This window comes from Temnothorax nylanderi, unplaced genomic scaffold (genome assembly GCF_030848795.1).
Source record: "Temnothorax nylanderi isolate EJ_2023f unplaced genomic scaffold, tnyl_v1.0 TNYL_tig0033_pilon, whole genome shotgun sequence".
Classification (NCBI taxonomy): domain Eukaryota; kingdom Metazoa; phylum Arthropoda; class Insecta; order Hymenoptera; family Formicidae; genus Temnothorax; species Temnothorax nylanderi.
The window spans coordinates 1,357,447-1,501,625 of NW_027249095.1; the positions used below are offsets into that span (position 1 = coordinate 1,357,447).

At 36.4% G+C, this 144,179-nt stretch overlaps 9 protein-coding genes and 1 long non-coding RNA gene across 15 annotated transcripts; 9 read left to right on the plus strand and 1 right to left on the minus strand.

Moving 5' to 3' along the window:
• Nucleotides 1–4,622: 4,622 nt before the first annotated feature.
• Nucleotides 4,623–12,517, minus strand: Beta'cop (coatomer subunit beta'). The gene is made up of 8 exons (XM_071703120.1): nucleotides 12,351–12,517; nucleotides 11,499–11,850; nucleotides 10,476–11,414; nucleotides 10,172–10,407; nucleotides 9,746–10,084; nucleotides 9,062–9,661; nucleotides 8,167–8,472; nucleotides 4,623–6,892 (listed from the first exon to the last, which is right to left on the minus strand). The coding sequence occupies exons 1-8, from the start codon at nucleotides 12,351–12,353 to the stop codon at nucleotides 6,854–6,856; spliced, it is 2,814 nt and encodes a 937-aa protein (XP_071559221.1). The 5' UTR covers nucleotides 12,354–12,517; the 3' UTR covers nucleotides 4,623–6,853.
• A 1,127-nt stretch (nucleotides 12,518–13,644) lies between these two features.
• On the plus strand, nucleotides 13,645–18,779 carry LOC139770860 (serine protease inhibitor dipetalogastin-like). 2 transcript variants are annotated; one of them, XM_071703113.1, is made up of 8 exons: nucleotides 13,645–14,063; nucleotides 14,215–14,391; nucleotides 14,773–14,916; nucleotides 15,286–15,438; nucleotides 16,421–16,585; nucleotides 17,091–17,288; nucleotides 17,645–17,806; nucleotides 18,387–18,779. In XM_071703113.1, exons 1-8 carry the CDS (start codon nucleotides 14,015–14,017, stop codon nucleotides 18,491–18,493), a joined length of 1,155 nt encoding a protein of 384 aa, XP_071559214.1. In that variant the 5' UTR covers nucleotides 13,645–14,014; the 3' UTR covers nucleotides 18,494–18,779. The 2 variants fall into 2 exon arrangements, with proteins under 2 accessions (XP_071559214.1, XP_071559216.1); XM_071703115.1 differs by having other exon boundaries at nucleotides 13,654–14,063; nucleotides 18,374–18,779.
• Nucleotides 18,780–23,044: 4,265 nt separating this feature from the next.
• LOC139770877 (leukotriene A-4 hydrolase-like) lies at nucleotides 23,045–26,618 on the plus strand. The gene is made up of 10 exons (XM_071703132.1): nucleotides 23,045–23,143; nucleotides 23,585–23,697; nucleotides 23,775–23,926; nucleotides 24,016–24,127; nucleotides 24,197–24,265; nucleotides 24,536–24,830; nucleotides 24,970–25,271; nucleotides 25,425–25,682; nucleotides 25,772–26,073; nucleotides 26,141–26,618. The coding sequence occupies exons 1-10, from the start codon at nucleotides 23,092–23,094 to the stop codon at nucleotides 26,370–26,372; spliced, it is 1,887 nt and encodes a 628-aa protein (XP_071559233.1). The 5' UTR covers nucleotides 23,045–23,091; the 3' UTR covers nucleotides 26,373–26,618.
• Nucleotides 26,619–28,300: 1,682 nt separating this feature from the next.
• Nucleotides 28,301–31,964, plus strand: LOC139770878 (leukotriene A-4 hydrolase-like). The gene is made up of 10 exons (XM_071703133.1): nucleotides 28,301–28,401; nucleotides 28,839–28,951; nucleotides 29,029–29,171; nucleotides 29,260–29,371; nucleotides 29,441–29,509; nucleotides 29,778–30,063; nucleotides 30,195–30,496; nucleotides 30,654–30,911; nucleotides 31,001–31,302; nucleotides 31,370–31,964. Exons 1-10 carry the CDS (start codon nucleotides 28,353–28,355, stop codon nucleotides 31,599–31,601), a joined length of 1,866 nt encoding a protein of 621 aa, XP_071559234.1. The 5' UTR covers nucleotides 28,301–28,352; the 3' UTR covers nucleotides 31,602–31,964.
• Nucleotides 31,965–33,639: 1,675 nt separating this feature from the next.
• LOC139770865 (uncharacterized) lies at nucleotides 33,640–34,726 on the plus strand. Its single transcript, XR_011717835.1, has 4 exons — nucleotides 33,640–33,770; nucleotides 34,206–34,318; nucleotides 34,396–34,547; nucleotides 34,636–34,726. It is a non-coding gene; the product is annotated as an uncharacterized lncRNA (long non-coding RNA).
• Nucleotides 34,727–36,519: 1,793 nt separating this feature from the next.
• Nucleotides 36,520–40,096, plus strand: LOC139770879 (leukotriene A-4 hydrolase-like). Its single transcript, XM_071703134.1, has 10 exons — nucleotides 36,520–36,625; nucleotides 37,063–37,175; nucleotides 37,253–37,404; nucleotides 37,492–37,603; nucleotides 37,673–37,741; nucleotides 38,010–38,298; nucleotides 38,438–38,739; nucleotides 38,891–39,148; nucleotides 39,238–39,539; nucleotides 39,607–40,096. Exons 1-10 carry the CDS (start codon nucleotides 36,574–36,576, stop codon nucleotides 39,836–39,838), a joined length of 1,881 nt encoding a protein of 626 aa, XP_071559235.1. The 5' UTR covers nucleotides 36,520–36,573; the 3' UTR covers nucleotides 39,839–40,096.
• Nucleotides 40,097–41,804: 1,708 nt separating this feature from the next.
• Nucleotides 41,805–46,322, plus strand: LOC139770880 (leukotriene A-4 hydrolase-like). The gene is made up of 10 exons (XM_071703135.1): nucleotides 41,805–41,890; nucleotides 42,330–42,442; nucleotides 42,520–42,662; nucleotides 42,751–42,862; nucleotides 42,932–43,000; nucleotides 44,189–44,474; nucleotides 44,614–44,915; nucleotides 45,047–45,304; nucleotides 45,394–45,695; nucleotides 45,763–46,322. Exons 1-10 carry the CDS (start codon nucleotides 41,842–41,844, stop codon nucleotides 45,992–45,994), a joined length of 1,866 nt encoding a protein of 621 aa, XP_071559236.1. The 5' UTR covers nucleotides 41,805–41,841; the 3' UTR covers nucleotides 45,995–46,322.
• A 2,808-nt stretch (nucleotides 46,323–49,130) lies between these two features.
• Nucleotides 49,131–51,704, plus strand: LOC139770881 (leukotriene A-4 hydrolase-like). Its single transcript, XM_071703136.1, has 7 exons — nucleotides 49,131–49,236; nucleotides 49,306–49,374; nucleotides 49,645–49,933; nucleotides 50,052–50,353; nucleotides 50,507–50,764; nucleotides 50,854–51,155; nucleotides 51,223–51,704. The coding sequence occupies exons 2-7, from the start codon at nucleotides 49,309–49,311 to the stop codon at nucleotides 51,452–51,454; spliced, it is 1,449 nt and encodes a 482-aa protein (XP_071559237.1). The 5' UTR covers nucleotides 49,131–49,236; nucleotides 49,306–49,308; the 3' UTR covers nucleotides 51,455–51,704.
• An 11,526-nt stretch (nucleotides 51,705–63,230) lies between these two features.
• On the plus strand, nucleotides 63,231–82,580 carry LOC139770861 (aquaporin AQPAe.a-like). Of its 4 annotated transcripts, none has more exons than XM_071703118.1 (6): nucleotides 63,231–63,336; nucleotides 65,214–65,373; nucleotides 78,899–79,092; nucleotides 79,389–79,532; nucleotides 79,996–80,450; nucleotides 80,930–82,580. In XM_071703118.1, the coding sequence occupies exons 2-5, from the start codon at nucleotides 65,235–65,237 to the stop codon at nucleotides 80,440–80,442; spliced, it is 924 nt and encodes a 307-aa protein (XP_071559219.1). In that variant the 5' UTR covers nucleotides 63,231–63,336; nucleotides 65,214–65,234; the 3' UTR covers nucleotides 80,443–80,450; nucleotides 80,930–82,580. The 4 variants fall into 4 exon arrangements, with proteins under 4 accessions (XP_071559219.1, XP_071559218.1, XP_071559217.1 ...); XM_071703117.1 differs by lacking the exon at nucleotides 63,231–63,336 and adding an exon at nucleotides 63,348–63,569 and having other exon boundaries at nucleotides 79,996–80,454; XM_071703116.1 differs by lacking the exon at nucleotides 63,231–63,336 and adding an exon at nucleotides 63,348–63,569.
• Nucleotides 82,581–84,117: 1,537 nt separating this feature from the next.
• Nucleotides 84,118–100,423, plus strand: LOC139770864 (aquaporin-like). 2 transcript variants are annotated; one of them, XM_071703126.1, is made up of 5 exons: nucleotides 84,118–84,321; nucleotides 94,786–94,973; nucleotides 96,011–96,154; nucleotides 97,530–97,988; nucleotides 99,450–100,423. In XM_071703126.1, the coding sequence occupies exons 1-5, from the start codon at nucleotides 84,297–84,299 to the stop codon at nucleotides 99,456–99,458; spliced, it is 825 nt and encodes a 274-aa protein (XP_071559227.1). In that variant the 5' UTR covers nucleotides 84,118–84,296; the 3' UTR covers nucleotides 99,459–100,423. The 2 variants fall into 2 exon arrangements, with proteins under 2 accessions (XP_071559227.1, XP_071559226.1); XM_071703125.1 differs by lacking the exon at nucleotides 84,118–84,321 and adding an exon at nucleotides 93,996–94,177.
• The last annotated feature ends 43,756 nt before the right edge of the window (nucleotides 100,424–144,179 follow it).

A 144,179-nucleotide genomic window follows, 5' to 3' on the forward strand; every position in this document is an offset into this window, starting at 1 on the left:
ACTGCATCCTAGCGCAGGGGTCTCCGGCACAGGACGCCTGGAGGAGAATAGCGTGCACCGGGGGGGGGGGGGGGAGGAGGAGGGCGAGCGAACTGGACCAATGGCCGGCGCGAATGTTTTGCGAGTAACGATGTTTTGCAAAACAAGCCGTGCGCCGTGGGCTTTAATATTCCTCGTAAAATCTGGAACGCTACGAGCGCGGGCCGCGTCAACACCGCGCGTACATCGGACGCGGAAATAGCACGTGCATCTTGCTTTCCGGCCTGGGAACCCGCGCGAGGGAGCACGTCGATGACGCCGTTATGGCATTTCTCCTGGGGACCGCAAATAAATTTCGCCGGATATATACGATTGCGAGCGGCGAGTCTTCGACGTCGAAGAATGGCACACATTCCTTTCGTATACGAAGATGAAGCCGAAGGTGGAATGTAAATCGCTCCGAAATCTCGGACGGAGAAAGAATTAAGCAATCACGATTGAACAATGCGATTGGTCAATTCTTTTTCCGTCCGAGATCTCCGATTTCTAGCATCGTGGACAACGAGGCTTTAGACGTAATGTATATTCGTATATATCCTCTTCCGGCAAAATGAAGCCCTATTAAAAGTGAGAGCTCGTTTATTTGGAAAGGTATGGATTATATACTGTTGTTTACGTTTTTATATCTACGTTTGCTAAACTTGATCGCACTCCTTTTTAGATCAGTCTTGCTCGTAATGTGTACGAAGAAAGATAATAAAGTTGGAATTTCTGGAAACGCGCAATGAGATTCTTATTTGCACCTAACCACATTTCTTGATGCCTACTAATACTTCCCTGATCGTCGTAGGACTTCCTGGAATCGCGATTCTCGGAATATCAATGAGCGCCAGTTCTTTGCTGATTACATTCTTTTTAATAACTTGATATTTTTTTCAAGTTCGTGCCCGTTATCCGATTTAGGAGAGAATCGAAATTCGAGGAGAGAGGCATCATTTCATCCTTCTTCGAACTCCCGTATAAATCCCTCGAATTCCCTTTGTCTCTCAGAAACGAATGCTTTACATGACGCAGTTTGACACGCTCAACGTAAACATCAGATCCATTTTATCCAAACAGACACGATAGTGGACTCGGCTAGCCACGCATTATGTACTACAGAGCGCGATACTAAAACGTATAATAAAAAGTCAATTATCACACGAGTCAGCTATATGTTGCGCGTGCACGTGCGTTTTGGTGTTCCAACATCCCAACAGCTTGGCTAAACTTAATTAATAATTTTGTAAAATTAATCAATTAAAGATTCGATGAAGCACTCTCAGCGGATTAAATTGTTAAGCTTATTTATTTTATGTTATTAAATATTATTTTATATTATTATAACAATTATTATTTTATATTACATTGCTAAGTTCTATGACAGAAGTTCGCGATTCATCGTCTTATCGCCGAAAGGATTTTGGGAATCCGAGATAAGCCGTATCCGGATCCGAACAACGAGCGGGAGGAAGAACGTTCGTTGAATGACGCGCAACAGCTGTACGCAACTTTGAGTCGCGTTTCGTGCTCGTAAAATGCGTATGAGTAACGAGCGATCTCTGGGGAAAAATCAATCCTGCTTATTACAAATGAGTATTTAAACAATCTTTACTCAAAAGTTGCTCCAAATAATCTTGGTTACTTTTGACAAATAAAACGTTTAGTTTAGTGAAATTATTCCGTATCTGCGAAGAACTCTACGTTTGTTTCAACATTGTACGATTCGTTGTTTGCGTCAGAATTCAGGATGAAATTTTATTCATGGTGTCGCGTAATATAAAAAACATTAGAAGAATCAGATAAAGTTCTGATAAAGTATACATTAGAATGTACTCATTAAAATACACGTCATATCAAATTATATAAGATTTCGATTTTAAAATCTCACGGGAATTAGGAATAGTCTAAAAGCGAGCTTTAATTATTTAAAAAAGGAGAGAAAATCAAAGAAAATTTAGGAACAATGTTGTCTGTGTAGGAGCCCTCATTTCGAGGATCACATCTTTATTTGTCGCGAGTGTGAATGTTTCTTACGATCTCGGGTGTGCTTTTATTATCCGGATGAATTCGCGCGGTTCGGTCCGGAACGGACGTAAGGAAAGGGAGTACGCGACGACCTCGCGTGCCAGAGGCGCTCGGGGGAGGAACGCACGGGATTCACACGCACGTGCGTCGTGCATGCGTGGCGATGCGTGTAAGTTGGAGGGCGGCGGTGACATCGTGACATATAGCGACGGCGGAGGACGATCGTTTAGGCGACTATTAGCAGCTTCACGGGACGCTCCCTGTATGCATCGTGTAGCTCCTGTGTATACTCTCTTCTGAGCTGAAAAAGAAGGTTTTTTCGCGTTTTAGTCAATCTTACGGTCAATCGCGAGCAGAAATGATGCGCGAAACTTGTTGCGTTCGTAACTATGTAGGAAAAAAAAGATAAAAGAGAAGGAATCTTTTTTTTTGATTGAGTGAGTAAAATTAATCGGTGAAAGAGAATTAATTATAAGATAATTTCGCAGAATAGATTAGTGTTGAATTTCTCTTAATTAAGAAATTATTTTTTTTTTTAAACTTATTCGTTTATCTATACTCTGTTCGCGTATTCATATTCGAACGTAATCGTGTTAAATAAATAAATAAAACCTAGCGTTAAACGAACGACAGATAGCAAAAATTCATTATTACCTTCAAGTTATTATTTTCCTTTTTACGAATCGAGGTGTTATTAGCGATTATCTTATTATTTTATTTAGGACCGAGAAATCAGGAAATCAGTTTTGCTGGACGTGAGACTGCATTTCTCTCTGGACAATTCCATGCCGAAGAAAGACCGAAGTAATATCCTATGTTCCGGCAGAAAAAGATCGAACGATAAAAAAATCTATTTTCGATACACGCGTGGATTTTTCTCGCTTCGTCCTAATTCGATTATAGCAACAGAAGTTTAGACACTGGCACCGTTAATGCACCGCGGTGAGCACAGTCGTTAAAAGTGGATTTAATTGAGCGTCGCGGAAAAAAGAAAATCGGTCAAACGAGCCGAGAGTGTGTCGGGTATCGCCCGACCGATTTATGGTGATCCTCCCCGTACGAAAAGCGGGGTCATGAATTCCCCGATGGCTCGACAGAGAGAACTCGAAGAGAACTAGCGTCGAGAAACACGGATTCCTCCGCGTCTCGCCGCCTAAGAGCAAGCTAATTATTATCCATCAACCACGATCGTTCCGCGAGTATAATGTTCCTTTAGCGATTATGTAAATCGCGCAAACAGGTAAAAAAAGGAAGAGAAAATAATCGAACGAAGCGAAATAAATTAAAACAATCGTTGACATAGTAGACTATTGGACGGCGCGTTATACGCTGTTGTGTCGCGCGTAGCGATGAAAATAGACCAGCCGTTAGGAGATCAAGAGAGATCGGACGCGGAAGCGTCTCGCGAGAGGAAAAGGAGATTTATCGATCGCTCGATCTGCTCTTCCCACCCCCTTCCTCCTCTTTCAGGCATCATCTTTCCGGTCAGCGGCTTTTTTTCTTCCGTGTGCGAGAAGCCAGAAACCATGGCGAGACACGCGTGGCTCTTAAAGCGCGGCGGCGGCGGCGCGGCGTCATGACGCGGACAATTTGTAGCGGAGTGTCAACGCGGCTGTTTCTATTTTCGAGTACGGCCGAGCTATCTTTTTCTTCTTCTGCATCTTCGTGTCCCCCTGTTCCCTCTCTCACCCTCTCTCTCTCTCTCTCTCTCGCTCGTCGTCTACCTGCTCTTGTTTCTCCGACCTCTCCGTTCGCGCCCACCGACGACGAGGCCGGCCGCGAGCCGCGAGGTCCGCGTGCTGGTAGATGAGCGGATTATCGCGGATCTCCCGTCTCGTATCCCGCAGCCCGCGCCTCTCTCTATCAGTAGCTTACGTTTTCTGCTCCTTTAACGTAAACACGCCGCGGCGAACAGCCGCGTATTTTCGTTCCGCGATTTGTCAGGGGTTGGGGAAAAACGCCCGCTCAAAAAAATGAACGCCCGCGCGGAATTGTTCTTGTCTGATAACTCGGTCCATTTTACGGGAAGCGCTGCGTCGCGTACACGAGAAAATTGCGTCGTAAACGCGCATTACGTTGAAATGTAGAGGAGCTACGACGCGTGGACACGGATGCGAAATAAATGAATATGTTGCACGAGAGTAATGGCAAAGCGTAATGGAGCTGACAGATTGACTCGGTCCGCGACGCGTTTTGGCATCGGTGAGAGAACAGGCGGCCGTGCATCGCGTGAATGTCAGTCGAAGAAGTTGCAATCGTGCTTCGATTACTTTGAGATCGCGCGACTTGTTCGCCGGACACGTTTCAAAGATCATAATATCATTTTTCTTGATATAACTACTTTGATATTGAATTATATATAAACGTGGTTTATGCGACGTGTCTCTTTTTATCAGCAACCGGAGAAGATCAATTGATGTTTATTGATATCTAATTGTAAATTATGGATATATGTTATCTCTCTCTCTCTAATAATATTAATATTATAAAATTTTATTTTATTTTGTCAACAACCTGAGAAGATCCGTTGATGTTTTATTGATATCTAAATTATGGACATATAGTATCTAATAATATTAATATTAGAAAATTTTATTTTATTTTGTATTTTATATGTACAATATTTAAGAATGTGAACACGCGCGTCTAAGGATCGTAATAAAAATTGTTTTTATGTACGAGCAAAAAAAAAAGATCAGCGAGGAGCAATTCTTTCTCATTTCTTCATGTCTTTCGTCGTTATGAGACTTATCGGTTTCAAATTTTTGTGCATTGTAACAATGATTATTATTATTCTCGCGAAACGCCAAATGGATATGTCGCAGGAATTTCGTGTAATTCGTTACAAAATCTCTAAGGAATCCACAAAAAACCGGGATATTGTGGAATGAATAAAAATTATAAATATAACGTTATATAATTATATTTATATTTATAAATATAGATTAATAAAAATTTCTGCTCACAATTTCACTAACAGAACCTAGAATTTTGCTAAATCACTAGTAAAATTGTGTAATTTTTATTCATACCACAATATCACGGTTTCTTGTGGATTCTCTAGGAATTTTGCGAAAAAAAAAACTAATTACACGAAATCCCTGCGACAGATATATTCGCACGCAATAATACATGATATCGTCATGAGCGCGATAATTCGGCCGATCTACTGCGGCTCTTTCTCTCATTGTCGTTCCACCGGTCGGAAACCCGAGTTGCAATGCGCGTGCATGGCGTGCATGCGACAAACCCGGGGAGCTTATTCGTGCGTTTTTGCGATCGGGCGAGCGAGGCTCGAATTCGAGAACGCCGACCTCAGCGTCGTCGTTCCGCCGAGGATCTGCAACGAGTGCGTTTCAGCGCGTAAAGAAACGCACCTCTCCGCGCCGACGGCTGACGCACTCCGATCCGACATCGGCCGGAATGGGAGAATTATCGTTTTGATCGGTGGACGTTATTAAAACAACGCGTCGCGCTTTGAATTCGCGTCCCGTACACGTAGGAACGTTCCGGATATCGGCGGAGTAATCACGCACGCTTGCGTTGGATGTTTACTTTACATTCAGCGACGTCGACATTTTAATTAATTACGACGTTAATATTTTAACATCGATGTTTTAAAATAATTATATTATAATTACGCTACATTGATTTTGTATTTTACATATGAGGGGGATGTTGCTTACCGGCAAACATGTAGGTCTATTTGAAACATGCAAATAAGAACGCGCGTGAAGAACAATATTGCGCAGTCAAATAAAAAAAAAAAAAATTACGATACATTAACATCGTGTTTACTCTCTCTATATGAAAAAAAAATTGCGCTATTTCCTCGGTTACTCAGATAAGTTTAACTCTTCGCACCTCCTTTTCCTGTTGGCGTTAATAACGAGTATATTTTGCCTCAACACGCACGCCCGTTCCCTCTTTCGTGAGTGCACGGCCGGGCACGTACGGCTCGTGCTAACTGCGCCTCTTTGTTTTTCCCCCCGGCACCTTGTGACACGTACGAGTGTATCGATTCGACTCCGGCTTTTACGCACGCACTCCCGGCCGGCCCGAAAATCCCGAAGGAAAATGCAACGTGACGAATACGCGCAGCTGATGTCCAAAGTTGGAAATGCACGGCGCTTGTTTCTCGGCAAATTTAGGATCCCTTTCGCGCGAATGAAAGAGTTCATCGTCCGACATTCGTGACTTCTCAAAACAAATCGGATATTTGTGATTTATCCGTCTAATAAGCTCTAAATTAAAACTCCGCTTGAAATCCGCTTCAAACTAAACGAAAAATAATATCGCGTCACTTATTTGTGTCTTCAAAATTTAATTTAAAAAAAATCCTGAAACTTAGACGTATAACTGGACTGATTGGCGTCAAGAAATCATTGCTAATAAATATTTTTTTATCTGCTCATTCTTAGAAATACGCTATACTATGCGTTTCAATAAATAAATAAATGAAATGCTTTTACTGTTTTGCGTTTAGGAATAAGGAAACGGAAAAACGTTCGCAATAAAACGGAGATAAGTATGAGAAGTACAGGAGCACATATTATACTTCCCGTTATATTAACAATATATTTAACTTTCAATCATTCGCTGGTGCCAACCGGAAAATACGCGCTGCGTTACCTTTGTTAATTCATGCAGTGATACAAACATACTTGCGCACAGGGATAAATTTTATAATCTTAATACTCGAGTCTAAACGACTCTCATCGTTTTCTTCTTCTCTTGGGGAATGACTGATAACAGAAGGAGAATGAAAGTACGATGGATGTACGCCATTCAGCTCCTGTTTCAACGGTTAATCTTCTTCGAGGAGATCATCATCGAGATTGACACCCTGAAACAGAAAATAATTCAGTTATTTTACAAACGTTCCCCAATACTCAAGCAAACTGCTGCGGGACATGTATAATCATTGCGTTTACAAAATAATTAAAAAATAATTTGGATTTTACATTCTCTCTCCCTCTCTCTCCCTTAAAATCATAAAAGCGAGAAATATCGAAACGCAGGTATTCCTAAATGCACCATCGAGTGAATGGAAAAAAGGAAGCAGAGCGTGACAAAACGTAGTAATGGTCGGAACCTTATAGTAGGAGGGGTACGGTTCGACTCGGGAGTCGTGTGTTATGGCAACAAGTCTGTAAACAAAATGCGGCGTGACTGCCTCGCAGCAAACAAGCCCCCGAGGCCTTTCGCAAAAGCTCGCAGAGAAAAAGAGAAAGAGAGTGCGTACCACTGTTCTCCCTGCGCTCGTATCAGTTACACCGGGACCGGGCTTAATGATCTGTCGCCGATTTTCGCATTGAACATGTATGCACACAGATACAGATACATTTTGATATAGATGAGGCTTGTATAAATCTAAATATGTATATAAATTCTTCTCGGGAGAGTGAGTTAATTTGCCAAAAAAAAATATATGCATTAATTTCACAGCGTCGTTAATACGAGATCATCTAAATAGACTGGGATGTTTTGCTAAGTAGATTAAATTGTTTCGCCATTTTTTGCATTACTGTCATTTACATTTTCATTATTTGCACCGCGATTTATTGGTTTTTAGCGACGCATTAATCGCGTTACATTTCTATTTGCTCCATGATATACATATATTGGAGTTATGTAAATAAGACGTGCATATCGGTGTATCCTGCACGTGCATGGGATTTATGCATGTATATGGTATGTAGGTACGTCATGCAGCCCCTTTCTCGACGTGTTTTCGTAATGCTATACCCGTCTAAAGTTACGTCCATATTTAAGAGTATTAAACCGTCGCCTAATTGTACGCCCTCCAACTCTTATTTGTTCGCGCCTTTTTCGCTTTTGGCTTATCTTCAACGATCTTACGATTGCGAGGTTTGATGCTTATATTACAAGTTTTGTACATAGATTATCGGTTTAAGATAAAACGATCATTTTTAATTGTAAAATATTCAAAATGCTTCTAATTATAAAATGTATGTCCTTCGAAACAAACGGAACAAGAAGAAACGAGACATATTTAGAGAACGGAGGCAGAGTTAAAATTTTCGTATACTTGTGTGTGCGCTTGCATACGCATCAAGAACTATTTTAGAAATATTACAAATAATATACCACACTCACTGTAGTATCGATGTTATCGTCGATCTCCAGATCGATGTCTAGATCGTCGTCGTCCATCGTGAGAGGCCTGGCACTACTCGCGAGCTTCGTCGTTGCTTTCTCAGGTACTTCTGGCTTCACGGTGGACGTGGTTGCTTTACTTAGGAAGTCCTTTATTCCCGATATTGAAAGATCTTGTAATCTGTCGAGCATCGCTTCAGTCGGCTTCTCCTCGAGCTCGGAGATGCTGTGAATGCCCTGATATTGAAATGCGCCCGACTGCTCGGCGGCCAACATCTCCTCCAACGGATTCCGCTCGACATTAGACTATAAAATTAATATACAACATGTTTAGTCATACAATTTCTTTGTAACGCATCTATACGTAACAATAATACGTATACGCAAATATATATATTCTTTAAAATATTTTATGTGATTATTAATTATCTTTGTTTCGTAATGACACGGCGGATAGCTTTGTCGGCGAAACGTAAGATTTATCGGCAAGCGCGAGATCGATTTTATATAGTTCTCTCGAGCTGTAACTACGCGATAACAAAGATGCGGGGACGTAAGATTTTTTTTTATTATCAGTAACGAGCGTGACCCGATTTTATCACGTGATTATGAGTACCTCTATAAAAATATTATTCAACTCCTTCACGGCGCTTTTGTTGTTATTATACCTGTCGCTCGAGATTGAGACGAGTACCAGATTGGTCTCAGCGAGACGATTTGCGTCGTATTAATGCGATCACAGTTTATTGTTTTTCGATCAATCGGCTTAACGCGCTACTAATCGCGTATCTCGACATTTCATTTCGAGATCCATTTCGATAACTGAGATTCTAATATTTGATTCTTATCAACGATACGTTAATATCGTTAGTATTTATAAATAATACGATCGTACCGTAACGGTAGGAAATGCAGAAGCTGGAATCTTTCTCTTGCTTTCTTCCCGCAAGAATTTTTCCACCTTCAGGGCTTCTCTGTATCCGGGGAAAAGATTCTCGTACTGCTCGGGATCCGCCAAACTCTGTCCGGCTTTCTCGCTCACCGCCGACAGTTTCTCCTTCCACAATTTGATGATAGAGGAGATTTTACTGGGCGCGTATGTCCTGGCGAAGAACGCGGCCTCGGGAATTCTGTCCGTCTTGATTAGGACGTCAAGACACTTGTCCACGTCGCCCAATATGAAGTTCGACAAGAAGGAAATATTGTTCTTTCCCGTTTCGTCCGCTACCGCGCCAAGCTTCTGTATCATATCCGCGTTTCCCGTGCTGGTAGCTAGTAACAATAGGCCACCGAAGTCTTGCGCTTGGTGCAAGCATTCTTGCGCCAAACAGAGTTTTCCCTTTTGCGTGGCGAGGGACGCTAATTGCCGCCATTTCTGCTGGCTGTTCGCTTCCTTGGCGAGAGTATGCGCGGTTGCGAGATTTCCTAGTGCGAGCGCCAGCTCGAATCTGTGCTCGGGATCCGTCGATACCGCTAGAGCTTGTTCTTTGAAACCCTGTAAGATGGAGACGAAGATAAAAACAGTTTTCAATAAATCATAATTAATGCAACAATATAAATATCGCACTAAATTACACACCTGTTTTTCTAAGAAGTGAGCCACTCGCGTTCGATGTTCCTTCGGGACCGTCGGCAATACTCTATTGGCAGTTTCAAAATCTTTTCGCATAACCGCGGTCTGATATTCTAGCACTGATAGGAGCAAGGCGTACGAGACGACAGACAGTTCCTTATCGCAAAGATATAATCTATTGTCTCTCGGTACATATCCCAGCAGATACATCGGTCTGTCCAGATGAGAGACAGTGACCACTTCGCCGCCGACAAAGTAATTTACGCGATTGACGCTGTTAGTATAGATGAAACAGTCGCCGACCCATAAGCCGGTTTTCACCACTTCGCTCATCTCCGCTACCATCTAAAAATATTATTTAAAATATTACTTAAAACTGGAAGATAAAAAACACACAAAAGCTTGCTAAAGCAATTAAGCATACAAACGTACATCAAATGCATTTTCAATGTCCTCAGCGTTTTCTGTGGCATTACCGACAACATCCGCCTGATATTTCAGTATAAAATATTGATCTGACGTAGCTAATGCCACCAGCGAGGCATTCTCTGCCCAATACACATGCGTAGGTTGTATATCTATGCGACGGATCAACTTTAACGTGTCCCAGTCAAAGAAGGAGAGCCCAGATCCGGACGATACGCCGAGTAAAAATCCACCAAAAATTCCTGCAAGCGACAACGATATATAGGAGTCAAGTCGGCACGAAGAGACGGAGAGATAAAAGATGTCGTACCATCCGCTCCGAAATCTGGCTTGAAGCTTTTCTTCTCCTTGAAGTTCTTGAACACCTTCACCGTCGTGTTGCTCTCCCTCACTGCGTATTGGCTCGAGTCCGCCGCCCACACGAATTCCGACGCCTGTCCGAACGCCTTGTTTCTCAGTGCCATTGACGTGTATATAATGTACTCCCCATCGCCGCAGACCACCAGGAATCGACCATTCGGATTGTGCTGTATGGTCTGCGGATATATCTCGCAGGCGCCCATATCTTTGACAGCCAACGGCAGCCGCTCTCCGTCTTGCGCCTCCTCGCCCAACGCCTTTAAGTTCACCTGCTGGATCTCGCTGTGACGTGCCCACACGATCTTTCCGCCAAGCGAATCCATCGAAACGGCCGGTTCTTCTCGGCCGACTTTTACCATAACGCTACCCTCGTCGTACCCAATGGCAACGTTGTTCGAGCCTCGCATGCACGCTATGGTCCACACTCTCTCGAAACCGTAGTTGAGGGAGGACTCCAATCTGTACGTTCCCGCGTGCCATATTCTGACGGTACCGTCCTCCGAGGCCGTGAGAACGATCGGCAATTCCGGATGGAAACACACGGCGGAGATGTTCTGCGTGTGGCCCTCCAGTGTCTGTACGCAGGTCTTATTCTGATAATCCCATATCTTGACGTATCTGTCGTCGGCACCCGATATCAGATACGGCTTGTCGCCACCGTGGTAATAGTCTACGCAATTGACACCCTTCTCGTGACCCTCCAAGGTAAAATTAGCTGTCGGCGAGCCGAGCTGCCACACTTTGACAGTTCTGTCCAGGGACGCACTGGCGAAAGTGTTGTTGTCCTTCGGATTAAATACGATCTGCATGACGTAGTGCGTGTGACCCTCGAATACTTGCTGGCAGATCCAGGACTTCTCCCAGTTCCACAATTTTATCCACATATCGTCTACATAAGAGAAACATTGATATTGTATAAATTATAGGAATAAGCATAAGCTTGACGGACAAACAGGATCGTCGTCTAACTTACCACTGCTCGTTAGTATGAACGGCTGTGTCGGATGTACGGCTATACATCTGACGTAATCGCTGTGAGCCTCGAACGAATGAACGCGCTCCAAAGTGTTGTAATTGAACACTCTGATCTGCATGTCGTCGGAGCCGGTGATGACCCAGTTCTTGCGCGGCACGAACTTGGCCGTTCTTACCGGCAGATCGCACACCTCGAACGTCTTCACCAGGGTCTGCGTCTCGTGGTTCCAGATGTTGACGTTGCCCTGATACAGCGAGCACAGCATCCATGGCTCGGTCGGGTGAAGATCCACGCTCTTCACTCTGTCCGACCTGGCCGTCAGCTTCCGCTTGATGTCTAATCTTAAAGGCTAAGGAAAGAGAATCCTTGGATTTAGGGTCTGTTTTTTTTATTGCTGGCAGTGCCTGTGCCAGTTCAGAGCTTATATCTTCTTTACTCCACGTTGGAGGGACAAAAAAGATAAACTCTGAACTAGAACTAAATCCATACAATTTGTTGCGCGACGAGATCCATACTGTATGCTTTTTTTTTTTAAATTGATGATTGATAAGATTGTCATCCTACAGTGGTTTTCATGTCAAACGTTACGTTTGAGGTTCGTGTTAAATTTAATTTTCCTCTCCGGGAATTCGCGCGGAAAAGAAACGAGACGCTTTTCGTGCGAGGAAGCTGGTTACGCTACGCAAGTAAATTTTTCGTCATCCTGAGAAGGGAGCGGTTTTGAGAGATGTTTTGACGTGTCTCGGGAACAAATGTCAACGCGACGAGCGCACGAGTACTGTTACTCCGAGTATTGTTGCGAGTTGACTCGTACTCTCCTTGCATTATCGTTACCGTTTATCTACGTACCATCTTGTTGCCGTTGATTATTCGCCGCGTCCACCGCGTATCGCAGGTATCGAAATTATCGCCGTGATTGTATTAACGGAGCCCCATACACGATACTCCTGCCATGAAGTTGAGACGTGGCTTCGGCCACGAGCGAAAATGGCGCCCGCGCACGGCAAGTGACGTTACTCATCCAAATTCTGTACGATATCTTTTGAGCGCGTGATCTCGAACTGTCTGCAATTATCGACAAAACATTATTAAAGAGTTATTAATTGTATATCTCGTTAGTATAGAGGGCGAACGTCAAGTTTGCCCTAAAAAAAGTAAGGGCCTGAGCAGAATAGCTGACTTATAATTTTAAGACAGTGTTTTATGCTTTAGATCTTTGTTTTTAGCAACGCACAATACTGTCTTATGTCTCAAGTCTTACAATGTTGACACTTTGTACACTCGTTTAAGACTTGAGACACAAGACAGTATTGTGCGTTGCTAAAAACAAAGATTTAAAGCATAAAACACTGTCTTGAAATTATAAGTCAGCTATTCTGCTCAGGCCCTAATACTTTTGATATTTAGAAGTGAGATCATGCGAGTGTGCATTGAAAAGAAGACTCGCTCAGTAGATAATATTGCACTCGATGGATAATTGATTATTCTTGTATTGGTAATGCAGATAATTATCTGTTGCAATCATCTGTTGATAACGTAGATATTTATTTGTCGATAATGTAAATTATGCTACAGCACACCTAAAAAATTAGTAAAAAAAATCTTCAAACTAAGGCACAGAGAGCACATATCAGGAATAAGAATAAATGTTAAATATTAGGAATCAGAATTAGAAATAACTGTAATTAAACGTAACGTACAATGGAAAAGAATGAAATATAAGAAATAAATATAGAAATATTTCTACATTAACATATTCTAACGTTTAATATTTATTGCGGGAATATTTCTATATTTATACATCTTAATATTTCATATTTATTCTTATTCCTAATATGCGCTCTATTGTGCAAGGCCTAATAGACCGCGACATTTATTTTTACTTCATCATCACGTCGTGTCTGTTTATTTTCATTTTTATGTTTTGGTCTTCTGTTCTTTTTGTTTCCATGTACGAAATGGGAAAGTTACAATACAAATGGAACTATAGCTTTATTAATATTTTGTTGTAATTATACAATATCCGCATGATAATATTTACAAATAATTATAAAATATTATTAAGAATAAGCTCTCTCTCTTTCTCCCGTTCCCTTTTCACTGCTTTTCCGTTCTCTTCCATCTCTACTTTCTTTGCCATTATGCGTCACACGTTTTTGACGCTGACTAATTCGCCGATAACAGACGTATTACGCAAAACACGTTTATTCATGACGTGTTTTTACGCGACAAAATATTAATTTACATGACAGATCACGTTTAAATCAGCGTGGACAAATTGGCGGCGGAGGATCAATAATGACGCATTTGTTACGATTGATTTCGCTAGCGTTGCCTGGCAGTGACACGTTTTCGATATTGAATTTCCCTGATTATTACGACGGGAGAGGAATGCATAACAATATATCCAATCGAGAGGAAAAAAATAAAAGCGGCGCAGCAGGTGCACGAGCGGACATAGTTGCGACGGCTTCTTCAACGTTCGAAACTGCAATCTGCATTCGCAGCGTATAATGTCGTTTTCACTTGCGCGCTACGTTCTTCTTCCTCTTCTTTTTTCCGGTAACTCAAATTTCATTGATATCTCCTCGCCGAGTTTAATACGAATTTTATTAATTGATCTCATGCACAGATATATATTTCTCTCCGATAAAATACGAAAAAAGATACGAAACAATTTGCAAAAAAAAAAAAAAAACTAAAAATCTTACAGGGATGCACGATAGAGTGGGGCTTGCGCTTACCTTGGACGACAAGATGGCATTATATCAGAACTGTACGATTTTCGACAAACCGGATATATACGGCGGTCCGATATGCGGCGACGACGGTGTGACGTACGCTAATAGTCTTTACTTAGATTGTAAAAATCATCACAGCCGCGAAACCGGTAAGTTAATCTTTCTTTTTCAATTAGAAAAAATTACTGACGATACCTTAAAAATTATATCATAATTCTTGAATTACAATGAGATGTTAATATAAGTCGTGCTCCCCACAAATATACATATAATACATTATGCGTCAATCAAAAGCAAAGTGTTTCTTAAGTACGTCATTAATTTCTTAAAATGTATTAATTTTCATATATTGACAGAAATTAATGACATGATAGTGACGCGTTAAAAAATATTAATCACGTTGACTTTTGAAATAATAATGAGATGCTGATGAATTAGAAATACATAATGCAAGTCTTGCGAAGAAGTTTGCACGAGTAAAAAATACTGTTCGACTGTTTTTTCTAATAATAAGGTAAAATTCTTTACAGTTACCACGTTGCATGCCGGTCCGTGCTTGGAGAACGAAGAATATTGTAGCGTCAATCTGTATTACGAGCCAGTTTGCGGCTCGGATCACAAGATTTACACTAATACGCAATCTCTGCTATGCGTTCGTCAGAGGCAATCGAGAAGTAAGTACCTGGCGATATTAATCGTCTCGTTTTTCACGTATATTTAATATTTGTATTTACTTTATGTTACTGTTAAATTAAAGCTGACAAAGTTCGGACGCTAACTTTAATCTGCGTCGTAACGTTCTTTTTCCGTATTTTTTAAAAATTTCCTAAATTTATTAAAAATTTCTGTTTACCAAGAGAAATATCTTTCACCGTTTGCCTTATTATGTTGCATTTCTTGCTGGCTATATACCGATAATTTAGGAAGCCTTGATTCTCTTAAAAATCCGAAAGATATACTGATATTTCGATGGATCGTATTTTCGCAAATCGCGAAGCAGAGTTCACCGCACATCTGAATTTTTTTTTCGTGATCCGTTTCAGATTTGACAGCCGTGCCGATGACGGAGTGCACCCAGGACGATGACTGTTACCGTGGCGGCACCAAATATTACGGAGTGAATCCGGTCTGCGCTAGTAGCGGATTCACTTATCCAAACGCGGCGCAGCTCAAGTGCCTGCAACGATATAATCCCGGTAAGGGATTACGACGAAAGTTACGCGGAAGCGTTTAGTTATGATTCGCCTAATTGCCGGCAAGTAGTCGGAAATAACGCTCAAACTCCTCCGCCCGCCGCGGCCGCCGCGCTCCGCGCCGCGCCGGTACCTTCGCGCGCGCTCTCTTAAGTCTCGCGACGCGACGGTGCTGAATTAATTTAGAGTCCCCGCTTTGAACTAAATGTTTCGTCGGCACAACCCGGTTATCCCTCTGCGGACGATGGATTACGATTTACATCCGAATCGAGTTGCCCGTCGCCGCGACGGCCATGCAGATTCAAACGCGATTTTCTATTAACTTCATTAATGCACGGGACGATCGTAGCGAAATATAGGTACCGTAATCATATATACGAAATTAATCAGAATATGCGCGATGAAAATAAACGCGACACTGAGATAATCTTTAAAGTATAAAAACTAAAGTGATAATCGTAAAACTAAATTTTAAATTTATAAATACGAAAATCACACGAAGAACTAATCGTTGAAAAATATCGTGTGCGCATCGCATTTTATTCACCCAAAAAAAAATAATCTCAGTTTTAGCGGAATCCTCTAAATTTTAGCGGATTTTACTCTTATATATGGCCTCAAGAGGAATCCTCTAAAATCAAGAGGAAAATATTCTAAGCACAATATTTTTACAATTAGAGGAATTTGTCTTGCATTTACAATCTTGCTCTTCTTAATATCATTTTCCTCTTGTATACAGATTATATTCCGTTTCAAGTAAACATATTCCTCTTAATACAAGAGGAAAACCGTTAGAATAATATGTAATAGATTTTTGATGAATAGTCCACTTTATTGACAGAGGAATACTCTTTCTGTAAAAGTTTTTGCTTAGAATATAGGATTACAGGAAATTTCACTTTGTAAATAGAATACTTTTTTTTGGGTGTTGCATGTTTGATTAATCTTGAAGCACACAGCCTCAGAATCTATTTTATTTTTCTAGCGTTGCAAATTATTCACGACGGCGGTTGCCGGGTGGAATTTGTCCATCAGCTTTATGGCGCGGCGGTTTGTGACCTCGCGAAAGCGAGATACGAGTGGAATCCGGTCTGCGCGTCGGATGGAGTCACTTATCCAAATCCTTTTATCTTTCTTTGCTATCAGCCACGTACGTAATAATATATTCTACTGTAAAAGTATCGACAAATAATTTTTACAAATTTTCTTGACGGATGCTTGTATGAGTTTCGAATCGATTTTCTCCAAATGATTGTTAAAATACTGATAAAATTTCATTTTATATAATTGGAAATTATAGTAAGTTAATTTAAGCATAATCAATCTATACGACAAAAAATTTATTTTTATTTTGTTCAAGATTTGAGATAACTTTTATTGACGAATATTCAATACAAAAATTCACTAATTGTAAGCAGATTTTGCTCGTTTTAATATAGAAATTTTCATTTATTGGTCAAAGAATATAGAAATAATTTTTTTTATGCAAAAACTATTTAATTATTTACGCTATATGGTGTGTTTAATGTGTTTCTTCATTCTTCAATACTAGTTCAAAGTCCGCGAACAGTTTATTTTTTAATTCGAGGAGTGTAGTTGTAGTTTGCTTTTTGATGCAGAAAGTCTGCGAATGTAGCTTACTTTCTTTAATTCAGATTTAACAGTAATTTCTAACGGGGAATGCGGCACGCACAGCCACGAATCCTGCATTGAGGCGCACACGAATACGACAATTTTGCCAAACGGCGAATACGTGAACGACGGCTTCACCGCGGACGACCAGGTTTGCGGGAACGACGGTCGCACGTATCAGAGTATACATCACTTGCAATGCCACACTCGTCACGATAAATGTGAGTCTTGCATCGTAAGAGAGACGGAAAGAGAAAGAACTCGACGCTGGACAAACTGCCATTTCCAAGCGCATCCAAGTGTGTCGGTTCAATTGTTTAAATACATCATTGATTATCTCTTGAAAAATTCAGTCATTTTAATTATGCTCGAATTATTCAAAAAATATTCGAGGATTGTTTGAATTTCGGTAAACTTTTTGTACGAAGCGACAGTATAACTTTCACGATTTTCGTGCGAACGAAAGTTTGGGGGAAAAAATCGCTGTACTCCAAGATTTACGTTTTCCATTTCGCATCATTAATTTTTCACAAACTTGAATTATTACACGAGGACAATGATATCATGTATCCCGCAGATGTGTTTCTGAGGCATCACGGATCGTGTTCCGGACCGGACGACTATCCTTGCGGTTCGGTACCGGAAGAGGAGCACAGACAGCCGGTGTGCGGCACCGACGGCAGGTCCTACGTGAGCCCGGAGGCCCTGTGGTGCGCTAAATTACGCTCCCCGGAAAAAGGTGAGGTTTGTAAATCATACGGCGCGTCTATGATAAATCCCCGGACGAATTCCTGCCACATCGTAATGCTCGCGTTCGCGCAAACGAAGGTATTTTCACTCGGGATCCTCTTCGCTCATTAACTTTGCTTACGCCGCGTAAAATTACGCGCGCGCCTCGCGTAATTTCGGTTTTGTCTCGTTGTGCAGACGTGGTTTTTCGACATAACAGGAAAAACGCAATCTTACAGCAATTTTCGGAGCTATCTGAGCTACATCTTGTTACGTACGCGAAAGTGTCCTGGCGCCGTGACGCCTCGCGCGCGCGTCAAACAGCGGAAGGAGCGATCTCGCGCGATAAATTCTATTGAGCGTGCAAAATTACGTCATAGAACAAATCGTGATATTCGTGCGCGACGTTGACGACATCGATTAAGATCATGTCCCGTGCATTCTCGAGTGTTGCAACGCGACGATGTGGAGAATGTAGGAGAGATATCGTTTACTTCTCTCGAGACAAAAGTGTTCCTCGATCGATAGACCGATTGAACATTCAAAGCTGAATAACGAGACGTTCTCCTTTTTGTAGATATTGCTTACAGGCACGACGGTCCATGCTAACGAAGACATTGTCAGGAATTATGCGGAAGAATATCAAGCGTGGAAGAAGTTATACATTATTACGGTCGAAAAGTGTCAAGAAACTTGAATCATGTGTGGGAAAATCAAAAGCTTTCTCCAAGTTCAAACGATGTACAAATAAGAAATAGAAAGACTTTTACATGAAACATGAACTGTATAAGAAAATGACTCTATATTAAGAACAGAAAATATCAATGTATATATAGGTATGTAGAAAATATCAATAACTTTTAATTTTATCGCTCTTTAGGAATAATTATATTTATTTGTCCTATTTATTCTTATTATAAAAAACCAAGATTTTGACTGGAGCGTAATTTGATAATAAATACGCGATACAAAATTTTCCTTAAGTAATCTGTTAATTTTATGTTATATTATACGTTAAGAAAAATTTAAATGTAATCTAGTACAAAAAATTTAATTCTCTCGACTACATCTCGATTCCTTTTTAAATTTTCCAACCTCTCTCGTGTGCATGGCAAATGTTAGAGAGAATCGATAAGACCATAAATACACCGAGGACACTGTTCGTTTGTTCAATTGTGAATACTGGTGAGCGTGACCTTTTTTTTAATTAAGGAACATAAATAAAGATAAGCTTTAGCACTCGCTATCTCATCGTTCCAATTGTATAAAACGTATATGAGTTTGTCTTTCATACTTCTTATTATTCAATTATTATTTAAAAATTACATTGTACCTCGCTTCCATTTACCCCTAAAAGTTTATTGTACTATCGCTCGCAGAGATGTGTATGTAGGTGTATATGACGTGCAAATGCATGTGAGTGTCCGCAATGTATCGAGCTCGGGTCGGCGGGTTCGCTAAGCCCAAATGACTATGCGGATCAGTCATCCCTGCGGGATGTGCGCATGATGCAAGGTAATCTCGTAGAACGTCATCTATAATTTATCTGAACGGTGCAGTGTTTCCACGTAATGCAACGGCGCGCCGTTCCGAAATAGAGATAGAGAGAGACGGAGAAACAGATGTTATTTTAAAAGGGTTAAGGTCGTCTTCAGAGCTATTTTTTGAACGATTGCCGCGGTCCCGTAAAAGATACGCAAGATGAAATGCAGGCGGAGGAAGAGGAAAACGAACGCGACAGCGCGTTACATTATAAAGACGTTTGAATAATTTATACGCACCTCACTTTTAAGAGAAATTCTTACCGGTTTATTCGGTAAAGAGAGTATATCAATTTCGCATCGATCTCTTATCCACTGTGTATAACGCGTTATGAAATATATCAAGAAGAATCATCCTCTGATATTGAAAATTTAAATAGCAATGGACAATTTATAATACCATTCTTTTGTTATATCTTAAAATAATTTCAACAATTTGAAACTAAATTTTGATTACTATTTTTGCATAAACTTTTCTGTCTATATTTCATACAAAAAGAACACGAAATAATTATATATGTTTTATTCTAAACCTTAAGATTTAATAACGGTGTTTTAAAAAAGTCGCCTTTGTTAAAAATGTGATTGCGATTAGCATGATTAAAATTGTTTTTTGAAACAATATTATTTTTCAGCACATGTGGATTATTTTTTAAAATCTTTATTATATCCTATTCTCCGTTTTTTTTTCTCTAAATAATGCATATAGATATTAGATATTACAGATCAGACGCGTTCAAGAAAGAATTGTACTCCACGATGTAGATCAAGGCAATGTCGAGATATAATGTTTCATAAAAAAAGTGCGCCACGAGTCAAAGGCGAAAGTCAAGGAAAGATCGCATCTTCTTGAATTTTCCTTTCGCGGAGCAACGAAGCGAGAATATACGGTAAGCGATCTTTTTAACTTTTATATATTTTTGGTTTTATCGTGCATTTAAGAATTTATTAGAGTACGTTTCTAAAAAGAAAGCGCATGCGCGCGCGCGCAAGAGAGAGAGAGAGAGAGAGAGAGAGGGAGGGAGAGAAGTAATTTCTTTAATTACTCGTCGAAGAAATCAATTAATGCTATTTTGTAAGGATTTATATTTTAATTATGACGAAAATTAAATTATAATGTGCGTGTGCAATTTTAGAGCTTCAGTTAGGAAGAACGACAAGTGAGAGAATATATTTTTTAATAAAATACGTGCATGTTGAAAAACAAGGAACAATGTAAATATATATTTTCTGTACATGCAATACGTTAAAAAAAAAATACAATTTTTACCAAAAAAAAAAGAACCGAAAAGTAAAAACTACTGTATTTTAAAATAATAATATAAAATATTTGCCGAAATAAAATGTTTTTTTAATATTAAAATTTAACTTGATATTAGTTAGCAATTTTCAATGCTAGATAAAACTCATTCTTACTTTATATAAAATATTTTTCTCTTTTTGTATAATGTATAATGTATAATGTATTTTATATATTTGTATAAATGTGTCATTTTCATGTCATTAATAATTTTTCGCATTATTAATTTTCTACTTGTATTAAACATATTGAAATACTTATTTTATTAGATAAATATCGATCAATATGTAATAGTTATTAATTTTCTATATTTCCTATTTAAATAACTGTAGAAATAAAAAATGTCTTTGCAAATATTAAAAACTAAGTTTAAAGTGAAGAATAATAGATAAATCGTAACTTCTCGAATAACTGAATGTACGCGAATATACGTTGCATGACTGTGAATAAAATTCTGTACGCTGTAATTTTTCACAATGAGTCAGATATAATTTTTATTTTCTTCCTACTGATTTTGCGGTCTTAACGTTCGTGCGCATAATGCGGTCAGGTATGAGAACCCTCATTGCAAAAATTTTCCTCGGGATCATTTTGCTTGTATTACGTCAACCAGACACGATAATGTTGTAAGGTGAATTTTTCTTCGAACAATTTCTGTCAGCACAAATGAATGTCATGCTAGAATTAATGTCCCATTACTTCCAATTAATTAATGTTTTATTACACTTGTGTTTACAGCGGACTGTAATTAAGAGACAGGTGTTTCGTGTCAAATGCACATGCGAGTAATATATATCTTTCTAGAATTTAAAAAAAAATCATTTTAATTTATAGCATCGAATTTTAGTATTATGTGAGATCAATTTTTTCTCGCATCCTTCGATGAAACTGAGCAGTTTTGACGACACATGATTTAACTCCATTCTGACGATAATCAATAAAAAAATTCCATATTCTGCGCTTTTCATGAAAACGCGTCTATACTTGATGTCGATAACATACAAACTAAACGGTCTATCAATAAACGTATACAAATGACTGCCTTTAAAACTTTACTCTTTAAGACTTTATAAACTTTAAAAAATAGAGAAAAATTATTACGCTTTTATCGCGTTCAAGGATGATTAACTGACCCATCAGTTTGACCACATCAAAATCCCGTGGCTGAATGATACGCTGGTTAATATCCGATATAAAGAAGACTAAATCATGGTGGAGAGCGAGCTTATTGTGCACTGATTCTACGTCGAGTTCCGCAAGGCTCATCCGCAAAGAAGAGTTAAGTGATCCGTCAAGCTACCAAGGCGGTCCCGCTACAGAAGGAAATAAATTCCGAATCTTCCAGACCGCTCTTGATAATAATTCTTGCAGCGTGCCAATGACGATTTACTATCTTTATCACATTTTTAAAATATTAATATATTATTAAAATTTGTGAAAAAAATTATGTTCTCTCATTATTAAGAATAATGTTTTACTGAAAAATGCATGGATTCTTAATAGTAGTTACAAAGACATATATTTAATAGCTATAATATAAAATACATTCATTATATTAAAGATTATTATATGTACGAGTACAAATGTTTCTCAGGTACCAACTGTTCGAGATGAGTTAAACCCGATAATAGTGAGATTTTAAAAAACATTATACTGAAAAATATATCTATATCTATTATAGGTATAATATAAAATTTAAAAATAGTTTTATCATTTTTCTGCAGTGCTTAAAAAATTTTAATTATTAATATCCCATTAATATGAGGGTAGCCGTTCGATTTATCACGAATATTTTGTAATCGCACATTTCTAGTTAAATTCATGTATTCGTGTATTCATGATGCATTCCTTTACTTGATAATTTAAATTTACACAAATAATCATTACATTCATGTTTATTCTAATATTAACTAACTGTGAATATTAAAAAGAGAAGTCGGTCCTTATTTCAAAACTGTTTTAAGTAATGTCTTAAGTTGCTGATACGGCTCTGTGATTGGTTCATGACATCCTTCAAGATTGTACTTAAGATGTTATGAACCAATCACAGAGCCGTATTAGCATCCTAAGACATTACTTAAGATGGTCGTGAAATAAGATCCGACTATAAATACTGGCCTATGACAGTTTGATTTACTGAATTTACCTAATTCGGATATGTTTATGCGCGAGGAATCACAGTCAATTTGACACAGGGTCGTGCGAAAAGAAGAGGCGAAAGGGGCCGAGTACTGGCGTCAAGGGGAGGGAGGAGCAAAATTCATGCTATGCCCCGGGAACAGTTTTCTCTGCGCACGGCCCTGCTTTGACATCCGACATTATAATAAACACAATGTTACCAAACAAAGGAAAACGGTCACAAGTTAAAACTAATACTGCTCCTTCGTGAAGCGAGTTTAGACAAAGATCTATTACCGCAAGTCACTTGCAAAGGCTACAACTCGATTCCCTAAAATGGATTTTTCAGTATTATCTACTACAGATCCACACTCTTATACGGAACCAGGTATTTTAATTATTTAATTAGCTACATAAACATAATATATATAAAATTATAAGTTTATTTACTTATTATATCTTTTTGAAGAAATAGAATAAGGAATATTTGCGGAAATTATTAATACGTTTAAAAGACAAAACTACTGCACATATCCTTAGCTCTTTAGCAATTTATAATTTTCAAAATTAGATTATTCTTTCACAGTTTTAAATAACTGACAACATTCTGTGCACCTTCTTAAATAGATAAAATATATTAAATTTACAATGAGCATAAAAGTATAAAAATTGTTTGTTTTACAAATTTTAGAAATAATACTACACACAATTGTATAATAATTTTATAATTGCAATATATATTATTTTTCGTCATATACTTCCTCAATACATGTATATATCATTACATATTATTTATATTTTTTAATTTCTGTATCTTTCTAATTGTAAGAAGAGGCACGTGTAAAACATATCGATTTAGAATTGAACGTGGATTTTTATGAAAAAGTTCTTAAAGGAAAAGCGATTTTAACTATAGAAAGGAAACCTTCAGTTAACCAAATAGTAAGTAAATGTTTTCTTCCATATCGAACAATAATTTTGTCTGGTGTTAATATGTAATATTGAATGTGTAATATTAGATTTTAGATCGTCTCGGACTTGTTGTGTTAAATGTCACAGACATTGATGACAAACCTTTAGATTGTCATGATATAGATGTTGATATTGCAGCTCTTGGAAATCCTATTAACGTACAGTTACCACAAGCTGTTGATATTATTTATAACTCTGAGTAAATATAAGATATTTAAAAAAAAAAGTACAATTACTAACAATTATTAATTTAGAAAGTTGAATACGCTCACAATATGATATTTTCAGATATAAAATTCAGATTGAATATAAAACAATTTCAACCTCTCCTGCATTACATTGGCTAACACCTGCGCAAACTGCTGATAATTTACATTCCTTTCTATTATCTAACAACAAGGTAAACCGACTATATAAGCATATTTTTTTTTACATTAACATAGATTATGTAAAATCTCTGTTTTTTCAGCTCATGTATGCTAGAGCATGGTTTCCCTGCCAGGATACCCCGTCTGTCAAATTTACATACACTGCTAAGGTAAGAATTTAATCACAGGTAGTATTTGTATGCATTCCGCATTGATTCATTTACAATATTTACATGAAAAGAATGACGTGCGACTGATTATTATTAATATTATTGATGAAAATAATAAAAATTTACGAGGAGATGGAATGCATTAGTGAAGAAATGAATCAAATGTATATTTAAACTCAAATGCCTATATTTTCTTATAAACTTTTTATTTTAATTAAATTAAAATAATGTATCTATTTAATTTTTATTGACATATATTTCATGGTTTAGATTTCAGTACCAAAAACATTTACAGTTCTAATGTCCGCTCTTCTGCAAGATGTACGCGTGGATGTATGTCGTCCGGAGCGAGACGTATATGAATTCTGTCAAGATAAGTCAGTACCATCTTATGCGGTCATTATTGCTGTGGGCGCATTAGAAAAAATAGAACTTAATGCTCGGACCAGTCTATATGCCGAAAAAACATATTCTACTTCCGCTCGCCACACGTTCCATTCAGGCATTAATACGATTGAATGCATGTTGGAGGATGCCAAAAGTTTGTGTGGACCTTATTTTTGGGGTAAAACATCAACCAAACTTGTTGATATTTGTTTATTTAAAATATATACAATAAATTTTAACTTTGCGTATTATCAATCCTCCCTTTTTGCTAATTGTTATTATTTCTTGTTATATTACATTTAAAATGATATTTCTAGGTAGATACGATATATGCGTGCTTCCACCAAGTATCGCCCATTTTGAAATAGAATGTCCATGCGTGATGTTTATTTCGCCGATTCTACTGCCTGGAGATTATTCTTATATCAGTTTACTCGCTCAGCGTATCTCAGAAAGCTGGGCAGGATGTTTAGTTACGTGTTCGAATTATGAGCATTTGTGGTTAAATAAGAGTTTCAGCATTTTCATTAGCAGAAAAATTATAAGCAAACTATTGATACAGATTGAAGATATGAACTCTTTTCTCAAAAGAAAAGGACTATACAATCTGCGATATAAGGTAAGGTATTAACTTTAATTAAGTCAAAAGAATGAAGTAAAAAATAATGTTTCCAAATGAGAAAATCTTACCATGTATACACAACAAACAAACACACACACACACACACATTCCTGCATTCTCACTGCAAAATTTTCTGAAATTGTACGATAGATTCAAAAATCCACAAATTTCACCTGGCCAAAATGCTTATTACCCAATTTGAAAGGTTTGTTTCCCGTTATTGAAGCTACCGAATATGTGCCATATGAAAGCGGATGTATAGTTTTAGAGAAACTAGAGAATATGTTAGGAGGACCGTCAGTATTCGAACCATTTTTTAAATCTTATTTTAATGAATTTGCATTCAAAAGTATAAACACTCAAGAGTGGAAGGACTACTTGTATCAATACTTTCGTCTGAAAAAAAAGGTAACTTCGCTTCTATACATACAAACTGCAGTTTCACTAGTATTCATATTTTTAGCATTTAAAAACAACGACTTCAATAATGTTTTCAGACGTTAGATGATGTTGCATGGGACGTGTGGTTCTTTGATGACCCTCCGCCACCTACCATGCCGGAAAAGACCACATGGGAAACAAAGTATTGCGAGTTAGCGAAAGAATGGGTCAATTGGGATTGTCAAACCGATAATATACCTGATGCTTTAAGAAATAGAAATATCAATTTACACATGGAGAGAATATTATTCTTAAACTACCTACATGATTTTCACGAGAAATTGACCAGGAAGAAGCTGATATGTATTTTAGAGCATTACAAATTCGAGGAATATTACGAACATAATACAAAAATACGGTAAATATTTATATCTTTATTCAGATAGATTCACATTTGCTTAACGTAAAGCGCATTTATTTCACAGATTCTTTTGGCTGCTATTGTGTATTAAAGTTCGATGGGCTAAGAAAGTTGACTCAGCTTTGAACTTTGCTATTGAATATTGTTCGCCGTTTATTGCATGTCCTATATTTAAACGTGTGTACGAATGGGAAGGAATGCGTCGAAAAGCGATCGAAACATATAAGAGTAATAAAGGAAAAATGTTGTATGAAACCCAGAAAGAATTGGACGAAATTCTACATCTAAAATCATGATTATCTGGTCATCATTAACCTAATTTTCTGCTTTGATCACTAACTTATTAGTAATTGTAATATAAAATTATTTATTTATTATAAAAAAAAGTTTTTGAACTGTTTATGTTCCCATATAAATCATGATAACAATTCCCGTTGGATCGTCAAAAAACGTATTTTATAAAAACAAAAATGTATCTTTATATACAAAATATCTTGTAATTAATCGTTATAATGTAATTTTTTGTACGTAACATAAATATATCTGCATAAGTTTCTGAATTTCATGTTTTTTCCAATGGACCACGTATTACTTGAATACCTAACTGAAATATTAGCTTATGACAAAATGATCGAATCATAGATAAACGTAAATGATCTCATGACGTCAATGATCTAACTTCTTGATTAATTACGTTAGCATAGCTCAAACTTTGTCTACTTGATAAAAAATAATTATTATATAAGGTGAAAATAATTATTACTTCATATTCTGGCTTCAAGAAAAATTTATAATGCATATTGCTGATATTAATATGTCTAGTCCCTTTTTTTAATTTGTAATATCTATAATTGATGCTAGAGGATCAATTTTTATTGTCTATCACTTTCGTGACAGCTAAGACGTTATCCCTTACGGATTTTGACAATCCCATTAATGGTTGTCGTTCGATAAATTTCAATTACTAAAGAAAAGTCTGCGATACGAAATTATTCGCTTCGCAGCGAATTTGTGCGCTAGAATTAAATAAAATATAACATATAATTATTTCCAAACATAACTTTCTTTGCAAACATAAACGTAAGGGAGATCGGGGCGGAGTCGTCACTACAATTATCTCGAAATCTGTATGTTGTGTGAACTCGGCAGGCAGCATGCTACATGCCGTTCTGTGACGTAGTACAACATGATCCGTTTCAATGGATAATTAGTGATTTCATTAATACATTCAATTAATTGATTAACACTTCTATTGAAATGATAGATTTAGGGAAACAATTTTTCATAATATTCATTTTTAGTAAATGAGAATTTTTTAATGAAACGTATATTCTCTTTGTGGAATTTGCAGGCATCTGATACCTCCTTGTATGTCTTTCAATAAAAATAAATTTTATAACATGATACAATTTTGCGTCTATCAAGATACTTATAACTTTTCAATCAATTTCAGATTATGTATGTACATGAATTGCAGGATTGAGTAATGTGAGCAACGGAGAACTGTAACATATCGATTGTTTAGTAGTAATTAACTTGATTGTGATGCATTAAATACAATATTTGACATTTACTTTAAATTACGTTAAATATTACGTGTCCACTATATATGTGTGTGCATATCATGTGAAGCCTATTTTTTGGAGCACGACAATAATAATAATACACGGCTTTTGGCTGACTTATAACCTCACCCCCTCTTTCTCCTCGAAAATGACCTTAACACGGTAAGCAGTCCAAAAGATTGAAAATCTAACGAAAAAGATAATTTTGCCCGGTGCACTAAATGAACGTAAAATACTTTCTTAATCACCAATTCCTTTACTTTCCATCTATTTAGAATAAAGCAAAAGTGCATTTGAGTATTAGAAAGAGAAGAAATACGCCCATGACAATTTGATTGACTGAATTTACCTAATTCGGATATGTATATGTGCGAGAAATCACAGTCATTTTGACAAAGGTCGATGCGAAAAAAAAGGTGAAAGTGGCCCAAATCCCGGGCGTCGATGCCAGAGGGGCGCTAAAAGTCACTTTACCGATCAAACTTTTATTCAACTGCGGAAGGGAGCGCCAAATTCATGGTATGTCCCGGACGCAGGTTTCTCTTCGCACGGCCCTGCTTTGACATCCGACATTATAATAAACAAAATATGTTGCCAAACAAAGGAAAACGGGTAGAAGTTAAAAGTAATACTGTTCCTTTGTGAGGCCAGTTTAGACATAAGATCTATTACCGTAAGTCATTTGCAAAGGCTACAACTCGATTCCCTAAAATGGATTTTTCAAGAACCACTATAGATCCACACTCTTTAGCGCAACCAGGTATTTCAATTATTTAATTAGCTATATAAACGTAATATATGAAATTATAAGTTTATTTACTTATTTTCTTTTTGAAGAAATAGAATAAGGAATATTTGCGAAAATTATTAATACGTTTAAAAGACAAAACTGCTGCACATATCCTTAGCTTTTTAGTAATTTATAATTTTCAAAATTAGATTATTCTTTCACAGTTTTAATTAACTGACAACATTCTGCGCACCTTCTTGAACACATAAAATATATTAAATTTACAATGAGCATAAAAGTATAAAAATTGTTTGTTTTAGAAATTTTAGAAATAATACTACACACAATTGTATAATAATTTTATAATTGCAATATATATTATTTTTCGTCATATACTTCCTCAATACATGTATATATCATTATCCATTATTTATATATTTTAATTTCTGTATTTCTTTATTTGTAAGAATTGGCACGTGTAAAACATATCGATTTAGAATTGAACGTGGATTTTGATGAAAAAGTTCTCAAAGGAAAAGCGATTTTAACTATAGAAAGGACACCTTCAGTTAACTATATAGTAAGAAAATGTTTTCCTACATATCGAACAATAATTTTGTCTGGTGTTAATATGTAATGTTGAATGTGTAATATTAGATTTTAGATCGCCTCGGACTTGTTATATCAAGTGTCGCAGACATTGATGACAACCCTTTATATATTTATCATTATGATACAGCTCTTGGAAGTCCTATTCACGTAGTGTTACCACAAGTTGTTAATATTATTTATAACTTTGAGTAAGTATAAGATATTTTTTAAAAAAGTACAATTACTAACAATTATTAATTTAGAAAGTTGAATACGCTCACAATATGATATTTTCAGATATAAAATTCAGATAGAATATAAAACAACCTCAAAATCTTCTGCATTACATTGGCTGACACCTGCACAAACTGCTGATGGTTTACATCCCTTTCTATTATCTAACAACAAGGTAAACCGACTATATAAGAATATTTTTTTTATATTAACATAGATTATGTAAAAGTCTCTGATTTTTCAGCTAATGTATGCTAGAACATGGTTTCCCTGCCAGGATACCCCGTCAGTCAAATTTACATACACTGCTAAGGTAAGAATTTAATCACAGGTAGTATTTGTATGCATTCCACATTGATTCATTTACAATATTTACATAAAAAGAATGACGTGTGACTGATTATTATTGATATTACTGATAAAAATAATAAAAATTTACGAGAAGATAGAATGCATTAGTGAAGAAATGAATCAAATGTATTTAAACTCAAATGCCTATATTTTCTTATAACCGTCTTATTTTAATTAAATTGAAATAAAGTATCTATTTAATTTTTATTGACATGTATTTCATGGTTTAGATTTCAGTACCAAAAACATTTACAGTTCTAATGTCCGCTCTTCTGCAAGATGTATGCGTGGGTCCGGAGCGAGACGTATACGAATTCTGTCAAGATAAGTCAGTACCATCTTATGCGGTCATTATTGCTGTGGGCGCATTAGAAATAGAAAAACTTAATGCTCGGAGCAGTCTATATGCCGAAAAAACATATTTGACTTCCGCTCGCCATACGTTCCGTTCAGGCATTAATACGATTGAATGCATGTTGGAGGATGCCAAAAGTTTGTGTGGACCTTATGTTTGGGGTAAAACATCAACCAAACTTGTTGATATTTGTTTATTTAAAATATATACAATAAGTTTTAAATAAACAATCCTCCCTTTTTGCTAACTGTTATTATTTTTTGTTATATTACATATAAAATGATATTTCTAGGTAGATACGATATATGTGTGCTTCCACCAAGTATCGCCCATTTTGAAATAGAATGTCCATGCGTGATGTTTATTTCGCCGATTCTATTGCCTGGAGATTATTCTTGTATCAGTTTACTCGCTCAGCGTATCTCAGAAAGCTGGGCAGGATGTTTAGTTACGTGTTTGAATTATGAGCATTTGTGGTTAAATAAGAGTTTCAGTATTTTTATTAGCAGAAAAATTATAAGCAAACTATTGATACAGATTGAAGATATGAACTCTTTTCTCAAAAGAAAAGGACTATACAATCTGCGATATAAGGTAAGGTATTAACTTTAATTAAGTCAAAAGAATAAATAATGTTTCCAAATGAGAAAATCTTACTATGTATACACAACAAACAAACAAACAAACAAACAAACACACACACACACATTCTTGCATTCTTTCTGCAATATTTTCTGAAATTGTATGATAGATTCAAGAATCCACAAATGTCACCTGGCCAAAATGCTTATTACCCAATTTGGGAGGTTTGTTTCCCGTTATTGAAGCTACCCAATATGTGCCATATGAAAGGGGATGTATGCTTTTAGAGAAACTAGAGATTATGTTAGGAGGATCCTCAGTATTCGAACCATTTTTAAAATCTTATTTTAATGCATTTGCATTCAAAAGTATAAGCACTCAAGATTGGCAAATCTACTTGTATCAATACTTTTCTGACAAAAAGGAGGTAACTACTCTTTTATACATACAAACTACAGTTTCACTAGTATTCATATTTTTATCATTTAAAAACAACGACTTTAATGATGTTTTCAGATGTTAGATGATGTTGCATGGTGCGTGTGGTTCTGTAATAACCCTCTGCCACCTATCATGCCGGAAAAAACCGCATGGGAAACAAAGTATTGCGAGTTAGCGAGAGAATGGGTCAATTGGGATTGTCAAACCGATAATATACCTGATGCTTTAAGAAATAGAAATATCAATTTACACGTGGAGAGAATATTATTCTTAAACTACCTACATGATTTTCACGAGAAATTGACCAGGAAGAAGCTGATATGTATTTTAGAGCATTACAAATTCGAGGAATATTACGAACATAATACAAAAATACGGTAAATATTTATATCTTTATTCAGAGTGATTCACATTTGCTTAACGTAAAGCGCATTTATTTCACAGATTCTTTTGGCTGCTATTGTGTATTAAAGTTCGATGGGCTAAGAAAGTTGACTCAGCTTTGAACTTTGCTATTGAATATTGTTCGCCGTTTATTGCATGTCCTATATTTAAACGTTTGTACGAATGGGAAGGAATGCGTCGAAAAGCGATCGAAACATATAAGAGTAATAAAGGAAAAATGTTATATGAAACCCAGAAAGAATTGGACGAAATTCTACATCTAAAATCATGATTATCTGGTCATAATTAACCTAATTTTCTGTTTTAATCACTAACTTGTTAGTAATTGTAATATAAAATTATTTATTTATTATAAAAAAAAGTTTTTAAACTGTTTATGAAACAAATATGAGGGAAAAAAATTTTTATAACACGCATTTGATATAAGATAATTTCATTGGAATGTAAGGAATTGTTTATGTAGCTGCTTTGTTTAAGTAGTTGCAGAGTCAACAATTGAAGGGAGATCGGTTCGCTGTGATGCATGATAACAATTCCCGTTGGATCGTCAAAAAACGTATTTTATAAAAACAAAAATGTATCATTATATACAAAATATCTTGTAATTAACCGTTATAATGTAATTTTTTGTACGTAACAAATACATCTGCATAAGTTTCTGAATTTCATGTTTTTTCCAATGAACCACGTATTATTACTTGAATACCTAACTAAAATATTAGCTTCTGACAAAATGATCGAATCGTAGATACACGTAAATGATCTCATGACGTCAATGATCTAACTCCTTGATTAATTACGTTAGCATAGCTCAAACTTTGTCTACTTGATAAAAAATAATTATTATATAAGGTGAAAGTAATTATTACTTCATATTCTGGCTTCAAGAAAAATTTATAATGCATATTGCTGATATTAATATGTCTAGTCTCTTTTTAATTTGTAATATCTATAATTGATGCTAGAGGATCAATTTTTATTGTCTATCACTTTCGCGACAGCTAAGACGTTATCCCTTATGGATTTTGACAATCCCATCAATGGTTGTCGTTCGCTAGATTTCAATTGCTAAAGAAAAGTCTGCGATACGAAATTATTCGCTTCGCAGCGAATTTGTGCGCTAGAATTAAATAAAATATAACATGTAATTATTTCCAAACATAACTTTCTTTGCAAACATAAATGTAAGGGAGACCGGGGCGAAGTCGTCACCGAGGCGGAGTCGTCACTACAATTATCTCGAAATCTGTATGTTGTGTGAACTCGGCAGGCAGCATGCTACATGCCGTTCCGTGACGTAGTGCAATATGATCCGTTTCAATGGATAATTAGTGATTTCATTAATATATTCAATTAATTGATTAACACTCCTATTGAAATGATAGATTTAAGGAAACAATTTTTCATAATATTAATTTTTAGTAAATGAGAATTTTTTAATGAAACGTATATTCTTCTTGTGGAATTTGCAGGCATCTGATACCTCCTTGTATGTCTTTCAATAAAAATAAATTTTATAACATGATACAATTTTACGTCTATCAAGATACTTATAACTTTTCAATCAATTTCAGATTATGTATGTACATGAATTGCAGGATTGAGTAATGTGAGCAACGGAGAACTGTAACATATCGATTGTTTAGTAGTAATTAACTTAATTGTGATGGATAAAATACAATATTTGACATTTACTTTAAATTACGTTAAATATTACGTGTCCACTATATATATGTGTGGATATCATGTAAAGCCTATTTTTTTGGAGCACGATAATAATACACGGCTTTTGGCCGACTTATAACTCCACCTCACTCTTTCTCCTCGAAAACGACCTTAACACGATAGCAGTCCAAAAGATTGAAAATCCAACGAAAAAGATAATTTTGCCCGGTGCACTAAATGCACGTAAAATACTTTTTTAATCACCATTTCCTTTACTTTCTACCTATTTAGAATAAAGCAAAAGTGCATTGAGTATTAGAAAGAGAAGAAATACGACCATGACAGTTTGATTTACTGAATGTACTTAATTCGGATATGTATATGTTCGAGAAATCACAGTCATTTTGACATAGGCCGATGCGAAAAAAAAGGTGAAAGTGGCCCAAATCCCGGGCGTCGATGTCAGAGGGGCGCTAAAAGTCACTTTACCGATCAAACTTCTATTCAACTACGGAAGGGAGCGCCAAATTCATGGTATGTCCCGGGCACAGTTTTCTCTTCGCACGGCCCTGCTTTGACATCCGACATGATAATAAACAACATGTTACCAAACAAAGGAAAACGGTTACAAATTAAGACTAATACTGCTCCTTCGTGAAGCGAGTTTAGACAAAGATCTATTACCGCAAGTCACTTGCAAAGGCTACAACTCGATTCCCTAAAATGGATTTTTCAGTATTATCTACTACAGATCCACACTCTTTTGCGAAACCAGGTATTTCAATTATTTAATTAGCTACATAAACATAATATATAAAATTTTAAGTTTATTTACTTATTTTCTTTTTGAAGAAATAGAATAAGGAATATTTGCGGAAATTATTAATACGTTTAAGAGACAAAACTGCTGCACATATCCTTAGCTCTTTAGCAATTTAAAATTCTCAAAATTAGATTATTCTTTCATAGTTTTAAATAACTGACAACATTCTGTGCACCTTCTTAAATAAATAAAATATATTACATTTACAATGAGCATAAAAGTATAAAAATTGTTTGTTTTAAAAATTTTAGAAATAATACTACACAATTGTATAATAATTTTATAATTGCAATAAATATTATTTTTCGTCATATACTTCCTCAATACATGTATTTATCATTAACTATTATTCATATTTTTTAATTTCTGTATCTTTCTAATTGTAAGAAGAGGCACGTGTAAAACATATCAATTTAGAATTGAACGTGGATTTTGATGAAAAAGTTCTCAAAGGAAAAGCGATTTTAACTATAGAAAGGAAACCTTCAGTTAACCAAATAGTAAGTAAATGTTTTCCTCCATTTCGAACAATAATTTTGTCTGGTGTTAATATGTAATATTGAATGTATAATATTAGATTTTAGATCGCCACGGACTTGTTGTGTTAAATGTCACAGACATTGATGACAAACCTTTAGATTGTCATGATACAAATGTTGATAGTGCAGCTCTTGGAAAACCTATTAACATACAGTTACCACAAGCTGTTGATATTATTTATAACTCTGAGTAAATATAAGATATTTAAAAAAAAATTACAATTACTAACAATTATTAATTTAGAAAGTTGAATACGCTCACAATATGATATTTTCAGATATAAAATTCAGATTGAATATAAAACAACCTCAAAGTCTTCTGCCTTACATTGGCTGACACCTGCACAAACTGCTGATGGTTTACATCCCTTTCTATTATCTAACAACAAGGTAAACCGACTATATAAGAATATTTTTTATAAACATTGATTATGTAAAAATATCTGTTTTTTGTAATGTAATTTATGTAGTAACATGGTTTATCTGCATATACCCCGTCAGTCAAACTTAATATTACTGCTAACAAAATTTAATCGTAGATAGTATTTGTATGCATGACGCATGATTTATTTACAATATTACATGAAAAAATGACGTGCGACTGATTATTATTAATATTATTGATAAAATAATAAAAATTTACGAGGAGATGGAATATTAGTGAAGAAATGAATCAAAAGTATTTAAACTCAAATGCCTATATTTTATATAAACTCTTTATTTTAATAAATTAAAATAAAGTATCTATTTAATTTTTATTGACATATATTTCATGGTTTAGATTTCAGTACCAAAAAATTTATTGTCTAATTTCGCGACAGCTAAGACGTTATCCCTTATGGATTTTGACAATCCCATCAATGGTTGTCGTTCGCTAGATTTCAATTGCTACAGAAAAGTCTGCGATACGAAATTATTCGCTTCGCAGCGAATTTGTGCGCTAGAATTAAATAAAATATAACATGTAATTATTTCCAAACATAACTTTCTTTGCAAACATAAATGTAAGGGAGACCGGGGCGAAGTCGTCACCGAGGCGGAGAGTCGTCACTACAATTATCTCGAAATCTGTATGTTGTGTGAACTCGGCAGGCAGCATGCTACAAGCCGTTCCGTGACGTAGTGCAATATGATCCGTTTCAATGGATAATTAGTGATTTCATTAATACATTCAATTAATTGATTAACACTCCTATTGAAATGATAGATTTAGGGAAACAATTTTTCATAATATTCATTTTTAGTAAATGAGAATTTTTTAATGGAACGTATATTCTTCTTGTAGAATTTGCAGGCATCTGATACCTCCTTGTATGTCTTTCAATAAAAATAAATTATATAACATGATACAATTTTACGTCTATCAAGATACTTATAACTTTTCAATCAATTTCAGATTATGTATGTACATGAATTGCAGGATTGAGTAATGTGAGCAACGGAGAACTGTAACTTATCAATTGTTTAGTAGTAATTAATTTAATTGTGATGCATTGAATACAATATTTAACATTTACTTTAAATTACGTTAAATATTACGTGTCCACTATATATATGTGTGGATATCATGTAAAGCCTATTTTTTTGGAACACGATAATAATACACGGCTTTTGGCCGACTTATAACTCCACCTCACTCTTTCTCCTCGAAAACGACCTTAACACGATAGCAGTCCAAAAGATTGAAAATCCAACGAAAATCCAACGAATAATTTTGCCCGGTGCACTAAATGCACGTAAAATACTTTTTTAATCACCATTTCCTTTACTTTCTACCTATTTAGAATAAAGCAAAAGTGCATTTGAGTATTAGAAAGAGAAGATATACGCCCATGACAATTTGATTTACTGAATGTACTTAATTCGGACATGTATATGTTCGAGAAATCACAGTCATTTTGACATAGGCCAATGCAAAAAAAAGGTGAAAGTGGCCCAAATCCCGGGCGTCGATGTCAGAGGGGCGCTAAAAGTCACTTTACCGATCAAACTTCTGTTCAACTACGGAAGGGAGCGCCAAATTCATGATATGTCCCGGGCGCAGTTTTCTCTTCACACGGCCCAGCTTTGACATCCGACATGATAATAAATAACATGTTACCAAACAAAGGAAAACGGTTACAAATTAAAACTAATACTGCTCCTTCGTGAAGCGAGTTTAGACAAAGATCTATTACCGCAAGTCACTTGCAAAGGCTACAACTCGATTCCCTAAAATGGATTTTTCAGTATTATCTACTACAGATCCACACTCTTTTGCGAAACCAGGTATTTCAATTATTTAATTAGCTACATAAACATAATATATAAAATTTTAAGTTTATTTACTTATTTTCTTTTTGAAGAAATAGGATAAGGAATATTTGCGAAAATTATTAATACGTTTAAGAGACAAAACTGCTGCACATATCCTTAGCTCTTTAGCAATTTAAAATTCTCAAAATTAGATTATTCTTTCACAGTTTTAAATAACTAACAACATTCTGTGCACCTTCTTAAATAGATAAAATATATTAAATTTACAATGAGCATAAAAGTATAAAAATTGTTTGTTTTAGAAATTTTAGAAATAATACTACACACAATTGTATAATAATTTTATAATTGCAATATATATTATTTTTCGTCATATACTTCCTCAATACAAGTATATATCATTACATATTATTTATATTTTTTAATTTCTGTATCTTTCTAATTGTAAGAAGAGGCACGTGTAAAACATATCGATTTAGAATTGAACGTGGATTTTTATGAAAAAGTTCTCGAAGGAAAAGCGATTTTAACTATAGAAAGAAAACCTTCAGTTAAACAAATAGTAAGTAAATGTTTTCCTCCATATCGGACAATAATTTTGTCTGGTGTTAATATGTAATATTGAATGTGTAATATTAGATTTTAGATCGCCTCGGACTTGTTGTGTTAAATGTCACAGACATTGATGACAAACCTTTAGATTGTCATGTTACAGATGTTGATAGTCCAGCTCTTGGAAATCCTATTAACGTACACTTACCACAAGCTGTTGATATTATTTGTAACTCTGAGTAAATATAAGATATTTTTAAAAAAGTACAATTACTAACAATTATTAATTTAGAAAGTTGAATACCCTCATAATACGATATTTTCAGATATACAATTCAGATTGAATATGAAACAATTTCAACCTCTCCTGCATTACATTGGCTAACACCTGCGCAAACTGCTGATAATTTACATTCCTTTCTATTATCTAACAACAAGGTAAACCGACTATATAAAGATATTTTTTTTACATTAACATAGATTATGTAATAATTTCTGTTTTTTCAGCTAATGTATGCTAGAGCATGGTTTCCCTGCCAGGATACCCCGTCTGTCAAATTTACATACACTGCTAAGGTAAGAATTTAATCACAGGTAGTATTTGTATGCATTCCGCATTGATTCATTTACAATATTTACATGAAAAGAATGACGTGCGACTGATTATTATTAATATTATTGATGAAAATAATAAAAATTTACGAGGAGATGGAATGCATTAGTGAAGAAATGAATCAAATGTATTTAAACTCAAATGCCTATAATTTCTTACAAACTCTTTATTTTAATTACATTAAAATAAAGTATCTTCTTAATTTTTATTGACATATATTTCATGGTTTAGATTTCAGTACCAAAAACATGTACAGTTCTAATGTCCGCTGTTTTCCAAAATAAAAACTCCGAGGATCCGAAATTAGACGTATATGAATTCTGTCAAGATAAGTCAGTACCATCTTATGCGGTCATTATTGCTGTGGGCGCATTAGAAAAAATAGAACTTAATGCTCGGACCAGTCTATATGTCGAAAAAACATATTTTACTTCCGCTCACCACACGTTCCATTCAGGCATTAATACGATTGAATGCATGTTGGAGGATGCCAAAAGTTTGTGTGGACCTTATTTTTGGGGTAAAACATCAACCAAACTTGTTGATAATTGTTTATTTAAAATATATACAATAAATTTTAACTTTGCGTATTATCAATCCTCCCTTTTTGCTAATTGTTATTATTTCTTGTTATATTACATTTAAAATGATATTTCTAGGTAGATACGATATATGCGTGCTTCCACCAAGTATCGCCCATTTTGAAATAGAATGTCCATGCGTGATGTTTATTTCGCCGATTCTATTGTCTGGAGATTATTCTTATATCAGTTTACTCGCTCAGCGTATCTCAGAAAGCTGGGCAGGATGTTTAGTTACGTGTTCGAATTATGAGCATTTGTGGTTAAATAAGAGTTTCAGCATTTTCATTAGCAGAAAAATTATAAGCAAACTATTGATACAGATTAAAGATATAAACTCTCTTCTCAAAAGAAAAGGACTATGCATTCTGCGATATAAGGTAAGGTATTAACTTTAATTAAATCAAAAGAATGAAGTAATAAATAATGTTTCCAAATGAAAAAACCTTACCATGTATACACAACAAACAAACAAACACACACACACATTCCCCCATTCTCACTGCAATATTTTCTGAAATTGTATGATAGATTCAAAAATCCACAAATTTCACCTGGCCAAAATGCTTATTACCCAATTTGAAAGATGTGTTTCCCGCTATTGAAGCTACCGAATATGTGCCATATGAAAGGGGATGTATGCTTTTAGAGGAACTAGAGAATGTGTTAGGAGGACCCTCAGTATTCGAACCATTTTTTAAATCTTATTTTAATGAATTTGCATTCAAAAGTATAAACACTCAAGAGTGGAAGGACTACTTGTATCAATACTTTCCTGAGAAAAAGGAGGTAACATCGCTTCTATACATACAAACTACAGTTTCACTAATATTCATATTTTTAGCATTTAAAAACAACGACTTCAATAATGTTTTCAGATGTTAGATGATGTTGCATGGGGCGTGTGGTTCTTTGATGACCCTTCGCCACCTACCATGCCGAAAAAGACCGCATGGGAAACAAAGTATTGCGAGTTAGCGAAAGAATGGATCAAAGGGGATTGTCAAACCCATAATATACCTGATGCTTTAAGGAATAGAAATATCAATTTACACTTGGAGAGAATATTATTCTTAAACTACCTACATGATTTTCACGAGAAATTGACCTGGAAGAAGCTGATATGTATTTTAGAGCATTACAAATTCGAGGAATATTACGAACATAATACAAAAATACGGTAAATATTTATATCTTTATTCAGAGTGATTCACATTTGCTTAACGTAAAGCGCATTTACTTCACAGATTCTTTTGGCTGCTATTGTGCATTCAAGTTCGATGGGCTAAGAAAGTTGACTCAGCTTTGAACTTTGCTATTGAATATTGTTCGCCGTTTATTGCATGTCCTATATTTAAACGTTTGTACGAATGGGAAGGAATGCGTCGAAAAGCGATCGAAACATATAAGAGTAATAAAGGAAAAATGTTGTATGAAACCCAGAAAGAATTGGACGAAATTCTACATCTAAAATCATGATTATCTTGTTATCATTAACGTAATTTTCTGTTTTAATCACTAACTTATTAGTAATTGTAATATAAAATTATTTATTTATTATAAAAAAAAGTTTTTGAACTGTTTATGTTCCCATATAAATCATGATAACAATTCCCGTTGGATCGTCAAAAAACGTATTTTATAAAAACAAAAATGTATCTTTATATACAAAATATCTTGTAATTAATCGTTGTAATGTAATTTTTTGTACGTAACATAAATATATCTGCATAAGTTTCTGAATTTCATGTTTTTTCCAATGGACCACGTATTACTTAAATACCTAACTGAAATATTGACAAAATGATCGAATCGGCTTAGCCCCGGTCTCCCCTACACGTAAATGATCTCATGACGTCAATGATCTAACTCCTTGATTAATTACGTTAGCATAGCTCAAACTTTGTCTACTTGATAAAAAATAATTATTATATAAGGTGAAAATAATTATTACTTCATATTCTGGCTTCAAGAAAAATTTATAATGCATATTGCTGATATTAATATGTCTAGTCTCTTTTTAATTTGTAATATCTATAATTGATGCTAGAGGATCAATTTTCATTGTCTATCACTTTCGCGACAGCTAAGACGTTATCCCTTACGGATTTTGACAATCCCATTAATGGTAGTCGTTCGCTGGATTTCAATTGCTAAAGAAAAATCTGCGATATGAAATTATTCGCTTTGCAGCGAATTTGTGCGCTAGAATTAAATAAAATATAACATGTAATTATTTCCAAACATAACTTTCTTTGCAAACATAAATGTAAGGGAGACCGGGGCGAAGTCGCCACCGGGGCGGAAAGTCGTCACTACAATTATCTCGAAATCTGTATGTTGTGCGAACTCGGCAGGCAGCATGCTACATGCCGTTCTGTGGAGTATTGCAACATGATCCGTTTCAATGGATAATTAGTGAATTCAGTAATACATTCAATTAATTGATTAACACTCCTATTGAAATGATAGATTTAGGGAAACAATTTTTCATAATATTCATTTTTAGTAAATAAGAATTTTTTAATGAAACATATATTCTTTTTGTGGAATTTGCAGGCATCTAATACCTCCTTGTAAGTCTTTCAATAAAAATAAATTTTATAACATGATACAATTTTGCGTCTATCAAGATACTTATAAATTTTCAATCAATTTCAGATTATGTATGTACATGAATTGCAGGATTGAATAATGTGAGCAACGGAGAACTGTAACATATCGATTGTTTAGTAGCAATTAACTTAATTGTGATGGATTGAATACAATATTTGACATTTACTTTAAATTACGTTAAATATTACGTGTCCACTATATATGTGTGTGCATATCATGTAAAGCCTATTTTTTGGAGCACGATGATAATAATACACGGCTTTTGGCCGACTTATAACTCCACCCCCCTCTTTCTCCTCGAAAACGACCTTAAACACGGTAGCAGTCCAAAAGATTGAAAATCCAACGAAAAAGATAATTTTGCCCGGTGCACTAAATGCACGTAAAATACTGTCTTAATCACCAATTCCTTTACTTTCTATCTATTTAGAATAAAGCAAAAGTGTATTTGAGTATTAGAAAGAGAAGAAATACGCCCATGACAATTTGATTTACTGAATTTACCTAATTCGGATATGTATATGTGCGAGAAATCACAGTCATTTTGACACAAGTAGATGCGAAAAAAAAGGTGAAAGTGGCCCAAATCCCGGACGTCGATGCCAGAGGGGCGCTAAAAGTTACTTTACCGATCAAACTTTTATTCAACTGCGGACGGGAGCGCCAAATTCATGGTATGCCCCGGACGCAGTTTTCTCTTCGCACGGCCCTGCTTTGACATCCGACATTATAATAAACAAAATATGTTGCCAAACAAAGGAAAACGGGTAGAAGTTAAAAGTAATACTGTTCCTTTGTGAGGCCAGTTTAGACATAAGATCTATTACCGTAAGTCATTTGCAAAGGCTACAACTCGATTCCCTAAAATGGATTTTTCAAGAACCACTATAGATCCACACTCTTTAGCGCAACCAGGTATTTCAATTATTTAATTAGCTACATAAACGTAATATATGAAATTATAAGTTTATTTACTTATTTTCTTTTTGAAGAAATAGGATAAGAGGAATATTTGCGAAAATTATTAATACGTTTAAAAGACAAAACTGCTGCACATATCCTTAGCTTTTTAGCAATTTATAATTTTCAAAATTAGATTATTCTTTCACAGTTTAAATTAACTGACAACATTCTGCGCACCTTCTTGAATACATAAAATATATTAAATTTACAATGAGCATAAAAGTATAAAAATTGTTTGTTTTAGAAATTTTAGAAATAATACTACACACAATTGTATAATAATTTTATAATTGCAATATATATTATTTTTCGTCATATACTTCCTCAATACATGTATATATCATTACATATTATTTATATTTTTTAATTTCTGTATCTTTCTAATTGTAAGAAGAGGCACGTGTAAAACATATCGATTTAGAATTGAACGTGGATTTTTATGAAAAAGTTCTCAAAGGAAAAGCGATTTTAACTATAGAAAGGAAACCTTCAGTTAACCAAATAGTAAGTAAATGTTTTCCTCCATATCGAACAATAATTTTGTCTGGTGTTAATAAGTAATATTGAATGTGTAATATTAGATTTTAGATCGCCTCGGACTTGTTATATCAAGTGTCGCAGACATTGATGACAACCCTTTATATATTTATCATTATGATACAGCTCTTGGAAGTCCTATTCACGTAGTGTTACCACAAGTTGTTAATATTATTTATAACTCTGAGTAAATATAAGATATTTTTTAAAAAAGTACAATTACTAACAATTATTAATTTAGAAAGTTGAATACGCTCACAATATGATATTTTCAGATATAAAATTCAGATAGAATATAAAACAACCTCAAAATCTTCTGCATTACATTGGCTGACACCTGCACAAACTGCTGATGGTTTACATCCCTTTCTATTATCTAACAACAAGGTAAACCGACTATATAAGAATATTTTTTTTACATTAACATAGATTATGTAAAAGTCTCTGATTTTTCAGCTAATGTATGCTAGAACATGGTTTCCCTGCCAGGATACCCCGTCAGTCAAATTTACATACACTGCTAAGGTAAGAATTTAATCACAGGTAGTATTTGTATGCATTCCACATTGATTCATTTACAATATTTACATAAAAAGAATGACGTGCGACTGATTATTATTGATATTATTGATAAAAATAATAAAAATTTACGAGGAGATAGAATGCATTAGTGAAGAAATGAATCAAATGTATTTAAACTCAAATGCCTATATTTTCTTATAACCTTCTTATTTTAATAATAAGAGAAATAGGATCGACAATATACAATATCAAGAATTAAAAGCCTTGCGATCCAAGCCTAGTTCTTTGACGGCCTTATGTTAGTTTCTGTATATATATACTATATATATACATATAATTTTTCCAACAAACTGCGCGCCGATTAATGTCGGACTTTAAACCACAGTTATTGTTATAATTAAAAACCCTTCCCTCCCCGGAATTAAATCGACTCGATTTAATTATCTAAAAACTGTAAAGAATTTTATTGCGAAAAAAATTACCTCAGCCAGGGTTCGAACCTGGAATTTCCCTCATTCCGTGTAGGGCGTCGTACCAATTCGACCACCGAGGCATGTGGTAATGTTTATCGCAATAACCGGTGATAATAGTTTGGAACGTTTTACTCAGGCGACGATAATTAAATTGAGTCGATTTAATTCCGGGGAGGGAAGGGTTTTTAATTCTAACAATAACTGTGTTTTAAAGTCCGACATTAATCGGCGCGCAGTTTGTTGGAAAAATTATATGTATATATATAGTATATATATATACAGAAACTAACATAAGGCCGTCAAAGAACTAGGCTTGGATCGCAAGGCTTTTAATTCTTGATATTGTATATTGTCGATCCTATTTCTCTTATTATTATTTATTCACGTCGCCTGAGTAAAACGTTCCAAACTATTATCACCGGTTATTGCGATAAACATTACCACATGCCTCGGTGGTCGAATTGGTACGACGCCCTACACGGAATGAGGGAGGTTCCAGGTTCGAACCCTGGCTGAGGTAATTTTTTTCGCAATAAAATTCTTTACAGTTTTTAGATAATTAAATCGAGTCGATTTAATTCCGGGGAGGGAAGGGTTTTTAATTCTAACAATAACTGTGTTTTAAAGTCCGACATTAATCGGCGCGCAGCTTCTTATTTTAATTAAATTGAAATAAAGTATCTATTTAATTTTTATTGACATGTATTTCATGGTTTAGATTTCAGTACCAAAAACATTTACAGTTCTAATGTCCGCTCTTCTGCAAGATGTATGCGTGGGTCCGGAGCGAGACGTATATGAATTCTGTCAAGATAAGTCAGTACCATCTTATGCGGTCATTATTGCTGTGGGCGCATTAGAAAAAGAACAGCTTAATGCTCGGAGCAGTCTATATGCCGAAAAAACATATTTTACTTCCGCTCGCCATACGTTCCGTTCAGGCATTAATACGATAGAATGCATGTTGGAGGATGCCAAAAGTTTGTGTGGACCTTATGTTTGGGGTAAAACATCAACCAAACTTGTTGATATTTGTTTATTTAAAATATATACAATAAATTTTAACTTTGCGTATTATCAATCCTCCCTTTTTGCTAATATTTATTATTTCTTCTTATATTACATGTAAAATGATATTTCTAGGTAGATACGATATATGCGTGCTTCCACCAAGTATCGCCCATTTTGAAATAGAATGTCCATGCGTGATGTTTATTTCGCCGATTCTATTGCCTGGAGATTATTCTTGTATCAGTTTACTCGCTCAACGTATCTCAGAAAGCTGGGCAGGATGTTTAGTTACGTGTTTGAATTATGAGCATTTGTGGTTAAATAAGAGTTTCAGTATTTTTATTGGCAGAAAAATTATAAGCAAACTATTGATACAGATTGAAGATATGAACTCTTTTCTCAAAAGAAGAGGACTATGCAATCTGCGATATAAGGTAAGGTATTAACTTTAATTAAGTCAAAAGAATAATAATGTTTAAAATGTAATAAATAATGTTTCCAAATGAGACACACACACACACATTCTTGCATTCTTTCTGCAATATTTTCTGAAATTGTATGATAGATTCAAGAATCCACAAATGTCACCTGGCCAAAATGCTTATTACCCAATTTGGGAGGTTTGTTTCCCGTTATTGAAGCTACCCAATATGTGCCATATGAAAGGGGATATATCCTTTTAGAGAAACTAGAGATTATGTTAGGAGGATCCTCAGTATTCGAACCATTTTTAAAAACTTATTTTAATGCATTTGCATTCAAAAGTATAAGCACTCAAGATTGGCAAATCTACTTGTATCAATACTTTTCTGACAAAAAAGAGGTAACTACTCTTTTATACATACAAACTACAGTTTCACTAGTATTCATATTTTTATCATTTAAAAACAACGACTTCAATGATGTTTTCAGATGTTAGATGATGTTGCATGGTGCGTGTGGTACTGTAATAACCCTCTGCCACCTATCATACCGGAAAAGACCGCATGGGAAACAAAGTATTACGAGTTAGCGAAAGAATGGGTCAAATGGGATTGTCAAACCCATAATATACCTGATGCTTTAAGGGATAGATATATAAATTTACACTCGGAGAGAATATTATTCTTATACTACCTAAATGATTTTCACGAGAAATTGACCAGGAAGAAGCTGATATGTATTTTAAAACATTACAAATTCGAGGAATATTACAAACATAATACAATAATACGGTAAATATTTATATCTTTATTCAGAGTGATTCACATTTGCTTAACGCAAAGCGCATTTAATTCACAGATTCTTTTGGCTGATATTGTGCATTAAAGTTCGATGGGCTAAGAAAGTTGACTCAGCTTTGAACTTTGCTATTGAATATTGTTCGCCGTTTATTGCATGTCCTATATTTAAACGTTTGTACGAATGGGAAGGAATGCGTCGAAAAGCGATCGAAACATATAAGAGTAATAAAGGAAAAATGTTGTATGAAACCCAGAAAGAATTGGACGAAATTCTACATCTAAAATCATGATTATCTAGTTATCATTAATCTAATTTACTGTTTTAATCACTAACTTGTTAGTAATTGTAATATAAAATTATTTATTTATTATAAAAAAAGTTTTTGAACTGTTTATGGAACAAATATGAAAGAAACAAATTTTTATAACACGCATTTGAAATAAGATAATTTCATTGGAATGTAAGGAATTGTTTATGTAGCTGCTTTGTTTAAGTAGTTGCAGAGTCAACAATTGAAGGGAGATCGGTTCGCTGTGATGCATGATAACAATTCCCGTTGGATCGTCAAAAGACGCATTTTATAAAAACAAAAATGTATCATTATATACAAAATATCTTGTAATTAACCGTTAAAATGTAATTTTTTGTACGTAACAAATATATCTGCATAAGTTTCTGAATTTCATGTTTTTTCCAATGGACCACGTATTATTACTTGAATACCTAACTAAAATATTAGCTTCTGACAAAATGATCGAATCGTAGATACACGTAAATGATCTCATGACGTCAATGATCTAACTCCTTGATTAATTACGTTAGCATAGCTCAAACTTTGTCTACTTGATAAAAAATAATTATTATATAAGGTGAAAATAATGATTACTTCATAATTGTTTGTAAAGGGTTGGGAACGTCCCTTCAAAACGCCTTGCAACCCTGAGGGGAGTCAATAAACGTATCTAATCTAATGATTACTTCATATTCTGGCTTCAAGAAAAATTTATAATGCATATTGCTGATATTAATATGTCTAGTCTCTTTTTAATTTGTAATATCTATAATTGATGCTAGAGGATCAATTTTCATTGTCTATCACTTACGCGACAGCTAAGACGTTATCCCTTACGGATTTTGACAATCCCATTAATGGTAGTCGTTCGCTGGATTTCAATTGCTAAAGGAAAGTCTGCGATATGAAATTATTCGCTTTGCAGCGAATTTGTGCGCTAGAATTAAGTAAAATATAACATGTAATTATTTCCAAACATAACTTTCTTTGCAAACATATATGTAAGGGAGACCGGGGCGAAGTCGTCACCGAGGCGAAGTCGTCACTACAATTATCTCGAAATCTGTATGTTGTGTGAACTCGGCAGGCAGCATGCTACATGCCGTTCTGTGACGAAGTGCAACATGATCCGTTTCAATGGATAATTAGTGATTTCATTAATACATTCAATTAATTGATTAACACTCCTATTGAAATAACAGATTTAAGGAAACAATTTTTCATAATATTCATTTTTAGTAAATGAGAATTTTTTAATAGAACGTATATTCTTTTTGTGGAATTTGCAGGCATCTAATACCTCCTTGTAAGTCTTTCAATAAAAATAAATTTTATAACATGATACAATTTTGCGTCTATCAAGATACTTATAACTTTTCAATCAATTTCAGATTATGTATGTACATGAATTGCAGGATTGAGTAATGTGAGCAACGGAGAACTGTAACATATCAATTGTTTAGTAGTAATTAACTTAATTGTGATGGATTAAATACAATATTTGACATTTACTTTAAATTACGTTAAATATTACGTGTCCACTATATATGTGTGTGCATATCATGTGAAGCCTATTTTTTTGGAGCACGATAATAATACACGGCTTTTATCCGACTTATAACTCCACCCCCCCTCTTTCTCCTCGAAAACGACCTTAACACGGTAGCAGTCCAAAAGATTGAAAATCCAACGAAAAAGATAATTTTGCCCGGTGCACTAAATGCACGTAAGATACTTTTTTAATCACCAATTCCTTTACTTTCTACCTATTTAGAATAAAGCAAAAGTGCATCTGAGTATTAGAAAGAGAAGAAATACGCCCATGACAGTTTGATTTACTGAATTTATCTAATTCGGATATGTATATGTGCGAGAAATCACAGTCATTTTGACACAGGCCGATGCGAAAAAAAAGGTAAAAGTGGCCCAAATCCCGGGCGCCGATGTCAGAGGGGCGCTAAAAGTCACTTTACCGATCAAACTTCTATTCAACTACGGAAGGGAGCGCCAAATTCATGGTATGTCCCGGGCGCAGTTTTCTCTTCGCACGGCCCTGCTTTGACATCCGACATTATAATAAACAAAATATGTTGCCAAACAAAGGAAAACGGGTAGAAGTTAAAAGTAATACTGTTCCTTTGTGAGGCCAGTTTAGACATAAGATCTATTACCGTAAGTCATTTACAAAGGCTACAACTCGATTCCCTAAAATGGATTTTTCAAGAACCACTATAGATCCACACTCTTTAGCGCAACCAGGTATTTCAATTATTTAATTAGCTACATAAACGTAATATATGAAATTATAAGTTTATTTACTTATTTTCTTTTTGAAGAAATATAATAAGGAATATTTGCGAAAATTATTAATACGTTTAAAAGACAAAACTGCTGCACATATCCTTAGCTCTTTAGCAATTTAAAATTCTCAAAATTAGATTATTCTTTCACAGTTTTAACTAACTGACAACATTCTGCGCACCTTCTTGAATACATAGAATATATTAAATTTACAATAAGCATAAAGGTATAAAAATTGTTTGTTTTAGAAATTTTAGAAATAATACTACACACAATTATATAATAATTTTATAATTGCAATATATATTATTTTTCGTCATATACTTCCTCAATACATGTATTTATCATTACCTATTATTCATATTTTTTAATTTCTGTATCTTTCTAATTGTAAGAAGAGGTACGTGTAAAACATATCGATTTAGAATTGAACGTGGATTTTTATGAAAAAGTTCTCAAAGGAAAAGCGATTTTAACTATAGAAAGGAAACCTTCAGTTAACCAAATAGTAAGTAAATGTTTTCCTCCATATCAAACAATAATTTTGTCTGGTGTTAATATGTAATATTGAATGTGTAATATTAGATTTTAGATTGCCTCGGACTTGTTGTGTTAAGTGTCACAGACATTGATGACAAACCTTTAGATTGTCATGATATAGATGTTGATAGTTTAGCTCTTGGAAATCCTTTTAACGTACAGTTACCACAGCCGGTTGATATTATTTATAACTCTGAGTAAATATAAGATATTTTAAAAAAAAAGTACAATTACTAACAATTATTAATTTAGAAAGTTGAATACACTCACAATATGATATTTTCAGATATAAAATTCAGATTGAATATAAAACAATTTCAACCTCTCCTGCATTACATTGGCTAACACCTGCGCAAACTGCTGATAATTTACATTCCTTTCTATTATCTAACAACAAGGTAAACCGACTATATAAGGATATTTTTTTTACATTAACATAGATTATGTAAAAATCTCTGTTTTTTCAGCTAATGTATGCTAGAGCATGGTTTCCCTGCCAGGATACCCCATCTGTCAAATTTACATACACTGCTAAGGTAAGAATTTAATCACAGGTAGTATTTGTATGCATTCCGCATTGATTCATTTACAATATTTACATGAAAAGAATGACGTGCGATTGATTATTATTAATATTATTGATAAAAATAATAAAAATTTACGAGGCGATGGAATGCATTAGTGAAGAAATGAATCAAATGTATATTTAAACTCAAATGCCTATATTTTCTTATAAACTTTTTATTTTAATTAAATTAAAATAAAGTATCTATTTAATTTTTATTTACATATATTTCATGGTTTAGATTTCAGTACCAAAAGTATTTACAGTTCTAATGTCCGCTGTTTTCCAAAATAAAAACTCCGAGGATCCGAAATTAGACGTATATGAATTCTGTCAAGATAAGTCAGTACCATCTTATGCGGTCATTATTGCTGTGGGCGCATTAGAAAAAGAAGAACTTAATGCTCGGAGCAGTCTATATGCCGAAAAAACATATTTGACTTCCGCTCGCCATACGTTCCGTTCAGGCATTAATACGATTGAATGCATGTTGAAGGATGCCAAAAGTTTGTGTGGACCTTATTTTTGGAGTAAAACATCAACCAAATTTATATACACAATAAATTTTAACTTTGCGTATTATCAATCCTCCCTTTTTGCTAATTGTTATTATTTCTTGTTATATTACATATAAAATTATATTTCTAGGTAGATACGATATATGCGTGCTTCCACCAAGTATCGCCCATTTTGAAATAGAATGTCCATGCGTGATGTTTATTTCGCCGACTCTACTGCCTGGAGATCGTTCTATTATCAGTTTACTTGCACGGTATATCTCAAAGAGCTGGGCAGGATATTTAGTTACGTGTTCGAATTATGAGCATTTGTGGTTAAATAAGAGTTTCAGCATTTTCATTAGCAGAAAAATTATAAGCAAACTATTGATACAGATTGAAGATATAAACTCTCTTCTCAAAAGAAAAGGACTATGCATTCTGCGATATAAGGTAAGGTATTAACTTTAATTAAATCAAAAGAATGAAGTAATAAATAATGTTTCCAAATGAGAAAATCTTACCATGTATACACAACAAACAAACAAACACACACACACACATTCCCCCATTCTCACTGCAATATTTTCTGAAATTGTATGATAGATTAAAAAATCCACAAATTTCACCTGGCCAAAATGCTTATTACCCAATTTGAAAGATGTGTTTCCCGCTATTGAAGCTACCGAATATGTGCCATATGAAAGGGGATGTATGCTTTTAGAGGAACTAGAGAATATGTTAGGAGGACCCTCAGTATTCGAACCATTTTTTAAATCTTATTTTAATGAATTTGCATTCAAAAGTATAAACACTCAAGAGTGGAAGGCCTACTTGTATCAATACTTTCCTGAGAAAAAGGAGGTAACATCGCTTCTATACATACAAACTACAGTTTCACTAGTATTCATATCTTTAGCACTTAAAAACAACGACTTCAATGATGTTTTTAGATGCTAGATGATGTTGCATGGAGCATGTGGTTCTGTGATGACCCTCCGCCACCCATCGTGCCGGAAAAGACCGCATGGGAAACAAAGTATTTCGAGTTAGCAGAAGAATGGACCCAAACCCATAATATACCTGATGCTTTAAGGGATAGAAATATCAATTTACACTTGGAGAAATCATTATTCTTACAGTACCTACATGTCCTACATCATCTTCGTGTAAAATTAATAACCGAGGAGAAGCTGAAACGGATTTTAGAACATTACAAATTTGAGGAATACTGCGAACATAATGCTGTAATACGGTAAATATATATATCTTTATTCAGATTGATTTACATTTGCTTGATGTAAAGCGCATTTATTTCACAGGTTCTTATGGCTGCTATTGTGCATTAAAGTTCGATGGGCTAAGAAAGTTGACTCAGCTTTGAACTTTGCTATTGAATATTGTTTGCCGGTTATTGCATGTCCCATATTTAAACGTTTGTACGAATGGGAAGAAATGCGTCGAAAAGCGATCGAAACATATAAGAGTAATAAAGGAAAGATGTTGTATGAAACCCAGAAAGAATTGGACGAAATTCTACATCTAAAATCATAATTATCTGGTTATCATTAACCTAATTTTCTGTTTTAATCACTAACTTGTTAGTAACTGTAATATAAAATTATTTATTATAAAAAAAACTTTTTGAACTGTTTATGGAACAAATATGAGGGAAACAAATTTTTATAACACGCATTTGATGTAAGATATAATATCGTTGGAATTTAAGACGTTGTTTATTTTGTTTAAGTAGTTGCAGAGTTAACAATTGAAGAGAGCTCGATTCGCTGTGATGCACGATAATTCCCGTTGGATCGTCAAAATCATTTAAATGTAAAAAAATAAAAAATATATCTTTATACACATAAAATATCTTTACTTATAATTAATCGTTATAATGTAATTTTTTGTACGTAGCATAAATATATCTGCATTTGTTTCTGAATTTCATGTCTTTCACAATAGACTACGTATTACTTCAAGTAAAGCATTAGCTTTTGACAAAAAGATCGAATCATAGATATACGTAATTTTTTTATGTTACCTCCTTGATTAATTATCAATCATTATCATAGCTCACACTTCATCTATTTGTTAAAAAATAATTATTATATATGGTAAAAATATAAATTCTTTTTGTGCAATATGCACGCATCTAATACTTTTTTGTGTGTTCTTACATAAAAATAAATTTTATAACGTGATTTAAATTTTACGATATCTATCCAGATATAATTTTTCAATCAATTTTAGTTTATCTTGCAAAGTCCGGTATTTATTTTTTGGAGCACCATGCTATCGCATGATTTTTCGCCAACTATAACTCCTTCTCTCTCTAATACGACTTAGACGCGATAGTAATTGTCTATTTGATTGATTACATGATTTGTTCATTTTCACGATTTAAGTACGATTTTTCGCACACAAATTGATGGCTGAAATGGAGGCCCCGTACCTTGAGGATTATTTCAGGGCGTTATTATAATTTTCAACGTCATATCGTCACCGATTTAAATGAATGAATCGTAACAGTTCGTCGCGCCGCGATGCGTTCGGGAGTGCCGTTAAAGTAATCAGAAGAAATGACTTCTTCAGACTTTTTTTAAATATAAAGAAAATCTTTACATGTATGTAATTAAAGCGTACGAGTCTCGCATTCGACGACAGTTTGACTTACTAAATTTACCTAATTTAAACATGTCTCTGCGCGAGGAATCACAGTAACATTGACGTTCTAATAAACAGAGCGTGTTACAAAACAAAGGAAAATGAGTAGGAGTTAAAACTAACTGAGGCTTTCGTGAGATCAATTTAGACATGAAGATCTATTATCACAAGTCATTTGGAAAGTCTACAACGCGACTCTTTTGAAATGGATCTACCGATCGTAGAATCTACCGATGATCTATATTCTTCTGCGAAATCAGGTATGTTAATTATTTAATTAGTTACACGGAGAGAATTTTCTCTTAAAATTTACCCTGAAATCATGGTAGTTATGGGACAACATGTACCACCAAGAATTTTATGCGAGCTATTCTGATTAATATCCACCATAATAAAAGATATTAATATCTATTACATTAAAATATAAAATATGTTTGATTAATTTTACTAAAATATATCTAGGAAATTTCAATAATTTTTCAAAATTTACCAATCTGCTTGGTAATTTTTATCATGTTCTTTGTAAAATGTCTTTTGTATATTTTAAAAATTCCTTGGTTGCCAAGTTGTCCCAAGTTTGTAGTGAATTTAAAGGTAAAATATAACAAAAAATTCTTTCCGTGTACATAAGCATAATATAATAAATTTAAAACTTTTTTCTTAAAGAAAATAGAATAAAGAATATGTTTGCAGAATTTATTAAAATGTTTGAAGGACGAAACAGTTGCACATATCCTTAGCTCTTAAATAATATCATATTTCTTGTCATGTACTTGCTCATTACACGTATATATCATTACTTATTATTTATATTTTTTAACTTCTGTATCTTTCTAATGGTAAGACTTGGCACGTGTAGAAGATATCTATTTAGAATTAAATGTAAATTTTAATCAAAAAGTTCTCCAAGGAAAAGCGATTTTGACAATAGAAAGAAAACCTTTAATTAATGAGATAGTAAGTAAACATTTTCTTTTATATCCTACATAAGTCTTGACTTTTTATTAATATGTAATATCGAATTATTAGATTTTAGATCAACTCATTCCTTATGAAACAGAACTTTTGCAAATCGCACATATATTTAACTTTATATAAGAATTTATTTAATTAAAGCAAGAAAGTCGTATTGAATCGATCGCTTGTCACTGATATTGTAAACATACTTAATTGTAAGCTCTTTTACCAATTTAATTCATAATTAAAATATCGCGAGCAAATATGTCACATATAAATAAATACAAATAATAATTTCTACATATAAGTTACTAGTAAATATTTGAATTTCATATATAATTAAAATTTAATTAAAATATAATTTATTTGAATTCTGTTTTTGTCAAGAAGTGAAATAAAAGAACTGCAGAAGAAAGACAAATATAATGAGATAAAATTTCTTATAAATTATTTTTAAAAAATCGCTGTATATAGCGATTATTGAAGTAACAGAATCTAAAACGCGTACAAGTGTTCGTCAAAATATCGTGCAAAAGAATATTTTGAATTAATATATATTTTAATAAAATAGAAAATAATTTTAAGTAATAAAGATAATATGAGAAATAAGAGGATATAAAAAAATGTTGAATTTTGACATTATGTAATTACAAAGCTGTTACGTAAATTTCTCATCGATGTTTTTATTGCCTAAACAAAGTCTTCTTTTGAAATTAAAGATAGTTATCCTAAAATATAAATGTATGTTGTTCTATCTAGAAATAATTAATGACTATTGAACTCTATATTCAACTCTATATTATCTCCACATCTACGTTAACGTTCTTACGTCAGTATCTTTCTTATAACCATTTATTTTACTTTCAACATGTCAATATAACTTTGTCAAAGATTTTTATTGGATTAAGTATTACAAAATATCGGGTTTATATATTAATATACGTACATTAAATAAATACGCGGTAAGAATACAGTCTTATTAATTAACATATGCATTCTTTGAGCATCGTGACATACTTCTTATGATATTTTTAATTCGCACAATAGCATTTTTTTTTGGTAGCAGCGATTATCGCACAGCTGTACTTTTCCTCAGAAATGTTCACAATCCCATGCCTCCGATAATTAATTTCTACATTGGGCGAAATCGCTTAGTGTGCCGAGCAATTAAACGCGTGGGATTGCGTGTAATTATCACATCAAGATTGGTTTATTATGGTTCTAGAAAACAGATTATCTCCTCTACTGATCTACTGATCTCTATTGAAGAGTCCTTTTCTTTTTCAGTCCTATATTTCAGCGTTACAACCTTCACTTTTTACTACAAACTTGCAACTATACGGTATCATGCACGTCCGTGATACAGATAACGAATAGAGATATCCTTTTGACGGCTTCAAAGGATCGTTAGTAGAGATTTAGCGCTCTATTTATGTTGCGCATTTAGCGTTAAATGTAGATATTCGAGATCTTGAGTTTCACTCATTTAATAAGACGGTTGAATTATCGAGATGTCAAAATATAAATATTGACGTCACCAATAGATATTGATTAATATCTATTTTGCATCAAGGAACAACACTTACAGCGGAAATTAATAAAATCGATTTTGTTACATACTTTTAGAAATGGAATAAAAAAGTGTAATAAAAGATTCAATTAAATCCCGCGCGTATCGTCGTATTCTGATGATTACGCGTGTGCCGTAATTTAATTGACGATTGAATTCCGTTTTTGCGATTTATGAAAATCACATAACTTTATTCTTCTCAGAATGCAAAGCCAAATCAAAATCAATTGTATATTTGACAATTATTCGTATATCTCAGTTTTAGATTACAATATCGTGATGTATATATTACTTCAGATTGTAGAAATTACAGAATCAACACTTTTTTCATTAATTGTAAGATAAAAGGATTTCGGACAGCATTTTGCACATATGGCGTATAAGTACTTCAGAGATAATCACATGTATCGCGAGATAACAGATGAGTAGCTGGATTTAGCGTTAAAAATGCGGCGAGAAAGTAGACCTAACGAATTGTTTTTCCAAATACACGATTCTAGTGCGCAAAGTCAAGTTTTCCAGAAATGGTCGGAAGTCAAAGCACGCCTTATTCGCGAATTATCTTTCGTCCGATCGTCAAAATGTCATAAGCCACGTTCTAGTCGTCCATTTCACTCGCGGGTAATTGCACAGAGTGATTGCGGCGCAGGGTAACAATCGGAAATTTTTGTCAATCAGTCTACGATCCGATAGCTATACGGCAGGAAATTGCGAAACGATCGTAGCCGCGCGAAAGCAGACGATGATCAAATGAAGAAGGGGGGGAAAAGAACGAAAGAGAGAACGTATGATTGTCCCTTCGCGGATGAACGGTGGAAAGATGCACGACCCGTCTCACCAGATCCGGTGCTGCGATTAACGATGAGAACGGATTTTCTCACGAGGCCCTGACACATTCCCCTGGTGGCCGGGCAGCCTTATTCTCTCACGTATACGGAATATGGAATGGGTCGAGGAAGATTGCACGTGACGCGTTTTGTCGTAGATAAGCGTACGATAATGTACCACGACAGATGCATCCTGTTTCCGTACGAGCGTGTCTTACGCTGTGAGGGACCAGCGTATAAAATAGTAACTTAGAAAAGTATTCAGCTCCAAAAGGCTTTTAAATTAAATGTGAATTTTTACAGTTTGAATTGTATTATCTCACTTGAATTGCATAATCTCAGAGCAATATGCTAATTAACATGGATAATAAAAAAATGAGAGACGCGACGTTCCAAATTCATAAATAAAAATCAGTCAAGAACTAATCAAAGATTTTGCACAGAAAGAAAGTATTCTCGGTTTGGGATACTGTCTACATAATTTCAATCTTAATTTTAATCTGTATTTATTGTTTGGTTAAATAAATTACGTAAATTATTTAATCAGCTAAATTATATATAGAAACGTATAATTTTAAATTTTTCTAATATTAATATTAAAAATTTAATAATTGAGTATTTAGAGTGCCTTTATGTAATTTTTTTATGGATACAAGCATGCTGCAAGAGTTTACAACACGTCAGAAGATAACTATGTAAATACAAAACGCGCGCGGATGATGGAAGCATACCTAAATGATAATAAACCGTGTTAAGTGAATTACACGCTGATTATGCGCACAGCCTCTGCATTTAGAAGTTTATGTGCGATTTATCTAGATACCCCGTAACGCGATTGTGTTTTATGAGTATAAGAAATAAATAACCTCTTTACTGAAATGATTAAATCTTTAACAATGTTATATCACTTTATTACAAGCGAGCGTTTAATTACACCGTTTATCATACAAATTTATACAAAAACATTTTTATGGCCACATGTTAGACTCATCTTTCATTCTTTATTTAAATTTAAGATCAAGGTTTCCTATCCAGTAAACTTAAAGGAATATTTAGTAAAAATTTATGCTGAAAAGATCAGAGGATAGAAATAATCGCGAATAAGTTTAAGTTGATAATAAATTTAAATTGAAAATATGTATTAATATAGATTTTTGCTTGTACGGCTTATCGCGCCGTGAATATGATGCGTGTGTGTGGTACGTGGTACGACGTAGTAAACGTTGATCGAGAATGTGTTTTATCACGTTAAGCAGATTTTGGATTCTTGCGCGTAAAATTGAAGCGTGGTACTTTACGTTTGAAGTGCAGTAAAGTTCCAAGAAAGATAGTAAGTTTCCTCTGTATTTTTCCTACGCGATATAATTTTTAGCACTCTGTAATTTTTCGACACAGTATAATTCGTCATTTCATCCTCTTTACACGAATAAAAACTTTATAATTAGAATAATAAAGTTCCTACAAAAAAATTTAACTAAAAATTTCGTATTTATGTATGTTTAATTAACGAATAACTAAACTTCTTTAGTATTATTTTACAAATGTTAATTGATGCTATTTAACATACAATTACTACACTGAGAAAAAAATATTTAGATAAAAAAAAATATTTATTTAGATTGCTGCCAATAGCTTATTTACTTATTGTTAATATAATATACATATTTCTTTAGAATTAGATATTTTTACTTAATTTAAATAAAAATATTTAATTCTAAATAAATATGTGTATTATATTAAGTAAATATGCTATTAGCAGCAATCTAAATAAATATTTTTTTAAATCTAAATATTTTTTTCTCCGTGATATAATTAACATTCAATTAATATTTATAATTCCATATTTTTACTTAAAATTATATATATATATAAAACGACATAAATATCGATTTATCTGGCTTAATACATTTGAGTTTCTAATTTGTGACTTTCTAATCACATAATTTATCTATCGCTATAAATTATTATTACAAATTACTTACTTACTAAAATTATTTATACCGATTCGTACCGACATTACCGTCAGTGTTAAAAAATCGACCTCTCGTACCATTCGCGGTGCAGCTGGTTGTCACACAAATGGACGAGGTCAGGGTAGCCATTTGTCTCTAATACCGAGAAAGAAACATCGGGTCACTCAGCGTTTTCTGTCGCACCGGGTGACCTACTGTTCCTTTCTCGGAGTCGAGACAAAACGCGCCGCGATTACGACGGATACATTATTTATCCACATTCTTCTCTCTTTTACCACCGCAAATCTGTTGCCGAGATATACCTATTCCTCCCGCGCCGTCACCCTACGCGCGCAATATCATTTCGAAGGATTTTATTTTTAGCCGCCATCGATCATGCAATTTTTCTTTTTTTTTGCTTTGGCAAGAAAGGCCGGCCGACGATAGAGTGTCTATCGATCACCGCGCGGGGTGATTGATCGACGCATGTTGGCTTTATTGCACAGCAGCCGCAATCGTATAAAAATTTGTCGAAAGTAAGACACACTCCAGAAGTGAAGTATATCACGTATATCACGCGTCGTTCCTTCGGATGTTATAGATGGTAGAAAGGGAAAAGTCGAAAGTGTTATTTTTGCTCTTCAGCAGAGAGAGAGCAGAGTGCAGTAGCTAAGTAATAATCACGAATATGATTGCTATGTACTCTCAGTCACTTTCAGATCCATCGAGTTACATCCTATCGCTGCAAGTCGATAATTCGTCGGTTTTATTTTTAATTTTCCGACTTATTATTTTCAGTTCTAGTCGTTTCGTCTTTAAATATATTATTAATAACGGACACGACAAAGAGAGCTGACTCATTTTCATTATCTTTTATTTCTTAACTCTTTTATCTCCTCCTCTGATATAATCTTTTTTATTATTTAACAAATTAACAGATTATATATGTACAAAGTGTCACAAACTGGTCGAACTCGTACATTTTTTTCTCATACATCTCTTCCTGTGCTCTTCTTTCGCGTTCCTGGTAGCTGCGAGTCCGGTTCTCGCGGTTGTAGGAAGAGGTATTCCTTTCTCTCCGTAATAAAACCGCGTGGCAGTGAACCAGTTTACTTCTGGGTTTAACGTGACAAATGGACTATGACATTAAAGATCCCGATCTGTCTTCGTCCTTTCTAGCATAATTACCTACTATCGCGGCAACCGATACATAATCTTTCACTTGCTCGTTCGACTAACGTCATCGAAGATATTATCGGGTAATAGTTCTATTACAAATATACATAATAGATCGTGAAAATATTAATTTAAAAGATGGAATGGTGTAGAATAATAAATGAAACGATGCAGAATTGTGAAAGACAAAGAATTAATTGACTTTGTAATTATAATTAATATTAAATATAGAAAATAAAAGTACATTTAATAGTAAATAATTGTCGAACACGTAATTTTTAGGATTTTTGCTTTGCAGAGGAAGGAAAGAATATCTTCGACTCCCGATGTCCAAACAGACACCGCCGGAGTCATCGACCCGGCACGGCAATGTTATGCAAAATGCGGTTAGTTAATAATGCAGCTCTTGGTGCGCGTTGGTTCGATTACTTAATATTATCGTAATATAATTATGAGAAATCTCGTTGAGTTCTTTGCCATGAAGCGGATGAAATGTTTACTTTGTACACCATAATCTTTATTCTTTTTAAGACATCGATGAAGGAGCAATAATGATAATAGCTGCAGATTATTGACCGATTCAAAGAAAAATTAGAAATAATACGGAGATAACGGCATAATTGAGGTATATACAAGAAAACAATGATAGAAAAATAATATAAAAAAGATCTATCCTACATAAAACAATTATGATCTCCTGATAAGATGAAAATGAATAGTATTGCCATATGTACTTTTAATTTGTATTCATCATTAATGCGAGACACGTGTAACAAATGAGACGTTAATGATTCTTCGGATGTATATTTTTCGCAGAAATCAATATCCCGATTGCAACTTTAAAATTCGAATTAATCGCGACGAGTATTTATTTAAGTGTATCGTGACTACAGATAATTTTGTATATATTATATATACAATATAAAAACATATACATATTATAAATATATATTTGCACGTATATAATTAATTCGATCAGTTTAAATTGAAATATTAAAGTTACAGTTATCTATGTTATAAATAATAAAGAAAAAGATAAGAAATAGAAAGAAATGCACAAAGAACTACAAAATGCTTTTCTTGCATCTAATATTTATATATGTAATCGTATCTAATAAGTCGCTCGTCTAAGTGAATCATCTAATCATAATACGATCATAAATTGATTATGTGATAAATTTCCTAAATGCTCACATTAATGTCCGATTAAATCGTAGATTTATTTATTATTTGAATTTTTGATAGCATTCCGCACGATAAACTGTGCCGACAGTAAGATAAATTGTACTTGATATACTTTGACTTGTGATTTATCGATTGCCCGACATTATTCTACCATCAATAACAAAATCGCTACTGATTTTATTTGCTTCTCTCATAATTGACATTGTAAAACAATTCGAGATAATAGGATAATAAAGGTACCCTCTCAGAAAGACTTTCTTTGATGATAACGAGACAAAAAATATTCTAGACATATTTAATCCTGTCACAACTTCATGCAGTATAAAAATAAAACAATATTAAGATTAAATGAATAATTCTTATTCTCCCCTCTCTCTCTCTCTCTCTCTCTCTCTCTCTCTCTCTCTCTCTCGAATTAAGTAAGATTGATTTACTATCTTGAGACAAGAGTAATAGAGTATAGATTTAAGCTTATATTCTTACGTTTGGAATAAATCTTCACTCGATGTTATAATCAATATAATCATATAATGCACGCTGTTAGCGTCACAATATTGGCACAAAACAGATATGTGCTACCGTTGTTTGTCGACGGCAATAACGTGACACGTGTTCGTATCTGTCTCCCATAATGGATCTCAAGTATATAACCCTACAAGAAATACTAAAAGATATGATCCTATCTTCTCGAGTCTTATTTCTCTAGTAAGTATATATGTATACATATATATATATGTATGTAGTTGTAATTCTAATTATTAGCTGATGCTAACTGAATCAGAATTAGGATCTATAACCAGTAAAATATACTGATTTTTGTCAAATATACTGATTAGCTGCTGATGATGTCTACTGAAGATTTTTGTCGTAAAAGTTGGATGAAAACATACTTCTTTTGATGATTATATCGCAGTCGATTAATATATTCGAGAAGATTTATGATATAACAAGAATGGCACTCTTATATAAGTATGTACAATATGTATCAAATATCAAATCGTATACAGATCATATTCCGATTAAATATCATTCATTTGTTTACATATTAATATATTAAGACGAAAATATCTAATGGACACGGTTACACTCTGCATTTAGGCCGCGGCCTATACCTCAAATTCGATCTAAATTATTTAGGCCACCTGTTTACAGCAGCTGTAAACAGGCGGCCTAAATAATTTAGGTTGAATTTGAGGTATAGGCCGGCCGCGACCTAAATGCCCCGGTGTAACCGTGCCCAATGTAAAATTCTTCTGTGAAAATTAACGTGATAAGACTATAAAGATCATTTCATTCTTACGGATTTAAGAATTTTTATTTAAAAATATTCCTTTTTCAACAATAAATATAATTGTCCTTATATCGATCCTATTTATGATAGATCGAAGAGTAATAGTATTGCACGGAAAGAACGGTTTTGCTGAAATATTTAAAAATTTAGCTAGATACAGATCTGAAAATAATTTTGTTGCAACATCAAAATAATTATAGTAGGTCGCTGATGATAATGCTGTTAAAAGTTTTGACATTTTAGCTATCACTTTGAGTGTTTTACATAATTATGTACAATAATTATGTATAATTGTGTTTTACATAATTATGTAAAACACTCAAAGTGATAGCTAAAATGTCAAAACTTTTAACAGCATTATCATCAGCGACCTACTATAATTATTTTGATGTTGCAACAAAATTATTTTCAGATCTGTATCTAGCTAAATTTTTAAATATTTCAGCAAAACCGTTCTTTCCGTGCAATACTATTACTCTTCGATCTATCATAAATAGGATCGATATAAGGACAATTATATTTATTGTTGAAAAAGGAATATTTTAGTTTTAAATGAAAATTCTTAAATCCGTAAGAATGAAATGATCTTAGTCTTATCACGTTAATTTTCACAGAAAAATTTTAATGGTGCAACAAAATTATTTTCAGATTTGTATCTAGCTAAATTTTTAGATATTTTAGCAAAACCGTTCTTTCCGTATGTGGATCCGGAAATCTTTTCTGTGGGTGTACATATTTTGGTTATCGCTAAAGACAATTGGATTCAAATAATCTCAAGTATAGTTTATAAGTAAGTTTTATCAATTTTACGTTATTTTATTATAATTATTTTTTTGATAATAAAAATATGTTAAATAAAAATAACGATTTCAGAATAATTCTATAATTTTTGGCATCCATAAGTACGTCAAAATAAATTGTGTGATCTATTTGAAGTTGTTTCTAGAATGAGTGTAAGATATAAATGTCAAAAAATGTAAGAGAAAAAATATTTAGCCTAAATTTGATTAAAAATTATCTAATATTTTATAATATATAATAAGCGTATAAAAGAGAAGCATTCTCTCAGTTTCTTGGAAAAAAGTAATCTATATATTGTATATTAAAAATATGATAAAGAATACTAACAAAATACTTATAAGGATATTAAAATCATATTGCAATCGCAAAATTTAATAAAGTAATTTAATCAAAACAATGCGCGATTGTGTCTAAGTTAAAATTTACTCGATGAGTAAGAAGTTTTGGCTGATTTGCCAAAGATAATTTCTTGACAATGCTCTTCAAATATGTAGGGCATTCACTTAGTGCTTTTGAATACACACGTAGGAGATACTTTTCATTAAAAATGAAATAAAATAAATATTTCTCCATATAATTTAATTGATACGTTATCATTTTTTAAATATTTAAAGTAGATAATTAAAAAATAATTGTATAATCGATATTAATAAATATCTTTTATCTATAAATTACGCTTCTGAATTTTGATTTTTCAAAAGATCTTTTCTTCCTACTTCCGTTTAAGAAAGATGATATCAATATCCAATAAAGACCGCGATGTGTGCCAAAGTTGTCGATCAGCGAAATGTATATCCTATAATACATATACGATATTATGATACTTGTCGACGCCAATGTAAATATTTTCCGATGCGGAAACGAAATAACGCGCGCGCGTGCCGCGTCTCGATAATTTGGCATACGTTTCGTGATTCCCGTGGTCGTGCATATACCATACCGTCGTCTAACGGGAGAGCGACGGCCAGAGCCGGCCGTTGGCGCACAGTGGAGGGTTTCTACATATAGAGGTGAGCGCAACTCGCGAATTCAGTCCTCTCGAAACCACGCGATAAAAGACAATTCCTGGGATAAGCAACAATAGAGCCGCGCGAGTTCGTTCCCTTCGATTGCGCCGATCATATTCGCGCATTTTTATGAATTGTTGACGAGAGCGGAATTTTTTTGGCGTACGGAAATACATCGAAAGCGGACTTCGTGCAAGGTCTGTGTGCAACGTTGCAGCCGCGAGTTCCTCTTCGCAGTAAGTAGCACGAAGAATTAAAAGAGCCAACAATCTCTTCTTTCGTGATCGCCGTTTTTTGTAAGACCGAACGTTGTAAATGAAAATTTTCCCGATTCTTGAACGGGATCGATGAGTGTAGCGTGTATAAATTAAAATGCAAATGTACTTTGAAACGTCATTTAACTCGCTCGCGTGTTTCTCTCGTCGTTAGTTGGCATTGGTGCCAATGACTTGAGATATTTCTATTTTATACAAATAGCGAGGAGTCTTTTAACAACATGTTTAAGTTGAAAAGACATGTTGGAAAAAAATGTGTGGTGTAGACCACGACGGCAAAAAAAGAGTGCTAGTAGATTAAATTACGATTCGATATGACGTCATAAATCGATGGTTATCGCGAAAGTTTGGAGTTCAGTCTATTATCTAAAGCTCTTTGAAAGCGTATCAAGTTCAGCTTGATTAGTTAAAAGCTAAGTTAAGAACCAGTTGATCTTTTGTTTAATGCTGTTGCTCCTTTAGAATTTATAACATTTATAATTTAAAAAACATACAATTACAGACGTCAGAAATGCATTTTTTGGTGAATTCCAAAAATTATATAATTGAAAACATCGAAAGATTGCGCGAAACGAGCCGTTATCATGTGATAAAGATCACGGATTAAGAAAAGGATTAGGTGAGATTAGTTAAAAGATCAGTTAATAATTGGTTCTTGTTGTTTAATATTTGCGATAATTTTTCAAATTTAGATAAACATATATTCGCGCATAAGTTGCATGAGTTAAAATACTTATCGGAAATGTAGCAACGTATATTTGATGCCAAGTTTACGAGTGATCGGTTAATCATCAGTTATATGCGTGCTAAATCATGGATTTAATTAACGGAGTACGATTGCTCCGCAATCGGGAGACGTGTGATTCAATCGTTTGTGCACGCGAAGCATCGAAATTCATCTGACAGCTTGGCGAATTTAATTAGTTATTCCCACCTTGCGTTTGTTATTTGCACGATGATACAACTCGGCTGTATTTGAGCTGACGACTGACGATATAATTCCGCCAAATCGTACCGGCTTCAGATAACGATATATGCTCTATTTGTATTATTATCAAGTGCTTCCGTTTGCAAGGCAACACAGATAGAAGATATTCTAATGTTGCGAAGTCAGTCAATGAGAAGTCTGTCAAGTGTCGACCTTCTTATTTTGTGACTTGGCAAAATTGTGAAAAGTATAAGCAAAAGAACAGGACAGATATTCCGTTAATATTTATTGAAATCTTACTAAAGTTAATGAGAAGATTTTACCAGGATTTAACTAAGTTTTAAATTTTCCAGAATTTTTCTGGTATCATAATTCGCTATAATTACACCAGAATCTATCAGAGCAGGCAGCAGTTGATTTTAAAACGCGCATAACAGTAGTTTGCTGATAAAAAGATAATCAGAAGAGCTGAAGTATATTTGCGAATTCATTTGCAATCTGTCATTTTTATTTTCCGGTGGCAGTTTCTTATAAGACTCTTATAAATAAGAGTATCACGGAGTTAAGGGGTGATTTTGGCTGCATGATTTGCTGCCACACTGTAGATAAGATAAGTTGAGGCATCAATATTTTGTATTAGACTCGAAAATTATAACCTCATTATGCTCTATTTTCAGTAAACACCTAATTGCGCCGACATGGAGCAAAATGGTATCTCGATAATATCACCACCGGGTGCCACGGAAAACCTGTCTATCGGAAAGTCCAAAAGTATCGGCATCACGCTCCGATCCAATGGTACAATACAATCGGCGAAGGAGAAGCTGAAGACACCCTGTGAGTATACGAATGAATGGCGCGATCATAACGGAATATGTATAGACACGCAAAGAAATTGAAAGTTAAAGTCCCGTTTTTGAGATGTAAACCAAGAATAATTTGACAAATATGTCCAATCCGAGAAAAAAATCTTTACGATGAGAAATTCAGGAATTTTATTTTACGTTACATGAATTATAAAATTAGATGTTTATATAATTTTACAAATTTTGTAGTGGACTCTGTGCAAAGTAATTTATAAAATGTTCTTCTAAAAATGATATGCAAGATGCTCATTGTGTTTTTTCGATCTATACATTTAATAATAATTAAATAATAATAAAAGCGATTTATATCAAACCATCAGCTGTATTCGATATTTTTATATTTTTTCTGAAAGAAAAGTTAGAATCGTATTTCGACGTGAAATTTTTGAAATTTCTATTAGCGAATTCGGTTGAACGCATCAGTGCGCATTCAGTGCACATTAAAGCCGTCGTACACGAATCAACATTAAGTGTATGTTTAATATAAACGGGTTAAGTCACGAAACCCTCAATTATCTTTATTGTATTATTTGGTAAAATATATATTGGGCGTTTATCAGTCAAAATATTTGCATTTTACACTAAATATTAAAAATTAAATTAGTGTATACAACGGCTTTAATGTGCACTGTGCGCACTAGTGCGTCCAACCGAATTCGCTATATGTTATACCTATATACTTCTACATCCTCTTGTTTTCGAATAAAGATCGATTCTCGAATCTCTTAAGCGGATTTCGAGCGGGGTCAAAGTTCGCAAATCTTTTCCCGTATAAAATCCGATCGAAAAACTGAATAGTCCGATTTTATCTCGAATATCGATATCATCGCCGAAATCTGTGTTAAAAAACGATGCGACACGCTGCGGAATATCAACGCGAAAAGTGAATAATGGCGCGTACACGCTTCCAGCTAGCCAGTGACAAATCTTCGCTCTCGTGAAACGTTGGAACGAATTTCATTATAATTCATAGAGGTTCCCGTCCATTAGAACGTAGAACTTACTTTGCAGCCATTCCCGCACGAGGGTACATATATCAATCCAAACAGACTCCGAACTTTTAATTAGGTATCACCTGATTTTGCGGCGATTAATCGCTCGTCCGCCCCCTCAATATTTATCATGCTCCTTGCGTACTTATCGCGCGCAAAGTATAATCAAATTTCATTAGAGGAGACATTCGATTGTTAGATATTTCTGTTCATCAATGATACGCGCGTGAATTTTAATCTTTCTAAAGTATAATGATTCATGATTCACCCTTTTATGATTTACCTTTTTACGTATCGACGTTCTGTCGATATACTGACAAACCCTTCACACGAAATCCAAAGAAATATCCAAAGAAATAAAATTTTTATAAATCTCAATTCTTCTTACTGACATATAATTCGCAATTCGCCGCGAAAGACTCGCAGCCTTCGGGAATCCTATTGGATCCGGGAATAGAAACGTATAGAGGAGATTTCGCGAAAGAGTCTAGCGCGAAGGAGTGACGTGAATAGAAGGAATCGATCGTATAATAAGATGGAAAGGCTTCGCAACACGATCGTTCGCTCCTGCTTTCGAGATTGACCTTAAACTCGCGAATCGGCTGCCGTCGCGAGGCAACCGACCTCCTATTCCTTGAAATATTTCTCGCCGTCGCGCTGCGCCGATCTCCTTCACGGTGAAAGAGAGAAGAAAGCGGAGGCTTGCATTATACCGAACGCATGCTAAGCGACGCTCTAGGAGCACCATCTCCCGGCTTGAAAATTGGGTCGGAAATCGGATTTGACTACGAGGGAATTTCTCTCTTTCGCGCCGCGTTTCCGTTGCGCATTTCACCGTATCGGAAACAGCCCTGATGCGAGGTGGATGTCTCGGTGATCCGGAAAATTAGGTTCTCGCGCGTAAGTAACGTTATATCGAGAGTCCGTACCCCGAAGAAGTGGTATATCGTGCATTATTACGACGTTCTCGGATCGGGGAAAAATTTTTTTCCTCACTTCCGGCAGTGATTAATGTTTCGAACCTGCGACCTTTACAGTGTCCATTGTTCTTGTACAATAATGTTTTATCGTTGGAAATGTTTTACTTGTTAATAAATAATAGCTATAAAATCAGGAATGGTTTAATTCATTCATGATTAATTTACAATATATGTCTTTCTTATGATTATATTCATTAGGATAGTGAAATGATAATGAAGTCTTCTTTCTTCCATCACTTTTCCTAATATAAAATGCAAGAGTTTTTAACTATTGTGTGCGCGGCGAGAATAATCGACGTCGCACTTGGCGCGTTTGATCTAGAAAGCGAGCCGCGTTCTTCTTTTAACGAGCGTATTTCGGTCGTTTCTCTAGGAAAAAGAAAGTGCATAATGCAACCGCATCAGGAAACGCGGTGGCTCGGACGTTTTTACGAGACACGTCATACGCAGGCAGTCCCGCTAACGAAATTAGATGATAATTATGGAGCAGGACGCGTATGGGTAACATTTCTCTTCATATTATCCTTTTCTTCGTTCGACGAGCGCGCAAAATGGCACTCAGTTTCACGATTCGATCTTTTATGTATTTGCCGCCTAGTTCGTTACACACTTCGCGGCGTATCTACATCTATGAGATGTTAATTAACTCGTGGTAATATTTCCGTTGAACGTCGCGCGTACCTCACAATGGGTTCACGAAAGTCTCGAGTCTGACAAAAAAAAAAAAAAAAAAGAAGATGCCGGTGAGAGGAATTGATTATTCCCGAATGGCTTTTTGTGAAGTCTATCTTCCTGAGAAAATCTAGGGAAACGATACCCGTACTCGGAATGCTAAGTTATCCGTGTGTACTTTCACCCGTTTCGTACGATCGCGATGCGAGCTTGATTTATAATCGCGAAAATACGTGCGGTGAGTCTTTAGGAATTAATTTAAATTTAATAGCGAGCAGTTGTAAAGAACAGGAATTGAGATGCGGGTCACGCACTATCTCAGAATCCCTATCTCTTGCTGTAGAAACGCCGCGGTAAATAGTTAGCAACTTGTTCATGCCATGTTGATGCAAATATATATTTGGTCTCGAAATAAAATGCCCATAAATATCGGTCTACATAGAATTCTAAATTTCAACAATGATCAAAACATGCCACAATAAATATCCTGGCTTTTCTTTTAAATCAAGATGTCCACTTAAGATAAAAATAAAATAAATTCTGTAAAATGTACTTTAAATTTTTTTTCAGCATATAAATTCGCATTACTTCTAAAATGACGATTTAAAAAAAAAGTACACAGGCAAATTTAACAGGACAGAATAACGGTGCAGTTCTTTGCCTTGTACCCGACATAGAAAGTAGTTCGAGCGGCGAATTGTGCGCGACGAAGACGCAAGTGTGCGTGTCCATGAAGATAGAACAGCTTCCGGTACGAAGGATGGTATTACCTATATCCGATCTGACGAAAGAAAATTTTGAAACTTTAATTCATCGATTAGGAGCCGCATTGTGCCGCCGGCAATATCGCTAATAATTCACCGTTCGCAATCGAGCGAAACCTTCGTCGTTTTACAGCCTTATGTCATTCGTTATTGGATTATAATACATTATATTATAGTGCCTGTAATAAAATCGTCAATTGGAAACGCGCGCGTCTCATTTCGTTATTTTCATCGTTGAAAATATGCGGTATGATGGATTCAATGGGCGTTCTGAGATGTGCCATAACTACCTATTTTCTACGCTGACTTTTCTCTGACGTAAGTTACGTTACTACAGGGTATTTGCAGTGCGGATACATCAACGTCGGCAGTAAATATTTCTCGCCGTGTCGTCACCAGATTTAAAGGAGTTCAGTCGCGACAACGACCGGTGATAAATCGAATTATGCTAATGCATGCAAAATACTTCTGGCCAAATGACGGTTGCTTTTTGTAGTTTCATAACAGGGGCAACGAGAAGCACTGTGAAACATATTTGTGAGAACGAGCAGCGACCAGCTTTCGTTCCCCTCGACTTTACCGTTAGATAAGAATAAATTGGGAATGTAAGACAAATAATGCGTTTTCTACCTTTCGCAATTATCATAATCACTTCGCTTTACTTTACATTATAATTCACGCTCGTCGGGAATCTGAGGAATCTGCAACTGATCTTATCAGAGACGGAGTATTCCCTGCCCCAGATTCCCGAGAAGACATAATTATCGCCAGACTGGAATCCGTTGAATCGAACGAGAAGCGCTCTGAGAAAATTTAATACATCGTGATATTGTCGAGTTTCAGGAAATCCCGAGTTTGACTCTTCCTCGCGTTACAACGATTTATCGTGACAATCGCGCTGTAATTTATCGATACTTCCTTTCTATCCGTTCTCACGATAGTTGCTCCACTTCCACTCCGATCGTGTGATAGGGTAGATAACAACAAAATGCCAGCAGTGGGAATGCAATCAATGCGAGACAATGTCCTTTGTACTGCAGTAACGCGATCTTGTTATTATTCACCCGTATCTTCTTTGTAAATATTTTTGCGTTAAACTCTTAAAGTAGTTACGTATTAATTCGTAATAATATTTAGATATAATGTTAATAGAAATATCATTGATAATTAATGAGTGCTAAAGTAATTAAAATTAACTAAATTAACTATATAATATAAACTAATGCTTAAAAAAATTAGTCTAAAAATATAATTTACTCGATAAATAAAGTTTAAAAGATAGACAAAAGATTTTAATTATGTTTCTTATAGCTTTTAACAATGCTCGAAACCTCAAAGATATTTCCACAATTTATAAACATCAATATTCATTATATCAAATATTTCAAACGTTTCTCTTTTTTTCTAATTTTAATGGAAAGCACTTCATAGAAAGTGTTTGTTTATTGTACGGTATTTCGAGTCTCTGTTTCGTTTTCAACGAGATAAATTTTTACCAGAGTAAAAATTCAGAGGATTTCGGGCAGATCGGCGGCAAGTGCGCGCGTAAAAATGCCGTTAATCTGCCTTTTTTCTTCTTTGTCGATTTTACGCTATGCTTGCAACAAATTGAGAGAATGTCGTCGTATCGAGTCTGGCGCGACGCTCGAGAGCCACCGGACTCCGGCCATTCACCGCGAACTTGACCCACTGTCACACTTGCAACACCGACGAACGTGTGTATTCCGAGCACAAAAAAGGCTACCGTGTCCGTGTACTTTTCACTTCCCCTTGCGGCGCCTCAGTTTATCGCTAGGTGTCTTGCAACTGTACACTGATGACGTAACGGCTATTAAGAAAACATTCTTTTATTTCATTCTCGTTGCATCAAGCTAATCTACGCGTCTTTAATATATTATACATTATATTTATTAATTTTCTAATGCAGAATTTAAAAAAAAAACCGTCACTATATCAATAAATTATTGATATAATGATGCATCATGTATTGCTGATTAGAAAGGTGAAGAATGTTTTATTCATATTCCAACTGCTTCAAAATTACGTACGAGCCAATTTTATAATTTGATAACGATTATTTACATATTATTTTGCACATTAATATACATGATATATGTCAAAAATTTATCTGCGTCGCACGCATGTTCCGTTAGTTTTGCATTTCCGTCGCTTATCGAAAAATTGTTTTATGCAACGCGTTGAATGGGCGAAAATTACTTTTGACACCATTTCATCGTGAATCTAATCGGCTGTGACAATCGATGGCGCAGCATAATATTGTGTGAGAGCACGTGTAATTATACGACAATTATCGATCATTGCCAATCGCTCTGCATGCGAATAACCGACAGCGATATGAAAGAGCACGCAATTAATCGAGTCCTGCATTTTTTTGTTAAACAGTTATTACAACGCAAAATTTTTCGCAATTATAGGAATAGCTTTTTCTCTCAAGGGAAAATATCCTTACGTTGAAGCAGATGCAAGATTAAGCAACTAGAGCGTGCCGTATGTTCAACGTATCCCGCATTTCATCAGCCAACGAAAGTTGAAGAAAAATATGCGTAGTATAAGGTAAAGAAAAGCGCATCTGTGCGCTTTCATGCATCTCGACGTTTACGGCGGTTAATCGACGAGTGTAGCGTTTCGTCCGCGTCTCTCAGCATGAACCGGGAATTTCACCGTGATGCAATTACTGAGCCATTTTCTACTGTTTCAGAGGATTCATATACTATATCCCGCGAGAAATGTGAAAATGCATGTGCAAGCTATATACGCTCGAATATACGACGGCCCTACGGCTTGCACGGGCGCGCGCGCATCTTCCATTCTCGTTTGGCGCGGAAAAAAAATGAATATTTATGTGTCTTCGTTTGCACGCCACGTAACGCCATCAACTTTACTCAATGGTTTTAATGCTATTCATGGTATCCACTACGTGCGTGCGAAAAATGCTCCGGCGAAAAACGCCGCTCCGCTGATCAAACACTTTGAGAGAGATTCTGAGACGACATATAAGTAAATTTATCTTTACTTCCCGAGACAAGTGAATGATGTTGACATTTTCTAAAATAAGCCAAAGCTTACACACAGAACATTTCAGAGTTATTGTATCTTCTTGAAATGAAAATATCTGATTTTCGTGCACGTTATTCAAGTCTCCTTTTTAATTTATTTCAACATTTTAAAACGTAGATGAAGTTAATTTAGGCAGTTTGCGATATTATTAAAAAACTCGTGCTATTTTACCAAAGCGTTTACTTTGAAAATACAAGACTGGAGAATCTCTTTTTCATTTTGCCAAAAAAATATATATAGACCTGATTTGACGAGCTCTCTCAAGCTTGAAAAAGATTCGTGAAAATTCGCTCGAGTATCGTGAATTCACCGAGTCGTAGAAAGACCGTATCGCAGTTGCAGCTCACGATGACCGATCGTATTTCACGCGATGAACCTGTTACGCTATCATTTTGGTCGTATTTCACAATCGGACGGAGTCTGCGTAAATAACGTTGCCTATTGTGCGTATTGCGACGCAAGTATTGCGTGCAATTTGCAGACTGACGACTTATATGCTTTAACGTCGCGAAAAAAGCCATGTTACACAAATCGTACGTGTGTATTCTGTATTATATAAAGCTCAGACCATGTCATCGCCGACCGACCGGTCAGTCATTAGCAAATGTTACTTGGTCAGAGGCAATCGCGCGGATTTTCAGTATACTTTCACACGATAAGCGAACGACGTTGTATCGCATCAAATAAACATGCTACTTTCATACCGAGCAATTTTATATCTAATTCTCGATCGATTCCCAGGAAAAGTTTAACGGGTTCCATTAATGAATGAATTGGGAAGCTAATTATACTAATTAGTAAAACGCCTTATCCATACTAATACGCAAATTATGATGAGCGCAATTACAAATTGTAATTACGCAGCGGGCACAGTCACACATAACTTTATTAGCAAAAGTTCAGGTTTATTAACATTAGTTAATTAACGGACATGGCGGGTAATCAAATTGGTAATTAAAATAATCGACATAATATACATTTATATTCAAGTTTATCGCTTATAGATTAAGATTATTATGGAATGGAAGAAAAAATATTTTCTCATAAATGTAAAAGCGACGTAGGAAACTGTGTTTGACAACGTGAATTATTAAATAAAGTGAATTATCGTGAGTATAACGTTTCAAATAAAACGTTGTTTAATTCAACAGCATACTCTTAAATGCATGTCTATGCAGATGCGCGATGTGAAAAATAATTAATGACACACGCGCGTTATCTTATCGTTTTATTAATATCTATTGCGACCAGTTGAACAAATACTGTTTTTCCGATCGTTGAGATGTGTGCAAACATCGTAACGGACATACATATTATTAGAAAAGCCGCATTTTTGCGACGAAGTCACGAGCGCACATATTCGTCTTTTCTTAAATCCTCACGCGAGAAATTTACCGGACATTATGAACACGAAATGTACTTTGCTGGTCATCGTACGTTGCATCGTACGCGAGAAAAACTGGCTTTCTATATCTTTTCAGTGCAATTGATTTATGGAAATTTCACTGCTCGCGTACCGCCGCTATTAGAGATCATTGAAATTTGCGGTGCGCCGGTAATTTTCTGATACTTTTCCGTGTCGAATCATCGAAATAAATTGCCTCTTCACAATCCTACGGTATGAAGTTATGAAGTGCAATTCCAATTACGAGGTGGCAAAAAACTTAATAGTGGAATGCAAAAATTTAAACGATTTGCTAATTAGACAAATTTACGTAAGAAGTTACGCGTTGCATCAAAATGCTTGAAATGCTTCCTGTACAAAACGGTCGTAATTTCATAAAAAATTATAATCATTAATTTATCTATACAGTTACAATAGTCTGTTAATTATAATTAGTTGCAATACTATATACGGCCATTCAATTAATCGAATATATCGCGTTCCAGAATTAATACATGTTATTCGAACTTCTCATATGATAGTCTGACAATAAGCAACATAACAATAACAGGAATGCATGAATATTCATACGTACACACGTGAAATAATGTGCATTGCTGCTTTATCAGTTCACCGCGAGTCGTGATACGGTAGGTTTCTGCTGTACTTTTCGCGTACTATCGATAGCTGGTAAACTCATACGTCGGTATGCTGATGGAAAATTTTCCAGATATCGGAAAGATAACGGATATTTGTACGAGAGATACCGTAGATGGTGCATCAATGAAAGCGCATCGACGCAACGCGAGCGCAACGCCGCGTCCCTTCCCTTCTCCTTTCTCCTCGATAGATTGCTCGCACGACTTCTTCCACATCAGGAGCCTCCAATTTCGTGTTAATTTCATCAAATTACAGTTAGCTTAACTTGTTAAAAATAAAGAAGGTATTGAAGGCGAAGCGCATAGGCATACGGGACATTTCACCCGGCGCGGCGAACGTAATTGTTGATTACTTTCGCGATCCGTAATTATGCTCCCGCACTTTCCTCTTTCCTGCTAATTACCGCCAGCCTCCGTTCTCCGCAGTTTGATTTTTTAATTAGCGATTAGAGATATGCTCGCGTTCAAGTTACGTGGAACTTGGAAAGTGCACGTCTCTCCGGCGAAGATATATTTCCGTGAATATATAGATATGTTGCCGTGCCTCGAAGCGATCGCGTATGTGTTGTTTTCCTCGCAAGTTTCTATTCGGTCCTGATGTACAACACGCGCGCAGTGGCTTTCTATACTTTATTCCGCTAGTACTTCACGACCATCTTTACGACTATCGGATCATTAACTGGCGATAAATTAGCGAAACGTTAAGAGAGCTCGTAAAGCTGTACGTTCTAATTTCTTTATATTGATTAATTACCGGCCGATCGGCTTTTATGAACACGTTGGATTATTTCTTTCGTATCTCTTTCTTTCGTAATATAAACAAAAAAGGAATATATAAGGAACAAAAAAAGGAATATATAAAAAAAGCGAAAAAGAGCAAAAATGTAATAAATAAAAACAAATAAAGAATAAAGTTTCATTATACACGCGATTTCATATAATGCATTTTTTTAGTTCAACGAAGCTTTATAATATTATACACAAATGCAAACAAAAACTCGGAAAAAGCAAAGAGTATACCAGCTTATCGCAGGTACTATTTTTATTGAGCTATTAAAAAGCTCACGTCAATAGCTATAACATATAAATTTAAACAATCCGATTTACCACTCACAAATATGTAATTTCATACATTTATTTTAAAACATGATATAAAATTTTAGTTTTCTTTCTCTTTACTGAATTATATAAATACATATTCTAGAATTAAATAACTGGACATTGAATTTTTCAACTTTTATTCTTATAAATAAAATGCTTTTGTTTCAGAAATAAAAAATAATACATATTTATATTGCTGTTTGACGTCTGTCGCTCTGTCTCACAAAATTACGTCAAGTATCAATTTTCGTTGCAATACCGTAATGTAATCGATACGACTCGGAGTGCCGGTTTTTTAAGAGGATAACCCCGCGACTTTGAACGGCTTCGGAACACGTCGGATTGCGTTTCCGTCATCGTATCGAAATCCGGCTAATCCGCGAGTGTCGATGACTGATCACTATCGGTCCCGGTCTGCGTCGCACCGAGTCTGTGTGTTAATGGAAATCATACGTGACACGTGTTCGGTTCTAATTATATCCGCGCGACACACGGTTAATCACGAGAACTCGGCCGTAATTCTAGGGCAAACGTGCGTTGGCATCTCTATATGCATAATTCAGAGATGCAGGCGGATATGTATATGTATAAGCGCGATTAAACCCGAAGGATATTGACATCCGTATGTTATGAATATCATATGAATGTGGAAGTCGAGTGATGCGCATGCACAACGGATCTCAATGATCCGTTCAGGAAATGCAAAACACGGATGCAACACGATGCGGACGCGACGCAGCGGCTATAGGTAGATTAACATGGAAGTATTTCTGTCGCAAGATGTTGGATGGAATAGCGAATACACCGAACCGCGTATCTCCCATGTCAAAAACATAGCAAAAGTATAACTCAAAGCAACATTCAGCTCTACTTTTTATCGCGATAGTTTTTTTTTTATATTTTCGTAAAAAGATATTACATCGTGTGAAAAAAATTGTGCATAAAAGGTAGTGTCTGTATGCATAAAAATAAATGTTTTATTTTTAATCATTTTTGTCGCACACATGGAAACATATTTTGAACGTTATCAACTTTCGATTTTGAAAAGTAGGTAATGGATATTGCGTTCGCTACTGTAAGTTAATTACAGCGAACTGTGTTAAACAATCAAATCGTATTTTTTCAACAAGGTGTTTGATTTAATTAATGCACACGCACGTGCTCGATTTAATTAATATTTGCTTTTCTCTGCAACTTACATATAAATAGATTAAATAATTTTATACTTGGTATAAAGAGTAAATATCTTCGCTGAATTAGTCGTCAAATAAAGAGAAGGCAAGAGAAAGCAAGATATTACTATTTCCAGAGATCGAGATTATCTAGTATTTTCCTATGACAACGAGATAGGAATGGCGAAATGCAAAATATCCAGGAAATGGAGAATAATATTTAAATAAAATATAAAATAATATAGTTGAAAAAAGTTATCGTGTTGAATTATGTTGGATATATTATTTACTGAAATAAGTCTACTCTATTCACTCATAAATTAAAAATTATGTAAAATAAAACTTTATAAAATTATTTAAAATATTATATACTTATATACTTTATTACCACATCGATAAATAGTCACGAAATTATCAAGACTGCATGGTAAGAAGAAATGTCACGGAGTCTTGACCTCTGGCTGCAGATTACTTGACTGTTAATAATACTTTTTCTCTCTCGCGTGCACGCGCGCGCGCGCTGAACATCAAATGTTGACCTGAGATTATTATTCAATATGTGATACAATTTTAATATTAATACGAAACATTTAAAAAACGACGAATGTTTGATATATTTTAATATTGAAATATAACGCGCAATTGGAAATAAAGAAAACATTCATCCTCTATTACGTATATAACTCAATTCTAATATTTTAAGTTGGAACAAAATACGCGAAACGAAATAAATAAAAGTTACACAGCAAAATAATGCAAAAATGGTGAACAATATGATGGTGAACTTATCTAAAATGTGTACTTTAACCTGAAAACGAGCGCCTGAGGTGATTTTTACACTCTAGTATCGAAAAACTAAAATTCACGTCACAATAATTTTAATATTACTTCTTTCGTTTTTCAGAAAATATTGAGTAAATCTATATACATACTGTCCTCAAATACTAAAAAATTATAGAATTATCAAAAATATGTATATTAATTAATAACAATGATTTAATTGACGTGTAAAAATCACTTTAGGCATTTATGCAAAAAAAAATCGCGTGCCCGTTTCCGGGTTAATTTTGAAGTGTGTACTTTAATTTCATTGTTGCGAACTATAATTCAGTTCAACTTTCGCATTCTCGAGCGAAAATGTCAAAGTCTTCCCCTTCTTCCCTGTGATAATTTTTCGTGCTAGCCCTCGTGAGAATTACATCGAGCAAATTTCACGGACGTCAGAGAAAACTGTGCCACCTTGTCAAGAAAAAATGAACAGGAAGCGTTCAATGGAGCGACATTCAATGAAGAATACTTATTGAAGTCCATTTTCAATAACGCTAGAGCTGCTGGACTATCGACCTCCGATGTGTATAACTTTACTGATGCTTTCATGTAAATTCAACATTGACCTATCCCATCCTGGGTTTATACCAGTGGTAATCGCATTCGACGTGGAGCGAACAAAGTTTCCACTCGAAAGTTTACAACAAAGTGACAGTCCAAGTTATCTTGCCTGTCGAACCAAAAACACTTCTCCGCCGAAAACTATTATACTTTTGGAATTCATTAAAGAACAATCGACTATTTTATCAAACGGGAACTTGACATAAAAACATTGTAAGTTTTAAATATCGAAATTTCAGAAAAAGCAATTTGCCTAAATAATATACTTACTGCTTTAAGAAATAATTAGCTTTGAATTAATTTCATATACTCTAACTAGTTCTAAAAATTACTGTCTTTTAACAACGGTACTAATTTGGAAGAAAAAAAAAAGATAATGTTGGAAACGCTACCTTTTAAATTGTTAAATATAACATATAACATTTTTAAATATAAAGTTTTAAGATTTTAAATGTAAAATTAACAAGAGGTAGAATAATTTGCACTTTAATACAACACTTGTATCTTGAAATAAAAACACTAGAAAAGATGTAAACCATGTTTTTCTCTTTTTCACACTGATTCAAGGGAACTGTTGGCATTGCGGTTGGCGTACTTACGTGTGTGTATGTGCATGCATATTATCTATCTTTGAGATCGTCGTTATACAGTTACACTCAACAAGCAAACCTTTGCATCGTAGACGTATGCATTTTGACTTTTTTTGTTATACATTCAGCGGCATGTAATGCACAGAAATAAAAATATGTCGCCGTTGGATGCTCCATTTGTGTGTACAATAGTTACCTTTTAATTAAATATCGATTTACGAGGTCGAGCCGATAATGAGAACGCAAGTGTTCATACTTTTTCACAAAGGCACGAGAGTGACGTGCTCGAGGAGCATTCTCTACGAAATCATAACACAAAGTAGCGTTTTATTTCTTTTACCTCGCTGCGAGACGATTTGTAAATTATTTATCCAGTTCCGCAATTCTAATACTGCAATTCTAATACTGCAATTCAAACTTTACGATTTAATTCGCTAATCTATATACTTTATAGAAATTTAATTAAATAATGCAATTCTCATCATTATCATTATCACTCAAGATACTTTGATATGGATGTCCTTTACGATTGGACGATACGAGTATCTCGGAAGTGATTATGGAGTGCTCGTACATTTACCCTTTCCACACGAGAAATATAATTCATAAATTCACAAAGTCAATAAATTTCGAATTGTGCCGATGAACACAACAACTCGTTGACACCACGCATACATCATGTTAATAAAAACGAAAATGTCCTTTAACATCTCAGGGCTGAAGAAGACGGAAGAAGATAATATGTGCGACAAGTTTCTGGCTATCCTGGGAGAAGTGATTGGAACAGCAATTCTAGTCTTTTTGGGATGCACGGCAGGCCTGGGCAGCATGAAGCCGTATGATGGAACTGGACCGTCTGTCATACAAATTTCTTTCGCTTTCGGTCTCGCTGTTATGATCGCTATACAGGTATAAATCATTTTGAATCTGACAATTAACATTATCCTCGATAAGAATCATTGTCGGTACGTTAGTCAAATTTTCAATTTACATATTTTATTTATCTTTTATTTATATATTTTTAAATTATAACGTAGATTATTTTCCATTTTGTATTTATATATTTTAATAACATATCAATAATTAATATACGTTATTTTATGAATGGGATCAAGCATGTAAAAGCGAGTATTTTTAAGTAGCACTCTGTTGCTCGATATTATAAAATCTTATCAACGGTTAAATGCATATTTGTTCTTTTCCAGTGCGTTGGTCACATCAGTGGCGCTCACCTCAATCCCGCTATCACAATCGCCGCAGTGATTCTCGGTAACAAGACTCTCATAATGGCCGGATTCTACATCATTGCACAATGTTTGGGTGCCCTGTTAGGTTTCGGCCTGCTAAAGGTCAATGAGTATACTCATTTATTCACAGATTACAAAGAACACGTCATTCAGATTAACGTTTCGGCGGACATATCCCGACAAGATTTATTTCGCTGCCAACATACTGCTGATAATAATGCAATATATTCGCGTTTATATAACGCGTTATCAAAAATTACGTTATCTCAAAGTTACAAATATTATCAAGATTATTTTTAATCGCCTGAGCGCCCGCGTTTGCTCATCCTAAAGATAAAAAATTATCTCTATGCTGGTTAATTGCAACATGAAATTATCCAAAATACTAGAATTCCATGGATCGTTGTAAATAAAATTTTAATAACTAGTTGAAAAATTATACTTCTTGCGCAAAACAACAGTGAATAATGTAGTGAACTTGCACAAAATATCGATTGAATTTACGTTTCGATTGAATTATTTAATTTAAATTTGAGTTAACTTTTGTTTCAATATCAATTGACAGATAATAACGCCGGCAAATCTTATGCACAACGGCGCGGGCGATCCATCCGTCCCGTTCTGCATGACGGACGTTAATAAGGAAATAACGGTCGGTCACGGAATCGCGGCTGAAGCTTTAGCTACGGGAGTATTAGCTTTCTTCGCCTGCGGAAGTTGGGACTCGCGAAACGCGAAGAACAGCGACTCGATGGCACTGAAATTTGGCCTCTGCGTCACCGTCTTATGTCTCGCTTTCATCCCTCACACCGGCTGTAGTTTGAACCCCGCTAGAACGTTCGGACCAGCAGTCTGGAACGGCCACTGGACATATCACTGGGTATACTGGCTGGGACCGATCGGAGGCGCCGTTATCGCGGCTTTGATGTATCGATCTCTATTTTCGCCTAAGACGAAAGATCCAGATGACAACATGAAGAACATGGGAACTTTCAACGGCATCGAGACGTAAACGGAATCGTACGTACGTTTCTGAACTTGTCAAATAAAATTGTTTTTGCACGGATCGGCTATCAATTTATAAACAACAATAAAAGTTATAATTAAATAAGAACTTAATTTCGGTCAAAAAATGTGCATTTTATTTAATTATTTAGATAACTTGTTAAATACTTTATTATCCTAAATTCTTGCATGTGTATTAAATTACTTTTTAAAGTTAAATAACTTTTTTTATTGATCAATCATATTCAATCAAAAAATTATTTGATGAATGTAGAACCGCTTCGCTTGTGTGGATAATTCTTTTTCATCAAAAATTTTATCGACGCTCTGCGAATGTCATAAGCTTGGCACGTTTTCAAATTATTTTTTTTATGCTTGTCCTACTTTCGTTCATTCAGCTACTCAGGTATCTCCTGGATATTTTTGGGCGTCGTTACGTCATTTTTACCGAATGATCTGCGAACCGAGCTTGTATCGTGCGTACCTTCTTTCAGTGAGCGAAATTGCATTCCGGTCGTCGGTGTTTCACAAATTGAACGAGAAATCCTGATCGCACTGGTATTTTTCCCGGTTGAGAAAAAGAGAGTTGCAAAAGTTGCGACGAAAGAAACTCTCGTGCGGAGCGACGGAAGCCAGATCGGACGGGCTTCGAACTTTACGGATTTCTACTTTCAAGGCGCTCGGAAATGTCCTATTCGAAAATCTTGTAACCCGAAGGATCGCAACGCATCGAAGGACTGCCACGCGACAAGGACTTCTGCGTCGTAGACTGATGTGATGGATTATTTTTGTACAAAAAATACGATGTAATATTAGATAAGGCGTCGCGTAACGTTAGTTTTAGATACAGTAGATCTAAAATTTCTGACATGTTCGTTATGATTATATTTTATTTACTTTGTCCGCGTCACGGCCTCGCAAAACACCGTAGAAATAAATTTTAAATAAAAAACGGGCAAAATATAAATTATTCTTACTCCGAAAAAAAAAAAAAAATTATTTCAGAGCAAGTGTACAGACTATTGTTACAAATGCGGTTCAAACGATACCATGATAAATGATAAAATATTTTCAAAAATTTTACTCAGAAAATGAAAATATATGACAAATAATTAATGTCATATGCATTTCAACTACATATATATATATATATATATATATATATTGATATAACGAGATGTATATATGAAATATTGCCCAGCCGTGATGTATATTTATATATTTATATTTTTGCTATGTAGTTTATGTAGTCTTTTCACCGCAAGCACTCTCGAAGAAGATCGCTCTATGTCGTATAACACGAAGCGAAGCACCAGAATAATGCATAGTTTCGTCTTGTCTAGTAGTATGCAGTTTCAAGTATTAACTCTTCCCGATCCTCCCATCCCTCTTTATTTTTTCATTATTTCGTAACAGTGCGAAGCGCACGCGTGGAAGAAATCTCTGTCACATGTAATTCGCGGCGGTGCCGGTCGCGGCCCAGTCTCTCGCCGCGTTTTTTATTAATTATATTAGCGAAATTTATGGATTACAGACTCGGTTCGTTCGCTCGCAATTCCACTAAATTCGCCGTCATTATATCGTACACGTATGCGATGCAGCTCGTTAAGACCGACGTTGAGGTGGCTGCTCTCGCGCAGCATAACACGACCGTCCTCTCTCTCCCTGTCTCTCTCTTTCTCTCTTATCCCTGCTGCGACGAAATTCGAAATAACGGAATTAGTCTCGGTGAATTCAGGAAATTACCTCCATCGCCGTCGGTCGCGCCAAAGTTTTAATTGTACTCGGTACATATCTGCACACGCGTGTGTGAGTGTGAGCGTGAGTGTCCGTATGCGTGTGTGTACGCGATTGCAATTACGTTCCGCGGCTTAATGTATATGTAAATATAAGATACACATTTCGGACCATCTCGCCCGCTTTCTCCCCTCTAACCCCCTCTTGTATAGATAACAATAACTTTAAGAGCCTGAGTGCGAAACCGCGCGCGGTAGATTCTGGTCCGGAATTCGCGAAGCTTCGTTTGCGCGCGAAGCGATGTCGAGGGATATAAGATCGAATTTCGGATTACACGACTGTTGCATGTATGTGTTTTGAATTGTTATGGGATATGGCTTCTCGAATAAATTGCATACGATATTTTAACGAATTTCGCTTTTATTTCTGCGGCACACCTTTGCCCTCAGAGCAAGTTTACATCGTGAGAATTTACACTCTAGAAAAGTAGTATAAATTCCAAAAGATTAATTTTTCCTTTCTAGAAACTAGTGTCTGAGATAGCCTGCAAGCATCTGTGATGTAAACAGCTTACAAGCGGCAATAAATATTCCGTGAATATGCAATTTATAGCAGGATTACGATTTTACTACCAGTATTTCCAAGTGAGCTAATATCTTACATTCATGCTGTGCAGTATTTCCATATATCCGTTACGTCAGAAACTGCGAAAAATTTATCATTCGCGTTTTATCGATTAACAGTTTTATACGTAGAGAAAAAAAAATATATATTAGCATATCACACAAACTGACGAGTCAAGAATGTCAATCTGTTATAAAAAAAAAGCCACGTGACGATTGTATATAATTGAACCTTGAAAAGCCAGATGGTTTAAAGGCGCGCATTACGATAAACGAATATAAAAATAACAGCGTGATCAAGAGAGCGAAACGCATTGTCGCGAGATTTATAAATTCTCCGTTCCAATATCCTCCGAATTTGCGCGACTGATATTCGCGGAAATCGGATATTTTATGAGAAAGATATTTAATATCAATCTAAAAATAATTTAAAAATCAAGTACAATATAATTGAATAATCGTAAAAAAGTGTTATGCAATGAAATACGACAAAACTCAAAGATACTAATAATATAGTCATGATATCCTAGGCATTTTAGCTGTCGTTTTTTTGTTAACCAAGCCTATGAATTCTTGGATTTTTCCAATTATATTATGAACCGCGATAAAGATTGAAAGTAACGGCATAGAAAATTACTTCCTACCATTGTTTGTGGTATAAAAAGTTTCTCAGTCTCGGTTGTTGGTTAGAGGTATATCGGCAAACGCTCATCGCAGAATCTGATCAAGAGAGTATACGTTTAAGTTCAATTTTAAAAAGATTCAAGTTTAATTTGAAAATTCCACGATGTTGATTGGCGCTTTCGTTTTATTTATTATTATATCGAGGAAAATTGTCATCGCATATATTAATAAATCTAAACGTTAAGGGGTAGTTCATTAATATCGCATTATAATTTTTTGTTATTTGTCTTCAGAGAATAAAAAAATCTAATGCAAGAGAAACACGTGAAAATATAGTATTCACTGCAAATATCGTATAACTCAATGGAAAATTTAAATCCATTATAATATTACATCATCAGAAATCTATATAACTTAATATATCTATATTAATAAAGAATATAATATTTTTTGAAGTTAGTAAAATCTCTCGGAAACAAATAGCCCGCGCGTAGCGCGCGCATTGTGTTTCGTCCTAATATTAATAAAGACTTTGAGTTTATGCGACATAAACAGTAACGTCAATATTTCCATCCGCGACAGCTCGCTTTTCTGGAATTAGCGTTCCCGCCTGATTTTACGTACGAAAGAACAACGAGAAACAACCGAAGTAGGGAGTTCGCGCATATAGTCACTTGATCGCGAGAAGAGAGGCCACGCGTTATTCTCCGCGATATAGAACGGAGTTACGATCATTCCCCGTTCACAAGAAGGCCGGCTGACGGAGTGCACGGGTGTCTCCGTCTTTCTCTCCGTCGCTAAAGACCATCGGAAGTACGTCGTTCAGAACGTTTGTGTTTATATAGTGTTGTGATTCTTGGATCAAAGACGCTCCGTCATGCCGACGAACGATTTTCGCGCAGGTAAGACATTCTCATTAGATTTTCTTTATTCGGCGATAAATTTCGAGGATAAGAGTTTTGTTAGAAATATTTTGCTTCATGATGATAGTTGAGAGACATAATTAACGTCTCTCAAATTGCTGTTCATTTATATAATAGAATTTATATAATAGAAAACAAATTCGAGTATACATCTTAATAGCGATATTAACGAGCGATTAAGGGCCAAAGCACATAACATGGCGTAGCGATATACGACGGTCGTAGTCCTCGACCTGACAAATCAGGATACGCCAAAGCTTGTGCGTTACTTACGTCCACGACTACGACTGTCATATGTGCTTTGGCCCTTAATATTACAAGCAATTCAGAGTTGAGTATAATAAGACGGAAACTGCAAATGAAGCTATTAGTGTGTGCCTTATTATGCGTTATTTCAAAATAAATCTTTGGATCGCGTGCGAATGAAACTTGTTCCTATGTGTCACAATCATTCGCTTCGTGTCTCGTAATTGTCAATAGAACAGTGATAGTAACGTTATCGTTCTTCAATAAGTAACGCTGGACTATTGACCCTAGTCCAAATACCGGAATAGTCTTCACCTTCAATCTCTGGTTTAGCGAAAAAAGTTAAAATAGAATTTAATTATCATCGTGATTATGTCGCAAAAAGAAACACAAGATTAATATAAAAGTATTTTTTCGGACTGCTCTTCTCTTTAAGATTTCTCGTTAATATTTCTCGGATCTAATATATGTATACATATTTCAAAATCTTTTACACATATAAATTTATTCACTTGAACAATCACACGCGTAGATTGAATATGAACAATTTTGTCATTAACATAATGGATGTCCGCGCAGCATTGCATGCGCGATATATTAGATATAATTCATGTTGTAATATGATTCATGATAATATAATACGATAATCGTATGTCACCGCAAAACAAAGACTCATTACGACAATTCTCTCCTCCACGCAATTATGTGACATTGACGGACGTGCGTGACAGGTGTTGACCGCTTTTAAATGAATCGAAAGGTCTTGTGCAAACACAGAAGCAAATTTTAATTTGAATAGTACTTATATTGCTATCGCACTTCCATCGGATTATCATAATGCGTCGAGAAACTATTTTTAAGTTTTGTTCATGGTCGTTTCTTACATAACGTATAAATTATAATTTTATCTATTGATATACGCTAAATCTTACAATATCGCGCAACAAGATTTATAAAAATTATTTTGCGACAAATACTGCGAAAACTTTTTTCCGAAATCGCTTCAACGATTTCTTCTTCATCCGTTTCGACTGGAGTACTATTTTTATCGACAAACTATAAGAGATTTTGATTCATAACAGAACAGAATGTTTACACGTCAGGTGCACTTTTCTTAACTGCTGTGTCTCAAGATATAATTTTTCACACTCTGCCTGCGCGCCTTACTGCGTGAAATATTTATAATGGAAAACGAAATACACGTTTGTGTAATCCACGCGATAAAAAATATATTAACGCGCGCGATAGAATTTTTATACGATTCAAACTGACGATCGTGACTGCTTGTCAAAATGATTATCTAGATTTTTGTTGCAATCGATTCTGGTCACGAAATCTTATCGTGCTATTAATTACTGAATGGATGTGAGAAAATTACAACGATGTTATTGACTTTACACATAAATCTATTTCATTTAGTTTATTTTTTTAACACAAAATAGAAAGCTAATAACTTATTAAAATTTACAAAGATATGACATGCGTAAAAAGATATTTGATACATTTTTTATTTCTATTTTATTACCGTATTAAATCTGTCTAATTTATTATCATGACATATTAATGATATCGAAACGTACAGAAGATTTCGTCAATATTATCAGCGCTTACAAAGTAGCGTAAAAATTCAGCATCAGATAAAATAAAAATCATATTAAGTCATATCGTACGATAGATAAGATTTCCTGGCATGAGCAGAATTTTTTACCTATCTCATTTTGATAAATCTACTAAGGACTAAGATTCCGTCGACATTAGAAATCACTATTTACAGAGACTTCGTTTGCGTATTTGCCGAATATATTTCAACGGAAATACATACGAAAGATCATTTAGCAAGAATATTTATTCAATGGTCGGCATGAGATTAGACTTCCGACTCGCCGCTACTAAATGACTCGTGCTATTGGCCTTTATCATACTGGTGTGGAAATAAACCCACTCGATATCGCGATACACAAGTTACGGAATTGCTCCGTGGTTATCTCAATTTTATTAAGTAAATGGTGATCGATAATATAATTAACAAGTGTGCATCATTAATTATATCTAGGCAGGGAAACGTTCCCCTTCTGCGATATCTTCCGAAACGAGGTACATACGTCATTGTGTAACTTCACTTACTGATATTAATGCAAGTAAGATGAGAGTTGCATGAATGGTAATTTGGCCAGTTAATTATTAGCAAGACTGAGAAAATCACTTGTTCGAGATGAGTTATTTCAGTCGTGGAAATAAAGGCTAAACATTGCAACAAAACGTGTACAAGATTATGTGGAGCAGATTGAACGAAAATAGAATTCATAATATCAGTGAGCTAGTTAGAAAATTTCTCTGCAAAATATTTTTATTTCCTCCATTGGAAACAGAAAAAAGAAAAACTTGCTTATCGCAGGAGGTTAAAAGATAACTCTTGCTCTAGCATAGATTTCCTAAATGTACGCGTCGTTACAACGCTTTATAACTAATCGAAAGCTTTAAAACTTAGTCAGTGTTATTGCGATATTGCGAAACGGTGACGTCAATTCTTTAGCGTCAAATGCTTTAGTGTCGAATAATGAAAAAAAACGATAATAAAATATTATACGCTAATTAGATCAAACTTATATGGACATATAATTATGAATCTATATAGTGTCGATTTAAAATATTTTATGTATTCATAAATTAAGTTCACTAAAAATTACACCATTCTTGATATTAAAAAATCGTGTCTAGTCTTCTTTTTGAATGTGTCACCATAGAGAAAATAACATAGTGAATTTTCATGAAAGTATCATAAGTGAAGTAACAATGATTATTGTTATATTACTCAGAATTATATAATATTTTGAGCTGTATCATTTTCGAAGATAATGTATCTGAGCAACTCTGCGTATAAAGTTCACCAAAAATCAAAGAAGAATGTCAGATGATAAAAAAACCAGTTTATTTAAATAGAACTTAATAAATAAATGAAAATCAATCCTCGCGGATTTGAGATAGACAAAAAAAATTATGTCAATTTATCGTCATAATGCATGTGCATACGATGCCATGGATCATTAGTCAATTTGCGTCAGCATAACGTTTGACTTACGCTCGCGCATTTATCGGTCTAACAGGCAGATTATACCAGCTAACTGCAGCGTAATCTCTTGACGGCGCTCCCGCGAAATTAACCGATTGTATGTAGATCGTAGATTAAAGCTTCGTTAGCGTGGACGGTTGTTCGTTGATTAGAGACGGCGATTAGAAGCGTAACAATGTCTCGCGACCAAAGAAGTTGCGGCTTCTTTTTGTGCGTCCCGTCGATGCATCCGTCTTCTTTAGACAAGTTTCACGACGTCGATGCTAACGATCAACTCGGAACTCGGAACACCTGGGATTTGATTTATTGATGTGCACGCAGCGGGTAAAGATTATCGCATAATTGTAATGATTCACTCCGACCGCGCCGACATTATATGCATCAGATGCATACTTAATTGCAGACTGCCATATTACTTGAGGCAATAAAAGTGAGTTGTTTAAATAAGCTACCTGATCATTTGTCTAATGATTACCGAGCGTTCGAAATTGAAAAATTATTGGCACTTTGTTCATTTTGATGTAAGGAAATATAAAAATTATAGATCTCTGAATAGGTTTTCTCGATAGCTTCTGTTTTGTATTCATGCAAGAACTCGCGTATCGAATCTGTCGGTGATAAATTAAACACAGTGGGATGGAAATGCAATTGCGTCTGTGCTTTAAGCATGGAAAATAGAACTATCGACGCCGATGGAGAGAACTTCGTGGAAATATATAATGGCCGAAGATTATTAGGCATGCACGAGTCGTAAACAATTAATTGTCGAACGTATCTGCACGATAGATATATAGCTAATAGGTCGCATTGTATACATCTTATCACACGCGGGCGAAGAATACTTCGAGCGGAAATGTGGATAACGGTAATGGGCAATTTTAAATGCACAAAAAGCTGTTATTTCCTGTAAAAATATATTTGTCTGCCCTTATCAAGCGATATCTGTTCGCTATCAACGGATAAGTATTATCGACAGATCCTGAAAGTGGCGGAGTTGTTAACTGTTACATCTTTTTTTGTCTTGTACAACAATATCGGGGATAAAACTCAAATATCTTATTATTGACCTACATGACCAGTTGTGCAAAATATAATTGTGGATAAAAAATAACGATCTTAAACTTGTTATTAACGTTTACAAATGCATTTCAATACTGTCTAATACAGTAGGTAAAGGAAGACAGTTTTGGGCCGGGTGCTCCGAGGGGGCAGCGGGGCGGGGGGAAACTCTAGCACCGCCGTCCGGCCGAGGGGTCTGTGGGGGGGGGGGGGGTGGAACTGCGTTCCCAGCATAGGGTTCGCGGGGGGGGACCTCGAGATCGAGGAGGTCCTAGGGGGGGGGGGGACAGGCGAGCGCGTCGGGACATGTTCTATAAACAAATGTCGATGTTCGGCCGATAGTATTTATAAATAACAGATATCATTTCACTGCAGATGCGAGATGATATTAGTTTATAAATTCTGTCATCGACGTTCGTCAATACCCTAATGCCCCCCCCCCCGCGTTTGATAACTCTTCCTACAAAGGAAAATGAAAAGGACACCGGCGTCATGCTAGTCGCAGGTCATAAATTATAGCCGCCCGTCATAGGCGCTCGCTCGCATCTGAAGTGTGAAATGATATCTGTTTATAAATACTATCGGCCGAACATCGACGCGAGGCGACATTTGTTTATAGAACATGTCCCGACGCGCTCGCCGAAACCCTAATCCCCCCCCTTTTCTAGGACCCCTCACCCTCGAGTCCCCCCCCTCCCCCATCGGAGCACCCGGCCCAGAACTGTCTTCCTTTACCTACTTAATACTGTCTATATACGATGTAGACTAAATGCACAATGCAATAATTACTTAAATAATAAATATTTTTCTCTAATAAATCAGATTTTTCTTTAATAAATCAGAATATCGACTAGATACGATAATCTATTAGAGCGAAGATTATTAAATAAAGTATTACAGAAACTTTTCACGAAAAGCCTTATTTGTTTTTTGTTGTTGTGCCATAGGAAAGATCGAAAGATGAATGGCCTATTATATTTTTTTAGCAGCAAATAAAAATTAATATACCTGCATATATTTCGAATAGTTAGAATAGTTTATGCTTCTACAATATATATGTACGCCCTTTAAAAGGATGAATCATAAAAGATTTAACTTCAACTGAGACAAACGTTTTTATAAATCACAAGTAAATAATTTTTCGGCGTATATTTGAAATATTTCGTTTGCAATGCGATATACTGCTGGCTGAGCTTTTAATAAAAGCGTTATCAAAAGAAATTTTTAAAACACTTTTTTCAGTAAATATTATTTTTGCTTCAAATACTTTATTCATGTCTATTTAATATAGCAGATTTGTTTGTTAATTGTAATGCCTGTCTTAATCTGGTTAATGTCAATACAAATTTTATTCGTATTGGCTCGTTCATTATATCCATTAAGTGTTTAACGAATCTGTCCATTAACGTATTTCTCATTCATGAAATTGTTGTTAATTACGAAACATTGGTAGATAACGCTCGATTAGTATATTACCTTTATCGTGTGTAAGAATACTCTGACCAAGAAAAGTGTGCTCTCCGAATAAGCCACTAGAATTTTACATATTATAGTAATTATAATTCAAAAATTATAATATTTTTTCAAAATAATTCAAGAATTATTATGATATTTTTCAAAACAGCAAAAAGGAATACGATTTGTATATACATTTATCTAATTGACGATAAGAAATTATGTTCAAAGAATTTCGAGATTATTGTAACTCAAAATGCCTTTTCAGGATATTTGTTAAAGATCTTGTATAAATAGATTAACTAATTATTTGTATAAAAATAACTGACCAATTAAATTTTGTATTATCAGATAAAATTAGGTGTAGGGGAGACCGGGGCTCGTTGGCACAAATTAATTCGGTAAACCTTTACATTGAATTAATTACGACTCTGTTTTAAATTTAAATTTCTTCCCGTCGTTTTGAGACTTTAAAGTGCCAATCTTAGCATAAAAAAATACTATACATCTTGGCAAAGCAGATGACAAAACCTCATAAAAAGGAATAACAGGAATAAACACAATGACGTCTGAAAAGCAACATTTGAGACACTGCATTTTTTCGCATTTTAATTAAAAAGGAATGCTGCTGAAGCTGCGGAAATGATTTGTTCTGTTCTGGGTAAAGGTGCTGTAATCTATAAAACGTAGTATCAGAGTTTTCAGAACTATCCCGGGTTCACAAGTCGATGATCAAATCGATGTCGATCATGATTTTTCGGACCGTTTGATTTGATAACGACTAGATTCTCTATTGATCTTTGAACGAGGATCGACACTGTATCAACGCTGCATTAATGTTACAACCAATGATAGATCAGGAAGATATCTCTTCGATATCATATCGATATCTAGTTGATATATGAGTAATATCTAGTAGATATTCCATTGTAGGTAGCCCAGTAGCCCTATTCTGTAACTCTAACGACAGTATCGATATCGTTATATCGTCGTTGCGCAGCTTTTTTTCCATATAGTATACCTGCGCAACGACAACATAACGATACCGACACTGTCGTTAAGAGTTACAGAATAGGGGTACAGGGGGAATTGGTACATTGGACCACACGTCTAAAAGACGTCGATTCAATGTCGATCCGATGTACCAATTCCCCCTGGGAGATGGTGTACCGTAAGGGCCCATGCACAATGAGAGGAATAAAGAACAAGGAATATATAAGAATTCATAGTCGCATCTCGTTTGAATACAGTCTCTTGAAATATGGTGACAGATCCGCATAATATTTTGTCGATCACTTATCGACGTATAGTCGACATCTATAGAAGTATACATATCGATTTGATATATAGAAGATATCGTATAAGTATCGATCAATTATTGGGGACCCAGATAGCACGTATTAGTTTCATATACGTTTTTTGAACGTATACATAGTTTCATAACCGTAAAGAACCATTAAGAAACGTTTGAACAAAAATGTTTTTGAAACCATGATTTAAGAAACATATTTTTTACGTTTCTACAGTTAACAAAAATACCTATTTGTAAAATTTTTCCTTTCAAAATTATAAATTGCTTTATCTATATATATAATAGCTTTAATAGCCTTTTTTGAAACATTTAAATTTATATTGCACTAATTATTGCACAAAATAAATCATTTTATCCATGCACATATATCCACTTATTTACTTAAATTAATTTTGTCCTACCGGTCTTAATCTATTTGTCATCGGACAAATCTGAGCTTAGAAAACTTCCAACAGTTGCAAAATAAACATTCTGCTGAACGTGGGCATTGAAAGAACATTTATACGTGTGTTCCGTTTTGAAGAACTTCCTGAACTGGTGCATATCAGTAATGCAATTAAGTTAGAGTGATAGACAAATATATTTTGTTTCACTTTAACTTATTGCACGAATGTGCACCAGTTCAGGAATTTCTTCGAAAAAGAATAGACGTCATAGATGGTATATGCATAAAGCTTCTAGAACATTCTCACGCATGTCTCAAAGACGTCATAAACACGTTCAAAAAACGTGAAAAGTAGGAATTTTAAATGTCTTTATCTAAAATGTCTTTATCATTAAAACAAAACGTTTCTATAATAGTTCTTTAAACGTTATTTTATCGGAAAAGAAACGTTCCAGCGAACGTTTTTCGAATGGACATTTTTACTCATGAGAAACGTTTCTAGAAATCGGTTATAAAACGTTTCGGAAAAAGGCTTATAAAACATTTCTGAAACGTGTATGTGCTACCTGGGGGATTTAGTTGATGTACGTAGATATCATAATTCAAGTCAAGTCGATATATGGAGAAGTTGATTCGATTTCAGTATGATATCAGTTGAATGATGACTAGATCGTCGACATCTACATAATATTTTCCAGATATTGCGATGAAATCTTCGAAATATCAAATTGATTATTGATTTGCATATGATCTCAACTTGATTTCAATATGATATTCACCAGATTCTTCATCGACTTGTGAACCCGGGTATATTCAGCAGCATGACAACACTCGGTCGCGAAAGGGGGACAAAGGACGTTATTTGTTCCTTGGGCTGGAAAGTTTCCCCTCATGCGGCATATTCACCGGACCTAGCCCCGTCGGATTACCACTTGTTCCGGTCGCTCCAACATCACCTGGCTAATACGCACTTCAAAACAGTGGAATAAAGATCCGAAAAAGCATTGACGACTTTATCGACTTTATCGACAAAGTTACCATCTTTTTTTCGAGAGAGAATTCGTCAGTTGATAAAAAAAAAGATAAAACAAGATCATAAAAAATAATGGCAAATATTTCGAGGATAAAATATATTACATTTTTCTGTAAATAAACGTGTAATTTCTTTAAAAAGGCACCGAATTAATTTGCACACCTAATAATTATAGTAGGTACTTATATTTATCTTTCAAACATTTTTAAATTATTTATTTCAAAGTTTCTTCGGTTACTTACAATTAGAAAATGCGCTGATAAATAATTGTGCTCACTTAACACCAATAATCGCTCGATAAAAATCGGTTATTAACATCGGCGTTTGCAAAGAAATTGCGATAATTTACATTCTTCTTATCAAATTGACTAGGAAGATAAAATGCAAAGAGAATAAAGATCAATATTGAAAAACTAAAATGCAAGTACATTACGCGTCTAATTGTGGATATGTGATGTTGAGTACAATGTTAAGCACAATATATCATCAAGACAAGGTTTACCATAAATTATAGCAATGCCTCGATGTAAATTATGCGAGCGCACTCGCAATTTTTTATCGTGTCACGTATGTACTCTGCGATAAAAAAGTACGTTTCTCTATCTTGAAAAAGGAGATAGAAAAGAGATTGTCTCTTGTACTTTTATTGACATTTTTTATGCACTACCTTTTTTAGATTATCTGGCAAAAATCTTTCTAAAGAGGTATAATAATATGAAATTTTAGGAAAATCGATTTTATGCGTGTTTTAAAGTCAGAATAATAGAATAGAAAACTGATAGGAAAACTGAAGAGAGTTAAGTACAAAAGCGGTGTATTTATGAATCCTGCTTTAAATATGACTTCATATTTAAAGCAGGCCAATTATAGATTTGCAATCTTTGAAACTGCGGAAAGTAAAGCGTATACATTTCCTAAAACATTCCTTTAACACTACACAATCAAAGTAAGTTCCTGAATAAATCCAGCGGTATTTAAAGCGAATTTAGCGACGTGTAATTCGACGTATAATCAGCAGACTTAATTACCTCTCATTTCCGTTCGGTGCAAAGCGACGTTTATATCAATGTAAAATGAGCAGCTCTATTCCTCGACTGACAATCGAGGCAACATATCGACGTGCATCGATGCCGCGTACATCGACCTTGTTCGAGCGGCGATACCAAGACAGTATCTGCGTGAAAGTTGCTATGCCGTCAGTAGTAGTCGCGAGTTGTACATGATCGCGCGTCGACACGGTGTGGAAAATGTGGCGGAATCGTCGTAAGACGAGAGGCAAGTGATGCAATTGCGTTAAGAAATGTTTAATTTGATCGTGCGATCGCACTATAAAGTCATAGTGATGACAGCTGTCGAGATAATTAAGATATTCGTTGTAAAAGGCGGTTTATAAATAGCAGCAATTTCACTGCAAATCCAAGTGTGTTATTTTAACACATTTAAGTGTGTAAATTCGTGTAGTCACTTTTTACGCATTTGTACGCGTGTGATTTTTTTTGAAAAATGTGTAAAAATAACACGCGTACAAATGCGTGAAAAGTGACTACACGATTTTACACACTTAAATGTGTAAAAATTACACACTTGGATTTGCAGTGTTGGGAAGGACACGTGTAACCATATGCAATGACTGTACTGTTTCTTAAAGAGGAATTTTAAATAATTTTAAATACATAATCCGAAAAGAACAGTTTCCTGAGAAGTCATTTAAAGTCAAGTGCTATAAACAATGAATGGTGAAAATCGAAATTGTATTAAATATAACGATATTATTTAATTCCTCGAGTGGAATTCACTATTCAAATTTCCATATTTAATTTTGCGATTAAATTGAAGAAAAGGTACGTTACATAGTTCTTTTTTTTAACAAAAAATGTTTTTAGGACTAAAAAAATGGGTGAAAGGAGAAGGCACCGTGAAGACTACTCTCATCGCCGGATTGGCGGAGCTGCTCGGTACAGCCATTCTAGTATTTCTGGGATGTATGGGTTGCATTGCTGGTCTTGGCGTCGTGCCTCCTCACCTACAGATAACGCTAACATTTGGCTTAGCGGTTATGGTTGTGATTCAGGTCAGTAGGTAATCTTCCACTACCTACGACGATCATTCCCTACTGTTATTTCGTCTTTACCTGCATTTTGAATTTGTAACAAAACATCACGACTCAGTATTATCTTTATAGTCTTTCTCCTCCACAGTATGTATGTCGTCTATAATATTTCTTTCAAGAATTGTCATCAATATCTTACAATTAATGTAATTATAATATCATAAAATTTGTAGCACAATCAATTATAGCATGGCATAAGTAATTGATATAAAATAATCGTGCTACAAATTTTACTATATAATACTATATAATTACATTAAAATACTAACATTTATTATATTGCATCATTATCACGTTATACGTTATACCCACTGTAATAAGATTGCATATCTATTACGTTATATTATACTATATAACATATAGTCATTCATGTGGAAAACGAGAAGTTTTCATCTTGATATCAAATAAACAACAATAATAGCTATTTTAACAATTACGTATGGCAACGTCATCCAGCACGATTTCCGTGTTTAAATAATGCAGACGGCGCGGATTCATTCAAAACGGTATAATTTCGACATCTATATATACCGAGAGAGAAATATTGTAGATCTCTATTTATTTCTATCCACGATAATTGGAAAATGATGATTGACACGCGGTATATTTTTCCATATCTATAAAATCGAAAATTAATCACGCTTATATTTCTAATTGAAACTATAGTCGATTTATTTAAGGTGTTTATTACGTATCATGGAATGTAATATTGCACGCCAAAGATGCGTTTTTTTTACTACTGCAATGTACATTTACATATCGCCTTTCGCTTGCGCTCGCAAACAAGGTTACAGCAAAACGTGGCGAACCTATGCTGCGAACCGCGAGGGAATGCGCGAGTTTTTCCGATGTCCGGCATGCGTTAAGTCAGCTTTTATTCATCTCGTAATTTTATATTTGCGTCACAATTCGAATTTTATTGGCGCATCTTACTAAAGCACAATGTTAGAGTTAACGCACCGATGATTAAAAAATGTTCTCTGATTCTGTGTTTTCAGTGCATCGCCCACATCAGTCAAGCTCACATTAACCCAGCCGTCACTGTGGGATCTATCATTCTGGGGAAAAAAACCATTCCCGAAGCTTTAGTTTACTTTGTGTCGCAGATGATAGGTGCCATTCTGGGTTACGGTATGCTGAAGGTCGGTAATAAGAAAATCCAATTATTCTTTCGCTGAATTAATTATAATTAATTACATATGTAGATAAAAAGATATATGTATATTGATTCTTGCATAATTGTCGCAAGCATTACAATTGAATAAAATCGTGATTTAGCAAAGATAAATTTAGAAATTGGAAAATTTACATAAAATACTATACGCAAGAATTCTCAACGTGTCAATTCTTAACATTTCTCGCTTCTGACGTCACATCTCATGAGATGTCGGGAAAGAGCCCAGGAGCCTTAAAGCATTTGTTGCGAGATAACTGTGCGATCGAAGTTGTCACGTTCAAATATAGAAATCTATATATAAAGATATAATCTATATAAAGATTTTTTGGTCATATTGACATATGTGGTAACCTTCAGCAGTTTACTGTATCCGTTTCGTAATTTAAGCTAAATATCGACGAAACGACATGCATGAAATGTGGATTTTATTGAAATGTCTAATTAGCATTTTGTTCGGTAACATCCCAATGAAAGGAAAATGATTATTTTGAGCAAGACAGATATGCTGGCGACAGGTTATGGGGTTAGTGAGATAATTCAGGAATATTTAGCTTGCATCAATACTTATAACGAAACGCGGGTCAAGACCTATATTTAATCAGTACGTGATTAATCAGTCGATTAATAATTAATGTTCTCGTGTAATCAGGGAAAACCTTACTGTCGACGCGACAGTCTAGATAAAACAAGCAAAAAGTGAAAAACAGAATTGCCTCCTACTCCTATTATATTATTGAATAATGTGTTCTTTGAGTTCAATGATCGCGGAAAATATAAATTTATTATAGAAATAATGTTGCAGAATATAAATTACGATTCTGATAGCAGACAAATGCAAAAGTGTTACACGCTAAAGCAAAAGGATATTGCGTAAATAGTACTTCGTATATATTTCATACTTCAAAGTCCTCCTTTTTTTCATTATTGTTTTCGTAACAGCCATCTCCAATCGCAATTCATAATATAATTTTATAAAACATACAACAAATAAAAATAAATAAATCACAATATATTTGACATTTCCGTTGAAATATTTGCTTTTATAAATGAATGTTTTTAATTCATTGTCAATTTATTTTTATGAATATCAAAATAATATAATGCTTTCTTTATACGTTTCCAATACGATAATGTGGATAAAAGCAATGTTCATCATTGTACAGCGTTTGCTTTACTTATTGTGTACTTCGTATAATAAAATCCCATTTTGCTTCCACAATGAAATCCGTTATTATTATATAATATGCGAGATATGTATAAGAGAAAACGTGACGATTTTAATTTCGTTCAAGGAAAAAGTGTTATCAAATGTAATCATCGTCTTTATTATTTTAATACAGGTAGTGACGCCGAAGGATCGTCTGACGGCCGGCACGGTCGATCAGGCTGATATGTTTTGCGTGAACGATCTGCACGTCGATCTGTCCGCGATTCAGGGCTTGGTTATCGAGGGCCTCGCGACCGCCGTTCTGATGCTGGTGGTGTGTTCCGTCTGGGATCCGAGAAATGAGAAGAATTCGGACTCGGTGCCGATCAAGTTCGGTCTTACAGTGGCCGTGATGGGGACTGCGGTCGGGCCCTACACCGGTTGCAGCATGAATCCCGCAAGGTCGTTCGCGCCAGCATTATGGAACAACCAGTGGACGCACCACTGGATCTACTGGTTTGGCCCGATCGGCGGCGCCCTGATTTCCTCGTTCATGTACAGAACTATTTTCGGTGTTCCCGACAAGGTCGAGGACGAGGAACCCATACCCGAAGCTGTCGCGCTTAACAGCGTGGAAATCCACAAAACGGAGGTGAGACGAACGATTAATAACCGATTTTTTATCGATTTTAACTACAAGACATTTGAATCGTGCAGCTAGCAGTTATAAGCAAAAAAGCGAGAGGTGTAATATTTAAATTTATATAATTAACTTTCCTAGAATTCGAAGAAAGACTTTGCATACGAAAGAAACATTTGAATATTATTTTAAAATATACAATGCATTATTTATTAATTTAGATATTATAGAGAAATATTTAACTTGAAATATGAAACTTTAACGTTCGTTTCTTGTGCGCGTAATATAAAATATTCGAAAAGCTTATCTTCAATTAGTTTTTCCCATTATACTTCTCGAATATAATTGACGTAACATGAAATAATCGATATAGAACCCCCCGTTTTATATGCCCTAAACTAAGATACAAAACGTATGCGAATCTCGCACGTAACCGGAACCATGTCCCGTTTCAGCGATAATTCTTGTTAACGACGTTTCGGCGAAATTAACGGCCATTTTCGTGCGACTAAATGACCCCTTAAAATACGGGAGAAACGAGGCTCGCGGTGGCTTTATCATGTAAACGCCATGCCCACCATGCATCAAGACTTTTCGCATGATGCGGATTATCTTGTAAGGGCCGGCCATAAAGGTCGACGATAAATCGCTATGGTGGGCAAGGAAGTTCAGTAAAACTGGTTTTACGGGACGTTACCGGAGAGCTGGATTTAACGTCGTCGGTTTACCCCGATCGTCGATGCGCGAGCTCTAAAGTGGATAAGGAAAGAAGCCGTTCGTCCCCAACGATATTGTATCTTATTCTTATACGTATCTTCTTATTTCACCGTGATCGAGGACCGCAATTTTATCTGCGCTCGGCGCAGCGCGTTTGAAAGCCCTTTGAACAAAGACGACCTGCTTCGGGGTGTAAAAGCGCTTTGAGCGTAATAACGAGCGCAGTGCGAGAATATTAAGACGATCCTTAAGACCGCACGTAATTCTACGTAATGAAGTCTCTTATTCCTTCGCACCGTCATCGTCCAAGGCTTACATCCGTTACTAAGAAACGGATGTATACGGTGAAATGTTCTTTTGATTCTTAAACATAAGCACGAACTTTCCAATCTCGGGGAAAATTAATTTTATGCCACCTCATTCCAACTGACATAGCTAGAAAATGCTTTAATTTTAATTAGAAGCGAAAAGAGCTCTTTCCATTCATTTAAATTAAAGCAACGGTGAATATTATTATGCTCGGTGAATATTATTTGCGAAGCCGCTATTTATTAACCGCAGCATAGCGCCGCAGTCAATATCCGTTATTCAGCCAATCCCGTGATTATTAGCGAACCTCAAACATCCTCATTTTCCCGTGATATCATGCGCTGAATATTTCCGCGATTCGATTTGCGGCTTTCGGCTCGATCACGACCGCGTTCCGAAATGACGCCCTGAAAATTACCTGACATTCCTCTGGCGTTCACCTTTCAGCAGTCCTAACTTGATGGCGAGAGACCGAAACGACCGAAAGTGATGAGCGGTAAGAGGCTGAAACTCGGTGGACGCTTTCTCGACGTGAGGAAAAACCATCCGGATTTTCGGGGTATAGGTAAGATAGGTGCTTTAGAATGTACCGGGCGATTCAATGGCGGGTCCAGACGACCAGGATCGCGGGAAGCTTCAAAAGCTCAACCAGGATATACTCACAATCCCCGAGATACACGAGATAGACAATCGTCTCGATTCGACTCGTCGAATGGCGTTGGTCGTCAACGTGAACTGACACAGCAGTCATCACACGCGTACACCTCGTACAACCGCAAGTCACGCCGTTTCTCAGTGAGTTAACTGAGTTAACTGTATAGAAACGCGCATCGTTATAAGTCGTTACCTTCGACGATCCGGTCTAAGCTTAAATGCATAAAAAAAAATTTGGATGTAATGCAATCAGGTTAATACACCTCCAATTTCATCGAATCTAATCAAGTCCAACGTGAAGTCTGCCTATTTATTTAGGAATATAGACTGTTCCGATAAGAGACTCTTGTATGATGTGTGAAAGCATCTTGACACAGTGCCCTCGTAATCGCGATCAAACGTCAATTAATATGAAAAATAAAATTAATTCCGAGTAAGCCATTATTTTGCCACTTTCTCTCTGTAATATAGTGTACATTCGTTTGTTATAAATGTCTCGATCATCAAAAGAGTTTATTGCGTGTGTGTATATACATATTATATTTACTTTCTCTTGTTATCCACTGTCATACTTTGATCTACTTTATATATGTATATGCATTAGAAATAAGTTGATAAGTTACACATCTGCGATCTGGTGAGAATGAACATGGCCAATAAATAAATTTTAAAAATGTACCTAGTCATGTATGCGTGCGTGTTAATATCTTAACTTTTATTATACTCAATTTGACAACGAATAAAATTATCTAACGATACAAAACTAACCTGTGTCATATTTTCGTTCTTTTTTACTCGTATACGCCTCCCATATTGTTTAACATAGTTATACGTAATCTATTTATATGTAACAATATTTTTATGCGATATCGCTTGACGAATCGTTTCCACGTTATTCGCTCAATTAAGCAGAGCAGACTATTTTGTACTCGCGTTTGTTAGAGTCGTCTGGTTCGCCGGAAGCGGAAATGTCGATCCCCAGTCGGCGAACGGGCCGACCGATGACTTTTTACGAACCAATTTTTGTTACATAGATACACATATACATTCGTTATTTCTATAGTTACGCGTATGTACTCGCCCGAAGCTATTGCTATGGCTGGGGAAAAGCGTTTCGTCCGTCGGAGAAAAGAATTCTTTCCTGTTGATACGGTGGCTTTCGACGGAAACGATAGTTTTCGAGCGCCAACAATTCACCATTTATGTACTTTATCAAGAGACGCACAAATATACGTGTAAGTACGACAGAATCTCATTAATTATTTGCCCGCCCGTACGTATACCATCTTACTCTTATTTCTTGTGGATCTTGCGACGAATGACCTACTTGCACAATTGCAAAAAGGAGAACAATTTAACCGACTATCATGGGAGAATTGAAATGTGGCATTTAATTTTTAAAGTTTGAATTTCTTCTAACTACATTTCGTTCTTTTAACTACAAACTTTAAAAGCTAACTTTTTAATTTGTTCGATGGATTTGTTGGAAATAATATTTCTTACCATAAATATTTGAACTGCTTGTGAAAAAAATATAACATTTCTGGAATAGATATCATAATGAAACTGCTATGTGCTTCCTATGGAAAATAATGTTAGTGCTTCTTCAATTTTACCGTTTTATAATTTTTTTTTAGTTTTATTTATAATAGAACAGATTTTTTGTCAACATAAACATGCAATTTTATTTCGTATTCTATTGTTATAATACATTAAGAAAAGAATGCTAATAATCTTCGTGGCATGCGGATTTTGATGAAGTTTTACGCTCGTGCAATAAATAAAAGCGAGTAAATAAAAATAACAACTTTGATTGAAAAGAATTGAACGAGTGTCATTGAAAAAATATGACGTGCGTAAAAAGTGTAACTTTTTGATTTTTCTCTTCGCCGCAGGCCGTCTGCACCGACAGAATTTTGCAACTTGTTTTCGCGACCTACGCTGCCTGCCTGCGATCGCATCGGGATACAAACACTTCATCAATTTATCCGGAACGACGGAAAAATATGACAAAGACCAGCGGCGCGGTGTCATCCCCGTGCGCTTTAATCGTTACGCGTTAATCGGCCATCGATTGCCGAACCATTTGTACGGGCGAAATATTTGTAGTATCATTCGTAGTACCGTTTAAATTATAGTCGCCTAACAAATCACGTGTAATTGTCTCTGAGTACGTACGTGATCATTAATACCGGGGCTTTGACTATGATATATTGCAACGTGTGCGCTGTGGAAATGGGAACCAACAATGGGGGAATATTCACAGTACTTTTGTTCGTCCCGCAGTAATATATTACACCGTCTGTTTTTATTACAATAAGCCATTATCAGCCGTGTAATTTCATGTACCTTAATAGGCGAGTAAAAACAGCTCTCTAAATATTATGAAGCGATATATGTGTGCAAGCGCGTTACATACTATTCATCACTTCCTCTCTATTGCTCATTCTTGTACACGCGATTTTTTTTATTTCAAAGTAGCAATAACATAACGAAGAATAAAAAATATATTTCTTGCTATAATTATGTTTTTTGCCTTTACTACTTCTCTTTTTAAAGAAAGCTGCACTGGGTCAGCGTTAGGTCGCGAATTAAATGTCCCGAATTAGAAAAAAAAAAAGAAGCATTGACGCAAGATTCTTTCAGAAGAAATTGATTTGGGCGCAAAAAGGGGCGTGTTATCGGCGGTAATGGTGACGCGTCCCGAATAACTTTCCAACTCTCCCATTCACCACGTTCTGCGTTTGCAACGTGTCGCCTGGCGCACCAGCCGTTCGTGACTGCCTCGTAGTCGGGGTTTGCTGCAGTACAGGCGCATCTGTCAGTGCCGCTCGCGGATATTGGAAGCGGGTCGCAATGGTGCTGCTGCATTCTCGCTCCTAACAATGCTTCGTGAAATTTCGTGAAAATTATCCGAGGGGCACGGGGGGGGGGGGAAGAAGTTACGGTCACGTCCGTGCGAATCGACGATGTCCTTTCCTATACAAATATCATGCTGTGCTGATGGGGGAATATCTGATATTCAATTAAACGCGGTATATTAGCTGTCCAGGGGAGTGAATAAAACAGCGGAACTGGAACTACGAAGCGACATGCACAGGGTGTTTATTTCGCGAGACGTTTATTCGCGACGATATTCTCAACTTTTCTGAGTATAATAATAAAATGTAGGTGGTGTTAGCAAATTAAGTTTTACAGATGGATAACAGCCAAATGTTGTATTATCGTTAATTTTATGTGAACTTGTTATATCGAAATCTTAATTTTAAGCTTAAAAGAACTGCAGAAGTGATAAAAGCTGGTAAAATTATGTCATCGAGAATTCACATTTCTCGTAATGTCGTTCAGAATATTGCTTGTCAACGAAGAGATACGAACTAAATGTGACAATAAGCGAACACCCGTAATATACGTAATGTGCGCTGCATTTTGCGCGAGTGGGTCTCGCGGGAACGATAACTTGTGACGTGGCGTAAAATTAGACAAGAAACTTAAGCAATGTGGAAGAGTGGTAGTCTAAAGAGAAGAAAAAAAAATAATAATAAAGGAATTCGAGATTAAAGAAAGAAAAAAACGAAAGAAAGAAGGGAAGACGATTGCTCGCAAACGAAACTGCATCCGGATGATGTCTCGCGTTCGAGCCACATTTTTCCCGCGGAAAAGAAAAGTAATATTTCCGTATGATTTACATGCCGGGCGGCAGGTCGCTCGTTAATAATTCAATTTTCAATCTGGTCTTAATGCTCGCCGGGTTTTCCCCAACTTCGTCTCCCTCGTTTCCACCTTCATCCGCTCTCTTTACGTCTTTCGTGCCTCTCCGTCGCGCAGTTTCCCTCCCGCCGCGCCCATCCCCCCTTCTTCCTCTTTCTCTTATTTATTTTTTGCCCTCTTTTCTTTCGTCGGCACTTATCCCGCCGTGTCGACGTCCAGATAAGGACGAAATAAGTACGGCGAGAGCGAATAAATTTTTACATCGCCGTCCTAAGTTCGCCGCGTACTTTTCCACGTCCGCGTCTCGTAATCAAAAGCGGCGGAATTCGACGGAGGAGAAGAAAAGGTATTTCACTTTTTAATGGAAATTTTATTGTCGAGACGCGAGAACGAGAGTCACGGTATTCGCGTTAATGGCGAGAGACGGAGGATATTTGATCTTCAAGGTCGAAATGCGAGATCCGAGTGAATTAAGCGGTCGAGGTTGGGCTAATAAATTAAAGCATGGCTCGACGTCCCGAGCTGTCGCGGGATTGGTTGATTCGATTAACCGTAGGCGAAGTTTCACGTCTCGTATCCGGGGATACACGTTACTGTGTGGCCTAATATCCAAATGAACCGCCACCGGTGCATTACAAAGTGTTACGCGATCTATAGACGCTCGAACGAGTTAACGCTCCGCATCCTAAACTGCCGCAAATAACTCGTATTAATGCATTACCGAATTTAAGATTTCGACATAAAATAGTCTACGTAGAAATAAGAAAAAGATTTATGTTTATTATTGCAGAAAAGGATATAAATATTTCGCAAAGGAGGAACTTTTTCAGGAGTAAAAAAAAAACTCGCATGAGAAATTCCTCTAATTATTAAATATTCTTAGTTACTATATTATTACTTAATTATTTTTAATAATAATTTTCTGCAAAAGATAGAATTGATAAAATTAATATTTAAGTACATAACATAAAAATAGTTATTATTTGGATGTATTAGTAAAAGATTCGTATTTCTTATTAATATCTCTTAGCATATTCTTTCTCTCTCTTTTTTTGTGTAATAATTAAAGTCAATTTTCAGTAATTTTATTTTACTTAATTTCAGAGATTTTTGAGACTTTTAAAAGTCTTAATTTGTCCAGAATATATTCCATGTTTGATAAATACATTTTTCTTTTAATTAATCTTCGAACAGATCTAAAGGTATTTTTTTGCAATATTTAAATTAAATTTGTCAAAATTTATTCCAGAGTTTTTGCACAATTTACTAAAAAATTATGTAGCAGAAGATATTCTATGCATAACCACCAGTTTTGCATCTCTAAAATCTCGAATAAAACTTAATTTCTTCGTTTTATTTTATTTTATTTAGCATCACGACGTTTATTAGTATAGTACTAAGTAGTGGAAATATTTAGAAATTGGCAATCGCGATAAATCGCATTATTGCGGAGAACGTAAATATTTCTTGTAATGTGAACAACAACGAAGGTGCATAAAGGTTGGTTGTGCGGGCATTTGATCGCGTAAACGCATCGATGCGCTTGTAAACTTTGCGCATAAAACTAGACAGCCTCGAGCGGCGCGTGCATTACATGCCTTTAATCCGTTTACTTGTTCCACTTTTCCAGAGTAAGTAATGCAATTTCATAATTGTGCGAGCGTATTTTATATGCTTTAAGCATATGCAAAAGAAAATTGCACGCGGCCGTGTGTGACCACGTCTATCGTTTTGCGATTAGGTTTATACCGTTAGAACAATCATTATACTCCACAAATTCGCCTGAATTTTTAACCTCACAGGAAACGTTAGACGTCGACGATGCTATCCATTCATTTTTTTTATTCAGAACTCTAGCACAATGTAGAGATTGAAGAGAACAAAGAAATTTAGAATAAAATATATTTCGTGGCAACGAAATAAGAAATTTGATTAAAATGAGAAATTTGCGTACAGAAGTTACATATAGCCAGAATTCTAATTTTTAAAAACTAACTATGCCATGACATACCCCAAAGATACAAAAATCTTATATTTTAATTATTGGGTTGCATGAAATTTGATAGCTTTCAAATTTATAATCAATGTTATTAGCAAAATTCTAGATTTAATCCGTGAAAATTAAGTGTCGTTTTTAAACAGAGTAAGAGAGATTCTTCTATCGTGCGCGATGATACGAAAATAATATTTTCACGACAGCATCTTCGAGACAGAAAAGCGTTAAATTAGGAAAGTTCTTCGTAAAACATACTGTCGAGGTCCGAGGGGTTTCGTTTTCGCCAGACCCGATTCTTTAAAAATTAGTCAACGATTAATCGAGAAAATCGAAACGTTTCTCGAGCGAGATTTACGTCGCACGATCTCGTTTCTCAAAGCCCGCTATTAGAAACGAAATCTGGCGTTCGGGATCGATACGGACGGAGATCACGAGGGTCAAACGTCGCGAAACGATCGCACGCGGAGCGGCTCGCCGCTAAAGGAAGCACCGCTTGTATGTACCGCGCGCGATCGGCGCGATTCGGCTCTCGTCTCAAGGACAAATTCGCGGCGGATTTTAAAGGCCGACCTACCGCAGGCTGCGGGTGCATACAAGTTGGCCCCGTGCAACACGGAAAAAGTTTGTACTCCGCTTGTCCAGTGCGCAAACTCGACCGGTCGTTCGACTCGGTGGTCGGTCTCCCCCCTTGCCTCTCGATGCCAGTCCCCCCCCCCCTCTTTTCACGACTGACACGAGCTAACCTGACCGAGAACAGGGCCGACTTAACGGCGGGTGGCTTTTTCGAAAAAGCTGAACGATCGCGTTATAAATTATGACACAAGGTTTCAACTCGCGGTCGCCGATCGAGAAAGAAATAAAGAATTACAAAAAATCTGCGAAATAAATGTACGTCGAGCACATGTGATTTGAGATTTACATTCCGGAGTAGACGACACACTTAATTCCTCCGGATAATATATTCGCGTAGAAAATAAGTATCAAAAGTCAAACTTGGCGCGCAATTTCTTCGAAATTCTGACACTTTGCGAAGGGAATAGAAAAGCCATCGTCGACGTGTAACGCGCGGAGCGCGCACCCGCACACACGCATCTCGGTATACGGATCATCATTTTGGAATTCAAATATCTCGGCGAAGAGCGGATCGATGCGCGCCGAGGGCGAAGCATCCGCGGCATGCGAGTCAATAATGAGGGAGAAACGTACTTACCGACAAGGCGGCAGTGGCGGCGCGGCGGCGCGGCGGTGGCGACGTCGCCGTGGCGTTCGCGGTGGCTGTCTACGATCCTGCGAAGCATCCCTCTCGCTCTCGTCCACCCTCCTCTCCGGCCGCCGTTACCCGTGCTCCGTTCTCCGTCTCCGTCGCGCGCACGAGTCCTCGCGCGCACACCAACACCACCGTCGCAAGGTCTTCGATCCTACTCTCTCGCGCGCTCCCGCGCGCCTTCGCCCGCTTCGCCGTTCGCGCCCCCCCACTCCTACGCCCCACTCCCTCTCCGTCGCGCTCGCGCGCAGCCTCGCTCTCGCTCCCGCCGCCGCGCCGCGCCGCGCCGCGCCGGCCGTGACGCCAACGGCGGGGCGCGGGTGAACTAGTCGGACGACAGTCCTTCCGCGGATTGCGGAGGTCGCGTCGTACAATGTCCCGTCGTCCCGTGTGCGCCCAATGTCTCTCGTTCTTTCCTCTCGATGACGAGTCCACGGCGTATAATTGTCGCGAGACGCGGTCGACGTGAGCCCCGCGTGGCTCGCATACCGTAGCGCGTGTACGTACGCCGCCCGGGGGGTTGGGAGGGAGAAGGAAAAGGAGAGAGAGAGATAGAGAGAGAGAGAGGGACGGAGGGAGAAGTAAAACGGAGCGGCGCAGGAACTGGCCGCGCTCGCTCGTCGCCTCCCGTCCTTCCTTCCTTCCACGACGTTATACCAGCGTGTTGTTTTCTCGCGCGACGGGAGGACCCGTCTGGAGTCTGGAGTATCTCCCGTTCTCTCCCTTCGCGGGTGTACCACAGCGCGCGACACGCATCGTGTCCGTCGGCGCCCTCGGCGGAGGAATATACCGGTAATCGTTGTTCCTTCTCTCTCGCGGGTGCCTTGTGGCCGTTGTGTCTACGCGAGGGCCAGACGTAAACACGTCGACACGAGCCGCGAGGGATAAACAAGCGCGACGCCCGTGCCGCGATTCCGCGCGAGTTCGACCCGCGCGACATTTTCGGCGCTTTCGAATTTTCATCGAGGCGACCACGAACGACCGAATCTACGGCGATCCCGATTGGACGAGCGCGACGCCGACGTCACGTGACGAAACTCGAATTCGACTGCGACTTCAGTCGGGACTGACTCGCGCCGCTCCCGAATCTCGCCCCCGCGAGATTTCCGCGAGTGTGCAATGTGTATGTGCGCTCGGCGTCACGTTCGGTGAATCCTGAAAGACATTCCCGCGAGGATCTTGGTGCAAGTTTTCGGCTGGCGATGAAGTTTCCTTCGGATCTGTGAGAGCAGGTGCTGAGAGCGAAGGTGCGCGCGCGAATACGCTCGAGCGACGACCGTGTGCCCATACCTGCGTGATTTCGAGAGTGGTTCGAAAGAGGTTTCCGCGCAATCGTGTTCTCGTGAAGATCTCGGGAGATCTGCGAACGCCCACGCGCGATTCCGGAGAGATCCTCGCGATTCATCTGGTCCGCGGCGAGGCGCGAGGCGCGACGGCCAATCGCGGCGCGGGAGGGACGCCGCGCCGTCACGTGACGCGCTTGAATTTCGACGCCGTTCTCCCTTGACTTTGAACGACACACGGCCGTCGGCCATTCCGCGAGGAACTCCGCTCCGGTCGCGATCGCGGGCGCGCCGACGAAAGTGAATCCCAGCGGCAGACGCCGCCGTGCCGCGCCGTGTCCCGAGAGCCGTCGTGAATCTCTCGATTACGCGAAAGTGGCAGTGTGTTGCATCTCGCGCCAGAGACTGGACCGCGCGAGGACCGGAATCCTGCCCGATCGTCGGGGGAAGCGCATCCTGGGGCGAATCCTGCGGCGCCGCGATGACGACGGGTGAGTACAACGCCGTGAGACGTCTTACGTCCCGATTTTGGACATTGTACTGTCTGGGATAATCTCTCGCGAGTCCTGACGTGAAAAGAGCTGTAAGTGCTGTGCATCGCGAAACAAGAGAGCCAATTTCGCTAACGAATTCGGGAGCGATCCTCCCGAAATGTATATCGGGAGTGTTGTAGGTATGTACGTTACCGTTGTGTGTATGCGCGCGTCGCGCATTTTCACGTAATTTCTGGTATACCATAATTTCGCGATACAAAAAGACAATCATGGCGTTTCGGTTGAAGTTAGTTGCAAATGCGAAATGACGGTATATGTTAATGCGCATCGACCGAATTCAATTGCGTATTAATTTCGTAATTATATCCGGCTATTAGATAGTCATTTCTAATAGTAATACGCGGTTAATTGGCACATTAAATATTAATATTTAGTAATATTCGCGGTAATTTTAAGTAATTTGCGTAATGTATTCCCCCGGACGTGCGCAAATTCAATCGGTTAATTTATTCCTAAAATCGCGGATTTAAAGAAGTTTAATGAATAAACCCCCCAAGGTGTGTGTATCAGCGAGTTATTATTTCAATGCAAATTATAAATGCATTAATTAAATAACGCGCGAGCAATTACCTCGCTGAATAACGTTGATTTATTTGAGAAAATGCGCAGAGAATTATCTACGTTTACCCCGTGCGTCATGAACAATTACATTTAATTGTCTTTCTCTCTCTATCTATCTTGTGATACGTACATTCTTCCCCGAATAAGGCAAACAAAACAATTTCCACGGAATATGAAATTACCGCAATTACAGCCTTTTTTACGTCAAAGTCTGTGACACGCGTTTGCGACAATCGTTTTGCATACATATGTTTCACATGTTACATATTTCCATAAATACTGCGCGTCGCTTCGAACGGCCTTCGGTAAAGAATCGAGAACTTTTCGGCGCGTGCAGACACTCGCGTTCACTTTTCATCCTGTTTTGCGAGACGACAGAACGTCGAGTAAAGTCACTATTCGTTACATTGTGTGTCGTGACTCTTCGATGATATCATCTGACTTGCGACAAAAAGTCGGGCGTCGTGCGAAACGAGTGTCGCAACGAGGAGGACAATGCGTGGCATACACACGCGGTTCACGCATGGAATCGGTTTGTCTCGGAATCGACGTGAGAATCTCACTTTCCTTGACGCGCCTCCCCCGGTCGCCGGTTACCGAATGCTGCATCCCGCGAACATTATTTCTCCGTCTCATAAAAAATGTATTATAAACCGCACCGACAAACTCGTTAAGCCGAGTCGCAGAGTCGCCAGTTTTGTGCGGACGAAATTCTAGGAACACCCAGCAGAGCCCGCGAGAGTTACGAGCGGCAAAACCCAATGGCCAAATTTTGCGCGCTAATTCCATGACGTTGCATTAAATAACAATTTAGACCGACGTAACGTTATTAAATTAATAATAGCAGTTGTGCGGTGCCGAGCGCGGAAATCGCCAAGAGATTTGTCCGAGTAAATTTTCGCTAATTACTCTAACAGATAGTCGTTACAGTTCGATTAATTTTAAAAAGACACGTCGTTAGTTAAATTCGATCGTGACATTTAAGAAAACTTTAGGCTCTCTTGCTTGAAATTAAAAAAAAAAAAAAAGATTTTAATATCGCTCGCATTTTCTGTGTTATTATTCTGATCCGGTTCGGCTTTCTCTGCTTTCTCGCTTGTTCTCGCTTAATGTTTACGTGAGGAGTTACGTTACGAGAGTTTATCGATTTATTCGATAGATCCTTTTTACCGTTTCATGCTGCAGCTAGAAAGTTTCGCCGTTATAGGCCGAGCCTTTCTCGTTTCGGTTAATGGTCGCGTGTCTTGGGCGAAAAGTGGAGCGAACTAGCGTTTTATCACCTGTCCCGTTTCAAGGTCCTAAACGTTTCTTCTCCGATTTTGTTCGTGGACGGTGAGATGCTGGTCGTCGAATCGATTCGGTTAAAAAGCGCCGTGATACTCGACGCGAGGAAAGAAACGTAGAATTCGTTCGTTCGATGATGACTATATTATCAACCGTATTTATATTAATTTTATCAATTTTATTTTTAGAGAAAGTAAGTATTTTTGCGTGAGATATTATTAGCCGTAATTTTAAAGCGCGAGCGATGGAAAAATCCCGAAGAACGCGAAAGATACGAAATTTAAGCCGTTGTTCCGTCAAAGGATGTTTTTTTTTTGCGAATGGCAGCGATAACGTTTTAATCCTACACAATTCACAATTTCAGCTTAATGTTTCATAACTCATATTTTCCGACATTTTTTGACGTTCTCTCATTTCTCTGTACCTCCGCGTAAGCATTATTAGGCGTAGAAATACATGCAAAAATATGCGCATTTGGAAAAACGTGCCGGCTCCAACGGACGTATCCTCTCACACGAAAGCGAATGTAATATCGGGCGGCTAAAACAGGGGAACGGTTTTAAAAGACTCCGATCTCGTTGTAGTTTTTGCTCTCTTTCCCTCGGCACGGCTCGCTTTGTTAGCGCCTTGCGGTTTTATATATCTCAACCGATTCATGCATCCAGCAGGAAAGTCGCGGTTTAACTGGTGTGTGTGGCGAGATCTTCATAGATTATCTCTTTCGTGGAAAATCGTTTCCCGGGAAGAATTATTACGCGCGATCGCCGCGAATTTATCTCTGTTTTCATATCGGAGTCTATGATGCAACGTTTTACGAGGTAAATCTGCGGGATAATCCAAATAATTCATTGCACGAGATATTATTCTTCATTTTGCGGAGTCGATCGAGATAAAATTACATCCCGTGTAATAGGCGCGACACTCGAATATTTTTCACCGACGAATTTGATAAAATTAATAAAATTGATAACTCTTCATAAATAGATAATAATTTAAAAAAGACAGCTTTACGACTATTTTATTAATTACATTATTCGTAGATACTATCACGTGCCTTCTAAATAATCAAATCTCCGATTATTTCTTTCAAATCTTGGGGAAAAAAAATGTTATTTATAATTTCAGAAAAGATTCGTATAAGTTCGAGCAGAATTCATGAACAGTATACTCTTGCATTTATTATTTTTGTAAAATTGTTATTCTAGAATGAAGCTTTGTTTTAATTGCGATATATTTACATAAGCTTTGCAATCTTATTTTCTAAATATTGATCTTTTTAAGTGACACTCTTCTCCTCAGCATGCGATAAATGAGACACTTTATGCGGAAAATCGGAGGGAAAGTATAAAAATTAGTGACCGATTTTTTTCTGCTCGATCATGACATAACTGAAATCCGCTCGGCGTCGCGTATCCGTTTCTGACGAACGGAGCCTGGTTCTTCTAGACAAAGTCCGCGAGTCCCGTTTCGGTATCGCCGAGGATTAGTAGCAGCCAGTGGAATTTTACCCGTCCGACCAGTGAAATAGCAGGGACAAGTTTCTTGTTCCTTTATACAGCTGCCGGATTCATCTGATTCTTTCGCGCGTCCGACTCAGCGGTTTTACTTTCGCGACGCGTGCGAAAAGATCGCGTCGCGAAATATCTCGTCATGAATACTTCCATTTTATTGGAAGCGCGAAGAATTTTATTCGTAACGACTTGCACTGCTTGCACATCGCCATGAATGCTAGTTGCTTTAAGGCGTTGTCGGGGAAAATAAGAAAATAGTCGCGTTCATCCAATAGCACTTTCTATCTTTGTTTTATGCAGAGCGTCGTGGAAGCGGTGAACTTCCTCTGATGATTAAAAATTTAAGGGATTTCGAGAAGTTAAAGGGTTTCCGAGTCGCGTGCACGGGGCGACATCTTCATTTAATTTCAAGTTGATTCGAGTTTAATCAGATCTTAATTTAAGAATTAATTGCAAAAGTACTTAATGGTGAAAATGTTTAATTATGAAAGAGGGCGGGCTCTGTGAGCGAATTGAAAGCACACTTCAGTTTCTCGTTCAATGTTCAACAAGCGCGCGCGCGCGCGCGATTTCCGATATGTCTCTCCTATACTTATTCGATGAATTCCTCGAGTATCTCCATTCTCCTTATGAAAGTTTCCACGCTGTCGCATATTTCGCTACATATTCGGACGATGCACCTACACATTCTGTCGATACCTGTTTCCGGCACATATCTCGCACGTTGTTGCATAGACATGTCGGAATCCGGTGTGACATTCGAGTACTATCTGTTTCTTCGCGGCTGAGTTATCTCATCTCGACAGGTGAGATCCTCTAAAAATGCTTGCATCATATACTCGCACAACAGCACATTTTTAAACTGAATTTCCGATAACTTCTGTCACGTGTCTGTCGACAGCTCTGCTTAATTAGCAATAAAAGATTTATGACCCGCGCAAGCCAGGTCATAAATTTTAATTCGATTATCACGAAACGGTAACACATTAACGATAATTATTATCATTGATTTATGTGATTGTTTATTTGTGATTATTCATTAACACTGCGCGGACACCGTGGACCTTTTAAGGCACAGTCGATTTTTCGCACAGTCGTATTTTACAGTTTTCTCCTGACGTTTCAACACTTAATAAAAGAAAAATTGCAACAGTTCCGGCTTATGTAAGTATAGAAATCACTTTTTGAAACCTTAAAGATGATACATGAATTTTTATGGATTTTTTGTAACACAGAAACACTTTCAAAAACCCTTTGGGCCTTAAAAGTCCCAGTATTACAAAATATAATATAATTTGTTATTATTTATTAGTGATTTATAATAATAAGATTAATAAAATAATAAATATTGAATAAAAATTACACAAGTTTAGATTTACAAGATTCGAAATTTTTAAAAACAAGCATGTTACCTTTTGTTCCCGTAAACATCGGTTTTTATTTAAGTGTTACCTTTCTGTAGAACCGTTTCAACTCTTTCAAAAGGAGGTCTCGAGAAAACGAGGTCTCTTCAGTACATACCGCAACGTTTGTTTTGAATCCGTTACACGTGGTTTCTCGGTTTCTGAAATATTATACATATACATGAATGTACACATACATGCGTTTAAAAACTGGTTTCGGAAATTGGTGGGCGGAAAAGACATGAACAGGATGAAAAGGAAGCCATTGACGGATGTAGAAATCGAAAAAGTAGGATGAGAGCGAATAAGGGAGGCAAGAAAGAGGACCGGGGAGTATAATAGGACGACGAGGAACGAAGCGTGGCAAAAGTTTACGGTGTATTAACCATTCATCCAATTAGCGAGGATCACACGCGGTTATGCGCCGATGGAAACTAAAACTGGCGTGACATATGTAGGCCGAGTTTGGAAGAGACAGAGAGACGGAGACAGAGACGGAGAGAGAGATGGAGGGAGAAAGGCTTCACGTTTTGCCGCTAAATTACACGCGTGTGTTTGAAACTTCGAGACTCTCATTCGAAAGTGACGAGGCGAATTGATAATTTTATGATTGTGCTCACACACACACACACACACACACACACACACACACACACACACACACACACACACACACACACACACACACACACACACGTTCCGCGATCCTGTTCTCCGAATCAGAAGTTCGTTTCACATCGTTTGCATGGTGCAGCATTTCCGTGATATTCCGTAATATTAATTTTTTACGGTATCGCGAATCTTGAACACCAAAGTCACCTGTCGGTATATCCGGCAGTAAGTTATGACTTATCACACGTTATTATTCATTGTAGACGTGCGATAGCATTAGCATTTAGCGGACGCAAAACATGTTGTTGATGCGAAACAAGTTTCAACTTTATCGCGAAATAGCAAAACTAAGTATATGTGCTTTTTTTTCTTAAAGATAACAGTAGAATTTACAATTCTAATACGCTGAAATTGATGACGTAGCGAGGATTGCATAATTTTCTTTATCCAAATAGCAGACTCATTCTTCTCTTGAGAGACCACGTCAGTGCATTCAGGAATAGATAATTACGGGCATCATACACGTGCGTCGAATTAATTTCATACACGGCTTCGCGACCTCGCGACCTCGACTTTCGCATGGCCGCGACCACGTACCGCCTAATACTAATTCGCTTTATTTCCTTTGTTTCTTTTCTGCCTATACGAGCAAAAAGGAAGCGAGAGTGCCGGAGGAAGAACGCGAATAAGAGTGCGTTTAACGAACAAGTCGCGTTTGCAGTTGCCAAGTCACATATCGTGACTGTTTTTATACAGAGAGTTTAGAAACGGTGCAGTGCAAAGAGTTTTTTCGCGCTGTTCCGAACGTTAAGAGCCTGAGAGAGACATGACAATTGTATTTTAATATTAATACATCAACAGCGCATTGTAAAAAGTTATGGATTTCGAGATCAAGTTATAGGAATGCAAAAGAGTAACAAAACATTAATCTTCGTTTAACTTTGAATAAATTTTGCTTTATAATTTTAATACAAGCTGCAATTGCTATATGTATTGAATATTGCAAATATTTTAAAATATTATTTTATTTTGAGAAAAGGATAATCTCCAATCAGATTCAAGACTAAATCTGCTTTAGAATTCTCTTTTTAACATGGAATAAAATTTTACTGCAAAATATCGTTGTTTTCCAATTCTTTGTCGCTTTTTTATCAAAGAATTTTTTACAATTGACAATCGGTACGCTTAAATTGGCCGTTTCGTAAGCGCATTACACGATGATGTGGGTGGTTAAAAAGGATTTGAACTGACGATTACATGCATATTTACATGTCTCTGCATACGGCGGCGTTCGTGTTGATTTATTTGTGAATGCCGAGCGTGTGGAAACACATAGAATCGAACATTTTACGAATGTTTATTGAAGTTTTTACGCGCGATAACGCATATTGCAAATACAGTTGCGGGTATCCTGCTATTGCGGCGCAATTCTTTTTACGGAAATATGATAATCCGGTTCGTGATCCAAATCTGGTTGTTAAAACACTATGATCCTTCCCATGCACCGCGTGTCGAAGTAACATTCACCGACACAGTTATTTGGACATATAGCCGAGTGATTTAATATGCGATAAATTACAGAGTTGAAATAATTGTATATATATCTCGTATTGTTTTTTAATTAATTTTAGAGATATTGTTTTATAAAGAATTTTATTTGGGAATTAAAATTTACATTATACGTTTGCTATTGTACAATGTGATATAATAACTCTTAAGTAAAGTACAAATTTTATACGTTGAGGAAATTAATTATATAATACACACAATAAGATTTTATTATGTCTGTTATAATGTTCGTAACAAGCCTTCTAATCGCAAACAGACAAGATTTTCTGTTTTCGAAGCGTGACACGAATCGCGCCGTTCGTGCAACTATCGATTTTGTTTGAAAATACCTGACCAACGCGTATATCACTAGGAACCTGGCAGATTAATGTTTCTACGCTCGTTACAGCAAACGTTTATATCTTTGCATATGATTCATGGCATACGTTAGACGCGGCATTAAATCGACTTACGATGCGATTCCGATACTGAAATTTCTATGCATTCGTGTTACATCGGAAAACGATAAGGACTCAGACGTGATTAAAATGCACGAATGCATTATTTCTGATTTTCAACAAATTTTTTTTAGACCAAGTTCGCTCGATATTTAATTTCTTAATATAGAAATAGAATAAAATATATTGATTTATAATTGCGCAAAACGGTAGAAACAAAAAATATAGACTTACTAAATTTAACGTCTCATTAATTTTCGACTTTTCGATGTTTCGTCAAACATTTGCGAAATTTTTAATGCTAATAAAACGAAATTATTAGAATAATTCTAGTTTTTGTTTAAATAAAACATTTCTATTTAAATGTTATCTGCAATTTAAAAAAAAAAAGCTAGTTTTAATACTACTACTATTTTGTAATCGTGATCTACATTCTTTTTTTTACCGTGGATTAGCCAACTCTCGCGAGAGATAATAATCACTCGAAATCCCTAGATACAGTACTGCATTTCGCGCTGCCTTTGAAAGACGGAGAGAAAGAAAGATGTACCCGGAGACTGTGCAGAAAGATCCTCTCTCTCACCCTCTTTTCCTCCCTGTCTCGCTTTCGCGCAGATATCATCGAGATATCGCCTAGCAACGAAAGCTGATAGCTTCCAGTGAATCGATAGACGCCCTGTAATGCAATATATCGGATGGCACTCCTCGGCCTTCGGCCTATGCTCGTTCGCCCTGTCTCTCGCTCCCCCTCGTCCCCCTCGCCACCCGCGTTTCTGTCTCGTTTCCCTCTATCGTGCTCTATGTACTCGCGAGAGTCCATGTACCCGTGCCCTTGAGTAAATACATTTATTCTCCCTCGCGTACCTCGTCCCGTGCACCGCCCGCCGTCGCGTACGTGTGTGTACGCATGCAAATTCGTACGCGACATGCGTTTGCCCGTGAGGCGTGAATCGAACGCAGGAAGTCAACCGTTGCAGCTCGCAGTGAGGCTGCGCTTCGCTTTGACCGCGGCCACGGGGAATTTTTCGTCACGAATCGAGAGCGAGAGAGAAATAGGGAGAATTATCATTTATTTCAGATAAAGATAAATTACACGACGATATACGAAAGGGAAATGGCTAAGTGCAAAAAGTGCAAAAGGAGGTTAATTGCAGAAAAAAATTCAAGCGCGAGAAAATGTTTTATTTGAAAATTATTGATGCGACATTTAGTTCCATTTTTTTATTTGCAGTCTACGCGCGATGGAAATATATTCGCGACGTTTGATTTGAATCGTAATTGCGATTAATTTTACAAGGCCTGTTTTTTAAAAGTCTCGTTTTTTAAAACAAATATATTTGAATCTTCAATAACGTTCAAAGCTACACGCTTGTTGAATACCTGCATATGTGTGCTACATGTATGTATTCGGTTAAATAGATATGAAACCAGGTTTCGATATATTAATTGGATTCGCGAAACTTAATTTCAGCTTTTCTCATTGTAATGTGGCAATCGAAGATAGATATTGTATTTTTTTTTTCACAAAGGAATTTCTAAAATAACGGCTTGCTACGCCATCAGCAAGAATCGCACCAGTGGCTATTTTAATACGCGTATGTAGATATATGCGTTTATTTTGATTAAAAAAAAACTTTGATCGATTTTCCGGCGTTCGAACTGGCCGATGTGACGTACGCCGATGCACGTTTCCGCGTTGGCGTGGGAAATTACTTTTTATTGAGCTGTTTCTGCGTACGTTTAAGGAGCGATTGGAATTTCTCAGGCTTGAATATTCATCGTTCGTCAAAGAAATTTCATTAACGAGAGAAATACTCGAGAGACGGCGCACGATACATGTCTTTATAATCATTATTTTCGATTAGTGGCTCTCTCGACGGTTTCTCGAAAAAGAGGTAAAGGGGACGGCATCATTAACAAATTATAAAGCTATAAAATTATATATTATATATTATGAAATTATTTTTGTTTTAAAATTATTATTACAAAATTTTGCAATCTCACAAAGTACCATGCTTAGCAGGCGCGTATTGTACGCCTTGTTTTTCTCGACGTTTTATATATGATCTGTACACACATCGTAGTTACGAGAAGCGTAATATAACACCATGGATTTATTCTACGTCACGTTCGCGTATCCCATGATTTTATGCATGGCTGTGACATGGTCCGTCGTATATCGGACGAGGCATACTGCAAAAGCGGCTTTGTTTAGCCGTGAATCCTCGTAACGTAACGGGTAGCAAGTTTTATAAGGGATCCAGAAACTTGTATTTGTTCGTGCTCCGAGCTTACCGAACCACACGGTGATTTGAACTTCGAAAGTAGTATCTTAAGCCGCGATGGGGCTTGCCGAAAGTACAGTTGAATCTCGGATGTTCATTTTTTCCCGTTAGATAGAACCATTCCATTCCATTTTTTCTGATCTACCGTGTCTCGATTACAAAAGCGTAATGTGATCTACAAAGTAGCAGGATTAACGGCAGGTGAGAGTATTAGAGAATACGTGAATAATTGAGAATTTTTCTGCAGAGTTGGAGATATCAGTTGCAATTAGCGGGCGGAATTTAATTCCTATATAAATAATATGAATTATAATTCTTTCGTCGATGATTTAAATTGATTATAATTTTTCACGAAACCGCGAACGTATCTTGATGAAAAAATAAATTTAAAAAAAATCTTTTTTTAAAGTCAATAATTTTGGAAGAAGAGAACAATATGAGTGAATATATCAAAATTATATAAATCGTTGATTTAATAATATGTGACTACAGGATGGAATATGTCATGGTTATATAGCATATTTGTAACAACTGCTGTCATATTTACTGCGTATAATTATGAATTTAGTAGATAAATGTTTGAATCCCTATAGGCAGTTTATTTTTCGGTGCTCTGCTTCTCGCTAAATACGCATTAACGATTCTGCACAACGCTTGCATGTACCTGCGCGGCGTAACAACGCGTAGTACCTCTGCTCTAGATGGTCTAATGGAGACAATGACCTGACTTTAGACGCCGTTTATGGATTTGACCGGCACTCTCTCTTTCTCTCTCTCTTTCTCTTTCGATGGAGCTCGTCCGTGTCGGGCGCGTTTCTTCAACGCGGGGCGCGATCCGAGCGTTTTCTACAGAGTCGCGTACGACTTATTAGGACATACCTTTCCCTCGCAGCAGCGGAATAAAAAGAAGGGGAGGGAAAAACGCACACGGCGCGGAACTTTCAGCGAGAAATCTCGCTTCGTGACGGAAGGGGAAACTTCTCACGATACATCGCTGCTGAAAAAGGCGAGAAAATCAGTTTACCAGCCGCGCCTCCTTGGTAACGACTTATTTCATCAAGGGAGAAATTCGATAGAGCGCGAGTACGATATATACGCGCGATATCGTTTTATAATGCTTAATTATCATGATTATAAAGAAAGGGAACGATCTCTTACTTTTGTCCCTTTTGTTTTGGACGATCTTGATCTACGGTGCATTATACTTCAACGTCTAAGAACATAATCGATATGTAGGCAACGAGCCTTTCACGACTGAAATGAAATTGTATATGCATTATTCCTTTTTTAGATTTCAACTAGATATAAAGTCTTTTCCCTGTGATGCAAGATTACCCTTGCGAGAGCAAAGTAATTTTATTCGCCGGTATCGCTATCACAATTGCGCTCGTTATCATGATATCTCGGGGTAGGCTAAAATTATTCCTTTGAATATCCATGTAAAAAACCCGTTCGTAGATTTAAATTCAGAATATAGCTGGAATTTGCGACGGCGAACTAATATGGATTAAACCGCGGTCCAATTTTGTTCCGCAATAATTTCGCAAAAACGTTTTCGCTGAGGTATTTTTACGTTTTGTAGACTCGCCGTGCGGCTCGTACCGCTGTATATGTATATTGACGCTACGAGGGAGAGAAAAGAATCAGTAAAGAAGCGAGATTTAATCGCGATGACGCTGCAATCTTTCTCGCGTTTGCTCGTAATTACGGTGGACGTATATGGTGGAAGAGGAAGTGGCGGATGGAAAAACGAAATAAAGGGCGCAGGGAAACTGTCAAAAATATGGAAAACGCCGCGAAAAGCTTCCGCGTACTCGTGTTTTACATCGGCTATATCTTCCGGCGATATATAGTTACTGTCGGACGTTTAATACGCAATTTGCATCGCAAGGTAAATATATTGAATAAGAGAGATCTCTATACGTTCCCCGCATATTATTATTATTATCTACTTCTCATAATATGATGCATTATAACGATAATATGCGGTTTGGCCCAGATTCTTGAAATTTTTGCGGTATTATATCTCTTATACGAATAGCGAACATACTGAACATAGTATTCCACATCACTATAAATATGTTGCATTATTCCGCGTTATTTATCAAAGAGAATTATCGTTATACCTTTATTACTCTTCGCAGTCTTTATTATATCTTATCCTTTTACGATAGAAAATTGAACGTACGGTATAAGAAGTCCTTTATACTTATCGACTCTTTCATTTGTCACTCGGCTTTTCCTGTAGTCAGCGAATCATGTACTAAGACGGTAAACTGTCGTAACGCGCGCGAAGGCAACGGATGAGTGGATATTTTATTTCGTCGACCCTTCATTTTCGCTCTTGATCCGTGCGCGCGTTTTACTTCTTCAGCCAAGTACGCCGTCGCGCGGATTTTCATCACGACGAATCTATTTACTCTCGAACGTACTATCGAAACCCCCCATTTACGTCGTGGATTTATAGTTCTGTTAGGTGGCTAGACGAATGGCGGCAATCTGGGAAAGAAGGAGCCCGCGATGGGCGGGCGGATGGCAATGACTCCTTGCTTGCGGCAATCGTACACGGCTGCTGGCTCGCACTTTTGTTTCGTGGCTTCTGATTTATTGTATAGCTCGCGCGCGAGGGATACTGTTTTCCGAAATCGAGAAAAATAAGACTGGAGAATAAGTACAGAAACCACACGCGGTAGTCTTTCGAAGTTTTTATTGCATAAAAGTCGGAAAAGAAAAAGTGCATTATAATGGACATTTAATATATGGTTTATTTATATAATTCTGTGTTATAACTTTCTCTCTATTATATAATTTGCGTTTTCTTTTTAGTACCTTAGTATAATATATAAATTAATTACATTTCTATAACACACACGTTTCACACGATGTACAATCCACAAAATACTTTCAATACTTTTAAGGAACACGAAAAGTAATTCCAATTTTGAGGAATGTCGGCGCATATTATTACACGTATGGAAAAAAACGCGCGAGATCGAAACGTTTGAATGTTTTACGATTATTTCTAAAGTTTCCGTAAACCTTTTGAGATTATCTGCAACTTCTGTTAGGTAATGAGATCTGTCCGATCCAGTTGCCTCGCGATACCGAAACGAGATCGCCCGTAGGCCAAGTGGATCTTTTAATTTCGCGACCCTATTCCCGACGAAATTAACTTTTCTTCTAATTTTGTGCGGCCTGGAAAAATAATACGACATACGTGCGAGGCAGATAAGCCTCTCGTGGCTTCTGTTCTCTCGCTCCTTCCTCTCTCTGTCCGCTCCATACGTTTTCTCACGGCTAGCGTCGCGATTTCATATCAGATGAGTCTGCAGGGTTAACAAATGACCTCGGCTGGCGCACGTTTCGAGTGTAATTAATATGACGAGCGGCTCGTTTTACCGTTAAAACAACGTAGTAGGAGAATAATAGGTAGAGTCCGTCGAGGGAATGGGGGCATGCATTGTCACGTGGAATTTTCCAGACGCCTCTATTTTTAGGTATGCTGTTTTTCATGCCGACAATTAGAAAATGTCTTTTGTTCGATAAAATGTAAACAATTTTAGTATAATAAAATCGATTTCGTTTAAAAACGTTTTACTCTTATACAAAGCGCGATTACACAAATAATTTTGTATACATTGTTATTTTGTTTTATTTTTTTCCTAGTCTAGTAGAAGACACAAAGAATTATTTTATCTTTTGTGTCTTTTAATGATAGAAAATTGATATAAAATTTTTGAAAATATAATAGGGTAACTCGGGGGAATATGCCACACTTAAGAAAAATATGATTTTTTTCCTATTTTTCTTTCTTTTTGAGGTATCTTTGCATACTGGTCTTCTTTTTCCTTCTTTTATCTGTTATTTATATATGGTTTTAATGAAATATTTTGATTGTTTACTATTAAAAAGAAAGCAATACAAAAGTGTTGCAAAGTGGCATATTACCCACCCATGTGGGTAATATGCCACATATACAAACATGTATAGTAATTTAACTTTAGAAGGGCATTCTTGTCTAAAAACATGTAAAAGAATATTTTTATTACTTTCTTTGCATTTCAATAGTACTCTGTGTGCTATAAGTAGTCTAAATTATTCGGAATGCAATTTTGCAAAATATTAAGTACGTAGCCTATAATATTCTTAGCGCATGAAATAAACGTGTTTATTCGATATTTTTCAATATTTTTTCATCATTTTTTCAACATTTTTTCAATATTTATACGGCAAAATATTTATTTATACTGTTTACAGCTCCCTACTAGCAGGATACTGCTAGTAGGTTAGGAAGCTGTAAACAGTACTGGCATTTTACCCCTATCTAAGTAGTGGCATATTCCCCCAAGATGCAGTTTTATATTAAAATGAGCCTGTATTATACGATTGCCAGTAAAACGAATCGGCGACGTACTGAATACTTTCATTCTAACCAATATTAATAGAACGACAAGCTAATCGAGTTTTTAAAAATAGTGTAATGCTTGAAGAATATCTTATATAAAACACTAAGAAAATTATAAAAAGCACGTTGTCATACTTGTCATACTGTACTTACCTTATAAAAACTATAATACTGACAGGAAGTAAGTAAAACTTGGGCAAAACGTCAAATATAATATTTTTAACAATTTCACAGTATTTACAACAACGCTCCTAGCCGTAGCTTTGTTAAACATAACGAGTGGCATATTTCCCACACTGGCATATTCCCCCCAGTTACCCTATTAATAATTATACAAAATATAAAATTACTTTTTTCGGATATATTTCAAGTGGTACACGAATGTTAATTATATGTTTATTACTTTACTTTAAAGCAAAGCTTCCTCTTTAATGTCGTCACTTTATAAGAAATTAATACCCGTATATCAAGAACAAAATTACTACAGGTTTTATTAAATATGGAAATTAAGGCTGCGTGCGCTGATAAATGATTCAACAACCATGTCGAAGTTTCCATGGAGCATTTCCTTTCTCGGAAGTTGAACACTGGTAAACATCGCTAAAGTTCTCCTCAGAGCGATTATTAATTTACGGCGAAGTAGCCGCGCACTGTGTTCTTCATAGATTATAAACGTCGTTATCATTGTGTCGATCGATAAACGTATGTGAATACGTAAATGAATGAGCTTGTTGGAGAAACAAGAGAGGTTATCGATTTATTAATGCAAGTCAAACATGCCACACGGATGCTATCATTTTATTAAATGGTTCTGGTTGTCCATAATATGCCTATAGTCATACGGTTTAGTGTCAATGTAATTGATATCGAATTTTGCAAATTCAGAAAGTTTTCTTCTGTCTGATTTGAATAGCGGAATATAAATAGAGATTCATTAAAAATTAATTTTTAATGTCGTAAAGAATAGGATCTCTAAAAGATTAATACAATATAATTTGTTTATTTAAATGTTTGGAAATATATTTCATGTGATATTTCACGGTGATTAATCAACGTTTGAACAAGTACTATAAATATTCTCAGCTGGTGACTAATTCGGTTTTCAGCGAATTTGGTCAAATCCGAAGCACGTATCTCTCACTGATACATGCATCGTGCGGTGTGTTTCTGTTACATTGACCAGTTGCATTTCAGTACAGGCGAACGATATCGGTTAGTCATGCTGCAACGTGGCTGATTGCATTCTCGGCGAGTCAATTAAAAACATAAACAGAGCTGTTAGATGGATATAATAAAGCTGTGGCGCAATATTATTCTTATCAGCAAAAAATAAATTTTGAGTATTATGCAAGATAATACATTGTTCTATTGTATATAGCTATACATATACATATATGTATACATGTATATATGTATACATATAACGACAACGTAGATTCACGTCGTCCTTGTGCCGCGATTGTTGATTGCCACTCTCTAGAGGAAGTTATGTCACTGATTACTCGTCATCGAATCGACAAATAATCTTAAATTTAGATTGCAAACAGAGTTATGACACGCATTACGCTCGTATTATTCGCATGAGATGTATCAAGTAGGTGTTTCTTCCTTTTTCAAGGATTTGCTCAATTATCTTGTTATTACTTGCGATATTAACAGAAAATTTTCACGATATTGTATTTCGAATGGTAAATACTCAAATCATGAGTTATTATGGCAATTTGTCTCTAATTCAAGCAATAATCGTCAGAATATTAGGTACCTATACGTGCAATCATCTTGTAATATACATATAACATTTATAAAATAGGCATGATATGTATCTATATACATATCATGTATTGATTACAATAATATTTAAATATTATCTAAATAAAAAATATACCGAGACGGATTGGCCTTGGAAACGTGCGTTTATGATATATCCGGCTTGACAAGTATTATTATTGACTTCACTTGAAACCTGTCCGCGAGAAGTTTGCTGAGCTTGTCTACGCTATGTTATAATAACGTCTATTAACCAAGATTACGTCACAGGTGTCGTTAATCGCTACTGGATTATTTCCTCTATCTGTCGGATTATTTAAGGTTGTGCTGGACACGAGTCGGTTGTTGGACATACGAATGGAATATCTTCGTTTCCGAACAACTTGCTCGCATCGTACTTCTTCTATCCCGTCGTATTAAAATGCGGCGGCATGATTCTAATAGAAGGTATTACCGGTCCGGGGCTGGATGCAAACACGTTGTAATGTATTCATATTGGCCCACTGTGCTCTACGGACCTCAAAGTGAGGGCTCTTCCTCGGCTGTGATATTTGAATTTTAATGCGAACCTTCCACCCCGCAGCCGACTATCGTTTCCCCTTCCTCTTCCCTCCCTCTATCTCTTTCTCCATCCTGCCTTCTTTCATTTCTTTCCAGCGCGTCCCTCCTTTCCCCCTTTTCCCTCGATTCTTCCTTCTCGTCCCACTCGTCGGCCACTCGTGAAACCATCGTGCCCTTTTCGGTCGGTATCCACCTTGGCAACAATCGCTGGATTTCACAACCCTCGTAGCTATTCCTAAAAAGGACTCTTCCTTGGCAGATGCTCGAAAGATATTTCTGTGAGAGACCTTTTGGGTAGGACGCTCTTCCGCTATGAAAGTCCTTTTCAATGGCCCCAATTTCTGGTTTCTTGTAAGATAATTTAAAATTTTTAGATACTCGCAAAATTGTTCTTTTTATTCAAGAGACTTTCACAAAATTCTCCGTAAAAAGGGAAATTTTAGATTAACAATATTATCAAATATATAATTGAAATTGTCTTTCGAATATCTAACTCTATATTTCGGTAAAGATTTAAGAAAAAAGATAAAGGAAATTAGTAATAAGAAAGTGATTTTTCGCTTTATGAAAATAATTTTACTCAAGCATTTATAATCACCTTCTACTCTAATTAAAAATAAATACAAATTTTCTCTAAATTAATTTTAGAAAAAATTATACAAAATATTAAAAATATTAAAAATAATTTAACACGAACATCCTGTTACGGCTTTCTTTGCCCTACTCTTTATATTGTATAAAAATTAGTCTTTAATAGAAACATAATCTTGGATTTTTTACGTAAATGCTTGTAAAAATGACTAAATTATTTCACGCCAGATATGACGTGATTTTGAACACTGTTGAACTCCATTGGTTAAACCAAAGGAGATTTTCTCGCTCAGATTGGTGCCTATACCTGTCCTCCGAATAATCGTTCCTGCTCGAAGGGTTCCTCGGGGAGGAGTCAAGCGAGTCGCCAGGCATCTCTTTCACCCTCGAAGGAACCTCAATTCTCGTTATCTTCATTCTCGTTGGCTCTCCTTCGATCCCCCAAAGAAGACGATGCCGAGCTCGTTTATAGACTGACCCAGCTCCAAAGAGGATGACAAAGTCGACGTTTGCTCTATCCTTCTGGATTATCTCGACGATGCTGCTTTCTTTCTGAGGTGACGCCTCGCGAAAAGTCGAAAGAGAGCGATCGAAACACGAGGATTAGGGGACGTAACTTTCCTTTTAGGGGTGGATATATTAACTTTGTCACTTGGTGACACTAACGGACAGTAACTTGCGTTTGGCAAGTCTCAAATATTCCATCAACATTTATCTTTACGGGGAAGAAATTTGATTTTACCCCTCAGAAAGGCAATGTTCAGCGATGTATCTCTCTATTCACCGCTGGAATATCTGGCGGAGTTCCCTTTTCTCCGTCGAAATAATCGACGTCTACTCTCGTGAACGATGCGTACGGGGTTTCTCATCGATGCACAATGACGGGTAGATTCAAGCGGATCGAGCTGGCTGAGCGCGATAACAAGCTTAATGCGTTCCGGAACCGGAAACGCGGCCATTGTGCTCCCCCATCGGTTATCGACGTCGCTCGATCGTTCACCGAATCGGGAATCGCGCATTTAATTATCGCAGTTCTTATCCCGTACTCGGGATTTTCTTCCCGATTAACCGGCCGTTGCGATGCCCGATATCAAATTTAATACTTTCATTGTTCCCAGGTCGATGAGGGGTGATAATGAACGACGTAAACTTCGCGGCGGTGCTAAAATTTAAATTTTCTCCATCTCTCCGATTCGCGCTTCGTGAATTAAATCTCGGAGATATAATTATATATCGTGGTAGATTATCTCCCACGAGGTATTTTAACGTTATTTAAATTTATACGCGCGATAAGCTTTTTATAACTTATTTTCATAAATTATACAAAGTACGTAATTAATATTTTATTACAATTGACGTTTTTTATATCAAGTTCCCGTAATTCATATTTTAATGGTATATTATACTAATTCAGAATGTAATGTAAATTAATATTTTCTTTAAAATTAAATGAACATTTCGTACAAGAAATAACATTACGTATTAACAGCCAATTTGCTTAGTCTTGCATAAGAGATCTTTTTATTTTTTACTAGAATTTTAAGTTAGACGACCATATATTTACAAAGGTAGACGAGCGAAAAACGATTTACATTATACAGATGAAAAGGGAACGAGAGAAACGTGTCTTTACCTTTCTTTCCTACGTGCAATTTTTTTGTTCTATGCAATTTCATTTGTAAGTGTATTTTCATGCTGACGTACGTATTTTTATGCGATTCACGTGTCTTTTTACGTAAATCAATCTGAAAAGAGTAGAAAGAGGAAGGCACTGGACTTGTAAGGAGATATGTCAAAAAGAGATAACGAGCACCGGCTTCCGACGTACTTGCACAACCCGCTCATTATTTTCGAAGTAAATATGTCGTACAAAGGATATAATGGAAAAGAAAAAATGAGCAGAAAGAGAGAGAGAGAGAGAGGGGGGGGGGGAGGCAAAGAAGCGTGGTGCTGACTTCTGACGGTATAATCGAAACTTTAAAGAAACTTAATAACTTTTGTTAATTAGGCTGGACAGTAAAAATGGGATATTCAAACTTTCAAAAAAAAAAGAGATACTTTTTATATAAGAGTTGTTATTATTCTTGTTGAATTTAAATTATGACGAAATATTTTTATCGATAAAATGTATATTGATTCGCGATCACGTGGAGTTTTCTTTTTTCCTTAGGTATCGGTATCACTTCATATTCTAACAACTTTCAGTTTAACTTTCTAATATAAATAATCTAATAATAGTAATAATAAAATTGTAATACATCGTATTAGAGCTTAGTGTAATAGTTCTAAATGAAACCTCTCATATCTCTGCTTTCTAATTTTAGAGAAATTAAAGTATTTTTCTAAACAGATCTTTACTATCGGACCCATGTAGCGAGACAACTGCAACTCATGTGTCATATACTCCCTTTTTTCTTCATTCAGTGATTTCCTCCTTTCTTTCCAGTTGCTTCACTCTCTTTTTTCCTATAATACTCTCACCTTTATTTTCGACTAACAGCATCTATTTATATCCTTCCTTTTCACTCTCGCACTAGTTTTGCTCGTTCCGTAACGAGATTTCTCTGCAGCGAAAGAGAATGCGTCCGCGTTAACGCATTAGCATTTTATAGAACGACTAGATGGGCTCCGCGAGTTGCAAGACACTTGTGTCGCGAAAATCTCCTATATTTCTTCTTATACGCAGGCTTCTTATACTACATTTCTGTGTTTTAGTCACAGCATTTTTTCTGTCATTATTCTGTGTACAATGTAATTTATAGTTTATTATCAGTAGAGTCAAGTTTCGGTAGAATCGATGCGCGAAATAATTGGCCAATATACCAAAACCAGTAATGTATCAGCAATAGTTTGATAGAATTTAGTAAAACTGAAATTATACATGCCGGTATGCAACACGATATATCGATTAGATTATATAAAATTCAATATAAGAGAGTTTGATACGATGGAAATATCGGAGAGGTAAAGGTACGGCTAAAAGAGGTACGCTAGAAAATAAAAGGCAAAACAGAACGGAGATATTTGTCCATGTTGGACGTCAGGTTAGCTTTTACTTAATTGATCTTTGTTACGATTGAGAGAGGACGATGCAGCCTTTAATTAGCATACTAATTACTTCTGCTTTTCGTCCGCGTCTTCCTTTGATCACTTTTTGTCTTCGCGATCCGGATTCACCTGCCAGAACGGCGAGCTGTTATCCACTGTTGTTTCGGTCTCTCATTAATTAAAAAGCAACTTCTTTTGTCTATATACGCGGCGGTGGTGTGAAAGAGTAACTGTGTAACTTAGTAATTGCAATAAGGAACAAAGCGGAGTAGAACAAAGCGGTTATTGTACTCGTTCGCTACTTCGTTTCCGGTTGTTTTGATGTTGTACGGCCAAGAGAGAGTGTTTATTTCGGATAGTGAACTTTTAATTATTTTCAAATGTATAGTTTAAGACATATAAACGAATATAATCGTTTTCCCGTGCACTAAGATGAAAAAATTTCTCTGATAAAGGCATGCGAATATAGCCGACGTGATCAATCGTTGCAGCATGTAGGGCTTTTATTATTAGCCATTATATGCAGTCATATAACATTCCATTCATAATTATATAATGCATTCCGCTTCAAGCATTTTCTTCTAAAATCAATGCGTAGGAAATTATTTTAGATGGCAATTTCTGATAATTCTCATCCTCGCATAGCGCTATAGCCGTTAGGAGAACCGCGAATGTTGTTCTGGACGTTGTATTTCATTAAAACGAAACTAATTCGGGAGAGAGTAATCTACGCTGAATATTATCGGATTATTACCTGCGCGATACTTCTATTTATTAATCGCGCGGTATTCGGGATATTTTACCTCAGTTTGAATTTAGCAAAGCTGTGATTTCCACACACAGTGTTCTATAATCTGTTTCGTCCCTCACTGTTGTACGCGTCTGCGATATATAGATACCGGATCACGAGAGATAGAGAAAGTATGCGCGAGCGGGGACGATTAATTTGCTTGAAAACTTTCGTAATCAGACTGCGAACCCAAGTTGCGATAGGGTGTGACGCCTTTTAATATAATTTACTATGTTCGCTCGCCAACATAATGATGAGATAATGAGAGAAAAATGAGGAAAATAATTCTGTTTGTTGGGAATATAACTACCGCTATAACGAATATTTGTCGAAGAATATTACACAGAAAAATTCTCAGATGATACGAGCGAATAAATAAATGAAAATAAGTTTACAATCATGAGTAGGAAGGAAGAAAAGAAAGAGGAGAAAATCCGTATTTAGAATACATAGACTGCATTTGATATCGAATTGAAAAAATGTGAATAAGAAGTTTAATATATTTGGACAGAGAGACGTGAAAATTCCAAATAATATTTTGAAGAAAAACGAATTTTATCGACTTTTTTATTATTCAATTACTGTTATTGTCATTAATAAAATATTTTGGTTTTATTATTAATAAAACATATAATTTGTTAATTTAATTGCAAACAAATATCTTCAACAATTACAAATATTTTCGAGATATAATATGGAGAAAACCGCATAAGAAAGTTAAATCAACAAGTTTAGTAATGGTAAATTGATAAGTTGGTAAGTTAGTAAGTTGCTAAGGATACATCTCGCTGTTTGTTTCACCAGAAATGGAAACACAAAACCGACATAATCCACTTGATGCAAAATTCGAAGTATCCTCGGAACGTTGTAACACAGTTTGCAGTATCTTTCTCTCTCTCTCGCGCGCGCGAATTGTACCTTGAAGCGGTTTGTTCGACTCGTATTCTGACTTCGTTTCGACGCGGCGAACTTGGCGCCGCGCCAAAACGAATATCAGACAATTTACCCGTAATTTCTGTAATGCCATATTGAATGCTCCGGGGATGTAATATAGTTTACGATGCCTTTCGTAACTATCGCGCTTTGGTACAGCGCCGCGGGTTGGTTCGTTTGTGACTCGACGTTTGTTGCGCGCTCGTTCTCGCTTGCGCAACCGTGTTTCCATAAAGGCTTTCGCCTTGCGAGACGGGATCGTGAGAAAAGGGCCTGCGGTCGTGTCGGCCTCGAGTCGCTCTCCGGAGTAAGAGGTGGAAACGCCCAGAATTGTATTTACCGACTGCATGTATATGTATATCTACGGAAGATCGTAAGACCGGCCATGCACCGAGTTAAGATCCTGCGGGCTATATCGAGCATTCTTGATGCTACAAGCGCCGTCCTTACTACGATCTTTAGTCAGAAATTCTAGCGTTATAATTAAATACTGTATGTACTGTATAATTAAATACTGTGTCTTGCATATTTATATATGCATAATTCTTTTGGTGCTAAATTTTGATTTACAGTTTTGAGTTCTTAAACGGAAAATGATAGTTCAGTAATGAGTAAATAACGTGACATTTGTTTTAATGAATCATAAATATAATAAGTTTTTTATCTATTTTACTTTGTTTCTTGTATTTTACTTTTTCACGTTTCTAGCTTTTATTATATCGATTGTTTGAAATTTTAAAAAATTTTACATACTTATTTCGTCTATAGTAACTATACTTTCATGTTTCTAAAAAAATATTGCACAAAAGTATAAAATAAATTTATATTACAATCGTATGATTTATAAACTACAAAATATATCGTTTTATTAGGAATTAGAATACTATTCCGTTAAGTAAAACCGTTAAGTAAAACCTATTCTTTGCGGTGTTTCTTTAATCAGCCTTTCTGTCAACTTTTGTATAATAATTACGTGCCTTCAAATTTAATATTTTCTTCTTGCGCTATTATTCTCTAAAATCTTGAAAATTGTCAATTAGGATGATCATCGTCAAACGGTCGACCTAAAAGTGCAGTCGGCCGGTGCACCGCGCCACGCCGCACCGTAGTAGAAAATAATCCATTGCGTTACGTGAACAAAGAACCGTACTCAGAGATAACCACCGTAACGTTACTCGTACGACATGCCAAGTAGCTCACATTTTTCCGCAAGGCACGGTGCGGCGACCTTTTTTCGCGGTCGTCGAGCATCACGCACAAGCTGGATATCCGGCTATAACTCAGCTGTGGCGCCGGGTTACTCAACCCTGGACACATAAACATACCTTAGGCTACTCAACGATTCCAATGTTTATGGATATCGACAATGTTTTTTTCTACATTTTTTTTGGAGCGTTAAACGAAAAAATTTACGTTTCTTTCCTCGAATTAATTATGTATTTCGCTAATTGAAGAAAAACTCGTGAATTTCTAGCAAAACACTTTATATAATCAGTCGTTAACGTCTCGGTGAAGTTTGCGATAAACGTGTTTATCGCATCGTGGACGCGAGAGTTAATAAAGAAAATCGCTAAGATTTAATCTTCTGGTGATGCTTTATGCATAATGCTCCTCTTAATGGTTCATGAATCTAGGCTTAACGCAAACGCATCATCTCACGCCGATTATTTCGGCTCGCTGCCCAGGGAGCGGCTTGTTACGGGTTAATCACCTCTTCACCTTCCAAGCGTTACCCTCTCCGAGAGTATCCCCCTATACGAGTTTCTCCGACCCCGAGTTATCTAGTTGGATGACCCCCGGCCGAGACTCACGGCTTGTCCCCGCGCTGCGGTAGCGCGAAATAATTTCTCCTCGAATCCACTTCAGACCTGAAACAGTACGTGCCATGGCTGCAGTATCTCCGAGAGCGTTATTACCGCGAACGGTTAAGAGCGTGCCGGAATATGGACCGCTTCCGAGGCCAAGGAGGCTAAATACTCGTGGCCGTTTTGTAGCCGCGCGGCGCGCCCTGCCGCGAGAGACAATAAATCGCAACGTGGCGCTGCAGCGGGTCATTAAAGGTGTATATTTTCCGTCCGCCTTGGATTGCCTCCTCTTTCGTCTTAGGTCTTATAGATCACCGGTTATAATCCACGACGGCAGCAGAAATAGAATTCGCGTCTGATGAGCGAAGTACGGGAAAAAAAATTTACAAATTGCAGCGCGCGCGACAGGCAGCGAGAGGATGGAGAATGCGTTTCGACCGCTTCCGGATATAGGCGAGGGCACATCCCGACGGAGGGTGCCGATGCCGAGAAGGGGCGGATGCATCGTCGCGAACATATCGTGCCTAACGGTTTACTAACGACCGTGACCAATTGCTCGTTTCCGACCGCATCCGTCGCGTCGGCCAGACCGATTGTCACTCGTATTCTCATTATCCTGTCGCCGCTCGTCGGCGATCGAGCGCGGGCAAGAGGGATGTCTCGCTGTCGTTTCTTCTCGAGATGCTCGGAACCAGACTAAGCGGATCGAGGGTCCCGCCACGTGTAAGATCCGCTTTTAAATACGACGTTTGAAGTGAAGCTTACAAATTGCGGAGTTAATTTACGGACCGTAACTCTGAACGCCTCATTTAGATTCTTGACGTTGATCCATTTTTTATAATCGCATGCACAAGAAACAGATGCCGCCAACTGCTTTTTATTTGTCCCGCTGCAGGCTTCTTCATGTCATTCTTCATTATGTCATCCGGAAAACTATATATAAATTTATCGACATGTGTCTACCGCTCGATAGCTGTCCTTGTTTTATTTAAACAGTATGTATTCTATTAATGGATAATCACTTGGCTCGTTCGGATTAGTAGTGAGTTACCTACATTTTTCGACGCACGCTTTTCATTGTATCTTCTTACGTCATAATGAAACGGTACGTTTTACGCGAACGCGCCGTGCGACGGACGTTGATGGAGGAGCTTTGCGAGAATTGCGGTTAATTCTACGGATTGTCGGTGTTGAACAGCGTGAAAATGTTGCCCGCGCGGACACTTGGCACAAATGAAAATTATCGGCGGGCAAGCGAGCGCCGTGCCGCCTGTGTATACGCAATAATTGGATCGTCCTGTCGTTATGTCCGTTTGTTTCCCGCCTTCGCGCAGTTTTCCCTCGAATCACGTCCACGTCTGTTGTCCCCGAGGGCGTCCGGATTGATTTTCGATTTCGCCGACTTAGCGCGCGCGTGTACAGGCGGCACGCGAAATAATAACGTATCCGTAATCCACGCGATGCGCGCCGAGGCACGTCCATTTTTCCATCCTGCAATTTCCCCGTTCCTGGAGGAAGTTTCTTCGTAAGAATTTCAGGATCCGCGCTGATTACTTTTTGATACATTACGCGCGCGAACGACGTAATGGACGGCCCTCACGATGTATTCAGTTCCGTGAGCTTTTACGCTATTCCCCTTCTTATTTATTCGAAATTTATAACTTGTCTTCATAAAGCTGTGTTTAACGTGAAATGTTCAATTAGTAATAATTAATCGCGCGATTAAAATTATTATGTCGAGTCACTAATGATAATATTCTATAATTAATACTGTTAAAATATTGATATTAAGCACCATTACTTTGTACTTACAGCTCATTATCATTGCAAGGGATTAAAAAGTTAAGAAATGGAACAGCTACAATTCCCGTGCAATGAAAGAGAGAGAGAGAGAGAGAGAGAGAGAGAGAGAGAGAGAGAGAGAGAGAGAGAGAGAGAGAGAGAGAGAGAGAGAGAGAGAGAGAAGTACGAGTTGCAATGCAAATACATAGCACAGTTGATTTACCCATTACGTTGTAAATATTTCTTACGATTTTTATACGGTCATCCTACCAGGTCAACGACCGCAAGAATATGCTTTTAGACGTCGATCGCATAATCATTCTCAGTGGTTTACACTCTCTGTAATTAAAAAGCTTTTAGCGCGACCGCTATCGTTCTCGACGTCTTATATACTTTCACGTTTTATTTTACGCTTTTTCCTCATTCTCCTTGCTTGATGCTTTAATAAGGCCCAAACCATACCTTTTAATTTAGCGACTGCATATCGAAAGGAAACATTTTCAGATCGCAAGCTGGGGAAACAACTTTTTGAGAGGTAAGCCGAAAAGTAATTCCCTGCTAAATAGAGGTTATTATAAAAATTTTACGAGTGAGCCATTTATTAAATGAATAGCTATTATGCTATTAAGCGTCGGTTGATATATCAGTTAATCTCTGGCTAATTTTGGCTGATGTTTTATTAATATTTTAATTTTGCGCATGCAAATGTTTTTATAATCTCATTTAGATGTATAAAATCTCTCATTGTGAGAAAAAATTTCAATATTTAATCATCTTTCTAGTCATCAATTAATTTATGTTTTAAGATTTCAGATATAATAAAGCCTTTAACTTCTACAAATTTTCTACCTATTTTGATTTAAAAATATCAAAAAATAAATAGATAAGAGTATAATTGATGAAATGTTAACTCCGTTTCTTTTCTTGACGAAAATTTCTAGAGTCGTTAATCTTTTTGTTAAAAGAATTCTGGTATATATTTCGATTGTGCTTTTGAATTTGGCAGAACAAATAAAATGACGAAGAAGCTGCCACGAGAATCGATTATTCCAGTGCAGTGGTGACAAACTTGGCATGGGTTACGCTAATTAACGTGTATGAACTTTCCGCGTGATGAAGCTCCCCGATAAATCTTCCAGTTTCCTCTCCCTGCGAAATCCTTAATTCGATTTCAATTCAGATATTGCGACGGTGCGGTCGCGTGAGACTCGATATCCGTATGATAACATTCGTCCCGTAAATAATCGATCTCGTGCGCGCTCTTGCATTGGCTCATTGGCCGGAATGAACTTCGCGAGCCCTTAATCTCGATCTTCATGCTACTCCAAAGTTTTAACTCTAATAAAAAAGTTCCGAACACGAAAGAAAGAAGATCATTTCGCGGAGTTCGCGCGGTTCCGTTATTTCTGGTTGCACTTGCTTCTTTCGCGATTGCCATTGCCGATGAAATTTTCATTCTCGATCGATCCGACTACTGCTCGATTCGCTAACAAACGGTTATTGATTAATAATTGATAACAATTAAAGTAATTTAAATCGACCTGACTGGCAATATATATAACGTCTTTTCGATATGAACATTGAAAAACTGTGAGCCAACTTGCTTTGTCGGATTCACACAGAACTTTTTTCGGATCAATCATCGAGACATTATTAATTTCGACCATGGGTTTTGGTCCGTTGATGTAATTTCTAAATTAAATAGTTTAAATTTTTATTGCGAAAAAATATTACCCCAGCCAGGGTAATTTTTTCGCAATAAAAATTTAAACTATTTAATTTAGAAATTGCCAGTCAGGTCGATTTAAATTACTTTAATTGTTATTCTATGTACCGGCGAAAAGAAATTTATCATTCTGTTAATAATTGATGTTTTGGTGTTGTAATAATATATCGACGGTGCAAGATATTTTATATCTGCAGTTTTGACGTGTGTATACGTGTGTGCTTGAAAGAGATACAGAGATATACATCAGGGAGAGACACATACGAGTACTACCAGTAGTCGTGAATTCATAACATACATCGCACGGTTCTGTTCTGTTGTAGCAGTCGATCGAATTATCTTTGACAGGAATAGAAACAATTATAATGGACGCTGCTTGTTCGAAAGCCTTGGTTGATTATGAACAAACTTTGCACGGTAATATAATGCATTTGCATAGACAATGTGTAATCCGAAGACACAGCCATTAATGAACATAAATAATGTGCAACTCATGAGATAATAATCATGAGAAGAATACTTAATACCTACAAATCTATTTAAAAAAAAAACTTTGAGATATTTAACGTGCCGTCAACCATTGGACCACTAGGGCTCCTTTAAAGGTTATATGGCACACAAATCTATTTTAAAAAGGGAAAAAGGTTAGGTCATTCTTGCGTGTGGTCCGGGCAACTCTCCGATTTACTTTATCTACCGATTTATCTCCGAGTTACTTAAGTGATATTTACTCGCATCTGGAGGTGATTTATCTCGACGAGTCGACGAGTCGTGCATTTTCGTCATCCGGAAAGAATCGTGAGAAATTGTTCGCCTCGCCTGACTCGCGGACAGCAACGTAGCCGACGTTATATCGCGATATACACACTTCGTTTCAGTTTCGAGAAGGAAGAGTTACGAGCGGATCTCGCACGGGCGCGCGTAACTCAGCGGAACTCGTTACACTTTATGAAATGAAATGGACGCTAAATGAAAAGTTACATTCTTCCGCTCGTAAAGCACGGCCGCCGCGCCGTCTCGACTCGCCCGTACTGAGGATTCATTCGCGCGCGGTCGTTTTAAGTACATTTCTAACGTCGCCGGCAATGCTATCTATCCTACACGCACGCTTCGGCGTCTCCATCAACCGCACGTCTCATAATCGCTCGTTCATGACCGCATACATCGTTGTGCTATCTCATTGTTGAATTTATTCTCGCATGAGTCTGTCATTCACAGTTTAAGGCAGGAGCTGGAGTTAACTTACGAGCAATCCTCTGAGAGAGAAAGAGAGAAAGCTATGCGATTGTGTTAAAAGCTAAAATAATTATTGACTGAGTATAGAAATAATACGCAAATATGTGTTTTTATTGTGCTTTTTTAAGCGGATTATGTTATAGAGAAAATATTTATTAAATATGGAATATATATATATATATATGTATAATATTCGCGAGTATGTGTTTTTATTATTTTGTTATCGGAGCGAATTATATTGATTAAAAAGTGGCTGAGATATTTTAAGCGTACATATAAGCTTGCCTTTCTTCAAAAAATAACTGTCTGGGCATATATTGAATTATCTCTCGTCGCATTGAATTATAATTTGCGCACTGTTAAAATTGTGATTATACAAGTAAAAATATTTATCGCGAATAAATATAATATTATTTAGAGATATAATAATCTCATTTACAATCGTCGATATCTTTTTCATCTTATGAGCGCAATTGGATATTATTATTTTATCACATAATAGGTTTATTATTATGACTTTATAGTTATTTTCTGCGGAAGATACAAGCTTGTGTTTCTTGTCCCCGTTTCGCTCTGGCAAAGCATATTTCCTCCGTAGCCACTTTTAGCTCTTCTTTCCCACTTGTTCTACTCACTTAGCGTAATTAGCACGGGCCGAAACCCGCGGGAATTAATCAAGTCCGCTTCTTCTTTTTCCTACATAGTTAACGTTGGTAAATAAATGAGTTGCAGCTAAATATGGCACCGTAATTGATAGAAGTGGTTAATAACAAAAAGTAAGATTTTTGTCACGACGAGGGAATATAAAAATGAAAATTTTAATAAATTGTTCTGGAGATAAGATTGAAAATTGGGACAGTGCGCGCATCAATCTGTGAATGAGTACAGTATTTAAAAAAGCACGGAATTAAATTTTAATTATTGTTAACTGTTTGAGATAAAAATATTTTAAATTTAAATAATTGTTTTACGTCTGGATAAATGTGGAAACATTATTACTCAACGACATCGAGCTAAGTTTTATTATTATTTTTTATTATAATAAACTTTGAATTACCAAAGTATTAAATTTTAGAGCTTCGACTTTTATTTTTCGACGAGAAAGATCGCCGTATATTCATTAAATGCCCGTGTTACGATTATTGTACATATAAAGAACCGATTTTCTGCGGTGGCACATTATCTTTTTATATTATCCTTTATATCATCTAAAGCACAAATTTTATCGCCGCGGTGGGCGACCGTATGTTTACCGTGGAAATAGAGCATAAAGTACGATTCTTCGTATTCGAACGGCGTCGCGCGATTTTTCTTCGCTCTGAACTGGAAATGGATAAAAATGGACGGGACGGAAGCACCCGACGGCTTTGTGGCGAGTCGCAACCGCGATTTATATTCGTGCGATGCATTTTCATCGGCGCATCGATAATGCATCCGTCAGATTGTCAGCGTGCGGTTACGACCGGGCGGGAGGAATCAAGTCTGCTTGTCCGTAGATTTGTGGAGTGCGCAATGAAATAGAATTAAATTCGGTCCTTGACGATCCGTGCGAATGGATATCGGCGCGGAATCGCTCTGTGTTTCGCGATTTCACGCTCGCAGATCGCGGAATGCGTTTCAACCGCGTAGAAATAGCGTGCCGCTATTCAGAGCGGTAGATTACTTATTCATCGCTTTAGCTACGTCTCGGTAAACAGATATAACGAAATTTCTTTGACCACTGTACCCGCGATAGAGAACAAAGTTAAAGTAGATTATATCGATTGTAGATTTAACTCTTTGAGGCTCTCTCGTTCTCTTATCTCTTATCTTTGTGTCGAAATAGTATGAATTTTTATGAAGTTAAAATTAACGGCAACGGTTAGTTTGATGAACGATTATTCTACCCCTACGCGTGTATGTATATTTTGAGAGAGAGCTAGCGAAAATCATTTGAACCAGCCGCCGAGTGTTACACACGTAGTACAAAATAAGTATACTAAATTGAATTCTTCTTGGACATATTATGTTATAATTAATAATAAATTCATCATAATATTGGATATTTGTCCGTCTGAATTTTATTTAAATAGCTAAAATAGTAAATAATTAAAATTTACATTATATTATATTTATATCATATTTACATCGTATTATAAATTTATGTAATATTTGTGTTATATTAAATTTTGACAAACATTATTTGCACAAATAATATTTGTGATGTTTTGTAAAATATTTCAGATAACAGAAATTTCTCATTACGTGCGATATTAAATCAATTTATTTTTTCGTGCTTTGTCGATGACTTTAAGATAAAACCCTCGTTCGTTCGTATAGACCAATGCGGCGCCAGCGGCTCGAAAAACGTCGTCAGCTTTTCGAATTCACCGCCAGTAATAATCGACGTGATTTATCTTCGCGCACAGCCGACGCGTATCGACGTAGAGGGAAAAAAGGAACGTCCGGAGGCTGCCCATTGTCAACGTCGAAACGGAAGGTGTGCTTTGCGTGACGACGATTTTCCATTTTTCTCTCCTCTCGCCCGCACGGCGACAATGTCGATCACGATCTCGTCCACCTCATTCGCCACGTTACCACGGAGACACGAAACCGCTGTCGTTATTTGGACGGCGCGGCCGCGGCGTGGCGAACAATCCTCACGTTATGAAATGTATAGATATCGGCCGTTATATTGGCACAATATTCGATACTCGATGAGGTGGGTCGTTTGAAAGTTGTATTAGCATCGTCGTGCTATGTCTTTATAAGTTATATGTATATTCTCCAGACGGGGTGATATGATTTTTATTGTAATTGTTATAACAACTGGAATTTCTTCCCTTGTCGTTTCTCCTACATTTTGATTATTAAATTAAAAATCTCTCTCTCTCTCTCTCTCTCTCTCTCTAACATAATTAAATCTTTTGTACAACGCCTAAGCTGCTTTCGTATATCATAGATACATGAGACTTTTCAACAAAAGCACGTTAATTCATCGTGATTAAATGGGTAAGCCACGTTGATAAGCCATTTCTGTACATGATGGCCAAGAATTTTCAATAATGTCAAGGAGGATTATCGTGATTAGATGGATAGGTATACAATCCTTATTGAAATGCATCCCGTGGTCGCGCATAATATCGTGCACTTCCGTACTTTACCCTTGTTTCGCGCTCGTCAAAATGAAATTTCTATGGAGGGTGGAAATTTAAGCGAGGTTATATTACGAGAGTTTCGTCGAGCTATTTACAAAGAGAGGGTACAGGAAGGAATCATAATTTTAAAGGAGCTTTAATACTTAACGCGAGCTTTACTCTCTGCCTCCGACAACGGTTTAATCGCTGGATGAAGTTACCTTAGTTAAGGTCAAAGTTTGAGTGTCTCCTTTTTTTTTCTCCCTTTGCAAACGTTGCAGAAAGCGTGGGCATCTAAAAGTCGACGATGAGATTACGTACCTGAAAGCGAGCACGTAGAGCGTTCGAAAGTAGTTTGCGAGTTACAGATTAGCGGAAAAAATGTCACCTTTGAATAATTTTATTAAATTAGATTATTGGCGGAATGCTCGATTTAAATCTCTTCGTTTGATTGTCGTAAAATTTATACGCATGCTAAACTATCTGCTATGATAATAGGATAGTAAATTTTATGGAAAGTGGCAGGATTTTCGAGATCGTAAAATATAGTAGATAACAGATTAACGATTTAATAGAGATCTAATTTTTAGAATATAACTTTCTTACATAAGATTTTTTTTTATATAAAGGAGATATTAATTATGTATATGTAGATGAGACGTTTTTATTTAATTATTCAATATTCAGTATCAAAATCAAGTACAGCATACAAAAACTTGGTGTATAATAATTAGCAATATTATTTTATAAATAATTCTCGATCCTACATCTTGTAGTTTCTCGATACTTGCAACTCGACAGACAGCAGGATCATATAGCAGGAAGATGGAGAATTCATTCCTGATTCCCTGCACGACGGCGGTGAAATCGTTACGTGCAAAAAGGCGCGCTAGTCGAAGGCGGTAGGATGAAAAATGTAGCAGGATGTAAATAAGTATTTGTTAGGCGGAGGAAGTAACATCTTTATTGCCGGCGTTGAACAGGGACAGCGAAACGGTTTCTCTCTTTCTTTCTCTTTCTCCCTCTTCCTCTTCCTCTGCGTGCGCTAAGGTCGTACAGTCGGCGGCCGCGGTCCGGGTCATAAATAAAGCGGTGCACACAGAAATTACAGTGGAGCGTAACGCCCGTAATACCGCTGCGGAATAGAATGGAGAAAAATATAATCGACGATGAAGCCGCGCGCACGCCACGAACGTGTGTATCTGCTTTCGCGGCGAGAGCTTCGTGCTCGAGAAAGACGTCATATTTGCAAGAATGCATTTACCGGCTCGAAAACTTCCGTGACGTGACGCCGCGCCGGAACGCGCGAATCCCGCTCGCTCAAAACTTCATTCTATCGCGAGTCACGGCCTCGCGATGCGCAACGTGAACTGTCACGCGTGAGAAAAATCGGTGCGGAGAAATATTACATGCGGATTATTTTGCATAAATTTATCTACAAGTCCGTTTCGCGCAAAGATTATCCCTCGAAAGAATTTATCATGTAAAATTCTTTGGAATCTTCTTGGATCTTTTTTTTACATATTTCAAAAATCGAAATTAGAAAGAATTCAACTAAAAAGAGAAGATACAGAGACATGCAGAGATCTTTATCTGCATACGATGCATACATGCTTGTCTTTTGTCCTTTGCTCTTGCTCTTTTGCTCATTTGTCTTATAACATTTTGAGATTCTCGAGTCTTCGTGTAATTTTTTTATTACCATTAAATCTCGTTTTGACATTCAAAAATTGAACCTATAGAAAGAATTCAACTGAAAGAGAAGATACAGAGACATGCAGAGATTTTTATCTGCATACTATACATAGGCTGCGTTCGGAAACGTCACCCGAGTGCACACGAGTATACTCCCTTCTCTTTCTATCTCAGCGAGTTAGAAGGAGAAGGGAGTATACCCGTGTGTACCCGGGTGACGTTTCCGAACGCAGCCATACATGCTTGTCTTTTGCTCCTGTTCTTTTGCTTCTTTGTCTTGTAACATTTTGAGATTCTCGAGCTTTCGTGTAATTTTTCCATTACTATTAAAATATTGTTCTGACAAAATTTTATCCGAAATCGAACGATTAAAAGAACGCAGTTGGAAATGACGTTTGACCCTCAAGTGAGAAATTCGCTCTCTGATCGTTCAATTCGGAATCAAATATGCCAGGCTAACGTTGACGACGAAACGCGCACCGTGACGCCGTCCGTCGACGTCACGTTATTGCGCGCGGCGTGCATAGGAAGTACGGCGGCATTTATAACGTTCCGGGGTGAAGGGATTACGATGGCGGTTACGCCGTGGGGAGAGTGTGGATACTGATTTACAGCCGCGAGTCACGCCACAAAGCTACCATTTCGAGGCGAACGCGGTTGGAAGAGCGGCACTACCGGCGAGGATGTTCGTGTGGCGCTCGTCGCGCAACAACGTCGACGAGGTGACTTTCGGGGTAATGCAGTGCTATATGTATACACATTTTCGATTTTCGACTCGAGAACGATGCGCCACGTCGTAAGTAATTTTTATCGGGGGAAGACTTTCATTAAAAGCTCAACGTATGTATAGCACTGTATAAAAGATCGTAGGTGCGGTATCATTTGTAGGCATCAAAGATATTTACAAAGCATAAAATTGCAAGCGATATTTTTTCCGTATAATATATATATTTTTAATACACGATATCACAAACATTATTTTAAAGTGCTTCGTCTAAGATTTCCGCTTTTAGCATTTATTAGATCAGATTTCGTATAATTGGAGTAGCTTAAATTTAATAACACACGATCTAAGCACGTGCCCCATCATTAGGGCGTCTCTTTATCCCGCTCTGGAAGTTACATCGACTACAAGCGTTAATTAAGAGCACGTATAAGACGACTAATGTTCAAACATAGAATTCAATTTAGCCGGGGCTCTCCTGCGCTACTGAAAATCGTGCCAGATTTAATTGAGAGTAACTTTGTTGTAACCCACTTCTCTAACGGAGCCCTAGCTCGCCCGAACTTAGCGGAATTCTAACAGAGACCTAATCGAGAGAAGAGCGAGACAGGGGGGAGAGGGGAGAGAGCCAGCCAACCCGTGGTAATTGCGCCGCGGGATAATTTGGCGGCTCTGAGTCATTTGACCGTCGTGTAATTTTACCTCCCGAAATAGTTTTAATATTGAATCTCCTTAATGGGTCCATTAATGCGGCAAATACAATCGCGCGGTTATCTCGTTCGATAATTTAGCGTTCGTTGCCAAAACGGACAAATAATAAAGCTCTCGTTAAATTTTATATGTACGCTCGACATTAATTAGCTTAAACGAAAAAAAATGCAGAATCTGTCGAGCTTGCATCTGTTTGCCATTTTTATCGGAACGAAACGTCGCCGAGATGGGTCTTATCAGTCGCGCGTAAAGCGGTTTTCTTATCGTAAGGTCGTCGTTGCGCTCGGAGAAATAGCCGTTATAATTAGGAACGTTCAGATATTGTGTATCGTTTTGGTTATCTGGAAACGCGAATGCAACCGGGATGCCGACCGCATATATACACGATCTGCAGTATCCACCACAGTTAACCTACTTTCTAACACGTATTTCGAGTTAACGGTTGTTGTTGCATTGTTAACAGACTCGAACTGGCGCCTCTAACGACCGTGATTTACCATTAACGCGCGATCGTCTTCTCCAATCTTTAGAGAAACTGACACTTTATCTGTAATTAAGCTGCACAATTCTAATGCAATTTGAATAATAGTTCAGTAAAACAATAGCGGAAATGAAGTCGAGATTAAATGTCACGCGCGTATATTATTGTACAATTAAATGTATATTATTATACAAACTTTTGAAGTATTACTGTGAACAGACAAAGATTTCTTCTTTAATATATCAGAAAAAAAGTGATTTTTATCAAAAAGTACATGAAATTCACACATAATTATTATTATTAGGCTACCAAGATTCAGTCCGACCGAAGATGGCCTCTTTTCCATTCAATTGTAATTTTCATTCTTTCGTTTTAGATAAGAGAATTGAAGTTTATTCTTGATAGAGAGTTTTTATCATCAAATTTCTATCCGCTTCCATTTTGGCTTTGTAATAAAAGATTACAGTGACGATGCAGCCAATTATGCACGTGCGCGATACAGTTTCCTGATTTCCCCGAGCCACTGTACCGTCAGCTTGCTCTCTCCGCTTTGGTTTCTGTTGTACGTTTCCTGTCTTTGTGTCCCGGCATTAGAACCGTGCTTACGAGCTTAATGACGGGACTTAAACAGTCCCTTTGGGACCGCGGTCGCAGAATCGGAGAGCACGAAACTACGTGTGCA

Excerpts from the sequence above, each read along its gene's own strand:
- LOC139770877 (XM_071703132.1), top strand. The coding sequence starts at position 23,092 with ATGGATTTTTCAGTATTATCTACTACAGATCCACACTCTTATACGGAA. Across the intron at positions 25,272-25,424 it reads TATACAATCTGCGATATAAG|ATTCAAAAATCCACAAATTT; the intron begins GTAAGGTATTAA and ends ATTGTACGATAG. Across the intron at positions 26,074-26,140 it reads GAACATAATACAAAAATACG|ATTCTTTTGGCTGCTATTGT; the intron begins GTAAATATTTAT and ends TTTATTTCACAG.
- LOC139770879 (XM_071703134.1), top strand. The coding sequence starts at position 36,574 with ATGGATTTTTCAGTATTATCTACTACAGATCCACACTCTTTTGCGAAA. Across the intron at positions 37,604-37,672 it reads TTCTATTATCTAACAACAAG|CTAATGTATGCTAGAGCATG; the intron begins GTAAACCGACTA and ends CTGTTTTTTCAG. Across the intron at positions 38,299-38,437 it reads GTGTGGACCTTATTTTTGGG|GTAGATACGATATATGCGTG; the intron begins GTAAAACATCAA and ends TGATATTTCTAG.
- Beta'cop (XM_071703120.1), bottom strand. Across the intron at positions 10,408-10,475 it reads GCCAGATTTCGGAGCGGATG|GAATTTTTGGTGGATTTTTA; the intron begins GTACGACATCTT and ends TGTCGCTTGCAG. Across the intron at positions 6,893-8,166 it reads ACGATAACATCGATACTACA|GGTGTCAATCTCGATGATGA; the intron begins GTGAGTGTGGTA and ends TTTCTGTTTCAG.
- LOC139770880 (XM_071703135.1), top strand. The coding sequence starts at position 41,842 with ATGGATTTTTCAAGAACCACTATAGATCCACACTCTTTAGCGCAACCA. Across the intron at positions 42,663-42,750 it reads AATATTATTTATAACTCTGA|ATATAAAATTCAGATAGAAT; the intron begins GTAAATATAAGA and ends TGATATTTTCAG. Across the intron at positions 44,916-45,046 it reads TATGCAATCTGCGATATAAG|ATTCAAGAATCCACAAATGT; the intron begins GTAAGGTATTAA and ends ATTGTATGATAG.
- LOC139770860 (XM_071703113.1), top strand. The coding sequence starts at position 14,015 with ATGTCGTTTTCACTTGCGCGCTACGTTCTTCTTCCTCTTCTTTTTTCC. Across the intron at positions 14,392-14,772 it reads TCATCACAGCCGCGAAACCG|TTACCACGTTGCATGCCGGT; the intron begins GTAAGTTAATCT and ends AATTCTTTACAG. Across the intron at positions 17,289-17,644 it reads CCACACTCGTCACGATAAAT|ATGTGTTTCTGAGGCATCAC; the intron begins GTGAGTCTTGCA and ends TGTATCCCGCAG.
- LOC139770881 (XM_071703136.1), top strand. The coding sequence starts at position 49,309 with ATGTATGCTAGAGCATGGTTTCCCTGCCAGGATACCCCATCTGTCAAA. Across the intron at positions 49,934-50,051 it reads GTGTGGACCTTATTTTTGGA|GTAGATACGATATATGCGTG; the intron begins GTAAAACATCAA and ends TTATATTTCTAG. Across the intron at positions 51,156-51,222 it reads GAACATAATGCTGTAATACG|GTTCTTATGGCTGCTATTGT; the intron begins GTAAATATATAT and ends TTTATTTCACAG.
- LOC139770864 (XM_071703125.1), top strand. The coding sequence starts at position 94,150 with ATGTGGCGGAATCGTCGTAAGACGAGAG. Across the intron at positions 94,178-94,785 it reads GAATCGTCGTAAGACGAGAG|GACTAAAAAAATGGGTGAAA; the intron begins GCAAGTGATGCA and ends AAATGTTTTTAG. Across the intron at positions 96,155-97,529 it reads TGGGTTACGGTATGCTGAAG|GTAGTGACGCCGAAGGATCG; the intron begins GTCGGTAATAAG and ends ATTTTAATACAG.
- LOC139770878 (XM_071703133.1), top strand. The coding sequence starts at position 28,353 with ATGGATTTTTCAAGAACCACTATAGATCCACACTCTTTAGCGCAACCA. Across the intron at positions 28,402-28,838 it reads ACACTCTTTAGCGCAACCAG|AATTGGCACGTGTAAAACAT; the intron begins GTATTTCAATTA and ends TTTATTTGTAAG. Across the intron at positions 29,372-29,440 it reads TTCTATTATCTAACAACAAG|CTAATGTATGCTAGAACATG; the intron begins GTAAACCGACTA and ends CTGATTTTTCAG.
- LOC139770861 (XM_071703118.1), top strand. The coding sequence starts at position 65,235 with ATGGAGCAAAATGGTATCTCGATAATATCACCACCGGGTGCCACGGAA. Across the intron at positions 65,374-78,898 it reads GGAGAAGCTGAAGACACCCT|GGCTGAAGAAGACGGAAGAA; the intron begins GTGAGTATACGA and ends TTAACATCTCAG. Across the intron at positions 79,533-79,995 it reads TAGGTTTCGGCCTGCTAAAG|ATAATAACGCCGGCAAATCT; the intron begins GTCAATGAGTAT and ends ATCAATTGACAG.